General features: G+C 37.6%; 1 protein-coding gene across 1 annotated transcript; it reads left to right on the plus strand.

Annotated features, from left to right (window-relative positions):
• The first annotated feature begins 37873 nt into the window (after nucleotides 1-37873).
• On the plus strand, nucleotides 37874-102864 carry col13a1 (collagen, type XIII, alpha 1). Its single transcript, XM_072391605.1, has 37 exons — nucleotides 37874-37895; nucleotides 43009-43044; nucleotides 43890-43916; nucleotides 49832-49882; nucleotides 50979-51014; nucleotides 51464-51490; nucleotides 51767-51793; nucleotides 53561-53587; nucleotides 53689-53715; nucleotides 53839-53865; nucleotides 55310-55381; nucleotides 59069-59161; nucleotides 66798-66839; nucleotides 66941-66958; nucleotides 67473-67499; nucleotides 67786-67830; nucleotides 68965-68991; nucleotides 79693-79779; nucleotides 79895-79921; nucleotides 80038-80073; nucleotides 80180-80236; nucleotides 80349-80372; nucleotides 80452-80505; nucleotides 80712-80756; nucleotides 81092-81226; nucleotides 82770-82841; nucleotides 83009-83050; nucleotides 83171-83221; nucleotides 83381-83407; nucleotides 83538-83624; nucleotides 86005-86040; nucleotides 89337-89390; nucleotides 89478-89531; nucleotides 91468-91503; nucleotides 95631-95717; nucleotides 100342-100380; nucleotides 100503-102864. The coding sequence occupies exons 2-37, from the start codon at nucleotides 43024-43026 to the stop codon at nucleotides 100503-100505; spliced, it is 1647 nt and encodes a 548-aa protein (XP_072247706.1). The 5' UTR covers nucleotides 37874-37895; nucleotides 43009-43023; the 3' UTR covers nucleotides 100506-102864.
• Nucleotides 102865-116771: the final 13907 nt, after the last annotated feature.

Raw genomic sequence — 116771 nt, forward strand, 5'->3', positions numbered from 1 at the left:
AGGGGTCATGGAGCCGGTTATTTAAGGAGCCCCCCAAGTTCACCTTGACATCTGTGCTGACAGGAAGAGTGCATGGCAGATCCCCTTTCTTTGCTCATGATAAGCTTACAGTGCAGCTGCCAATGTGTGGCCAGATTCGGAGAAATGTGGCAGCCTGTAACAGGGAGAGGGAAAATCAGAATACTAGATCTTCTGTAAAGACAAAAGATAAGGATTTATAGGAATGTCTGTGCAAATTTTAAGTTAGTATATGGTTACCTGAATATATGCCAACATAGCAGACTTGAGATTAAAAAAATATGAGGCTGAAGAGGGGAGAGTGGGGTGTATTTCAGGACCAGAAAAACCAAAAAAACTCTCTCTCTCTCACTCACACACAGACACACTCAAATAAATAGGTACACACATAAGCAGCAATAATAATAATAAGCAGCCAACGAATTGAGTAATAGAATCAAGAATGTGAATGTAAATCAACATTTGTTTGTATTGGTTGGATACCACATAATACACATATACCTCTGGTTTATTTTCAGTAAGATTATTCTGAAATTCAAAGCAAAACAACTGTCAGCCTACACATTTCAGTAGTAACATTAATGCAATTTCATCTGACTGTTATTTAGCATGGTTATTCACTTTATATGGACTATATTTTTTAAAAACTGGAAATAAGTTTTAAATTCCAGTGTGAAAGTTCAAAATCTTGGTATGACAAGCAGACCCACTCCAAACATTTGTTTGCCAAATTCCCTTGTTTCCTTCAACTTATAAAAAATTGTTGTATACACTCACTAGGCCAAAAACTCAGACGTGTCCATATTTATGTAATGGAGTCCACCTCACAAAGACATGGACTGGCATGGATCTGGCCCCAAGATTTGTTTAGAATTGTTACTAACTTTGGGCTGACTTATTCCAGCACACCTCAAACACTGTTTGTATTTTCATGGGGCCTCGTCAAATACACTGTCTCTAGATACTTACAACTATATCACCAGAAGTCTTTCAATTCCAGAGACTAAGGGCCCGTCCACACGAGTACGCAGCCTTACCCAATATGCTGTCGTTTTGAAAAAAGTCTCCGTAAACACGGCGTCATTTCCAGTAATATCTGCGTCCACACGGATTCGCTGGAAACGACCCAAAACGCTGTACTACATATGCCAGGCCTGTATGTGGCGCTGTGATGCACTAAAACTGGAAGAGAAGCCATGGAGCATGTGTTTAAAGGCATAGACGTATAAAGAACCTTTGTAATGTCAACGTATAAAGGTAGTACAAGCCTGTAGTCCACCATTGTTGTTGCTATGACCATAGACATTATAAAGTTTGGAAAAAACCAAGTGCAATGGACTTGTTAAAGTTTAATTCTTTATATGTCTATGGTTATGACGCGTCTAGCGACAGTGGCTGAGGTTGATGGTTAGAGAGGCGGGGCTTATACGTCTGTTGTTTCTGAAAAAATCCGTATTCGCCACCCACACGACTCCGGGCTAGCCGGCATTTTAGGATTTTTCCACTCCGTTTTCAAAAAATGCTTGAAAAAGCGGGATCCGTCTGGACGTGAGGCCAAAACGATAAAGTATTTATGCGGATTTGACAGAAACGTTCTCTAGTGGTAGGGCCCTCAGTCAACTGCATTGCTATTGTGTCATTGTTCACTTAGTCTGTGAGAGGCTGTATTATCAATGCTTGTGGATGTGTATAGTTGGATCGATGACCTATATTTTAAAGATATAACATCAGATAGAAAAAGATGTAAGATGCATGTTCACACTGCTGCTGTTTGGCAAGTCATATAGAAGTATGTACAATTTTTTTCAGGCTAAGACACTGTTTATCTATATAGCCTGAGTTTTATGTTTTTTTTTGGTATGCAAGTGTCAGAGAGGCGACTGCTTCTTTAATTTCATGGTTCAGCTTCTGACTGAATACTGATATTAAACCAATCATAAATCTTAAGTAATGACTTGACAGAACAAGCTACAGAACGAACAACTCAACAAAAAGTCCTCCTGAAACATGCATTAGTACAACATGTATTTGTAGAGAAAACACATTTGCATATTGTCAACCCCTAAACCCACTATTAACCAGTTGAATTCAATTCCTTAACCTCAGCCCTTATCTTTGACCTTAATGCTAATACTTACCCTAAAACTAAACCCGGATCCTCCAAAAGCAACCATGTGTGCCTTAATCCAGTCTACATGGTAACAAGAACCCTTACTGAACTGGAATCAAAAATGTCCTACAGAGACGTAAAAAAAACCCACACACATAACACAAACTCTCATATTGGCATAACTCTGTTAAGCATGAATTGCTTCGGTTGAGGCATCCTGTGGGTATCAAATAGATTTAGAAAAACCCACAGGGAGTAAACTCTTATGTTAACAGATCTGGGCCACTTGCCAACAACAGCACTCTTCACAGGAATTTTTAGGAATGGGATTGACAATCAGAGTTCTTTTTTTTTCCCCTCAGCTGGTTCTAGGATAGCACATGGAATGGTAGTTAAAATTGCAGAAGCTCATTTGTGAAAGGTCATGTATCACCTGAAAAGTTGGGTTGTAATTCGGGCCATTTTAATGGGCCGAAGAAAACACGCACACACACAGACCCTCTCTGCACATAGTATTGAGCAACTGTCTGTTATCTTACCATCTTTTAGAAATACTCATGTCTGAAAAAAAGACAAGAAAGAAAAATTGCAGAGTTTTAGGCTGCAATTTTGTAAAGGTATTTTAAATGCTTCCATCCAGGGAAGTTAGACAAAAATACAGATGTTTTTTTACTCTAGAAACTTGGTTATATCAACTGAATTAGGCTGATTTCTTTGTAAATTATAATTAGTATATATTAACAGGTTTTTATCATAGATCGTTGATTTTGAGATATATTCATTAAATAAAGCAAGTCTTTTGATGGTTCTTTGATCTGTATGTTTGCTGTTACAAACATGCAATTAGGGCTACAACTAACGACTACTTTGATAGTCGACTACTCATCGATTATTGAAACAATTAATCAACTAATCGGTTAATTACTATTTAAAACAATCTAAAACTGAAAAGGGATTCATTCCAGTCATATTTGATACGTGAGGTCGGCTTTACAAAACTTGCTGGTAATCTTTTTTTCCCTGGATGTCGAGGGTGAAATGCTCCCAGACCCTGGACACTTTTGGACAAGAGGACGATAAATCAACCGCAGCCATTTCACCACGTTTATACAGGCCATCTCCCGCTATTATTTACCGTAAAGCGCATGCATCTCTAAGCAGAGATAGGTATGAAGTGAGATGACTCACTGCGTACGAAAAATGATGTTCAGCTCGACAGCGTGAAAAAGACGTGTGATGACGTTACGACAATTATCGACAATTAAATACATCGGCGACTAATTATGTTATCGATTTTTGTTGACATTCGACTAATCGTTGCATCCTTACATGCAATATGAAAGAGTCAGTTTGTTACTCAATGTTTGGTCACTCTTTAGCTAATAAGGACTTTCAAAACCTAAAAACAAAAAAATACACAACCAATACATGCTCACACTCACACCTAGCGACAATTTAGAGTCACCAATAAGCACCTTTTGGATGGTGGGAGGAAGCCAGAGTACACAGGGAGAACATGCAAACTCACCACAGAAAGGCCCCAGCTGGGATTCAAACTTGAAATGGAAAACTTTGAAAAAAAAACTTGCTGTGGGGTGACGGTGCTAACCACCACACCACTGTGCAGCCACAGTGAAACATGCTATTTTTTTAGTTTTTATTGTCATCGCTTATTAGCCTTGAATACACAGCCATATGATACAAAAATGGTAATATTATTAAAATTCTGTCTTGTAAATTTTAAGCCATTATCTAAATTAAGACTAAATGCTAGCTTTACATAAGAACAAGTCATCTGCTTTAGTTCACTGTGTAGTAATTTTCACACATACACTGCAGTCTTGAGATGTACTGGAAGATTTCTGCAACTTTTGTACTGGACTTTGTGCTGCGACTTTCCAGCTCCCTAATAAATACCTCGAAGACCAAGAAGTAAATCAATTTATCAGTCAGCACAGTTACATGCACAGTTGAGACAAGATATGGTTACAGCTCAACTGTGCAATCTGACTGGGCCATTGTCATTGTCCCAATTTACATGCACAGGAGCAGAACCATGTTATGATTGAAGTATGTCCAATGCTGCAACGCATTATACGCCAGCCAAACTGAGTGAGAAAATATTTAAGAGATTCTGCTGCTTCCAACTTTTTCTGTGGAAGATAATCTACATTTAAATATAGCTGATTTCACTGCAAAGAAGTGTTTAGATTACTTGAAAGCTGATTTTATCAGATGACGCCTCGATTCTAAATCAGCATTTTTTTAGAACAGAACAGGAAATCTAAAAATGCTTTAAGCACATAGTACTATACACTTAAACTTTACTGTTTTTCAAAGATTTAAAACAATGTAACTTAGGAGCATGTACCAAACACTGAGACTCATTTAAATGTTATTCAGAATATACATGTCAAGTGTAAGTGTAAGAGTGTCAGTTCAGCTTTGTTTGGACTAAAATATTTTTTCATAGTTTTATGAAAAACATATTTAATATAGCAGTCGACTTCTAAAATATTTGCTGCAAGTGAGTATGTGTGCAGGGAGCAGATCCCAAAAACAAAATCTCCTTCTTTGAAGTGCAACTGCAGAGAAAATCTGGACTGAGTTGTCCGTCTACTCTCCAGAAAGTTGTTAATTTGTAAAAACAGCTTCTGATTGGCCTGAAGCCTTAAATGATGCAATGCCTGCCAATATATATTTTTTTCCAGACCAGGGGTCAAGACTTAAGTTATTTCCTCTCTCTGTCTAGATTTAATGACAACAGTCAGCTGAGGTGGAACAAGTTTATTTCCTGTGGTGACATTGATAGATGTTTCCACTCCACATCTGACAAGGGGCCAGCTTTGCACAAGATAGTTCTTCTTCTCACACATATATCAGCATATGACAAAGTTTAACCCAAATCTTTTGTATTTGCTTCAAAACTAACGCATGGCATTTGTATTCTATCTGTGGTTTGCTTTTCTAACAGTTTTAGGACTGTATTTTGCTCTGGTTTGCAGATCTTTTTGTTATATTGGATTTCTATAGAGATGCTATTCTGCTCTTGAGTTTGTTTGTTGTCAAATAGGGTGTTCTCTGTGGTTCAAGCGTTACCATGGGAGAATATGTATTATCTAAGTCACAAAAACAGTGACTGGTAAGATTCTGTGCAAAAATCTGTGGAACAATTTATATTTCATTGACTGTACATGAATGAGGGCTAGTCTGTGTTGACAGTAAAACCCTTTTGCAAGTGACCAAACATTTGATTGAGTCTCACTAAATGCGAGAGGGATCGTCATTTAGAATAAACATGCATGAAACATACTATTAAATCATTTATTTAAAATATAATTTATATAGATATGCATAGTAATGACATTCATTGCTTGGAAATGATTAAACCAGGCTCCTTTGGCAGGCTTTTGACAAAACAAGATGTCTTTGCTTCAGTGCGTCATTTTAAACCAATGTCAAATAAATATGACTTTGAAACAGCTTATTCAACTAAATAGTATTTTGTTGCAACTTCCTTCTCTATTTGATTATTTTTGTCTTGTTTGTGACAAAGTAGTTTTTTTTATTCAGTTTACAGCATAGAATTAACTTCACGCCTCCTTCAGATGTTGCTGGTTCTGCAAAAACTTCTGTAAAAAAAAGACTAGTCTGTCCTCGCCTGTAATTTCTCTGACAAATCCTCTTTCTCCTTAATTCTCTTTTTTTTCAAGGTTGATTATAGAAATTGAGACATCTATCAAAATAGTTGGCTGTGGACAATTTCCAGGTCACTTGGAAGAGGGAGAAGAAAGCTGAAAAAACATATTAGATGAGCCTATTGATATACACCCTGCCCCATCTTTTCTTGCTTTGGTAACGATAGATGATCGGATAAAATCACTTCTGCAGCGCACCACCTCGCCACAGGGGTCCCCCAAGGTTCAGTACTGGGACCTCTTCTCTTTGCCATATACACCACCTCACTGGGACAGATCATCCGATCACATGGCTTCTCATACCAATGTTATGCTGATGATAGCCAGCTCTATCTGTCATTCTCACCTGACGACCACACGGTCTCAGCATGAATCTCAGACTGTCTCTCTGACATATCAACATGGATGAAAGCCCATCAACTCCAACTTAACCTCCCAAAAACTGAACTGCTGGTCTTCCCAGCCAAACCAACCATACACCACAGCATCTGCATCCAAACTGAATCCCTATCTCTTGCTCCATCAAAGATAGCTAGAAACTTGGGTGTCATGATTGATGACCAACTAACCTTTAAAGATCACGTTACCTCTGTTGCTTGTTCATGCCGCTTTGCATTGCTAAACATAAGAAAGATCAGACCATACCTAACCCAACATAAGAAAGATCAGACCATACCTAACCCAACATGCCCCCCAGCTCCTGGTGCAGGCCATGGTCATCTCCCGCCTTAACTACTGCAACGCTCTCCTAACTGGTCTCCCAGCCTGTGCTGTGAAACCTCTGCAGATGGTCCAGAACGCGGCGGTGCGTCTGGTCTTCTATCAGCCTAAAAGAACACGTCACCCCTCTGTTCATTGAACTCCTCTGGCTGCCCTTAGCCGCCCGCATCAGATTCAAGTCACTGATGTTAGCTACAAAGAGCTTAATGGAACGGCTCCCATCTACTTGAATGCTCTTGCAAAGGCTTAAGTCACAACTGGGTCCCTCCGTTGGTCCCAGGATTGTCGTCTAGCAGCTCCTACACCACGCCTAAGACAATCCAAACTCTGTTCATGTGTCGTCCCACGATGGTGGAATGACCTACCGAGCGCTACCAGAACAGGGGCGTCCCTGTCTATCTTCAAGAAGCTCCTGAAAACCCAGCTCTTCAGAGAGCATCTCCTATCCCAGCACTTACCTTGTACTTCCCTACCCCCTCTATCTCTGCACTTGCACTTTCTGTATTTTCCTATATAACTGCACCCTATCGCTACTCTGTCATCTCTGACAGAGTCGACCTAGTGGGTTTCTTCTATGTAGTTTATTGTTAGCTTTTTTTTATGTAGCATGTTATATCTTCATTTGTAAGTCACTTTGAATAAAAGCCTCTGCTAAATGCATAAAATCAGATAACTCAATCACTGAACAATTGCTTTTACAGTCATTTCACTGCCACAACATTCACAACCTTACTCAATTGTTACCATTGCCAAATAAAGAGCTTACTTCACTCAAGGTTAGCAAGTGGTTTAGGTAAATTGTCGGATGCAAATCTGCCAAAAACAGAGATAATTCCTAGTGATACTGCTTGACATTTAACACTTGCACTTTAATTATAAAGATCTGAGTAATAGGTCAAAGCAGCAAAATAGTTTATGAGGAGTCGATCAACAATAATATCCCTGGGACCAAATATCTACACCACATGCACATCTTTCATTTAGAGTGCCAAGTGGTTTAGGTAATCATGTTTGAACACATCATAGAACTTCTATATTTGATATTTCTTGTGAAATCAAAGCAATGAACAGTGAATGTGAATGCAACCTCTTCTTTCATGCTGCTTTCTAAGCCAATGAAGATTTTTCCAGATGTGCCCACTGTTAAAGGCTTTAACTTTTGGGTGAGTTACTTTCTGTGTTGGACATACGGCTCTGATTTGTCCAATCTGGCGTGAGGGTGAGCTTATTCCATTTCCTCTCATGCCCAATGGAAATTTCAGAAAGTTTACGGTGCGTATGCACTACTAATGCTGTCATTTGACCCAAGGTACATCTACGCTGATACTTTTTCTGCTGCTGAAATTGTCTTAGTTTGAAAACTCTCCTCTTGACTGGAAAACACTGGATCTTTTTTAAGTAATAACAAAGATGAAAATGTTTGCTTCTTGACATGGTCCTGCGCAGTCATGAAAAGAGAGAGAGCACAATGGGTAAAAATGGTACTCTAATGCAAGATTGCTATTCCCATCACAATGGATGGCTCCAAGCTGCCATTCAACATTTCACACACCAGTTAAGGCCTATTTACCCTCTCTCACACACACACCCCCCCACACACACATTCACATACCAGATTAATACATGATCAGGCACATGAGAAAATGCTTTATGCTGTTGCCAACTAAAAATTTTTAATTGAATTGACCTGAATAATACTTTAATAGTCACAAAATTAGAAATTATTTTGCTGAATAAATAATTATTCAGAGTTATTAATCATTTGTCATTTTAAAAAAAGCAATTTTGTATGACCACCTCTACTATTTTATGTTGCAGTTGAGCTGAAGAAGCCTCTGACTGAACAAACTTTCTTGTTTGGTTACCATGTTAAAGGAGAACAATTATACCCCTTTTCCACCATTTCACACAGGTCCCAGGCACCTTAATGACATGTCTGGGAAATCATTTGGTCAAATTTCTCACGGATCAAGCACAGCAGCCCTCTCTGTACACTGTCTGTAGAGCTCAGACGGTCGTTTTTTCGTGCCCCTGCTGCGGTTGCTGTTGTTGCTGCTCACTCCGCCCCCCTCTTCTGCCCGACTTCCACCCAACGTGCAGACCTCGGTTCGGCATCAGGCTGCTATGACAACAGTTGAGCACGAGCAATGGTCATGGCTGCCCACACACCGTTGCAACCGTATATGTTTGAGCCATCGTTTGTACCTGCATTAACTAGCGGTTAGCATTAGCTTGTGGTAATCGGACAAAAGAAACACAAAGCACATTTACATCATCTGTCCTTTCCCCACGGATGGTCGGTATCGATCCCTCTTTTAGGTAAATTTTTCCTGCATTGTACTGACCCAAATTGTGGAAGCAGTCCTTTTCAAAATGGTTTGCACACACAGATAGGTTTTTGCCGACTGTGGCCAGAACTTCACCCTCAAAAATAAACTTTATGCACTCCCGTTGTAGGTCCTCTGAGACTGGGGTCTTATGCTGGTCACTGCACCCGACAACAGAGCAACTTGCATGCTTAGCTCTCAAATTCACCATACAGCCAACCGTTTTTCTTTGCTGCGATGAATGACATATGGGCACCTTACCTGAGCTTTGCTCTTTTATAACCTGTAGGGCGTGGTGGGTGGAGTTCAGATTCTGCTTCCCTTTCTACATAGGAAGGGGATGGGGGTTGTACGCACCTCGGATTCAAATATATTAGTGTAGAAGAGCTGCAAAAGTGATTTTTGCATAATATGTCCCCTTTAAGTAGAAGTTGCATTGTCCATTATGTTAAGTGGCTTTTGCTGCATTCTTTTTTGCACCAAGGGTAGGGATGGGAATGAAGAACCAGTTCTCAAAGAGGGCTGGCTCCCAGTAGTTCAATTCCGTGGAATCGTTAATCCGCTTGCCTAACGATTCGTCTTTTGGTTCAGAATGTCTCCAACATGGCGTTGAGGCAGAAGCGCTCCAAAGTTTGGTTATATTTCATCAAAAAGGACAATACTAGGGCCAGTTGCACCACGTGCAGAACTTTGATCACATCAAAGGGGGAAAATACCTCCAACATGCTTAAACATTTGACCACACAGCATGCAATTACTTTGCACGAATATAAAGTCTTTGACATGCTGCTAAGCGATGGCGGCAACTTACGCAGGGGAGCCTGTGTGTGTGTGTGTGGGGGGAGGGGTGTCACTCTTGCCTGCATCAAAAACTTTCAGGTCCTTTTGATTGTAATAATGTTAGCAACATACTTTAGGAATAATTTCCATCTGATATTACCATTTAGCTGACGAGGACTGCGAGAGTGAGGCAGGCTCAGAGGCAGGCTCCCGCATACCTGTAGTTATCCCTTTCATTGAGGCATGGAAAAGTAAAATGACAGAGGCAAAAATAGATAAAATGTTGGTGCATACTTGAAATCAAAGTGTTACCGCAACCAAAGCCATATGTACTATATTTGTGCTATATATAACTGCATGAGAATGGATAAGAGAATCGGTAAGGAACCGAATCGATAAGCGAGATCAATAATGGAACCGGAATTACTAAATTCCTAACAAGTCCCATCCCTAACCAGGGGTTCCGGTGCCGTCCCAAGAGTCGTGTTTATCAGTTTGTTTAACTGTACGGTGCATCAAGAAGTAGAGTTCTGTCTCAATAATTGATTGACATGACATTTATTAACCTTTTCTCTAGATTTTGCTTCTCTGAAAAGTGGTCGAGTTTAGATAAGAACTTGGCCTGCAGTGGCTTGGTGTTGATCTACAAAAATTCTTTATTTTTCAAAAGCAAAACAAATCCAAACTGTACTCTTTGCTGAGGCTGAGTAGTTTGAGCTTCCTATACTTGGAACAAACTCTTTGATCCCCCTTCTTAAAAATGTGTACCACCACTCTGTTAGCCAATGTCCAGAGCCTTCAGCATCTCAGGGCGAATCACGTTCATCTTTTTAATTACCATAGAAACCTCTTCCAAGGTGATGGGAGAGTCTTCCTTCAAGTCTTCAAACTTCCCTCTCAATGGATAACATGTTGGCAAGATTTAGGAGATCCTGAAAGTGCTCCCTCCACTGCCCAACATTATCCTTAGTTCAAGCCAGCGATTCTCCATCTTGGCCAAGCACAACCTGGGATGGACCCTAGTTTGACTTGCTGAGTTGCCGAATGGTTTGCCAGAACATCTTCGAGGATGGAAGCTGTACCTTCGATGGAGGTCCTGAACATAGTCCATTCAGATTCCATGACCCCAACCTTCCCCCGATGCATTAAAAATAATGCTTTTTCCAGAGGTGTGAGTTGAAGATCTCACAGACAAGAGCCAGACATTCCCAGTTCTGCCTTATTTCCTGTTTGGGCATAACAAGTTTCTCCATCAGTCTTCCCCTCCAGTGGATCCATCTCACCACCTGGTGGTGATCAGTTGACAGCTCTGCCCTTCTCGTCACTGAAGATATATGATCACAGGTCTGATGAAACGACTTCAAAGTTTATCATCGAGTTTTGGCCTAAGGTGGCCTGTTTCCAGGTACTCTTATGAACCAACTTATCCTCAGCCTACTCAGCTTTCCCGGGAACGAGGAGGTGAGGAGGGGAGGAGGGGAAAGGAGGCTCTGAACAATTGTTGAACCTTGGATTTAAGAGGAGCAGAGTGGTTTTGTCCAGGTTGTGGATCTGTGGACTAGATCTTTCCTCTAGCAAAGTTATTGAAGGGTTGATGGGAGTTTGACCATTTGACCATGTGTCTTGTGTAATTGGAGAAGGCATAGGACCATGTCCCCGAGGGATTCTGTGGATGCTGTCGCTGGAGTTTGGGGTACCATAATCCCTTTCTGTGGCTATTCGGTCCCTGCATGACCAAAGTAAGAGCTGTGTCTGAGTGGTTCACAGCGGAGTGTGAGGTGGACAAGATGAGAGTCAGTTCCTCCAAATCCGAGGCCATGGTTCTCAAACGGAAAAATTGGAGTGCTCCCGCAAGGGTCACGAAAAAGTCCCTGCCTCAGGCAGAGGAATTTAAGTATCTTAGGATATTGTTCACAAGTGTTGTCAAGTTGATGCAAGAAATTGGGTAATTGGATTGGTGCTTCATCAGCAATAACAAGGGTGGAAAAGTTACACTTTCGATTTGCCTCCCTTTGGAGGTCTTTGGGGCATGTCCAACTGGGAGGAGGTCCTGGGGCAGACCCAGAACTCGTTGTAGGGATTATAGATTCCTTGTGGCTTTAGGAACGGAGTAGCTGGAGAGTGTCGCTGAGGTGAGGGATGCCTGGATTTCCCTACTAGACCCTGTTGCCTCCACAACCTGACCTCGGATAAGAAAAGATAAGGGAGGGAAGGATGAATGCATTACTTGCATGTTTACATTCATCACTATCCCTTGGCGGTTGCTACAGATAATTTTGTGTTTTTCTTTGTAACTTTTAGAATTTATCATTCCGATATAGCATCTTTTTTTTTAAAAAGTGCCTACCAAACATGTCTCTGATGTGATGAATATTCTGAACATACCTGAATTACTTTCTCTCTAAGTCCCGCTCTACTTTTCTCTGCTTCCAGCAAAGATAGGGAAACATAGAATCCTTGTATCATACCATGGGCCTGCTCCAAATTTAGTGGTAGCTAATTTGACTTAGTGAGTGTGGAGGCTGACTACTCAACCAAAGTTTGCTCAGTTAATGGCAAAATTAACTGGAGTAACATGACAGCTGACAACAACGTGATTGTTAGTAAGGGAGAGGTAAATTGATTTGATGTTTACCTAAATTAATTCAGTTCAGTTTGTTTTTAAAGTGCCATTCATAATAAAATACATATTGAAAGGACTTTGAAGGATAATGCAGTTCGATTCAATTATTATTACCCGTTTCAATCCAACACATTGTAATCTGACTACATCTATTTCATTTTAATCTACATCCATCAAGTTCAGTGTAACTACATTTATATTATGTCAAGTCATACAAAGTGTCCCAGCTAAGGAAACCAACAGAAAATCTTCATTTTGATCCTTTGTTGTAAGCATGCAAGAAGTCCAGTTGCCATCTGATCGGATTAATGGCTAAATTACAATAAGACTGAGTTATTCAGTTCATGGAGACACCTTAATCTGACAAAAAAAACGGATCGGATCAGGTTACTCACGATCAAATTAAGACCCTGAGATAACTCGATCCAAAATGTACACTGAACGTTCATGTAGACGACAGTGGATCGGATCAAGCGTTCTGCGCATGCTCGAGATTTTTTCCCGCGATCGTCACCCGGAAGTGGAAGGAGACGATATTACTGTTGTTGGCGCTGCCGCCTGAAAGAAATAAAGATCGCGATGAAGAATGTGCCGTTGTGCATCGTGTTTGTGCCATAACCAGCTCATCACAAACTAAATGTAGAGAGACGTAGCTTCATCTTGCTCTTCATTCGCCATGTTTTTCGAATGCCTTAGTTTTGTTGTTGTTGGTGGTGAAGACGTCAACCGGCTCTATTAGCGATAGTTGAAATGGGTACAGCGCCACCTATCGTACCGGGGTATGACATGCTTTGTGCCAGTGATTCGATTCATTCACCACCATATATCAAAGGATAATTACCCTTGCTCAAATAAGGAGCATAATCCAACTATAGCTATAATCGAGTTAATCTCATCATGTAAACCCACTGAGTGTGTTTTCACTGTTATTGAAGAGAAGCTTAATTTGACCAATTCATAACTAGGGCATTTCACAATCCTTATGGGGACTACATTAATGCCTCATAATTTTTTTTCAGTTCATTTTGAGTTGGCCATTGTCAGGGCATTGTGGTAGATAAGGACAAAAAAACTTAGATCTGGAGTTGCTTACTCTGGGGAGGGGGATCCCTTGTAGGCTCTTTGGAGTCTGCAAGAGGCCATTTTGATCTTTGACCCTCAACCACCCACTAACTATTTCTGCACTTATGGCTCACACTGTACTGTTTCTCTTTAAGTCACCTTGGTCTGCTTTAGTTTTCTAGATTCACAAAGCAGTTTGTTCATGTTCCTTCTGTTTTTTTCTTTGTTTGTGTGAAGTTAGCGCCTTCCAGCACTGACAAAACACCTTAAAAACTGACTAAAACTATGATGTTTTTCTTCATTACACTTATCTCAGCTGTATAACCTGGACATTTCTCTTGGATCAGAGAGAGGAAGGAAAAGCACAGAAACTTTTCACTCTGTGAGTTAATGATGCTGTGAAAACAAACAGTGAAGATTAATGACAAGAGCGCTCTTCCTCAAGGAGGTTAAAAAAAACACCCTCTTTTTCTCATCTTTTTCTTTTTCTTGTTTTTTACATCCAATCTACTCTATGGGAACAAACATATCTTCTGCTTTAAAAGGAATCTTTGTAGTGTGAAATTGGACATGGAACCAAAGTGCCTAAAATTCCTCTCAGTAGCCAAAGAATGTGCTGTACGCCTACATACTTATTACTTTTTTGCTTTTTGTTGTCTTGTAAAGACGTTAGTGTGTAAGGTCTCTGAGGTAACTTGAAGAATGTGGCAGGAGCTCTATGACTTTACCAGAAATGCTCAGCAGCAGTGTATCCTAGTATGACTGAACCATTTCTTTGTGAAGAGGTGAGAAGTGAATTGACTCTATTGCAGTGCTTAGGTTGCATCAATATATGACATTCTTGTCAGTGAATAGTTTTGATTCAAGCACAACAAGAGTTCAGCCAGACTTTTGCACAGCAAAAAGTCCTGTCAGTCCATTATTCAAAAGCCCTGAAAAAGCCACCTTCAGTGTGGTCTTCCATGCACCACTTCATCCATCTATTTCTCTGTTGTCTCAGTCACAAGTGCTAAACAAGTCATATGAAAATCTAAAAAGGCTGGCTCTTCTAATACAAGAGTCTGGGAAGTTGTTTCACAAGAGACTGAGGCAACAAGTCAGGTTAAGCTTTTCTCCAGAGCTGACAATGATCATTTCCCAAAATATATTTATCAACCACATTTACCAGGAAGCTCTTCATCTAAGCATAGTTTTGTGTTTGCTTAACGTTGCCTTAGACATACTTTGGAGCTGTGGATTGATTTGGTTTTACAACTGTGTGATTGATGTTATGAATGATATAGAGTGTTATGGTCTTTTTCCATTGCAAGGCATGGTACGCTATGATATACCTTTTTTGGGAGAGTTTCCATTGTAGTTAGTATGGCTGACTCATATTAACTGATATTTTATTTTGGTACTACCTCAGCTAAGGTACCAAGTGAGCTATTTGGTGATGTGGAAATACTGCAGTGTATTGATTGGTTTGAGAAAATCATCACCTCTAAGTGTAAACAACTCTACAACAGCGCACACACTGTCTGGCAGTGCATCATAGATCACAGATAAAACATTTGTGCGCATACATCACACACTGTGTGCATGACTAATGAATACATGAGCATGTTTATAAACAGCTAGTATGGAGGTACAAATAAATCTTTGTTTCTGCATTGACTGGAGCTGAGCTCCATCGGACGTCACGCAATCACTCCCAAAATATATTCAAACCCCACGGAACTAAAAACCAACTACAAACTCTTTCAGTCCAAAAAGTATGCTGTACTCTTCTGTACTCCTGACTTGTAAGTTACTTTGAATAAAAGCATCTGCTAAATCTAGAGCCAAGTTGTGTGTCTCATCTGTGTTGCTACAGCTTCACAAACAACTGATCTCACTTACTGTGATGGATACTATCTGTAATGGAAAACAAAGCAATAAAGAGCTGTACCAAGTCACATTTATACGATACAGTACTGTACCATTCCAGGTAATGGAAAAACACCATTAGATCATCTTTTATAATTTTGAGGCATGTTCAGAAACTACAAGCACCAGTTAAAATGTGAAATACAATAATAAAATCAAATAATTCTCAAATGTATATGTTAATCTATATGTTAAAGCATTTTCATTCAACTCTGTTTTAGATTTATCTAAGTTTACTAGCTTAGAGAACCGTCATGTTTAATCTATACTTTGATTCAGTCCCCTGTCCTGAGCATACATGGGATGGTGGGCGGCAGTGGAGTGGAAAACCCCCTTTAAGCAGGAGAACCAGGCTCAGGGAGGTCAGCCACCTGCCTTGATGAGTTGGGTCGGGAGAGGACAGGGAGGCTGCTGCCTATCTTAGGCAGGGCACAACCTGAACATGTTGCCAATCCATCACAGGGCAAACACAAAGACAAACAACCATACATAGTCATCCTCATGGTCAATTTAGAATCACCACTTAACCTAACATGCAGGGTTTTGGACTGTGGGAGGAAGTCAGAGTACCCAGAGAGCACCCACAGGGAGAACATGTAAACTCCACACAGAAAGGCCCCAACAGAGATTTGAATGAGATACCCTCTTGCTGTGAGGTTACATTACTTACCACCAAACCACCATGCAGATTGCCATAAAAACAGCGGGAAGGAATGTTATGATGACTAGGAATGACTATGTTTTGTTTTTTTGTGAGACAGAATAGACAGTATGCATCATGGCCGACATAATGCCGTAATGATGTGTGCTTTTTATACTGGCACTAAAATTAGTGTCTTGAATATTTTTTTTTTAATTACATGATAGCTACAGTACATTTATTTTATAGTTTTTTTTTCCCAGCGTAAAGGCCTGAAAGTTTCAATAAGTCTTTAAAGCTTTCCTCTTTTATATTTGGGATTGTTTTGATTAAATTATCTCAATTGACATTCAAAAGATTTTCCTTTCTGTTTATGTTGTGTGTTCACATTGGAAAAAATTTAACTATGACAATAGTTATTGTGCACGCACAAAATGGGTTTGATGATGTTACATTGCTTTTCATTGATGTTGTTGGTCTCAAATGCAATTCTTTATGAGAAATTGAGTTACTGCATGGTAAAAAGTTATTTTGGACATGATACCTTGTACAATAAGCATTTTCTATTTGTCAAAAATCATGCATTCTGTGCATAAGATGTCTCTGATGTGGACTAATTGAAGGCTAAGTGATGTTATGTCTCTAGGGATCTATACTTAGCAAACCTCTTGTCTGTATTGGTTAGAGGTCAAAGCCCAACCCCCAGGTTTTCTCAGAGTGTTTGTTTGTAAAGGTAGATGATGACACCATACTTGCATGTGCAATGACTTCCCCAGCTGTGAAATGAGAGAGTTCTTTGTGGTAGTAGAAAGGGAGAAGGGGAAGAGGAGGAGTTGAAAAATAGGTGAGATGCCCTTCTAAAGTGGTGTGACGGGGTGAAGATCCAGGGGGTGGACAGTTGGTTTGCTCATCTAACTGTTAAGCAACCATTTCATGTCTCTAACAAAAACACGATTATTTACAATGCAGGTGTATTGTCAGGCTAATGTGGTTGTTGATTAGTGGCGTGTTTACTTTACAGCACGAGAGCACATCATGTTGTTTTCCAGCAGCAGTTTTCTGTGGGAACAGTTACAAAGCTCTATTATTTTTCCTTTTGTTGGTGCGGGCAGTTAGTAGGGGTACTGTGACAGATGGTAGAACACTCACACACAAACACAAACTTCTCTCTCTCTCTCTCTCTCTCTCTCTCTCTCTCTCTCTCTCTGTAGCTAGATATCAACACCATCTATCTATCTATATATATACATATAGCTAATCAAGACCCAGGTCATTGTATACTCCATTGTACACGGATTAAGTCTCCCCTTATGTGTGCATGTGAAAGAAAGGCCACACAGAGCTGTGTGTTTCCTTGTGTGCTGTTCCTGTTGTTTACCTTGTGTCAGCATCAGCTCAGTGGGGAAGCAATGACTGCGACTAATCCAGAGAGGCTGAGTGCGAGAACACTTCTGATGCACCCTCTCTGTTTGTACATTAAAGGACATTAAAGGACTAACTACAGTAGTGCAGTGACTTTGGTGTGCAAGTTTTAAAATTTCTTTATTTTTGTATAAAAAGCTGACATTACTGTATGTGTTTATTTTCATGTGCAAATTCATGCTTTCTCTGCCAGTTATTGCTTTATTTTGCCCTGGGTCGTACATAACTAATCATGCATCATCAGATAAACATTCAATTTCATTAAATACACAATGATACAGTCTCAGTGTGTATTGTTATGTTATTATCTATCTATATCTGGTCTTCATAAAGCTCATAGACTTTGTCTCAATGATTCGTGTAGTGACATGCAGGCTCAGTAATATTTCAGTGTTAAGATATGTTGTTATTGTTAACTTAGAAACGAGAGAATGAAATTATGCTGACAAACTACTTTTTTCCCCCTAAATTCAGATCTAAACATTACTCATATGACTAATGTTATGTGTTTTATGTGCTACTCTTGTTAAGATATTGAGATCTTTTCCTGGGGAGAGAGACTGGAATTGACACATAATGTCACCTTTGTGGGCTGAGACGCCGTCGCGTCACAGTGAGAGGGTCCCAGGTTCAACCGGCTGGGGCCTTTCTGTGTGGAGTTTGCATGTTCTCCCCGTGTATGCGTGGGTGTGGTTATTTGCGACTGCTCTTCCTCCTGAGCTACTGCTGCTCACTGTATTGTCGCTTAGTTTTCAATTAAGCATTTGCATCATTTTGATTTTATTTAAGTCATGATATTTTAATTGTTTTTATGTTTAGAATAAGAATATGTCCAAACAATTCAGTGCAGTCTTTGAAAACATGCGTACAGTAATGCATGAACGTGTGTGAATAAACTTTTATCATGAACAATCAGTCATTGTTTGTTGAATGTCATTCATCCTCCATCAAAGCAAACACTATAATGCCTGAAAAAAACAAGCGCCAGAATACACTGTGGATGCCACCTTTATGAATAGGAATTATATTCCCAACATTCTGGCCAAGCTATATCAGTCTATGGATATCAGTGTTTATATATAATTCCACCAGTTTTGTTCAGACATTCACTGAATGTATTGTCTTGGAATTTCTTACATAAATGCAGTTTCTACAGAATGAATCCCAGTGACTTGATGATGATCCTGTGACTTCATGTTGTACCTTCATGAGTCATAAAGTTTGTTTTCAGTGACCCTCGACCATTGCTTCAATTTCTATGATATTAGTACGTGTCCATTGTTCTCTCAGGATGAATCCCAGTGACATGCTGTGACTTCTGCTACAACTCCACCAGAAGGTTATTATTTGAGAAAAAACAATAATTTCACATCTTATAAAGTTTTGTACTGGCATCCAATTCCTTCGCTCAAACTTTCCCACCATACTGATACTGTGTCCAGCATTAACAGCACTTGCACAACAGTATTGTGTGTCATATAACACTACACTAAGAACATTTTTGCTTTTCAGCCTTAATTTTGGGTGCAGTTTTGTCCTTCTCTGAATGATTGAGTGGTAGGAGGCAAGTAAGTGCAGAAGGGCTCACTAGTGGTAAGATGTTGGAATGTGAGAATGTCTTGTCAGTCCTACCTCTCAAAGCTGGAGGTAAACTGCCCTTTTAGCAGCCTGGCCTGTTTTTCTCATTTGGGGTGGCTATGAATGAAACCAGATCCAACTGTGTGATTGAGCTTTTCATTTTGTTTGTCTTTGCAGTGATGTTGAATACCTTGTCAGCTATTACTGTTTATTTTGATAGGTGGTTTTGGAAGTAGAAGGAGAATGTTCACTGACCACTGACCTTAAGGGTTTACCACAGGAATTACACTGTGTGGGCCTGGTTTTAATTTACCATCTGCCTGCTGGGATATAGTAAATAAGCTCTATCGTGGTAAATAATAACACAGTTATGTGCAGTAATGGCATACATTATAAGCTTAATTACTGTTCATACACGAATTTAGGATTCTAATACTTACATTACAGATTTGAATGTTTAGTAATGAATTCTGTGATCTTTTAAATCTGACATTCGGTTCAACTTGAGCCGTTTGAGCTTGGGATTAACCCATTTGAAGACCTCAAAATTAAAGGTGCTGGATTGTTCCACCTCTCTCAGGAGTTTTCTGGGATCCTTTTTTGCAGAGTAACAACTACATTAAATAGAAGTTGAAAAAAGCATATACTGCACATCAACTTGCTTAAAGACTATATTTCAAAGTAAAATTTTATTTTAAGTTTTGAAATTGTTGATCTGTAGAATAATTAACAACAACAAATATAGGATTGTTATGTAACTACCTACCAGTTACCAATTATTATGAAAAGTCAAATATTACTCTGTGAATATATAGTTGAGTAGAAGTATAATGTAACATTAAGCTACATTAATAGACAGTGCTGTCTGTAATGATGAATTTGACTCATCTGTATTAAATCCACTGAATTTGTTCATTAGAGTATTGAAAATATTGCCTATCCCATAGACATTGTTATCATGTAAGTTGTGCAATGACATTACACCCAGGGAATATTTGAGTTTGACTTTTCATCTTAGGATAATTTGTTGTGTACTATTTTGAAGCAATTGTTTATACAAGTGTTTATGCACCATCATGTGTGCATGTGTGATTAATGTCATGCTGACATCTCCCATTCTGAGCCTGGACTCATGACATTTAAGTGTCCCTACTAACGGAACTTTTAAATAGTGATGGGACTGTTTCTCAGGTACACTGAAAATGTGGCATGAGTTTATGCCTTGTTAGTGTCAGAATGTCTTGTCTAACTAAAGACAAACTGTAATATTTGCAGGTACTGTGTGTTAGATTTACACTCAATACCTTGAACATCCTTCCTGACACCTAGAATGAAAGCTGACTTCATAAAGTAATTCTTCCTGCATTGTTTACATCTACATATGCTACACTGCTTCTTTTCTGTTTCTTAATATGTTACTATTAAATGTTGATCAGTGGAATAATGAGACATTATTGTCAGTGGTAGAATTCCAATGTGGAAATTATGTGTAGAACCCACTTGTAAAAAACTTCTTCATGATACCATTAAAAGTCCAAAATGTTGCAAAGTGCAGGTGTTATTTACAAGGTGCACTGAAGCTGAACATGGTGTTCTATGTAAAGAGAATATTAGATATCGTATAATAGTGTGTGCTCTACATTATTCTGAAGTAAGCAGATACTGTATACTGTACAGTATTATGAAAATGTCGTGCACAGAGTGACTATATACTAACACATATAATGGTGAAAAACAAGTTTGAGAACAGCTTAGAACTGCCTGGTACAGGTTTGAACTGGTTTGGTTCAGCTTGAGAACACATGTGACACCATTACCTTGAGATGGAATTAATTTAAGACATTGACTGAAAGCCAAACCAATAGGGGGAGAAATATCAGTTGTGATCTAATTGTTGCTGGTCAGGAAAAGGCAGGTCTTAAGCAGAAATTGAGTAAATAAAATATGTACTATGCAATTATAAAAATGAGTCTTTTTCCCTAAAGGACTTTTTTTTTTCTTCCTTTTTCCTGAATAATCTCGAGTTCATTGGAGTTTTGACTTTCTCCGGTGTCTTTTTTTTTACTCCAACTCAAGTTTTTTTTTTTTATAGATGTTTGTATAGAAGTCCAGTGTTGAAGCTGGCCCTGACCTGGATATTTTAAACACACTACCTATCACTTTACTAAACACAATTTTTTTCCCTTTTATTTGCTTGACAAAATCCAAATGCTTTTTCAGAACCTTTCTGAAACATGACATCAATTAAATTCTCTTTGTCAAATGAATGTCAACTATATTCTGCTGGCTTTTCTCCAGATATACTGGCAACTAAATCAGCCTTTAGAAGCCTAGAGCTCAGTGTTGGGTGTTCAAAGAAACACGTTAGCTTGCCTGGGTGTTGGAAGGTGAAATCCAAGCATTGCTGTGGTCCCACCACAAGAGGGGTTAATCTTAAGTATTTGGATGAATATTGATAGACAAATAGGGAAAATGTTAGACTTAATTAGTGCTAAATCTTATATTTTCTATTCATATATAAAATAATCTTTTTATGACGGCAAGAAACAAATCTTTGCTATTTGTTGTGATTTTCTTTTGAATTATATTTCACATTCCCGATCCCAGACTGTTTTCGCTTTAATCCTCTTTAATTAGAGGTCATGAGCTGTTTATATTAGGAGTCCTGCTTTTGTTATAAGACAAACAGGCAAAAGCTATTAGACTGAAAGCCCCCCTCCCCCTTTTAAGACGAAGAGCAGTGTGGAGTGTGAAGCTGAACAAATGCCAAACTCTTAAAGCACATATGGTAAAAGAATTGACTTTACTTCCATTTATTTCAGCTTCTGTTTTAATAGCTTGCATATTGTAGTGTCTCGGCTACCATTTCTACTGCCTGGCAACTCAATTTAAGAATGAATCACATCCTTAAATCCTCACAGCACCTCTTTCTTAAACTTGGCTGGAGATATAAAGTTGAATGGGTGACTAAAGTTCCAGCACCACTTGTCCTGACACCTGTGATATTTTATATTCATAATGTGACAAGGCTGGACTGCATTTGCCTCAGTCACCACAGTAAAAAGACAGAACAGAGTACACATAGGGGAACCATAAGTCTTTCCCTAGGTGTGCTTTGATTGTTTTAAGACCACAGGAAGTCAGAAAAGCAACTAATTACCATGAAAAATCCATGCTATCAATACATTCCTGAAATGTATGATTTCCTCGAAGTTCTTACTTACTCTTTTTGTCCTTTTGTATGAGTTCTGATATTTCACTAAAAACATTTTTTGCAGCAGCATTCAATCTTCACTTATAAGATAGCAGCTTATATACTATATATACCAGTTCAATAGATAATTTTCAGATTCAAATTGATCCAAACTGTTAAATGTATTTATACAAACACCACCACCTTTGGCAACAGTCTGAGCTTTGGGGGAAATAGTCCTCCAAAGGATTAAAAAGAAGAAGATCTTCTTCTTTTTATGTTGATTTTTAATTTGGCATTATATACTTACAAATGTAAATATATTTGATTGATTTTAATGTTAGTTGTTACTTACTGTTACTGATTCAGTCTATTTAAACCTTATATCCATTGCTTTAAATAGCTTCTACAAATTATATAAGTACTGTTCAGGTGTTATTGCTGAGTTAACAATATGTGGATATACATCTTTAATCAGATTGTAACTTTTGTGTCTTTTTAATCTCAGGGGTTCAAGCACCTCTGGTTTGTAATCATTAATCCTAAATCAGCTCTTTTTATGGTAGGTGATAGAATATTTAATGTATTTTAAGATCTATCTATCAGTGTTTAGTTCTGTCTTTAACAGTATATAAAATTTTACTCTCTGTAACTTATCAAAATCTTAACCTTATAGTGAAAATTCATAAATTAGATACTTGAAATAATACCGCTATTCAGACCACATGTTGACACAAGAACATAGATGTGTTGCTCATCAAAGAATAGAGGAAGGGCAACTGTTCAACCTGCATAATGCACTGTACTGTTGTCTTAACTCATACGTAAACCCTTTCATGGTGAATTTGTTGATTTAACCTTTGCTGAGATGCCATTTGTCTTGGCTAAGTAATGTGCTCCAGGGTCAGGCAGAGGTGGGATTTCCCTGTCGCTCACAGTCTGCTGCTAATGTGAAGTTTGGAGGAAGAGAGTGGCGCCTGCATGCTGCTCATATTAAAACTGCCACGTGTTTAACCTATTATTAGAATCTGCACTCAATACATGATTGACAATGTTAACTTAAATTTGACCTCATATATAAGACAAATTCGAGAGCAGGACAGAGATAAAGTCTTGAAAAATATGGAGAGACATTGGACAAAAACTTTGTAATGAGTCGATGCGATACTGTCCAATATCTGTGGATGAGGAGTGAGTGTGAGCGTGTGTGGTTGTTTGTCTCATGTGGCTCTGTGATGAACTGGCAACCTGTCCAGGGTGTACCCCACCTTTTGCCCGATTACTGCTGGGATCGGCTCCAGCCCACCCAATGGATGTGTGAATTTCATACATCCAGTAAAATTTAACTTAATATAATGACTGAAAGCAGGGTGAAAGTACCCAAGTTAATAAATTGCTATCGTGTCCATAGTTTCATGGAGTTTTGTTCATGGATTTTCCTGCTTTGCTTTTGTTTTATTAAAGTCTTCAGTTCCTTCAACTGTGTGCCTGAATGCCCTGCATTTGGGTCCACCATTGGACCCATATCAATAATACATTTAGCAGACATTCTGTTTTATATCTATTTCATGTCTATTTTTTTGCTGACTTTTACTTTGCAATAACTTTGCATGTTTCAGTACTGAAATTTGATTAAAAAGGAAATCTTTTTATTGGCACAGCTTCAGCCCATTAAGTCTCTCAAAGCCCCAAATTTTTCACTTCAAATCCCACCTCGAGACATCCACTCACTTCCCCCGTACCTTCAGGGGAGCAACTACAAAACCCACAGGATATATCCTGATGATTTTAAGACTTGCGACTATTATTTTTCTGTCTCTATGCACTCCTCTATCTCTGCCTGACGTCCCACAGCACTGCCTCTTTCTTCAGTTGGTGTCGGCAAGTAAAGGAGGTGCAAGCTGGATGGTTTTCATGACAGAGGTCTGCAGAATTTTGAAGGTGATTCAACAGAAAAAGACCTCTCTTAGGTTATAGTGCGGGAGGTGATTGCATCCTTGGCAAAATTATTGAGAAAATCGGTGTCTCTTTTTTATATTCATATTCCATTTTTTGTTTTTTTTCACTGTTTGGATTTTCCCAAGTGTCTCCCACAGTCACCCTTTGCACGTCTGCATATCCTTCTTCTTTTTGCTTATTTGTTCACATGAATTAGCTATCAGAAGCACTTTTTTCTTTTTCTTTTTGGCTCGAAGGTAGGGTTTGCTGGAAATCAACAAATCTCTGTCAGTTTTCAAACCACTGACTGCTCTTCCTAGAAAGTCAAACTAATTTCTTCTCTCTCCACAGATCTTTTGTGTTCTGCTAATTCCTGCCTGTGGCCTAACAACAACTGACTGTGTATAAAAGCAAAACTTAAAAAAAATGGGTTAAAACAATCTTAGCTTCAAGTCAGTGAAAAAGGAGTTGGGGCAGCAAGCTCATTAAGAGCTTTGGCCCATTGGAAAAAACTCCAACTATGCATTTGTAGTGTTTAGGTGAATTAGCATGAACTGTAACCTTGTGTCTTGAGGCATTGATGTTTAGTCCAATTTTGTAATGACAGATCCTGGGCTTTATTAGCTTCTGAAGTTTTTGCTAAAGTATGGGTTGTACGGGAACATGGAAGTCATGTTGCGAAATATAATGTAGAGGACAATAGAGGACATGTGTTGTGTATATGATTTGTCTTCACCAGTCAATAAACACATCCATAGATCCTGCTGTCATTCATGAGACATAGACCTTAGACTTTAGTTCTGTGTCTGCTTTTGTTTAATACCTCCTTTATCTTTTTTCTTTAATCTACCATAGAGTGAATGACATTGTAATGTGATTCTAATAGGGCGATCATTAAGGCTGAATTATACTTGTTTTATTCTACAAAAAGTTATAGAAGCAAGTTGCCTTGTTGTGTTGTGTTTATAACTAACTTTAGAGTATGACTGTAGCTGTGTTTAAGAGTTTGTGGTCAGCTGTGGCTTAAGAGGTAAAGCAGTCATTTACCAATACTGGTTTGATCTCCGGCCATTCTGCCAGTTGAAGTGTCCTTTGGAAAGTCACTAAATCCTACAGACGTCTTGAGTCAGTGTGTGTTTATGTGAAACATACATAAACTACATGAAATAGCTGTAGGATTCTGCGTGTGAATGAGTGAATACAGCTTTAACTACTCATTACTTTGAGCGTTTGGTAAACCTAAATAAAATATTGCCGTGGGAAGTAGAATGAAACAGTTGTTTAATTGAACTGTTCACCTATGTAGGAACTATTAAGCAAGGGTTTCTATATTGCTGGGCTAAGGCTGTGTTGATACACTGTCGAATATATTTTTGTGATGTATTTTCTCTCTTATTTTTAGAACTAAAATGCTCCTTGGTAGTGCTCTGTGGCTGTGTGTCTACGTTACAGACTGTTAGACAAGCATGCATTTGGACAATGTCAGATTTATTGCAGTACACACCATCTTGATTTAGCAACAGGTTCGGCAGATGTAGTTTTTGTCTACTGTTGTTAAGTTTTTCATATGGCTGTCACTTATTTTTTTGATGAAAAGCCATGTGATAAGATAGATCTGATCATTAGAAAGTATGCATGTGCAAGTCGCTTCCACACTGGCATCACTTTTCAGTCTGAGACTATGTCTATATGTTTCTGCTTGTTCTGCTGGTCCAAGTAATAGTAATAATATTTTATATGCAGTTGTGAACTTTGTGCAGGAATTAAATTGAGGAAAGAAAATCAAAAGGCTAAATAAAGGTATAATTTATGCACTTCGTTTTCAGCCCCTATCTTTGGCATAGATTACATTTAGAAGGTTGTTCTCTGTGCAGACTGAAATGGAGTGTAGTCAAAGTTTTATTAAGCATTCTCTTTTTTCCTCCTGAGAGCTATTTCATGCTAAAACCATTGAGTCAGATTAATATATGTTTTTCTGGCAAGGATACAATATCATCTATGTGGTAATCTGCTGTAAGAGTAATTATTTAATCAAAGGCAGAGCTTTGTTTAATTTTGTTTGTGTGGTCTCAGGCCTATTATTGATCTGATTCATAAGGTATAAGTGTCCCTTGGAGTTTACAAGTTGCTTTTTAGATATATACTAAGCGTTGTTTCTCATGAATGTGCTACATTTTTCTTTACAGTTGAAATTTTCTAATATATGACATCAGGTTACCCTTGAGCCAGATAATTAACAGGCAGCTTTAAAGGTATGACTTCATGTTTCACAAGGCAGTAGATTTGTATGAGGGCCTTGGGACAGGCAGAGTTATCTTGTATATAGTTAATATGCCGAGAATGAAAAAATAGCCACACTTGACCTAACTCTTTCTCAGAGCTATCTGCCACAGGGATTTTCTATTTTTTCCTGCACCTTTCTTTTCACAAGACAGGCTTAGATGTATTTGTTTGTGTATTTATTGGCAGGCTCTGAACCTCATATAGATGCAATTATGGTTTAATATAGCAGTTCTCCTAAGCTTGTGTTGACAGCAAAAATACAAGGAGAAGTTTGCACAGTTTTATTTTTGCTGTCTGGTGTCTTCATACAGAGCTGTATACTCCAAATTTTCTTTGAGAAACTAAGGGCCTGTATATTTTTTGGATGGGAGGGATGGGGGTGGTTTTATGCAACAAATGGTGAAAAAGAATAAAATATTAACAACGATTTTTCCAGATTGAAATAAGAGGTGGAGGCGTTTTCCCTGGCTCTGACAGAGAGAAGTGCAAAAGTTCACTGAGTTTTATCCTTTGATAGATACACTCCCCTCAGTAAATCCCCTCCACTGTTTGCACAACTGCAGCTGAAAATCCTAGGAGTGTGAAAGTGAATTTACATTGTGAAGTATTCTTTACCCCTAAAAAATCTACAAATCTGAATGGTTTTGGCTTCAGGTCTGAGTGATTAATGCTTAGCTGTGAAGGTGATTGGACATGCTCTCCTGACAATGCAAACAGGCTTTTCACTTTCCTGTCACCAAATCTTTGAATGAATGCTTTTGACGTCAGAGTGGATTGAGTTTTGTAACCCGTAGACAGAGATCTCAAACTCACCTCACAGCACCTGCATAATTCATCATGCTACTTAATGAGGTAGGATGAAGCGCCCCCAGTTTGCCCCGCAAAATACTATGTAGCACCAAATGTACTCTGAGATATATAGCTCACCTATAGAGTGATGTTTATGAAGTGTGAGTAAGGCAAAGTATTCAGAGATTTGCAGAAAAACACCTTAAAACGTGAAATAACTGAGAACGATGTAGCTCTGAATGAAAATCAATGAAAAAACTGAACGGCTTTTCAATGGCTTTCTGTTTAGGATTTCTTAGGCTGGTTTGAAATAAACTAAAATAAATCAATTTTGAGGCTCACAATTGTAACTACACCCTGTCACTTGTCTTTTCACTTGTGCTCGTGTTCATGCAACATTTGTTAATAAATAGTACACTAATTGGTCTTGTACCAGGATTGTTACAGATTCTATGTGCACTTACTTACCAGAGTATTTAATGAATGATTTATGTTTATTTTACTCAGACTTTATAATAATAATGTCTTGGGGGTTATGGATTTAAATGTGTTTAGGTGGAGATTTATTTGTAATCTATTGTTTGTTGGATTTGTTGAAATTGATACATCGTAGTCCCTAAGGCAACCTCAAGGGCCATAATATTTCTCAAACAGCCTCCCTAAACAGTCTATTAACTGCCAAGGCATACAAAAGACACTTCTTTGACAAGAACAGGGGAAGGGGTATGATGCATTTAGTTGGCATCCGCAGCTTAACAAGTCTACTTTGGGCCCAGATGCAAGATGGTTAAAGCAGGCCCTGTCCATCACAGCGTGCAATGTTAAGTTCACTAACATTCTCCAGCCAGTCTCCAGCCAGTCTTCATCTTGCGTCTTCTCCTTCCAAATGCAACTCAACATTTTATACACCATTTAAAACATATGAACATGCAGTAGCTCTGTGACTTGTATCTGATTCTCTCAATAAACATCTGAGCAGCAAAAAGGAACTTGAATTGTGGGGAAAGCAATTTCAAAATAACCTTCCTAATAGAAGAACTGCAAAAAACGTAGCTGTTATCCATCATAAAAAAATCATGTGCCTTTACCAAATGTACTGAAACCACAGGCACTCAAGTATAATAGTGTCTAGGAGGTAGAGGGGCAGAGATTGGTAACTTATTTTTTATACAAGCTAAGACAGTCCTACAACCTGATGTAGTGTTTCCTTGTCGACCATGAGATTCTCACTGGGCTTTCTTGGTTATCTTTCATGACTAAATTTGGCTTTAATATATTTTTGGCTTGACTGGCTTTCTGATGTCCTATATTTAATTCATTTTCCAGTATAGACATATTTCCTCAAACATTTCCTCAAATCTCTTGGTGGTGCTCACCAAACAGAAATCTAACAGCCAACACATTTGCACTGGCCAATGCTGTGTGTGTATGAGGGCAACCGGAGAAGTAGGGAATCTGAGAGACAGCCAGGGATGATGGGGAGACTGTGCTGAGTTTTTGTATCCGCATATATATAGAGAACTGACATTCCACACGTTATTTCTGGATCCATATGCTGGGTCAGAGATAGTCTCAAGAGGGCAGCCCACCTGCCTCCCACACCAGTTTCCTCTTTGATACATATAAGGCCTAGTGAACTGTTAGTAAAGAGGACATTACTAGGATTGATTTAAAAAGTTTAGAATTAACCAGAGATTAAAGCTCCTTTTTCTGCAGTGTTGTAGTATACTGTAACACTAATCCAGTTACAGTTGATAATATGGTGTTTTTAATGTATATTATTTGCGATTAAAATGTTCCAGATTTTTAACTAAAAGTCATGAACATGAGAATGAGTTTTGCACAAATTAATGACTCAAATAGGAACACCTGTAATTTTTCATGATGGCATGAGATATTAGATTACCATTTCCGGTCCCAGCTAACCCGTGCTCTTACGTAAGCATAAACAACAGGTGTTAGCAAGAGACATCCTAGTAGACAAGAGGGCTTTGAGTACATGATATCAATGCAGTCAAACAAATTCCCTTTTCGTGAGTGTGCGAGTGTTTATGAGTGTAAAGTTTGTTTGATGTTGTGCCCATTGCTTGTTACACGTATGCTGTGCTTTAGAGGCCCCTCACCAAGCACCACTTCATTTGCTATATTTGAACCTGCTTCCCCCATGCCTTCCAAAGTGCCTTTGGATCAAGGTGATCTACAGCATGTCCCCTAGGTGAGTGTGTCCAGCCAACAGGATATGATGGCAGGGCCAGAATGCAACAGGAATCTTGCTTCCATGTTTGGTTTTCACATGCTTGCTTACCTTTTTGTGGATCACAACTGCTGCAACTGAGATTTATTTTCTTTATTTTGCTCTGTTCTCATTTCATGATAAAACTGTCAAAAATAAAACTAATAATTTGCAACAGATATATTAGCACATTTTTGTTTTAAATTTCTCTCATTAAGATTATAGTGCAGTCAGTAATAGCAAGTGCATTTAGGTGGTTTGCAGCTCACTGTTCTGTAACATGATAAACAGTATGCAATGTAATTTCAAGCAGAACTTCCTGTCTGAAATTTAACTAAAATATTCCAATTTCATGTTTTTCTATTTATAATGTAGAAGTGCAATTTATTGTCTAACAATAGGACTATGGCCAAGACTGTTTAATCACGTTGTACAATAGGCAGTTTATATTAGGCAAGTTGCAATGTATTGGTTGGTAGTGGTTTGTCCATCACAAAACTGTTTGTTTTAAAAACAGTCCATAAGCTTCTGGAAACTGAGAAGATGTTGGACCTTTGGTAGAGGACTGCTGTCCCATTGTTTGTCTGATAAAGAATATGGGGTCTTCTTTATCCTGCTGTGCATTTCATGATGTGTCATTTTTTTCAGTTGCTAAAATGTCTGGCCTGCTGATTTTTGACTGTGTCCCTTGCACACACGGCTGATGTTGAAGAATATTATTCTAAGATTACTCAACAATTTTTAGACTCAGTTGCTGAACTCCTGCCCACCTTTATGTCTATGAGACTGCCCTCTGAGGTGCTCTTTTAATATCTAATCAAGTCAGGCTTTTCATTTTCAGTGTCACCTAAATTTCCAGCCTGTTGTTACCCCTATCCAATCGTTTTTCAGAGATGTTGCTGCCATCAAATTCTTGATGAGCTAACAATTTTTGATGAAATAGTAAAATATCTTACTTTAAATTTTTGATGTTTTCTATTCTTTTTTGTGAATTAAATATTAATTTAAGAAATATATATAATAATAATAATAATAATATAATATAATTTCTTTATTTTTAATACTGTTTTTATTTTCATCCCAACTGTTTTGGAATTGGAGTTCAAAAAGATATTGTCAAAAAAACATGATAAGGTTTTAGCAACAAGGTATTAAGCTTATTTAACTTTCTGGCTGGTCTCGACTGCAATGACAATATCTTGTTCCAGACCCGAGTTATAGGTAAACCTACAGCTCATTCTCACTCTGATGGCATTTCTTACTGCTGTTTTGTCAGGAACTTGTTGCATGGAGCTTAAGAGGTTTTAGTGTCTGACTTCAACCAGAAAACTGTGTTGCTGAAACCTAATCAAGTTGTTGTTGATGCCTGGATTTTAACAAAACGCAAAACAGTAATGAGAGTGAAATTTAAACAAAATAAAATCAAGAAGAAACTGTATAGTAGTCTCTAATTCAAGCTTGTTTGAGGTCAGTTTTCAGGTCATGTGATAGTCTCTCATCTCTCCTTTGGCCACTTTATTTGGATTTTGTCGCTTTTTGTAGATAAGCACTGTAAACTGAAGTTTCTTGTGTTTGCAATATTGACTATGATAGCTGGGTTAATACACAAAAACAAAAAAAAACAACAAGACAAGAATCACTTTAAAAATATTAAAGTGTCCATCACATTCTGTCTATGTGTTTCTGTTTCTGTATTTATCAGACGCTTTTATCCAAAGCGACTTACAAATGAAGATATAACAGCTTTATAACAAGCTAACACTAAGCTAACAATAAGCTAACAATAAGCTACATAGAAGGAACCCAGGAGTCCGACTCTGTCAGAGGGGACAGAGTAGAGATAGGATACTATATTGTGTGAATATTTGAAGTAATTTTGTTCAAATTGGCATTCTATTGATTATTGATTATTTTATGGATCTGTGGTTGCCTTTTCACTGTCCAAATGCTTAAAATCATTATACTGTATAATCAGCTTGAAAATGCTGATGCATTAGTATCATACTGATATTAATGAACAGTTTCTGAGACATCAGAAAAAGTTCATAATATACATTAGATTCTGATGATAGAGTACTGCGTTCCTGATCAGAATTTTTCTTCCTTTTACATTTTTCACTGCACCACTGTGTGATAGAATCAGCACATTCAGTCAGCAAAAATGATTCTAATCACTATAAGAGCCACACCTTAAAAAATAGCAGGAAAAGGAAGAATAATACTAAGTTCCTGAGGGGGGAAATTTGTCAGCCTGACCATACAGAGGGGTTATTTCTGGATGTTTTCACACATCAATCCTTAGGGATGGAAAATGTATCAGTAAGTAACTTCAATGTATCTTATTTAGACATTCAAACTGAGCCTTTCTTAAGCGTTTATCTTTTTGTCTGTTTAAGGAAACTGTATGACATGGTTGACTATCTTAAACTTGACGCTTAAACTGGATATCTTTTACTTTATTTATTTTCTCTTTACAAAGCAGATACATACAGTTGTGAAAATGAAAGTACACTCTCTTTTAGTTCGAAGGGTTTATCTATCAGGACATAACATAAATCATTTGGTTACCAGGTTTTGAAATGAGGTAAAATACAACTTAAAATCAGACGACATGGTTTTGTGGTGGTTAGCACCGTTGCACGTGGGTTCGTGATGTGAATCCTGGCTGGGGCCTTTCTGTGTGGAGTCTGCATGTTCTCCCCGTGTATGCGTGGGTTCTCTACAGGTACTCCGGCTTCCTTCCACTGTCCAAAAACGTGTGTGGCTGTGTGGCTGGTTCATGACAGTACAATTTGACTGAAGAACTATGGCTTGTTTAGAAAAGTTGCCAGGAGAAAGCTTCTTGGTTGATTGAAGGGCTAAGTTTGCAATCTTATCCTTAGGATGCACTTTTATGTGCATTTCATATATACATATAATGGAGTAAAGCACATTGTGCAACACGCTGATTTTGTGAATCACCCAGAAAAATTGCTTAGAAATTGTTAAACTTTAGAATTAAAAGAGGGTGGGGGGTTTTTTCTGTTTATTTTTTCTCAACTGTTCCATCCTTCTACTGAAAAGACTCTTTTCCATGCTCTAAATGCTTTTGATATTATACAAGTACAAAGTGAACAAACTGAGCTGACAGCAGGTTTCCAGGCAGCATTGGACCAGTTTGGGGAGCAAACAGAATAAATCATATCCATAAGATAAAGCAAGGGATTTGATTTGACATTTCACAAAGGAGATTTGTCATTAGCGATTTTCCTCACCTTAATGTGCTGACGTGACGACATCTTTAGTGACCCCTGTCTGGTTTCAGCAGTAATTGATTTTGTTGGATGACTCCCTCATTGTGCTTGCAAAAAGGTCAGGTCAGGTAAAGCATACTGGCTTTTCTAAAAGGTCTGTTTTACTGGGCTGAGTGTGAGTCATGGGCTGGGCCTGACTCTCTTTCCCTCCCATATGTTTTTGATGAGTGTCAGAACCTGGTACATTTAGATTCAGGATAGAGATTTTCCCACTGGACATTAATAGTTAATCACCCAATAGAATTTTAATGATATTTGAGTATTTTACTGAGGAAGATTTCAGAATTGCAGCATCACAGAGCAACAAAACGCCAATATGTTTACAACGTTTACTGAATGTGGTGAAGATTCTTCACTGATCTTTTGCCACTTTGGCAACGGATGATGATAGCTCATCTAACATCTCCCTCACTTTGTCTTTCCTTCCATCCATTCCAGGAGTGTTTGGTTGGCAGAGTATGTCAAGTGCTGGAGTGTAAAGTGTCAGGGCTTTTGTGGTAGTTCAGGGAGACCTCACGTGGACCTTTTTAGACGCACAATGGTTGAAACTGCTGAAAATGATACTGCAGTTGATGCTTTGATGAGAATAATATTTCTCTGAAAACCTCATCAGGTTGGCTTAATTAGGAGGATAATTTCGAGTGTCCTCTTGTTTGAGGGAATAGATTAGACAATGTAATGCATAGAGGCTACACAGAATATTTCAGGAACGTGCTTAGGTCATAAATTCTGACTGTTTATAAACCAGATTGAGGCACACCGTTTTAGGCTACTATGAGCAGGAGCAGGACAGGTTAGGTATTAAGACAATCCGAATGTAATGCATTCTAATTTTTTTTTTCTGTGTCTTTGTCTTGCAGGAGCTCCAGTAAGTAGACCTGATGACCTTTCTGACCTGCATGTGGTAAAGTGAAATCAAATAAATGACTTTTTGCATTTTGGTGTGAAGCAGATGATATGAAAAGTCCCTATGGAAGTGAGTTCAGTATATTTTTCTTGACAAAATATAATTTTGTCTAATTAAGGGGTATATGTGCATTGCACTATTATATTGCTTTATATTACTTTCCTTCATATTGTTTACACAATAGACAATATATTAACAGTGATGAAGTGGTTAAGGCAAGGCAAGTTTATTTGTGTTGCACAATTCAATGAGAAGGTTAAAACAACAAAAATAAAAAGCATGATTTAAAATTTAAACAAAAAGAAAGAAATAAGAACAATAGATTAACAATAAATAAATATAAGATTGAATAAAAATGTAATAAAGTGATATATATGAAAGATAAAATCAGTAGTTAAAACATGATTCCGTTTTGAAACTCAAGCTTATTCAAATGCAGCTGAAAATAGATGTGTCTTCAACCTGGACTTAAATACTGAGTGTTTCAGCTGATCTGAGGCTTTCTGGGAGTTTGTTCCAGACATGTGGAGCATAGAAGCTGAATGCAGCTTCTCCATGTCTGGTTCTGACTCTGGGAACTGATAAAAACCCGGATCCAGATGACCTGAGGGGTCTGGAAGGTTCATACTTGCTCAGGAGGCCACTGATGTATTTTGGTCCATTCAGAGCTTTATAGACCAGCATCAGAACTTTAAAGTCTATCCTCTGATGGACCGGCAGCCAGTGTAAAGACCTCACAGCTGGACTGATGTGCTCCACTTTTTTGGTCTCAGTGAGGACTCGAGCAGCTGAGTTCTGGATGAGCTGCAGTTGTCTAACTGACTTTTTAGGCAGACCCGTAAAGATGCTGTTACAATAATCAAGCCGACTAAAGATGAATGCATGGACTAGTTTTTCCAGGTCCTGCTGAGACATCAGATCTTTTAGCCTTGATATATTCTTAAGGTGATAGTAGGCTGACTTTGTTATTGCCTTAATGTGTTTGTCCAAATTTAGGTCTGAGTCCATCACTACTGGTTGGTAGTTTTTAGGTGTATAGATTGAAGCTCTGTAGTGAACTGCAATCGTTTCTCTTTGGCTCCAAAGACAATTACCTCAGCTTTGTTTTTGTTTAGCTGGAGAAAGTTGTGGCACATCTAGTCATTTATCTCCTCAAAGCATTTACCAAGGGCCTGTACAGGGTTTCGGTCTCCTGGTGACATTGTAATATATATCTGCGTGTCATCTGCATAGCTATGGTAGTCTATTTTATTGTTTTTTTTATAATCGGTGCCAGTACACAAAGTACTTCTTGTTCTCTAAGTATGTTTTGAACCAGTTTAGTACAGTTCCGGAAAGAACTGCCCAGTTCTCCAGTCGCTTTTGTGTTAAAAAGTAATTAAGCTGTTGAAAAACCCTAACCCTAAACACAATATATTATTATATATATTTTTCATATACAATGATGGGTTTGTGTAGAATTTTGCTCTTCTCTCTAGAATCAGTATTTTACATATATTTACAAGATTATCATGTTCCCGGCACTGGTTCCCATCCCAGCTTGTTGGTTGCATGTAAATTACAATATCAACTACTTCTCTTTGGAATTAAATTAGTAACCTGACATAACTGTAAACTAAATGTATTAGTCTCTTTAACCATCCCTTGAAACTGACTTGTTGTTATCCTTTAGAAATGATAAAAGTCATAGCTGGTAATGCATATCATAACAAGGTCATGGCCATGTGAGTTCTTGCATGAGCCTTGTGTTTGTGCGTTTTAAAAATGTATTAATATAGTTGAAGACTGTGAAAATGACATTCCCTCTAAACAAAATTATATTAGGGATCTCTCACATGAGCTGTCACTCAAAAGCCCAAAGCATCAAATGTGAAACTAATATTTAGCTAAACTTAACAATGTATGATAGTCTTATCTACTAACAATCACTTTCCAATATTTTTTCTTTGTGTTCAAGTTCAATTCAAGTGACACACTGCTTCTGGGTAAAATGACACCAGTAGAAATGGTGAATGGAGTAAATTAAACGCCTTTCTTATACACCCCAAATCATTTTTAATTGAGCAGAGACATACTTGAGAGATTACACTTCCCACATATGATTGCTAAATGTACCCCTCTCCACCCCTCTACCTTCCTGTTCATTCAGCAGCACTTTTCTAAATGGGAGCCACATGTTGGAGGGTTAATATATAATTCAAGTTAAGGGTTCCTTCCGACACATAATGACCTTTGCCCCTTGCAGACAGTCCCCAGAAAGCTAGTGGCTGATGGGCCAACTCCTAGATGCAGCATGTTCACACTCAGCACCTGGCAGTGCACTTTCATGCACTCCCTGGTGACTGCCTCATGCCTTGATTTAAAACAAAAACTATAGATATGACTATGAGTATTAGCCACATTGATCTTAGTCTCACAACAAAATGTGTAAAAGCTACGTTTGTCTACTGCACAAAACATAATACTATTACAAATAAAGCTGTTCAACTTTGAAAAGTTTTATTGGATGTATTTGCTGAGTGGAACTGAGTGGAATAGAGTGACAGGGAGGTACACATAGGCTCCTTGTAAACACATATCATGAGCCTTTTCTAATCTGACCAGATCATTTTGTTGCCTAAATCTTACCAAAAACTATCTAAAAAAGTGAAAATGACTCTGAGTGACGGGGTGGGCTCTGTAAGGGAGTTGTGATAGTCATGTGACCAATTAACAAACAATTGCCAACAATACAGCCATATCATAATTTTATAATCTTTATTGTAAAACTTGTAGCTTTGGATTTGTGGACCAATATAAGTATTGCACATTATGTTATGAGATTAGCTTGGATTTAGAACTAGTCAGCTCAAGCTAACTTTCAGCCATCATCTCTGGAGCCTATCCGTTGTTAGATTTTTGGAGGACTCTGTGTCTTTCCATCTACATTGAAAATATGATCAACTGTGGAGGCTGAGAGAGACTCAGACAAATACCTCAATTAAGTTCTAAAATGTCTCATGATAGTTTAAACTCTCTTAGTGTTTGCATTGGCTACTTGATTGGGTGAATAAAATGTAGATTGTGACTCATAAGAGTTTGCTACATAAAAATTGTTTTAGAATTTACGACGTGTCTTGATTTTTCACTCACAACAATATATTTTCACACTTGAACTGCATCCTTGAAGACATTTTTCAAAGTTGGCAGCATTTGCAAATGTAAATGCTATGTGTACCAGCACAACAAAAGACATCATTAATGTCTTTAATTTAATCGTTTTCGATTTGCAATAAACAAAACACTGCAATTTCTTCAACTTTTTTCATCATGTCATATTGCACGCGTGTCTCTCCAGAATTGTCAGAAGTGAGAGGACTCTTAGGATCTCCTTTTTCAAAGTGCATGTACAAATTGAAAATAGTTAAGAAAGTATCATATCAGATTTTAAAACATAGACACCTTACATACCTGGAAAATGAAGATGAAAAAATTTAAAAACTACAGCAAAATAAAGCTACTATACAATCAGGAAATCAGAAAAGAATACTCCACTGCTTTCTATGCCAAATTTACAATGAAACATGATTAAAAACTTTTTTTAAAACTTATGTTGCACAGTAATTTTGCTATACAGTTTTTTCATAGTATCTTCACAGTAATTAACAGTACAACTTGCACACAAGGTGATATTAGTACTTGAGCCAATTAGGAATGTGCTTTAGATATAAAGACACAAACACATTCCACATGATGGAATTCAAGAGCAAGATTATTATATATATATATATATATATATATATATATATATATATATAAAAGCTGCTTATTCAAGTTCCACTCACTCTGTGAAAGCAAAATACACTTGACTTTTTATAATGTGCTCCTTTTATTTTGTAGTACTTGCACACGACTCTGAGTCATTGTGTTCTAGCTGCTTGTGATTTGGTTTTGATTGAGGCCACCATGTCCATATATTGTCATTTAAGCATTAGTTGGTTTTTCAAGATGGGTGAGGTCAGTTTGGAGTTTTGAATGAAGTTTTTTTTTTGGAGAATCAAAAGGAGTTTAAGCTTTTAATATTCCAATACCAACATTTGCAACATTAGTAGTTAGAAGTGTTCAGAAAAACTAAAACTAAGTGGAATGTGACTGTGTTACTGTAGGATATTTTTTGTGTAATGTCACATTGAGCTGATAGGCCAAAATAAAACCTTTTAATGCAAGGTAGTAACTACCTCTGTCCTATCTCTCCCACTAATTTTTATTTTGGCCTGGTTCAGAGCAGGTGTCTTTAATTGTGTGGACTTTATCTGTACAATGTATTCTTTCCTTTTTGTACCAATTTTCTTGCACCCCTTTTTCAGGGTCCTCCTGGACGAGCAGGCTTTCCGGTAACTGTTTTTATGACTTATGTCTTTGTGTCAATGTATAGAAAATTTGCATGTGTAAATAAGGATCACTGCCGTATTGATGTCTCTGTCTGTTTTCTGCCAAATAATACTGCCTTTGTTTGAATCATATGATATTCATAGGTTTCTCTGGGATTCTAATTAACAATAATAATGTTGCTTTTAAATTGATGCACTGATTAAAGTGAGGTTGTGCAATTTGTTAAAAGGAAACACAATCCTAAACAATACACACAACCAAACAGAAATACATAACAAAGATTAAGCTCATAAACCAAACTTTGTCATAAAAAAAATCACATTTGGATAATTAGTTGATAGTTGATAATTCAATATTTTGATGATCAGTTTTTAAACAATTTTTTGCTCTTCTATGTGGCAACCTCTACCCTCAATGCACTCAAAGACAACAGCGCAAATCACTTAATCTCTGCCCAAAAACTAATTTATCACGTGACTTTTGTCAGGGTGGGACATATTGCTATTCACATCCATTTTTTCAAAGTATTTCAAAATGCATGTATAAAACACTGGTGAAAACAAGGCTAATGTATTGAAAGCAATTGACTTATCAGATCAGAAAGAAGGGAATGTTAATGCAACATTCTCTTATAATTGGCACTTTTGGCATACGTTACATAGCCTTGCTTTAGAATATAGGATATTGTTGCCACAGATTGGAAATTAGACTTCAAAAACATTTGGTAGTTTCTAATGCTGCATATTTACTGATGCAAATTTGTTCAGTATTTTAAAGGACATTGCTTATCAGATGTGTTTAGATACATTAAACGTGGAACATGGACTAATTCTATAATTATTTCTATGAACATGATTAGGTTTAGAAATTGTCAGAGATGTCAGTATGTCAGTGGAACAGGGTCCTTACTTACAAAATTTAACATTATCCATTTAGAACAACATGACCTGTAGGCAGCATAACATGACTCAGTTTTTCCACATTAGCCACAGTTTACCATACCTTCCAATAAAAATCTTGAATTGTGAGATGGCTATGTTTTATTGGGCTCATCTCTGCGATGGCAATTTCAGAAAATTGAAAATACACCTTTGTAACCTGATGTGAATGTTGTGAAAAGATCTGTGTGAACACAAACAGTGAGTTTTCTCTGTTGTAGTTTTTAAACCGAATCAAAGAGTGAGTTAAGATGAAAGTGAATCATGGCTGAAAATGATAGCCACTGTAAAAATAACAGGAAAATGACTAAGAAATTATACCTTAATGATATTGACTAAACTCTAACTTAAAAGTATCCTTAGTGTAAAAACAGAAGTGTACTTGAATTGTATGTCTGACTTTTATTTGGTGCAAGTATTCTGAGTTATACAAATGAGTTATACCAGTACCCAATGTAGGAAGATTTCTATCTGTCACATGACACAAATGCATCCCAGTAGAACACGATAGGGGTAAAACGTTGCCATGTCTCAGTTTTGAAGCCTTTATTTTCAAACATATATTATGTTTTTGTATTGTTTGCTGTGGATCAATGTACTGACTATAAATACCTCTGGTTGGAGTGCATGTCTGATCACCTAACAAATCTGCTTCCATTATATATCCACCCCTCTTTTTTGCATTCTTCTTTCTACTGGCTCAGTAGCCTCAATGTATCAAACTCAGATGTTTTTTATTGTCAAGATAGTTGGCCATCTAATATCTAACCTTACAATTTAAACCAACAAACCACCCATGGTTCTCAGGTGGAACAGATCCATGAAACCGTCTTGCCCAGAGAACAGCCCAGTATTTTTCTACTTTTCTTCAGTAACAGTCTTCATCAAAGCAAAGACGAGATTCCTTCTGAAGTTCATGATGAATTACACCTGACAAGCAAAAAAACCACGAGTGGTCTTTATTTAATGAGGGAGTCGAGATGTGGGTTTTAGAAAGATAATCTATAAGAACTGAAAATCAAGTAGCAGTATTTTTGTAGGTGGTTATTTCAAAATGGGATGCTTTAGATCTCTGTAACCAAAGAAGATATACTGTTCTTTTATGATGAATGGATATATGTATATAACTATACAGTTTCTCCCTGAAGCGCTCAGGTCCAAAGACAACAACTTCAGTTTTGTCTGAATGTGGGAGCAGAAAATTCTGAGTCATCCAGGTCTTTATGTCTTTAAGACAGGCTTGTAGTCTGACCAAGCTATTGGTTTAATCTGGTTTCATAGATGAGTACAGCTGAGTATCATCAGCATAACAATGGAAATTTATGCCATGCTGTCTGATAATGTTACCTAATGGAAGCATATATTGAGTCAAATGAATTGGTCCAAGCACAGAGCCCTGAGGAACTCCGTGACTTACACTGGTGTGTGAGGAAGATTCTTCATTTATAAGAACAAACTGGAATCTATCAGATAAATATGACTTAAACCAGCCTAATGCAGTTCCTTTAATCCCAATAACATGTTCAAGTCTCTGTAACAGAATGCTGTGATCGATCGTATCAAATGCAGCACTGAGATCCAACAGGACAAGCACAGAAACAAGTCCGCTATCAGAAGCTAAGAGGAGATCATTGGTAACTTTCACCAGTGCTGTTTCTGTGCTATGATGCACTCTGAATCCTGACTGAAACTCTTCAAACAGATTATTTCTATGTAAATGATCACAAAGTTGAGCTGCAACGATTTTTTTCAAGAACTTTTTCAAGACAGAAACCTCAAAACTCTGTGCTACATATCCTGTCAACAAAGACAGATTAATCAAGTGTTGATTAAGGGGAAAACCTCCTTGAACAGTCTGGTTGGGACTGGGTCTAAAATACAAGTTGATGGTTTTGAAGAGACTATTGCTGTTGTTAGCTCAGAGAGTTTGAGCCATGTTAAGCCATCTAAATACAAATCAGGTTCTAAAGATACTTCTAAAGCTGCTGTACTTGATGATAGATTAGTGGTAATGGTCGGAAAGATTCCATGAATCTTCTCTCTAATAGAAACAATTTTATTGGTTAAGAAGCTCATGAAATCATCACTGCTGAGAGTTAAAAGAATGGCTCAACATGGATGAACAGAGCTCGGACGCTCGTCAGCCTGGCTACAGTGCTGAAAAGAAACCTGGAATTATTCTTATTCTTTTTTATCAATAATGAATAATAAGCAGTTCTAGCTTTGCAAAGGGCTTTCTTATATGTTGTTATAAGAAATGTACATTTATTATGTACAAGTTAATTTTCATTGGGGAATCTGTGGTTCGGTCTAAAAAGGTTACTACAGTTCATATATTTTTCTTACAGAACCAGACTTTACAGAAACACGTCTCACTCTGATTTTACAGTAAAGAAAACTTACAGCAACAACTCATTGTCATTGTCCAACACAGCCAGCAGGATACCCTTATGCTGTTTGTAGTTTCAGGCTTGTCTTTAGGAGTTAGTGGTAATTACTGGAAAAAAATGGCACAAGAGAAAGGTGGACATGTGCATGTGTGTGTTTGTTTGGGACTTACAACAGAAGGAAAAGAGCTTCTAAAGTCTGTCTTTTTTTCATCTAAACTAGATAGTGTAAAACATGATCTGAATGAGGTAAAACAAAACACTCTCATGCCCATAAAAGCATACTATGGTAAAGGTTGTATTTTGTGGTAACAGCAAATAATCATGTTAAGCCCTTTAAAAAGCCCCCAGCTCTGAATTAAATTTATATTTGTTGGTGCCAGGTTCTCCGCAAGGTTTTAGTTTAAATCAGGATTTTTGGGCAAGGGTATCAAAGAGCCCAGCTGTAGCATTATAGTATTTAAAGGCTTAAAAAGCATACACCACAAACTAATGACAGAGATACCAGCACATTAAATGTACCAGGACTAAAAACAGCTGAATCTTTGTTCAGAATCAGTCCACATAGAGAAAGGGAGCAGTACAGTACAGTACAGTACAGTACAAAGGCAAGACTTACATCTTCATTAACAGTGATTGTGATGATGACTGACTTATTTAATTTGTTGACACCTCCTCCGGGCATCACTAATTCTTCTGCAGTTCACATCAGGAAATTTACATGAATTGTTCCAACATGTGTTTACACAAATATGATTTATATCTGATATCAGGGGAAAGTATTTAATTATCCAATAGATTAATTTGAAGTTCCTATAACACAGTCATATCAGAGGCAAGAGGTGAATGATAATCATATTGCAAAGATAAAAGCAGTTTTCAAGACGTTGATGTTCATCAGTACAAAGATAATCGATGAATGTACAAACATCCATGGACATGATGAATCTGCCAACCCTGTAAAATAAAGATAAACTGTTGAATTTTATTATTTAGCTAAATAAAATAATCACACACGTTTCAGATTTCTGATATCTTCAGATTTGTTATTGACAAATTTGTTATCGCAGCAAAAGCCGTAATGTCAACATGTTACATGAGACGATATCTGAAATCGAATAAGTCCAGTGTACCCTGTTGAGTTTGTTGTCTACAGAAGTTTACAGAAAAGCATTGCTTATTATTAGTAAAAGAGGAAAAGTTTTTATTTTTCATTGCGTTAGTTTGTACAAAAAATATTAAAAAGAGCAGATGCGCTCATCTAAGTTGTTTAGATGTGAAGCATAAAAGTTTACGGTTATGTGATGTAGTGTGAATGGAGATGGAAAGCAGACAAGTATTAATAAAGCTGGAGCAGGGCCGCTAACCACTTGAAAAAAATGACAAAATAAATATTTTTAACTATATTCCACATATTTCAAAACTATCACGACTCCTGGGTAGAGCATGAGCAACACCTTTTTTTCTTTCACTGTCTTGATATGCTTCTTTCTTAGCATGTTCATCTGACCAACACAACTGGTTCTGTTACTTAAAGGGATACTGTGACATTACAACTATCACTAATAAATCAGTGTCACTGATGTATATTGTATCAACTGCTGTTATAATAATGCATCATTGAAATTTGTTTATACTCAAGCCCATTTTAGAAGAGGTTAGACTGGTGTTGTGCCCTCGGAGTAAAATAAAGCCTATAAGTCTTAATATCACAGTATCCCTTTAAGAGTTCTATTCAGTCTAACAGTGTTATTGATCCATTATCATTCTGAATCTGCATTGGTCAATAGGGTGACAAAGGAAGTATGGGAATACCTGGAAGAATGGTGAGTGACTGCTTTATGTGTCAAGCACACTAATGGTTACATATAGGGGCTTTTACAAAACAAGTAGAAGATACACCAGAGCCAACACAATGTCATGGTAAAATACAATAAAATCAAAAATAGTTTTTAACAAAGTTCAGCTTTACTTACTGTTCTGCCAACACATTTGGCTATGTCATATTTCATCGGTACATAGATGGTTACAGTACAGTCAACAGACTAAGGCTTTTTTTTCACTGGACCTTTAGATTACTGAACATTATTTACATAGTGATGCCATGAAATAACCGTATAATGTTTTGTGAATTTGTTTTAACCAAATATAGCAATATCAGATACAAGTAATCAAACTGATTTAACTTGACTTGAAATTGGAAAGAATAAAATGTAAAGTAAATTGGTTTAAATCTAAAAATACTAACTGGATTATTTACATTAACATTTACATTCAGCATTAGAAGTCCCGTTTACCTTTAGAGTATACTTGTAACCTGGCTATACAAAATGTCATCATACCAAATGGGATGTAAATCAAAATCTCAATAAATTTAAGAATTTGTTACATGAATAAGTTATTGATTCCAACACTAAAACACTGTTAGACAATCTGACAAACACTTTGTTTGCAGCATAATGAGGCCTTAAGATGCCATTTTTCTCCACTTAACTTACACATCCTTTCTATATAATAGCTCTGCGTAACTTTTTCACCATCACCCACATCACTAGTCATGCTGCATGCCCTGAACCCTCTCATGTCTCTAACACTGGTTCCTCTTTTTCTTGTGTCTCTCTCCTCCCTTCACACCTATTTGCATGTGACTGTCTGCTGTGACTGATCCCAGGGCTTGAAAGGACAAGAAGGGGAGAAGGTAAGTTTAGGAGCATGTACCATTTGCAGGGTGTAATAGCAAATAAGTTGGCAATCTGCAAGTTCACCTGAAATTTCTGGACTTTGTTTGGTGACCTTTGTTATATTGGTCAGCTAAAAAAATCAATGAACATTTGGCCTGTTCGCAGGTTGTGATTTGAAACATTGTTTAAAAAAAAGTGGGCAGTGGTGGTGTTTAGAAGTGAAGATCTGTACACTCTACTACGTGTGCAGGCAGCATGGGATTTACATCTTGGACTTAAATCTGTATTTTAAAACGAGCATTGGGATCACACTCTGCAAATGGTTTCCCACCCTGGTTGGATTACCTGAACCCTTTACTCTGTGAAACACAATAGCAACTATTTGTCACAAAAGTGTCTTAAAGTTCAAGTTTAAGACTCCCCAAAGAGAGTTGAGAGACATTCATAGAGGCCACAGCAGAGTACATAAAGAGTTTCTTGAAGAGAACTTGAAATGAACAGAGCTACATACTATGATGATAGTACTGTTACTGGTGTGTTGTGTAACAACTCAATCTTGGCTCTTTGTCAGGTTGACATGATCATTAATATGAGCTGCAAACTGGATGAAGAAATTACTAATATTTGGTGGACATAACATACAAGACAACTTTTACTGTAGGCTCTGGTATCTCCCACTTGGCTTTATAAATTCTAAAAGTGCATCAACAGAGATGGTAAACATGCAATAAATCTGCCAATGTCTGCAGTTAAGGAACGTAAAAGTCAAAATGATCCCTTTTATTCCCATTAGGGTAATGTAAAAGTCAGGGATATCTGCTCAGGTTTGCTCAGGATTAACTTGACTTAAGTTCATTAATGAAAACCAGCTTCCCTGCAGGAGTTACATTAAGCTGCTGTTAAACACATCGCCACAAAGGAAAAACAGAAGTCTAAGCTTTTGAGCTTTGAACACCATTTAGGAGTTGACTCATTTATTTTGTTATGAACACAAACCGTTGCAGATGTATCATGCATATTAGTGTTTTCAGACTAATCCAATGAACAGAGTGGCAGTAATATAACAGTTTGTGTGTCCATGACAGTGTTTGATGCATGGTGGCAAAAAGCATTAACAGTTTACATTTACATTTATTTAGCTTTTTTTTTTTATCCAAAGCAACTCACAAGTAAGAAACACATTAGGTGAGGGGTTGATGTGGGTTGGAGTTTGAACTTGCAACCTTACTATTAAAAGGTGACCCACCTGCTTCTGAGCTACAGCTGCCCCCAGACAGCTAAATGTACCTCCTAATATTGTCAGAGAACTTAAAATACTAAGTCTTCCCCCAAAAGATGTAATTGAGGCACTTTGACATTCAGCAGCTACAGGTTTGTAGTCCATCCTCCAGAACACTGACACTCACCTGTATATATCATATATATTTGAGTAATAATTATTATTAAACAAACAAATTTCTACTCATTTTTAGAACATTTCTAAACGCAATAAAATCTAAATCTGTGGTTTGCTTATTTGTATCTGCAAATGATTTACTAATTTATTGCTTTACAATGTCTTGACACACTTAATTGTATTTCCATTAAAAGGCACTACCACTGATCTTTGATATACTATGTTCTTATTAAAATTATAATGCCGATGCATCTTTTTTAATGTTGGTGCAACTTTTTAATACAAGCTGAATAAATCTTTCCTGTTGACAATTTGGCACATTTATGCACATAATCACCAAAGTTGAAACATATCCAGTATCATCTCCCAGGGGACAACACTGTAAACTATTACAGCAGGACTGGTTGATTACTTGTATGCATTGTATCTTTCTTTATCTTCAGTTGTGTGTGCTATAGGTATCTTTTTGTTTTTGTTTGCATTGAATCATATATATATATATAAGCAAACAAAAACATATTCAATACCTGGGAAACCAGCTGATAAGTATGTATATTGTTTGTGACTTTGTTTGAATAAACATGTCATATACATGTAATGTGATCACTTCATTAAAGTGAGTGTTGATTATCTGATAAACTATATGGAAACATCACATAACCAATGTGAAGACCGACATAAAGCTTTCACTTTGCCCAAACTTTCGATCCCACTATGCATTGGCACACACTGGACCTTGGTGCAAACATGCAAATTAGAGGGATAAAGCTAAGTGATAAAGGCAAGGCCTAAGTAGGATTTGGCCTTAGTCTTGGATGGGTCAGGGCTCACCCCTTTATGCCAAGCTAATCAAATAAGCACAAGTTAGTGGTTAGTTAGTAAATGTTATAAAAAGTCTACAATGCATAATATTATGAAAGACTAAGGGAGTCTGGAGAAATCTTAGCAAGAAATGCCTAGATTGAAAGCCACTGCTGGATGTGCATTACCGTTGATCCTTCAGTCGGAACTGCATGAAAGACTGTCCTGCTAACATGATTATTTTAGACACCATTGCTTGGGAGTACTCTGCGAAGCCATTATCATTCAGCACAGTCTTGTTGTGTGCCTACAACACTTCAGACAAATAAAGATTTTGTTTAATCACCATGTTGTTATGATTCTTCCAAAGCTGGCGAAGCCATCCACATATGCAAAAGCAATACTCACATTGGACCAAACTATCCCCTGGACCAAAGCCTGAAGCAGATTTATTCCTTTTCTAAACATCAGAAGATTTGTGATAAACTGGTCTAAATATGAAATATGAATACTATGAATTATTATTATGAAAACTTCTTGACTTTCATACCGCAGTGACAAAAGTGATTTTTCACATATTTCATATGGCCAATCAGTTAAAACAAGTATTTTCGACCAGATGTAATGTTCCCTCTTTTTTATCATAATAGGTCATGAATAAAATCTGCGGTTACTCTCTTACAGGAGCCACAAAGACAGAGGGAAAGAAATCTCATTTTCTCTGAGTTGGTCCAGGTTTCAACTGAAATTTTGCCTTGTTTTCCTGACCTCTCACCACCCTCAAAACCAAGTAATCCAATCTCTTCATGGATGTATCTGCAAATCTTTACTTGTCTGGTCCTCTGAAATTGAAGAAAACCAGGAAAGTAACTGAAAATTACAGTAATGTTCTTTTTCCATAATTATCTTTGCCTTCTGGACATTAAGTGATACATGTGCCATCAAATCAAGGATGAGAACTTAAGTACTTAGCTGCTAAGGTAGACATATCTTTAGAAATATTTTAAATTAGCTTTGTCTTATGTGTGACTGGTACCATTATCTTTGCTCTCATTGAAGCCAGTGTGGCTTCAGAGGTTCGTGTGCTTAGGGAGGAATGGTCAGCAAAGACGCATGGACCACTGCTGTCACGATGCAAATCGACTACACTGTTTATTCTACAGTATAGCTGACTATTGGGGGCACAGTGTTAAGTACAATCTTAAAATACTGCTTAGATACTGCTTGACTGGTATAAAAGTGAACAATACTAGTACTTGACATCTGGGAATTTTTAGAAAGATTTCACTGGTGACCTCTTTATTCAGACAAAACACAGATTATAAAGCACACAACTTTATCTACATTGTAGTTTCATATCTTAAAATTGAAAATATGAAATCCAAGTGCTGTTCTTCAACTGAATCAACAGAAACTGTTGTCAAATGTGTTCTTGAAAGCAATTTGGTTTGATTTTAGCCTGATCACATATTTAAAGATGGAAGGTTGTTATGGAGAGGGGCATTATAACTAAATCCCCCTTACTGTCATCAAAAACAATGTGTCTGTCTGTAGCTGAATTAATAAACTGATGTCTACCATACTCAACTATACCATTTGGTTAAGTGCTTATAAACAGTTATGTATTTCTGTTTTTAATGAATTCAGAGAAGCTGAACAACATTGTTGAAATGTTAGGCTCAATTTAAGTCACTTCTGCAGTAAGTTTATTGTCTGCTGTGTCCTCAGACAAAACAGCTGAGGTCTCATAAAAGTCTGCAGGTGATTTTCTATGGCATGGCCTTATAAACGTGTAATGTTCCATTTCAAGGGCAGTTTTTACTCCAGTTTCCAGAGCATTTAAGATTGTTTTAGGAAAATTCTGAATACTACAATTTCCAGTTCATACCCAATATACTTCACTGTTTGAACGCATCTTAAGTTTGTTAAAGGTACACCAAAAGTGATGTTACAATAGCTCGTGCGCCAGGTGCTTCAGTGGCAGTTTGGTCAGTCCCGATTCTTGTGACATGGCATGCATTATGCTAGAGGTGCATTTGATGTTTAATTAACAGGAAGAGGTGCAAGGAAGAGTGTGTGAGCAGTCTTTACAGACTGATCCATCAAAACTCAAGAAAGTGCAACTATTGTAAATGTAACTAATAAAAAGCCACTTAAAAGTGAAACAGAAAAGTTTAAACTGTGTTTATACATCTTTATATTCATTTTGTACGTCATGCAAAACTCTTCAAAGTACAGTAAAAATACTTTGAATAGAATATTACTTTCGTCCCCCAGTGTGGGAAATTCAAAATTAGTCAAGTAGCTCACATTTTTCTCTTTTAAAAAAAAAAAAAAAAAAACATTTTACAAGGATTGACAAGATAGGTGATGTATGATGATAAGTGCGATGCAGCAGTTCTATTTTTCCGGGGCAATGACTACTGTTTATGGAGAAGACTTCTGTCACCTAGGTTGTGTGGTGTGATGGTGAAAGAGGACCCGAATGCAGATATTCCAAAGAAAACTCTTGATTTATTCCAAACAAAGCTGTAACGAAAGGCGCAGCTGAGCCGGAATACAAAAATCGAAACTAAACCTGACAAAGCAAAACCTGACTATGACTGTGAATACCTGACATGAACAAGACAACAAGGACACACCTGAAACAGCACGGGTTACTTGGCTTGGGTGATGGTGAGGATCAGGCAAACACATGAACTGGACACTAAATACAGAGGGTGATTAGTGACTGAGTGCAGTTGAGGGGAGAACACAGGTGACGTGAGTGAAGCTGATGGCAGGGCAGAAGAAACTGAGGCAAAGAAAACACACACAACATGACAGACATGACAACTGCAGTGAGTCCAAACCTGAAACACCAGAAAAAACGACTTTTGTAGTGTGTTGACATCACAATTTGCTTGTGTAATGACAGAGTCACCTTTTAGCTTAGACTAACCTACCTTTGTTTGATTGATATTCTCTGGCATGTACAAAAGAGGAACAAGTAGATTGATGAGATAGTCTGCAGCAGATTTTCATTCGTGCAAGAATAATTATTTCCTGTACTTGACTGTCTGCAAATATACAAAGAAGAGAAAAAGCTGATATTTGTAGGTGGTTAGTATAGTGAGGACATGAGTCACTATTTAGACTTTCATGCAGAAAGCTGTGAGATGTGTCTTTGAACGTTTTTGTTGTTTAAAATGTATTCTTCAACACATTTTTATTGTTTTTGTTGTGTTTTTTAGTTTAGGAAAAGTTAGTTCTGTAATGAGTTAAAACACCTAAGGTTTTTCTTAAAGTTAGTATACAAGAATATTGATGTAGTTAGTATGCTTTACAATTTTACATGCAGTGATGGCATCCATTGTATGCAAAATTCAACAGGGTGTGACATCAAATTCCCATTCTCTAATAGATTGAATTCCCCGCTGGCTAGCATGTTAGCAGGTAGCTGACTAGCTGCAAGTGTTCACCTCCTAACCCCTAAAGTTGTAGGCTTCTTCAAAGAGCTACTACTACCAGCTAAATGTGATGCCAGCTTTTTTTTTCTTTTACATTTTTGTGCATTAAAGCATTTTTTCCATTAGACTGATTTATTCCTGCTACAGCTATTTACTCTCAGAGAAATGCATTGCTGTGCAGATTTTTTCTGATAATGTCCTTAAAAGTGACTGAAAAAGGTCCAAGAATTCTCTTGTTTTATCATTTTATTTATTTTTTTCTTCCTGTCTTTCTGTCTGTTCACAGGGAGCGCCAGGCGAGCCAGGTCTGTCGATAATTGGACCAAGAGGGCCTCCTGTAAGTGTCTTCATTTCCCTACACCTAATAAACCCATTATTGTTATGACTTTGTGACAATTGTTTTTATTTTTTTAGGACCTCTGCTTGTATCACAGATGCCAATAGACTTGTCAGTTATTTTGCCAAAACCAAGTAACTGTCTTAATTTAAGAGATGGTTATTGTACCATGAATAATAGAATAGTAATAAAAAAATTGCACTCTGTGTGGAAACAACATCATTGTTTGAGAGCACTGGAAGCAAGCTTTGGCTTTAAATTGAATCGATAGTCATGTATGTTATATAAGGAAGCAAGGTGAGGTTTGCTTCTGGTCTTTGATTTGGTTTGATTCTTAGAAGGCCAAATTAGTCACTTTTCTTCTTCTTTTTAATTTTCTGTTGAACAATGTGGCCTCTTACGTTTTATAACTTACTCTTAGAAAAAGGTAAGGACTTAAAAAAAGATCACTGTAAGTCCAGTCAACCAAGTGGAGCATTGTGATCTATGTGCCCACTCTTTCTTGATGGTAGTAGGCAGTTGTAATGAATAACAGACTGCAGAGAAGGAGCCACAGTAGGAGCCAAGACCTAATCTTAGAGAACCAGTCAGTCAAAAACACTTAGAAGGTAGTTTGCCACTGCAGGTGAGACAGCCATTGAAAACTTCTGTCATGAACTTTAGATTGAACAAAGACCTTAATTTAAGAATGAGATGACAAGCCAAGGGCCTTGAGTTCTCCAACATATTGTCAATTACATCAATTTGGTTGGTTGGGTGTGTATTTATCTTCTACTGTGGGAAAGTTCAAGGCTTAACTATGGGCTGCAACAAATTATTTAGAAAAATGCACATAAAAGGTCTCTGTTTCCTTAGTCATCCCTCTTTGTTCGATTAGAGCTTTTTATCCCTTTTCCTAAGTCTTGAAATGTTTTCCTCCTGTGCACAGACTGTGTAATGTAATTTCAGGAGTGTGTAGTATCGCTCATTATGTCAAAATCATTTTCACAAGTTACAGTGAAGAAGAGGAATTTATTTATTTTTTAGTGACCTCCATCCAACACATTTTTATGCCAGACTGTCTGATGTATACATCTGTTTTTCTTTCTCTCTTTAGGGACAACCTGGCACAAGAGGATTTCCAGGATTTCCTGTAAGTCATAACCTTGCTCTCTTTCGGACTGGTACAGTGAAGGATGCACTGATATTTGTGCACCAGCTAGAGATTTTATATTTCACCTAAATAAGCAGAAGACACCAACACGTGTATATTTATATATATATATATATATATATATATATATAAAGTAGTTGTCTATAATACTTGTATATTACTTATAATAGTTGTCACCAAGAAATCAATACATAATGAATAATGATAAATATGTAAGAAAAGTTGCTGCTATGATAATAAATGTTATTTAAGTTATTCTTACTATGACTAAACACCTTTTTACTCTGACTTTATTATCTGTCAATTTTTGCAAACTCATTTTCCAGCTGATGTTGTAATGGTGCAAGTTTTTCTAAGATGAACCTTTTTATGATGCAACTGCTGTTCCCCACATGTATTCATACAGCTCCTTCTCTTTTTTTTCAAAGGGTCCTATTGGTTTGGATGGCAAGCCTGTGAGTTTCCCAAATTTTCTGTCAAAAAGAGAAATAGCTGAGTAATTGAGTGCTCTTTTGGTGCCCAGATTCTAGTGCCCTGTGATGATAATAAGGATAATTCAACTAAAGAATTATTATGGTCATTAGTGTACTAAAAGTTCTATTGGCGCTATTAGTTTTATTAAAGGGTAGGGATAAACAAGCAGTGGAAAATTCCAAGAATCTCTTTCTGGGGCACTTAAGTGAAGATCTCTGTTTTGATTTACTACTTTCACTGTTGTAATGTTCACACAGGGGCAGAATGGACCAAAGGGAGACATGGTAAGCATTTCTTGAATATGTCATAAAAAAATACTGACACTACAATAGAAACCTGTTTCACTAATGTAATTTTTGCAGCTGTCTGTGTTGTACTTATTAAGTACTTGTGAAAACAGAGCTTTATACAGCACAGTAATGGACTAACAGTGGGTAGTATTCAGTGGGAAAAAGGTCTAGATGCAGGGTAGCTGTCAGCCCCACTCTGGTTTTCAGTCAGTTTTAGAGGGTAAAACTTTGACTAAAAAGTCAAATGGGAACCAGGGGATTTTAGACTGTGCTCAAGAACATTAAACACCTTTCAAAATAGGCATTCTGTATTTTGAAAGTGTTCAACTCTTTATACCCACGCAATGAATATTATGTTGTATAACTATATAATGACCCTAAAACCATTGTTTTACTATCAGTAATGATTCTTAGGCAGTTTAATCTACATTATTATCGGTATTGCTGAGCTAAATGTTGACATGTTGTTTGCATTGGGGTTTTTTGTTCGTTTTAGTGCAGAAAGTGACTGTAATTTATAGATTGAAGATCAAGATGTGGATGTTGGCGTTTTTGTCATTAATATAAAACAGCGGCATTAATCTTTTTGTTTCAATTACCATGATTTGTCTGTATCTGTAAGAATACCATACCAAATGCAGTTATTATAAAAAGGAAAAATTAATAATTTCCTGTTCTACCATTTGGTAGAGAAAATTTTTCAGTGAATAATATTAACAACAATCTGTAAAAGTAAACCTACCTTAATCATCTCTACTACTCAGTTTAGGTGTATAATGCTAAAATTCGCAACATGTTATGCCATTACTTTTCAATTTTTTAAAATTTTTTCTCGAAAGAGCAAAAATGAAAAAACACGGAATCAAGTTTTAGAAAAATATCCCACTCTGAATGTTGGAGTTTTCCTGCCACTGTTCTCTAATTTGGATCAACCTCGCTAATATGTAGCTTCACTACAACTTTGCAGGATGAAAAAGCTCTTTTCCTTTTTTCATTTGATGTTATCTTAGATGTTAAGTAAGGTTTATTATGCAAGTGTACATGATACAAGCAGGTATTGAGATAGCACAGCCAAGACTGGACTTTGAAAATGTATGTAAACATGTCAGTCAGAAGCTTTGTCAAACCGGATAAACACATCCAAATGATGTGGTTGGGGTTGGAATGGCTGCAACATGTCTTCACTAAATTAGACTCAATGGGCCTAGGCTCTGTTTTTTATAAAGTCTTTATTGATACACTGCCTCCAATTTCAGTGAATTCCATACCAGTAAAATTAGCTAAAGTAAGGATGAAAACTGTATTGTATGTGTGTATGTGATTGTTGACAAACATCTTAATTTCCCTTTGGACTAAATAAAGTGTAAATAGCAGGCTTTGAAAAGTTGTTTGGTGAATGAAAATGTATATGTATTTGTTGCACCCACAAAGTGGCTTTAGAGCTTTTGAGTGTGTGGGGTCACCAGAATGGAGTGCACTGGATGTGTCCTACTGGGTCCGTTTCAAGAGTTCATTCATCAACTAGTCACTGAGCATTGACAGCTACTTACATTGGCACACCTAGGGTCTTATGGGAAGTCAAAAAGAGTTAAACATACTTCTGTCACAGTGTATTTACCAGTTAGTTTGATACATTGATATGCTTGGCCATTTCACTCATGTCAATAAGAAGAATCAAATTTTTAAGTTTCTTTTTATGTCAGGCTGGAAATGAATGAATAAATGACAATTATGACAAATTGTGTTTCTGGTGTGTTCCAGGGTCAGCGTGGTCTGAAAGGAGTCCCAGTAAGTGTCTTAAGTCTTATGACAATCCTGAGATAATAACCAGCCAATCTTACTAACTGTCCAGCAACTTCTTCCCTTCACCTGTGTTGTTTTGCTTTTAGGGGGAACCAGGACCCAAAGGGGAGAAGGTGAGGCATGATTTGCAGTAGTTTGAATTTGTTCAGAGGTTAACACACTCAACCAGAAGTGGTGGTAGAAGTACTTTACTTACTGAAATTGTGTTTTCTGTTGCTTTTCTCTGCTTTCTATAGGGCGTATGTGGAGACTACACACACCGGGTATGACAATATCATTTTTGTACAAATTCTTTCTGTTACTGTTTCAGAAGACATCATCTTCACCAATGTTTATGCTATGTTTAAGTATCATCAGACAACCTGAACTTGAGTGTTGTTCTTTATCTTAGTGTTTAATATGACTTCTCAAACCTTTCTTTTTCAAATGCCAGAAAAAAAAGAAATGTAATGTTGGGAGGGTAAACACCAGTGCAAAATTGGAAAGACAAATGGTGGGTAGCACAGTGATGGGTAGCACATGTGGAGCTCTTCGGTTCTTTGGCCTGCCGTCTCTGGGGTTTGGCTAGTTGAGGGAAAACAGGGCAATTATTGGTGGGCTGCTGGAGCATGCAAACAGATGTGATAAGAGCCTGTGTGTAGGGCTGCCAAGAATAAGAATCTCTTGTGTAATTGCATTACATTACCTTTGACTTATCAAACTTTTCTTGTATAATTGTTTTTATATAAAACGTTCCTAACATTCTTTAAAAGCTCCTGAAAACAGAAGTGAGAAGTATGTCTTGTAAATAATGTTGTGACAAACATCTTTATACAGAAAATGCTTCAGGCTAGATGAATACAGAGAATGTAGCTGTTTTTTTTCTTCTTCATGCAATAGAACAGTTGAGTTTGTTTTTCATGCACTTCTCAGAGCCCCCTCCAGCAATCAGTTTGGGAGGTCCATTCCCCTTGTCTGCACACACTCCAGGCCTCAAACCTAGTGTGAGACCCAAGGGGTTTAAAGGGGGTTACTTTTAGTGGAGGTAAAATGTTCTGTTCTGTTTTTAAAGAGGTTGCCTTTCAGAACATTAGCTGTAATATCAGCAATATAGTGTTATCATGTATTGCACCAGCACAGAGCATCGCTTAGCTTTATATTTATTTATAAAAGTAGTTTTTTTTATGGACATGCATTTTTTATCAAATCACTGTGGTAAGTATTTCTCTTCATAATGTGATATTCCAACTCATACACTTCCAAGTTGTAGAATAGTTTTTTACATTTCCACTCATTTCTGCATAACGTTAAAGTGGACATAATAATGATAATAATAATAATAATAATACATTTTATTTGTAGGCACCTTTCTGGACACTCAAGGTCACCGTACATAGGTTAAAAACAATGCAACACAAACAATGATAACAAAATCAGGTTAAAATTACACAGTGCAAATGAAATCATAAGATTCCTGGACATCATAAGATTACTATTCCCAGAGCCAGGTTTGCTAGTCTTTATGCTATGGTATATGAATGAAACTAATTACATTCCTTCTATGTCGATCTGAACTCACTTTGCAATCGAGAAGAAAAGAAACCATTTCACCTACTCGTTTAAGATGAAATGTCAAGGTTGGACTGTCAAGTCATTTTTTGTGGGATTGCTAATTGCCGAATGCTATTGGTACCACCACTGACTGAAATGACCTTCCCATATGTATAGGGTCTCTTTGTGCAGGATCTTCCTTTGAAAACCCTGGCTGCCTTGCGTTCCAGTCAGGCTCTGATGTTGAAGGTCTGTGGGTGCCTCCAAACACCCTGACAGAAAACCCTCAGTGGGGGTGTCACCAAGTCGTGCCGCAAAGAGAGCCACTGCCTTTTATCAAAGGCAATCCTCAACCCTCTGCTCTCCACCCCTCAAAATTGATTTTCAAGGAAAATTGTAGTTTTCCATACAACTTTATTTTTCCATACAAAACACATTTCCAGAAAAGTTTGGATATTGTCTGACAGTGAAATGCAATATAAACTTAAATGTGATTTAATTATTTTGAACCTTTATTTAACAGACACAAAACCATAGATATGACTTTTCAGTGTGTTTACTGATCAACTTTTTTTAATATAGACAATTAAAAATGAATTAATTAATTTGATGCTATCTGTATACTCCAAAGTTGGGATAGAGGCATCTTATAAGAGTGTTATAACACTCTTCCTCTTAAATGGCACTTTTTAATCATATAAGAACTGAGGATACTATTTTTGTAGATTGCAGTTGTAATTGTCCATTATTGCTGAATGCACAATTTCAGCTTCTTAAGTCCTTGGTTGATTCTGATTCTCCTCCTTATAATGTGCCATTTTCAGTGGGAGACACATCTGGACAGCTGGCAGGGAGGTCAAGCACATGCAGTTTGTGAAGCCACACTATGTGCAGAGTTGTGCAGAAGGAGATCTGGCTTTGTCCTGCAAAAAGACTTTGCCTTGATGGTTGCATATGTGTCTAAAATTTCAATATATGACTCAGCACCAATGGTACCTTTAAACATATGCAAGTCATCCGTGCTATGGACACTGATGCACCTCCAAGCCACCACAGACACTTGTTTTCTACACCTTTCAGCAGCTTGAATGGTCTTTCCTATCTTTGGAACATAAACATATATTTTCTAAATACAGTAACGATAGTCAGACACTGAAAGTCTTATCTTTGGATTTGTGCCTGTTAAAAAGAGGTTAACATATTACAGATTCAAGTTTTTATTGCATTTTAGAATATTTCACAGCTTTTCTAGAAATGAGGTTTGTATATGACTCTCAACACGCCCGACCTTAATACAAATATGAAGAGAAGTAGAAAATAATTTTTTTTTAAAATATAAATACATTTTTTACCTTTGGTATTGGCCATCAATTACTTGGTGGATAACTGGAAATAGTGACAGACGACGCTCCACACTTGCCTACTTTTTCTAAATGTATACCCTTAATCATATTCACCTACAACATGTTGTATATATTTCCATAGAAAGGGCACTACTGCTGTTTTTGATTTTGAAATAATATCATTTGAAAGTAGTGTGGACGATCTTTCAAAAATGAGACTTCCAAAAATCTGTTAAGTGGAAAAATATAAGTGGGAGCAACAAGGAGCAGTAGATTCTTCTTTTGGATTTGATGTACTGAGGGTAGACTTCTTTGCTTTTAACTTTGCATCATAACAATGTGGAAATATGTACACTGTGTAAAAAGAAGGCAAGTTGCACACAGCTAGATTTACTTGGCGTCAGTGGGGAAAAATTGCTTTCATAAACTTGTACCTAATGCTGGTCATCTCAACAGAAACGGCGTATTGTACAGCCTTGTGTTGGACAGTTGGCCCCAGTAAGTCTGGATGTGAATTATCACTATACTACTGTACTCTCTTTGTGGCAAGACTGGCTCCCACCTCTGCTCTGCTGCAACCTAGGGGTCTGGGCCACTTAGTGGGGATGTGGACACACAGACATGCTGAATAGCAGACATTTAGTAATTAACCTGAAACAGAGAGCATTTCAGAAATTTGAACACTTTTACATTCTTGTGAAACAAAGGACATCAAATTACATAAACCATCCCCTTTGCCACTTCAGGCCCATAGTTTGTTGTGCAGGTGCCTATTCATATAATTCCTTTCCAGCCTTGTTTTGTTTTTCTCTCCTTTTATTTCCCCATTTCCTTGCTTTTCACTGTCATGTTCTATTTATCTTTTTCCCACATATCTCTCCCTCTGTCTTCCCCATTTCCCTGGTTCTACCCTTTTCCTTTTCTCTGGCCTCCTGGTGATCTTTGCCCTGTGACCTTTTTGCACTGCTGGCCACCTGTGCTTTGTGACTTCCCCTGGCAGATGTTGCCCATCACCGTGCGCAACATGCCCTCAATAAGCCCTCTAATCTTAAAACGCCTCAAGGTACAATTCTCTCTGCCCCCTACTTGCTTCCTTCTCTAAACCTGCCATGTCGATACCAACCACCATTCTGTGCCACCAAAACCTCCTCAATTCTCCCCTTCTGTCATGCTGTAATTAACCACTTTTGGCTGCTACTGCTTTGGAATGCTTAGTCATACGTTATACTCAAAGCTGAAGTTTTTCTTCTGTCAATGATACATAATTTGGAATCTGAAGCTTTTAAAACCCAAATTTTAGATAATGACATTTGAGTTATGATTAATTGTAGATCTGAATTGGGGTAGCTAGTGACAAGAAGAGACAACACATACAAATACTTGAAAAAGAGATTTAACAATTAGTATTCATTTCATTTCATATCTATGCATTCCAGTGATAAATTACCAAAATTAATAAAGTAAACCAAAAATGTATTTGAGCTGTCTTCCTGCAGTAAGATAAAACCACAAAAACAGCAAACATTTCATTGTAAATTCTCCTGCAGTAGCCTAGATATACATGAAAGATAAAAGAAAAAAATATATAAATGTGTTCGATCAGACCAAGAAAAAGCGTCTGAAAAAAAAAACCTAACCCTAACCCAGCTGGCCAAGCTGATATCTGCTCTGTTGTATTTGTTCAGTCTGCTTTTGCTCAGAACAGCATGTATTATTAGACAATTGCAGCCTTTCATACATCGATGTGTATATCACCCTAAAATGTCCAAAAACATAGGAATTATTTTTGCAATAATAAACCATTATTTAAATGTTTTCTTCTATTCTTCTATTGTAACACAGGGTGATGGAAGTAAGATCTGTGCTTTACTGTTGGAGCTTCTTGAAATCAAACCATGTAGAAAAAAATATTGTTCTGTAGCCTAATTAGAAACTGTCAAACCATTCAACTTGGCACCCCCAATTATGAATTATATTCCTATATATCAGTCTCTTCTTATTAAAATGTTGACTTGTGTCAGAAAGAAAGCAAAATATTTGTAGCAGAAATACTTTCATCATAAAATAAAGAAGTATCATTTGTCCCTAATTGTGTAACATTATTTGGGAAATCATAACCTCTGTTACATTTAGCAGGGGTCTGTAATGTGGTTACACCATGGAAGCAATCATTAGAGGTCAGTAAAGCTAAGTTCTGTACTGAGATCACATTATAGCTAACTAGCGCTGGGTCCAGTTTCGGTCTGGTATTTATTGACCATTATCTTGCTAAGACCTTGTTAAAAGAGTCTTTGATCATCTGAGCAAGACCAATTAACAGAGGATCATGAGGCACATAAGCCTCAGAAAAGCTACAAAGTGAACATGGAGACATGAATATTTTTTACAGATGTGTTTTCCTAAGATCTATAATGACTCTTCATGCTTTAAGCATTTGAACCACTTGCTTTGTTCACTAGCTAACCTTCATTTCTGCATTACTACTACCCCCACCCCCGCTGCTTTATCTTTAGTGTAGTGTGAAGTTGTGTTTGCATGGTAAGTGTTACAATGCTCATGCCAGAATGACAGGTTGTAACTCAAGGTTTCTCAGCAGGGTGAACCTGGAGCGCAGGGACCCCCAGGACCCCCAGGGCCCCCTGGACCTCAAGGTATCCCAGGCCATGATGGAGCCAGTGGCCTACCGGTGAGTCCCAGTCTGGAGTTGCTGGACATTCTCAAAAGTAGCACAAGCTGATTTAAATGTCTTATCAACTGCACAATACAATCAAGGACTTTTGTCTTCTTTCTTTCTTTTCACCTTTAGGTTTGTTACTACATCAGTCATTTTAAAGCTCAATCAATGCTGAAAGAACAATTCCTGTGGTCATGTAAATTATATCAATAGGCATAAAAGTCTTTGTTGTCAGTGTAGTAACACTATGTTACCATCCTACTGCTTGGCTTCCTGCTTCTGAAGAGTGCAGTTGTGTCTCTGCTTCCTCCTGTTGCGTATTGCTTTATTTGCTTTTAATCATTTTACTTCTTTCCACAAGTCTTGGATATAATTTTATTATTTTTATTTTAAGTGAACCAAGACTTTTTAAAATAATTTTTATTCTTTTTTACAACTTATCTGACGAGCCAGCGACTCCGTGTGTGTGGCCTACACACAGCTGAATCCTGATTTACAATGTCTGGGCACCAAGCACTCAGCTAAAGCTAAATAGCCTGAAAAGGCCAACTGTTAGGCTAACTAGGAGAAAGATGTCGTACTGGAGATGAAAAGTCATCGCTTGGAAATAAATGTGGAGGTAAATGGATTGTGTGAAAATGCAACATCCTTGCCATTGATTCAAAACAGCGGAGATGAGCAAGCTAACACACAGCTAAGGAGCACAGATAACACAACCAAGAAAGTAGACTCTGTGCATTATACTAAATCAGCTAATAATAATCCTCCCTGGAACTGTCTCGGTGCAAAACCAAAAAGTATATCATGTCTCCTGGAATGTGATGTGAAACCGACTGGCCTTCACTTCCTATGAGGCAGAGGAGCTCTTCTACCCCTGTACATGGGAGGAAACAGGACTGGACATCTGTGAATGGGAAGGTTAACAACACACCTCCAAAACAACCGAGTGTGAAACTGCAGAACAGATTTGATCCACTATCGAAGGACTCTGGATCTCTATTGGATGACCATCCATCCCAAAGCAGCAAGGCAAGGACTGAAAACCTAAAGGCTGGGCCTCAAACTCTGATTGTGGGTGACTCTGCCGTAAATGATGCACAAAGGATGTGCGGGAAGAACACTAAAGTCCTCTGCTTTCCTGGGGATATGGTTAACGATCTGAAGGAGAGAATTCTTGAAATTGCAGATGAATATCCAACTGTGACAAACATCGTTCTACATACAGGGTCAAACGATGTGTCCAAGCAACAATCCGAGGTTCTGAAACGGGACTTTATTGGATTATTAAACACAGTATTAAACACAGTGAGGAATGCAGCTGTATTCATCAGTGAACCTGTACCACCAGTCCGAGGAGGAGAGGAAAGATTCAGCAGGTTGTTGGCACTGAATAAATGGCTTTTATTGGCATGTGCTGACCACTCAGTGCATTTTATTAATAATTTTAACATTTTATGGGAACGCAGGCATCTTTTTAAGGCAAATGGATTTAAATTTAACAAGTCAGGGGTGAAACTGTTCACCTCCAACATATTTTATTTCCTACGTCATCCATCTGTGCTCGGGGCCAAGGCTGAGATAAACGTGGAGTTATCTCATAGAGAGGAACAAACAAATCCCAACAGAAACCTTGAGGAACTCCATCTGCCCCCACCCAAGAGGAACTTTGGAAAGGAGAGACATCAGAGGCAAGAAGAGGGGTCTTTATTTGCCCCAAACCCTCTCAACAGCACTAATGACCAGGACCAGGGACCAGGACCAGGACCTTCCCCTGTCCCCCACACCCCTGACAGGTCATTGCGCTCCTCACCCTCCCTTTCTCCCTCCTCCTCCCCTCACCTGAAATTCTCTGAGCAGATGATGGAGCGGGTCAACGTTGGGCTCAGAGCTACCCCCCCCCCCCACCCCCCCCCCCACCCCCAGCCCAATCCCTTTTTGTCCCCCATAAACCCCCCACCAAAGCGGCCAAAGGTTCCCCACCGAGCCCCGCCCCTACTAGAGCAGCCGAAGCGACGGAGCCCAGCCCCACCTCCTCCTGTCCCTCCACGCTGCCATCATGTTCTGTCTCAGCAGTCTGAAGTGTGATGTGTGGAGGGCTGTGAGGATTTTGACAGTCTTGACTTTTCCCAGGACAAGCTGGGACCCTGTTCATTAGAAGATTTTAAAATTTCTGTACTTTTAGGTGACAGAAAGAGAAATGTGGCCCAGTCAAAACACAGAGAGTTGCACTCTAAAAGATCTTTAAATAAAGTAAACATACCTTGTGTGCCACAGACTGCTCCCAAACACGAGGGGGGCAAATAATACCTCTAAAACACTTAAGTTGGCTTTATTAAATGTTAGGTCTTTAACTGGGAAAACATTCTTAATTAATGATTTTATCACTGAGCACACCCTGGATTTGATGTTTTTAACTGAAACTTGGTTGGAACAAAATAACAGTGCTGCTGTTCTCATTGAGTCGACCCCTCCTGGTTACAGTTTTATCAGCGAGGCCAGAGTGAGCAGGAGAGGAGGGGGGGTCGCAGTCTTATTCAATGAATCATTTCAATGTAAGCAGTTATCTCCTGGTAGTTTTCAGTCCTTTGAATATATGGCTATACAGCTGAAGGCCCCACCCAGAGTCCTGTTTCTGAATGTTTACAGGCCCCCTAAATACTGTGCAGACGTTTTTGATGATCTCAGTGAACTGCTGTCTATGATCTGTGTTGATTTTGACTGTATAATTATTGTTGGTGATTTTAACATCCATATGGACAACCCTCAAGACAGAGGGACTAAAGACCTGAGTAACACTCTGGACAACTTTGGGCTGAGTCAGCATATAACAGAGCCCACGCACAATAGGGGGCACACTCTAGACTTACTGATCTCTAAGGGTCTAAGCATTTCAAAGATTACTGTGTCTGATGTGGGCCTGTCTGACCATTCCTGTGTTTTCTTTGAGAGTATGATTCCAGTGCACACAAATGTCTCAACAGCAGTGATCTCAAAACGGTGTATAACTGAAAACAGTAGTGAGATCTTTAACCAGGTCTTCTCTTTAACACCTGCCCTGTCCGGGGGTTCAGTCAGTGAGCTCGTCAGTAGCTTCAATGCTAAAATCTTAAATGTTATGGATACTGTTGCTCCCATTAAGGTGAAGGTTATCTCTGGAAGGAAGAAGTCTCCATGGCGAAATTCCACACTGGTGAAAAAATGGGAAAAGAGAATGTCGGAAAGCTGAGCGCAGATGGAGAAAAACAAATCTCCAGGTTCATTATGACATCTATAAAGAGAAACTTCACTCTTATAACTTGCAACTGAGGAATGCAAGGAAGTCCTACTTCTCTAGAGATACTGATTCTAGAGAGAAGAGCAAAATTCTACACAAACCCATCATTGTATATGAAAAATATATTTAATAATATATTGTGTTTGACCTTATGTACTTTAAAATCACTATGGGAGAGTTTATCTCCCAGTGACTATATCTAGAATATATATTATATGTAATTGTAAATACTGACACGGCTGTACAAATGTCAAAGTCATACCAGCCACAGTAGCAGGTATGTGGATGAATCCTTCTCATTCAAATACTGCTGAGGCACAGAAGTCAGGAGGGATTTATTTTAACCAGTCTTGGGTTTAACTTTTTGCTTGCATTCAATTGAAGATGTGATTCACTTGTCCTGTGCAGAGTTGAATGGGGCTGAAGCCAATCAGAGTCTAGAAGGTGTGGTGTATTTTGGACAGGTTACTGGTGAATCACAATTGACAGCAAACCTTTGGCAGTTATATTCACACCTACAAGCTATTTTGAGTCAGTAATGTAGGAGGAAACCCACACACAAATTAGAAGAACATTTAAATTCCTCGCACAAAACCAGAACCAGACTATCTAATGACTGTTCCTTTAAAAACAGCTGTAATTAAACCTCTGCTGAAAAAAGACAAGACTTGACAAGACACAAATGAATAACTACAGGCGCAAAACTCCCATTTTTAAGTAAGATCATTGAAAAAGCGGTTTGTCAAGCTTAATTACTTCTTAAGACGTAATAACTGCTATGATACCTTCCAGTCAGGTTTTAGACAGCACCACAGCACTGAGACTGCTCTGACCAAAGTGTTTAATGACATATGTCTGAAGACAGATGGTGGAAAAATGTCATTCTTAGTTTTACTGGATCTACTTTTGATATAGTTGACCACAATATATTACTGAAACGACTGAAGAACTGGGCGGGTCTTTCTGGAACTGTACTAAACTGGTTGAAAACATACTTAGAGAACAGGAAGTACTTTGTATCAATAAATAACTTTACATCTGAGCAGACAAGAAGACAAGTTCCCCAAGGTTCCATTCAGGGACCTCTTCTGTTTAACATCTACATGCTCCCACTGGCACCGATTATAAAAAAACAACAAAATAAACTACCATAGCTATGCAGATGACACGCAGATATATATTACAATGTCACCAGGAGACCGAGGCCCTGTACAGGCCCTTGTTAAATGCTTTGAGGAGATAAATGACTAGATGTGCCACAACTTTCTCCAGCTAAACAAAAACAAAGCTGAGGTAATTGTCTTTGGAGCCAAAGAGAAACGATTGCAGTTCACTACAGAGCTTCAATCTATACACCTAAAAACTACCAACCAGGCCAGAAATCTGGGTGTAGTGATGGACTCAGACCTAAATTTGGACAAACACATTAAGGCAATAACAAAGTCAGCCTACTATCACCTTAAGAATATATCAAGGTTAGAAGATCTGATGTCTCAGCAGGACCTGGAAAAACTAGTCCATGCATTCATCTTTAGTAGGCTTGATTATTGTAACAGCATCTTTACGGGTCTGCCTAAAAAGTCAGTTAGACAACTGCAGCTCATCCAGAACTCAGCTGCTCGAGTCCTCACTAAGACCAAAAAAGTGGAGCACATCAGTCCAGCTCTGAAGTCTTTACACCGGCTGCCTATCCATCAGAGGATAGACTTTAAAGTTCTGATGCTGGTCTATAAAGCTCTGAATGGTCAAGGACCAAAATACATCAGTGGCCTCCTGACCCACTATGAACCTTCCAGACCCCTCAGGTCATCTGGATCCGTTTTTTTATCAGTTACCAGAGTCAGAACCAGACATGGAGAAGCTGCATTCAGCTTCTATACTCTTCTATACCAGAAAGCCTCAGATGAGCTGAAACACTGTATTTAAGTCCAGGTTGAAGACATCTATTTTCACCTGCATTTGAATAAAGCTCCAAATAAGCTTGAGTTTCAAAAATTAATCATTTTAATTACTGATTTTATCAGGATTTACATTTTATTAGTTTATTTTATCCATCCATCCATTTTCTATACCCGCTTAATCCGTCGGTCGGGTTGCGGGGGGCCTGGAGCCTATCCCAGCAGTCATCGGGCGAGAGGCGGGGTCAGGACTGGACAGGTCTCCAGTCCATCACAGGGCCACATAGAGACAAATGAAACAAACAACCATGCACGCTCACACGGACAATTTTAGAGACACCAATTAACCTAACATGCATGTTTTTGGACTGAGGGAGGAACTGGAGAGAACCCACGCATACACAGGGAGAACATGCAGACTCCACACAGAAAGGCCCCAGGTGGGGATTGAACCTGGAACCCTCTTGCTGTGAGACAACAGTGCTAACCACCACACCACCGTGCTGCCTTAGTTGATTTTTTTTGTTTCAATTTTAAAATGAAATCATGCTTTTTATTCAATGTCTCCGTAAAGCACTTTGAATCACCTTGTTGTTGAATTGTGCTATACAAATAAACTTGCCTTCTCTTGCCTTGCCTAAAAGCTAAAGGCTGATCCAACAGCCAAGTGTTTCTTTGGCTTGAGACCGACAAACTGGGATTTCTGTAACAATTTAATTCTTGCCTCGCTCCTCTCATTTCCCACACATTTGTCATCCCACCCCAACTGTGAGCTTCTGGCCAGTGGTTGGCCAGCTCAAAGAAAACATAAATCTTACATAAATGTGCAGAGACGTACTAAGCTCACAGATAACTTTTACAGAGTGACAGGTGAAGTTAAGTACAATGATCATCTCAGTAATGCAGTCTTTTGCTTAAAAAGTAAATCCTGGCTTGGAAAAATGCTAGTTTTACACATATTTAAGCTTCAAGTCATGCTGGCTCAAACAAAACCTAGATTAACAATGTATGTGCTTTATATATACATATATATGTATATAAATAAATGTGTTATATGTATCAAAGTATGAATGCTTTCAAAATGTAAATAATGTTTGTTTTTTATCTGTTTTTTATCAATTTATAAAATGCAAAGTGAGCTTTTTATAGGATTATAGTCAACCAGTTATTCCAAACAGATGCTAATGACCCATTTCATATGTAAGTTGAAATACAGTCATTAATACATGCTATGAAGGTGAGGTTGTGGGAGACATCCACAACATGTTAATGTCAGGTCGTACACCATGGCACACCCTTCTCTGGACAGACAAGTCTGGCCAGAAGTGGTCTACATAGGAGAGTTGCAGTTTTTTTAATTTTTGCCTGTAGCAGAAGGGCTGGAGAGTGGTACAATAATGAGTGCCTGCAGGCAACAGTGAAGCTTGGTGGAGGTTCCTTGCAAGTTTGGGGCTGCATTTCTGCAAAAGGAGTTGAAGATTTGGTTAGGATTAATGATGTCCTCAATGCTGAGTAATACAGACAGATACTTATCCATCATGCAATAACATCAGGGAGGCATATGATTGGCTCCAAATTTATTCTGCAGCAGGACAAGGACTCCAGCCATACAGCCAATGTTGTTAAGAACTATCTTCAGTGTAAAAAAGAGCAAGAAATCCCGGAAATGATTCCTAAAACCTGTGCACAGTACTGTATATGGGTGGATTTTGAAAGAATTGTGTCATATGGAGTAATAATGAACTGTTCGTGTAGTTTAAATAGTGTGCATGTCAACATCAAATTGTGAATACACAACATTGCCCTGATCCAGTTGCAGGGCACAATTTTGGACAAAGTACAAAGCCTGAATCTTTATTAGACAGTCAAAGTTCAAACACACAGTAGCAGTGAAACTTAATATGAACAAACCGGCCAAGATGCACCCAAAAAAGCTGAGTCAAAACACAGGGCACAAATCCAAAACACAAGAAGCTGAGGTAATCTAACATGGAATAATAAAACAGACTAACTGCAAGTACGTCACAAAAAGACAATGTGGCAACTGAATAGAGGCCCATATTCACTAAAGACAATGACTGAACTCAAGTAACACAAAATACTGATGGGAAACATAGAAGCTGAACATTTTCAAAATAAAACAGGAAACTACTTAAACAGGAAAAACAAACAAAACTAGATTTTCTTAAAAAGTAAATTAACTGTATTTATATAGCACGTTTCTTATCAATTTGACCAGTCAAATAACTTTTACACTACAACTTTTACAGCGACATTACCTACTGACACAAGTTTACAAGTGACACGGGATGCATCAGAATAGATGAGAAATAATTGCCATAATGCAGTATTTATATAAACAAATCCATCATTTTACTTATGTTTTCATTTGCATATTTTACATGTTCAAATGTTATTGCTTTAAATTTCAATAGATTTACCAGTGCCTATGTAAATTTTTACTCCTTTCATCCAGGGTAAAGCCGGGGAACCAGGCAAGCCAGGAAAAGACCCAAGGGTAAGTGCAGGTTCAGTTCTTTTATGATTTTTCTCCTTTCAAAGTCTTCTCATTTATGTTCCTTTGGCATTAACCTTGTTATTTCTACATTGCTTCTGCAGCTTTTACCAGGACTGAAGGTAAAGAAATGTTTTTTCTCCTCCAAACAGCAAATTTCTAATCCTTAAAAAAACTTGATCAACATCAGGACCACCTTCCAGGAGTTCCTACAGTTAAGCCACATGAAACATGGATCAAGTCATAATTTCCAACCGGTCTCTGTGCAGCTGCAGTTCAGACTAACCCCACTAATGCTACTGAAATACGACAGATGTTTGTGTTTCACTTGGATCAGATCTCCACAAGTTGTCCTAATTGTCATGGAATATTAGAAGGGAGGAATGTAGATTTTGAGGTCAGTGGAAAGAGTTCCATAAACACCTCTCACTGCAGAAATAAACTGAATCTCATAGCAGGAGGTAGCTTTTGTTGTAATGAGCTGTAGCACCAGGAGTAATAGCTGAACTGGACTGCATGGCAATAAGTCTTTTTAACCTTCAGATAAAGTTGAAAATACCTGCTTTTCTGTTCTAGAGTCACTATGAATTACGCAATTTGTTCATGGATATACTCTATATACACTTATTTCCCCAGGGTGAGCCAGGTGTTCCAGGGCAAAAGGTAGATTCCCATTCATTCATTCATTAATTCATTCAGTCAGTAACAATTTTAAAGATGTTTCATGGCTTTTTAAGTATGCAGTGTGACTCCCAGCATTTGCTCCCTGGTGGTGTCCTTCCAAGACAGTAAATTTGTGTTATTTTAAAGGAAAGATTGTTCTCTTATATTTTCAATATAAGAGCTCTGTAATCTTTTAAATTGTAGTTTAGAAAGACAGTGAACACAGCAAAGTCAGATACTACACCACCATTGCAGAAGCTGAAATTAACAAATAATTTGTCCACAGGGAGACCAAGGTGATGTTGGCCCACCAGGTCCGGAAGGCCCAAAGGTATGGCACCTTCTGCCATTTTAAGGTTTAGCAAACATGTTTCATGTTCAAAAGTACAAAAGAAAACTTTATAATAGAAATAAAATAAATTAAAGATTTTCTCATATTTTTATTTTATTTACCTTAATGTAGAATTCAAATTTCCAAAAACTAGAACAGTTTGTGGATTAATGTTTTTCTTAATTGGCTCCCAAGTAAATCTTTATGAAGTGACCCTACTACAAATTGGGACTATTAAAACAAAGCCTTTAAATTGGTATTTGATTTGTGGTGTAGTAGATTGCCATGACAGCTTTCCAGCCTGAAATCATCTTTGTAGAGAAAATGTGGCAAATAATTTATAAAAGAGGCATTAGTTAGATCGATGTACCTGCACAGAAGTATACCTATGGCCATAGTAAAAGGCAGCAGTCCGCAAGCAAACCCAAACCATAAAATATTTTGACGCTCAAAAATCCTTTTTAAACTTGTGAGTAATTATAATTTTGTCCCCACAATTTGCGGTTTGTATGTATTGAAATATATATATACTTTGTCCATCCGTCTACACATTAATCCAGGAAGACAAAAGATTGACTTTCTAACTTTATAAAACATTTCTGTGATCTAAGTATCCTGAAACAGCTGCTATCACAAATTGAAAAAAAATGAAGAAAAAAATCATAAGAACACTTCAGAATGTTTGTAAGAAGTCAGTGAAATCAGTCTTCTCTGAACCCAAATTTGCAAACTCTAATTTCAATTGAATAGTAAAGATGACGTTTATCCAGCAGGTTTTTTAAAGGTGTGACTGCTGGACAGGCCTTGCTGCTGGGAGCTTCTGTGTAGATTATTGCCTTGTAATCCTCAACTGTTCTTCCATCTCATGTTGTTTTCCCATGAAATCAGCCAAGACTCCTGTCTCTGTTTTCTGCCGTGAGCTTTATGAGTACATCAGGCCAGTTGAAGGTCACTAAGCAGATAGAGAAGCAGTCTCTGCAGACACTGTTATCCAGCTGTTGAACATTACACTTGGAAAACAAAATCTACTTTAAGCATTATTGCTTGAATTAGATTTTGTGCTCCATCTAGTGGAGGGCTTCAGTTGTTGTCAGTTGTTACAATTGTACCATTTGTCTCTGCTTCGCCCCACAGGGAGTTAAAGGAGATCAAGGAATAAAGGTAATAAAGGAGTTTTCTATCATTTTTCTGAAGTTTTACAAAGGGTAGTTTAATGATTTTGCATCCAGTTAATGATTTTTTTAGATTTTCTTGATTTTCTTGACTGAAACACATTGTCCAGACGGTTCGACCTACAATCTTGCCTTTGTTTGTAGTTGTAGCTCCTGTTTATTAACTTTAAACTGCTTGATGTTCACTTTCTCCACAGTCAGATGCTCTTTACTGACTTGATTTATGTGTGGTATTTGATAGCCAGATCTGCATAAATGTTCAACATTTTGTGGACACATGATTTTGGTCCTCCATGAGTTCTCCATATATGCCTAGAATAAACTTTGGGTAGTTGTGTTAAACAGCATGGGTTCACACAGTGCTTAACGTGAACCCTGTATGGGAGCTTTTCTGTTTGCTTGATTCACACGGCAACCAGCCGCTGCTTCTGACACTCAATGTTGTGTCTGAATATTTAGATCTCCTACTGTCAGGTCCCCATGATGAAGAAGCACCTCCCCTCTCCCCTGAGATTCTGTTCTTATTTTGATTTATCTCTGGTTGAAAGGGTGTGTCTGATGTTACTGCCCTGCTGCTCTGAGCTGATGTTTCCATTCACTTTGCAGGGAAATGAAGGAAAAATGGGTTTCCCAGGAGAGAGGGGAAAGAAGGTAGAGTGAAAGCTAAGCGTGGAGTTTCATGTGTGTCGAGTTGAGGTTTTCTTATGCATGCCAAGGTCATAGATGTTTCTGCTGCTTTTGATGAATTTTTAGATAAAAAACAGTGAGGAAGTTTGCCGTAAGGGGCTAGTGTCTTTGAACATAAATAACCTGTAATCTCTCATGAAGACCACTGTGAGGCTATGGACTAGCTCTATAGTGGTTTGGTGAGGTAACTGATATTATTTTTCAGAGGCTTTACCATGGAATAATGAATACTAAGCACCTGCATGTCAGATCTCTTTTTGCTTTGAACTAAAGACTCCCTCAATTGTCTTTATTTGGCCATATGTATTTACCCATGATCCTTCTAATTCACCCATATACCCATGTATCTATCCATCGCTAAATTAATTAATTTCTAAATTGATTTATTGTTAACAGTTTCTACCATTTCTATAATCTTTCTCTGGCAGACTTTAGTACTTCAGAAGTCTCTGTTAGTCTGGGCTTAGAGCTCCCCGTTGGCATCAACAGCATGACTGTAGCAGTTGCAGCCATGTGTATGCGTGTGTTTTCGTCATTATCTTGCTCAGACAGATGAGAGAGAGAGGGAGAGAACATCGAAGAAGAAAACTTCCATTCATTGAGATCCTCAGGAAACAATAATATGAAAAGAGTTGTGTTCTTTTATAATAAGGGGAAAGTGATTTTGCAGACTGATCCTTCAATGTTGAAGAATGGTAGCCTAAGGAGTTGAGGCTTCAATCAACTCTGTTCTATATAGAATCTGAGTTAGTCTTGTGTCAGAGAAAAATACTGCAGGGTGGCCAGGTAGGGGTTTTGTGGTTTACACAATGACTATTAATCTCTGCATGGTGCTGACCACAAATAATGACTTCTTGACTCAAGCTTTTCAGTTCCACAGCTCCTACATGTTCAGACATAAAGGAAACTACTACAGCAGAACTTCATTCCATATGTCAGTGAAATGAGTTGCAGTTGCATTGCTTTGGACTAATCTAAAACCTGTCCTTGAAAGCTGTTTTCAAACTTTGCTCATGGGAACTGAGAGCAGGAACAGACATTTCTCTCTCACTGTAATTAGAAGCAGCATACTGTCCAACTAGGGAAGAGATTATGAGCAAATGGGACCACAGCAATTCCATCCATCATCTGCCACTTATCCGGGGGTCGGGTCGCGGGGGCAGCAGCTTGAGCAGAGAAACCCAGACGTCCCTGTCCCCGGCCACTTCCTCCAGCTCTTCCGGGGGGACCCCGAGGCGTTCCCAGGCCAGCCGAGAGACATATTCTCTCCAACATGTCCTGGGTCTTCCCCGGGGTCTCCTCCCAGTGGGACGGGCCCAGAACACCTCCCCAGGGAGGCGTCCAGGGGGCATCCTAACCAGATGCCACCTCATCTGACTCCTCTCAATGTGGAGGAGCAGCGGTTCTACTCCGAGCCCCTCCCGGATCACTGAGCTTCTCACCCTATCTCTAAGGGAGGCCCAGACACCCTGCGGAGGAAACCCATTACTAACATTCATTTAATTTCAATTCATTTCTCAAATCCTCCTCTTTATTCCCATATTTTCACAGTGGCCATTAATCTCTAGACATCCAATGCAACAGTACTTTGACCAGAAATTCAGTTCAGAAAAAGCAAGGGCTTGTAGGCGGGTCACAAACTGGCAATAGTCAAAAGACAAGTGACAGATCGTGTGCAAGTTTACAGGCAAATGTTAAGGATTAGATGGGAAACCAGCTACGCAAGTCAGAGGTAAGAAAAAGCTAGAAGGTAGGAGAAAGATACCTTGTCGGAGGAAGCTTCTTCTCTGTAAAAAATTATTTTTTTAAATTGCAGCACAGTTTAGGTTTACAAAAATGCCACTGAGCAAACCACAAGACTGGAGCAATGTCCTTTGGACTGACAAGGCCAAAGTAAAGATGTTTGGCCCTATTGCATAGTATCATTGGTGAAAACCAAATGCAACATATCAGCATGAACACCTCATACCAACTATCAAGCACAATGGCAGAGAGACGACCACAGTGGCCACAGAACAAGGGCAGTTTGAGGTCATTGAGTCATATAAAATCTTCTCTGTAAGAGTAATTTATGAAGTCATCTATCCAAGGGCTACAACTTGGCTAAGACGGGGTCATGCAACAGGACAATGAGCCACTGCACTGTTGAAAACCACCCGATAGTGAGCCAGGTCCCTTTAGCCAGGTCCCTTGAGCCAGATCCTGAGCAGCCGGGACCCCAGGGTGGCTTGGTGACTGTCAGGAAGAGTAGTCATAGTCCTAAAGTCAAGCCCGGTTCACAGGTTCACCATCAACCTGTCCACGTTTCAAACAGATTTTCCCCACTCAGCGACACACCCACTGAGGACAAAACCCTGGTAATTGGCAGCTCTATAGTCAGAAACGTGGCATTAGAGACACCAGTGACCATAGTCAAATGCATTCCAGGGGCCAGAGCGGGCGACATAGAATCCTATTTAAAACTGCTGGCTAAGGATAAACGTAAATACGGTAAAATAGTTATTCACGTCGGCGGTAATGACACCCGGTTACGCCAATCGGAGGTCACTAAAATTAATGTTGCATCGGTGTGTAATTTTGCCAAAACAATGTCGAACTCCGTAGTTTTCTCTGGACCCCTGCCAAATCTGACCAGTGATGACATGTTTAGCCGCATGTCCTCATTCAATTGCTGGTTGTCTAGATGGTGTCCAGCAAACAACGTGGGCTACACAGATAATTGGCAATCTTTCTGGAGAAAACCTGGTCTGATGAGGAGAGACGGCATCCATCCCACTTTGGTAGGAGCTCTTCTCGTTTCTAGAAATATGGACGAATTTATTAGTCATCCAAAAACATGACATCCCAGGGTTGAGACCAGGATGCAGAGTTGTAGTCTTACACACTTCTCTGCGGCTTCCCACCTGATGCTGCCCCCCCCCTCAGTCAAAAAACACAAAAGGAGCAAATCCTCTTGTGCAAAAAAAAAAATTTAAAACAAAAACTTTAACTGACCAAAAACATCAAACTATTAGATGTGGTTTGCTGAATATTAGATCTCTCCCTTTGAAGTCTCTGTTAGTGAATGATTTGATTTGTTATCATCATATTGATATATTTTGTCTTACAGAAACCTGGCTGCAGCAGGAGGATCATGTTAGCATTAATGAATCAACTCCCTCTGACTATTTAAATGTTCACGTTCCTCGAACCACAGGCAGAGGAGGAGGAGTGGCAGCTATCTTCAGATCAGGGTTACTAATCAGTCCTAGACCCAAGATTAGTTTTAGCTCTTTTGAATCTCTGATTCTCAGTTTTTCCCACCCAAAGTGGAAATCACAAAAACCTCTTGTGTTTGTTGTTGTGTATCGTCCACCTGGCCCTTATTCTGAGTTTCTGTCTGAATTCTCAGAGTTTTTATCCCAGTTAGTGCTGAGTACAGATAAAGTCATTGTAGTGGGTGACTTTAATATTCATGTAGATGTTGAAAATGACAGCCTAAATATTAACTTTAATTCTATATTAGACTCTATTGGATTTTCTCAAAGTGTTCACAGACCTACTCACTGCCTTAATCATACCCTTGACCTTGTGCTGACTTATGGCATTGAGAGTGAACAGTTAACAGTGTTCCCTCCCTTTTCTTCACTGCCATGTGCAGATATGACAGAGGACGGCTACCTAAATTTTACTCCAGTAGAACTTGACTCTCTTGTTGACAGCACTATAGCTTCAATGCGTACAACACTGGACAATGTTGCCCCTCTGAAAAGGAAGGTAATCAGTCAGAAGAGGTTGGCTGCTTGGTATAATTCACAGCTGCTTTAAAGCAGACTGCAAGAAAGCTGGAGAGACAGTGGCGTTCCTCTAATTTAGAAGAGTCTCAATTAGTCTGGAAAGATAGTTTAATAATGTATAAGAAAGCACTTCGTAAAGCTAGAACTGCTTATTATTCATTATTGATAGAAGAGAATAAGAATAATCCCAGGTTTCTCTTCAGCGCTGTTGCCAGGCTGACAAAGAGTCTGAGCTCTGTTGAGCCATGTATTCCTTTAACTCTCAGCAGTGATGATTTCATGAGATTCTTCATCAATAAAATTGTTTCTATCAGAGAGAAGATTAATGGAATCCTTCCCACTATTATCACTGATGTATCATCAAGTAGAGCAGCTTTAGAAGTATCTTTCGAACCTGAATTGTATTTAGACAGCTTCTGCCCAGTTGATCTTTCTGAGCTAACAACAGCAATAGTCTCTTCTAAACCATCAACTTGTATTTTAGACCCAATCCCAACCAGACTGTTCAAGGAGGTTTTCCCCTTAATTGACACTTCCATATTGGATTTGATCAATCGGTCTTTGTTGACAGGATATGTACCTCAGCCTGTTAAGGTTGCTGTAATTAAACCTTTACTTAAAAAACCTACTCTTGATTCAGAAGTGTTGGCTAATTATCGACCTATATCCAATCTCCCTTTTTGTCTAAAATTCTTGAAAAAATAGTTGCAGCTCAACTTAGTGATCATTTACATAGAAATAATCTGTTTGAAGAGTTTCAGTCAGGATTCAGAGTGCATCATAGCACAGAAACAGCACTGGTGAAAGTTACCAATGATCTCCTCTTAGCCTCTGATAGCAGACTTGTTTCTGTGCTTGTCCTGTTGGATCTCAGTGCTGCATTTGATACGATCGATCACAGCATTCTGTTACAGAGACTTGAACATGTTATTGGGATTAAAGGAACTGCATTAGGCTGGTTTAAGTCATATTTATCTGATAGATTCCAGTTTGTTCTTGTAAATGAAGAATCTTCCTCACACACCAAAGTAAGTCATGGAGTTCCTCAGGGTTCTGTGCTTGGACCAATTCTTTTTACTTTATACATGCTTCCATTAGGTAACATTATTAGACAGCATGGCATAAATTTCCATTGTTATGCTGATGATACTCAGCTGTACTTATCTATGAAACCAGATGAAACCAATAGGTTGGTCAGACTACAAGCCTGTCTTAAAGACATAAAGACCTGGATGACTCAGAACTGTCTGCTTTTAAATTCAAACAAAACTGAAGTTGTTCTCTTTGGACCCGAGCGCTTCAGGGAGAAATTGTCTAGTTATATAGTTACTCTAGATGGTATTTCCTTGGCTTCTAGTTCTACAGTGAGGAACCTTGGAGTTATTTTTGACCAGAATTTATAATTTGACGCACATATAAAACTGGTTTCTAGGACTGCCTTCTTTCACCTTCATAATATTGCTAAAATCGGGAACATCCTGCTGCACCATGCTGCAGCCAGAGTTCTGATGAGAACTAACAGGAGAGATCATGTTTCTACAGTTTTAGCTTCTCTTCATTGGCTCCCTGTTAAATTCAGAATAGAATTTAAGATTCTTCTCCTCACATATAAAGCTCTTAATGACCGAGGTCCATCATATCTTAAAGATCTCATTGTAAGATATTTTCCTAACAGAGCACTTCGCTCCCAAACTGCAGGTTTACTTGTTGTTCCCAGAGTTTTTAAAAGTAGAATGGGAGGTAGAGCCTTCAGTTATCAGGCCCCTCTCTTGTGGAATAAGCTGCCAGTAAATGTCCGGGAAGCAGACACCCTTTCCACTTTTAAGATTAGGCTTAAAACTTTCCTTTTTGATAAAGCTTAAAGTTAGGGATGGTTCAGGTGATCCTGAAACATCCCATAGTTAAGCTGCTATAGGCTTAGACTGCTGGGGGACCTCATCTGTCACACCTTTCCTCACTTTCTCAAATTATATTTAATTTCTCAAATTATATTATTTAATTTCTCAAATGAGATTATGTACATGTAACATTATTTTGGCTAGGATATTGTTTTTGAATTAGCTCTACATGAATGAATTGGATTCTTTTGAAATTGATTAATTGGATTTCATTGGATTATGATTACAATTAATTAAATTCCAGTTGGCTTTAATTGGACTATATTATTTAAGTACATTGAGATGACAATTGTTGTAATTTGGCACGATATAAATAAAACTGAATTAAATCTCAAGTACAGCAGCAAATCTTAACAGAATGACTGAAAAAGAGAAAAAACAAAAGGTGTAGCAGTGGCTCACAAGAAGTCCAGATCTGAATCTGATTGAAATACTGTGGTGGGACATCAAAAGAGCCATTCCTAAACAAAGCCTGAAAACTATTTCTTCTATTGAGATTTTATATTTCCTGGTAACTTTTTCAAATAGATATGGCACCAAATTACAACAAATGTCATCTCAAGGCACTTAAGAAATACAATATATATATATATATATATATATATATATATATATATATATATATATATATATATATATATATTTATATATATACATATTCTTTTATCTTGTTTGTTCTCTGTTTTATTATCTATAGCAGCATAACTATGTGATGGTTCAGGGTCACCTGAGTTACCCTTAACTATAAGCTTTGTAAAGTAGTAGGTACTCTTTCCTCCATAAAAAAAATACAGAAAAATTACACAGATTTGTCTGTGATAATCTGCTGTCGTGCTGTTGTTGTGTTCTTATAGAGAATTATTGACCTCAGAAAAGTTTATTAATAGACTAGACTATCAGTAACAGTGCAATATTTTGTATAGTGAAAGCTAGAGTAGCAGTATTATATGTCCTATTGCTGTACCAGTTGCAGTGTGTTTTAATTGTATTTTTATAAATATTCATGCACTGCATCCCAGGCTGGCCAAGCCAATTATTTGTCCAAGCTCTGCATGATATTGTAACCCTACACAATTATATAAGATATAACATGCATGAATATCTCTTTATGACATATTCTTGCAGGTAGCATGGGGCTGAATTAGCTTTACTACATATACAAGTAGCTGTTGAGGTAGCAGTGGAAGGGACAGACAGGCACTCAAAGCTTTGGAGTTTTTCCAACACCTTGAGCACAGAATACAATATAGCATGCAGAATCGTGTAACAAATCTGAATGTAAGTTATGTTTAATTTTGAATCAATTTTGGAATCAGATGTCCTGCTTATGCAAATAGATGGATAAACATTAAACAAGTATGTGAAGTCATTTATGGCAAATTTCTCTTAATTTGCTGGATCAGTACAACGTCAATTTGTCAGTCCAGACATAACAATCTAATCTTTTCTTAATAGCCTAATAGATAATCTTAATATTTAGTTTTGATTTATTATACATTTTGTGTCATCATCATGGAAATCAAAATTTTATTTAAATGCTGCAGTCAAGAGGAAACGTTTATAGCTTTCTGTGGTAGGAACACATTATTTTAACACATTATGTGAATCCACAATGGAATGCACCATCCAGAAGTGATGTGTTAGAGTTAGAATGCTGCATTTTTGTGTTTAGGTATAGACAGGGTGGGTGTACAGTAGGTTAGTACTCTGTGATTGATAAGTTGGGGTATCACATCATCCTGCAGTTTATGGTAAATCTGCTTATGGATTTATGCAGGTTTACTTTGTATTTGTGTTTGTGTTTATTCAGTGTTACACAGTGACAGCAGACTGATTATCCATTATAAGTAATGGTCTAGTGCATTTTGTTTCTATAGTGTTGCCACAGACAGATGCAGGATTGTAGGAACTTTCTCTGCTCGGCAGCTATATCTGTGCTTCATTGGTCACAGCTGTGACTCGATTTTCAAACCTGCTACTTATTAATCTTTTTAGGGGAACAAGAATACTTGAATAACACAGGAATATTTTCATGTCTATCTTCAACAAATGGCTTCAAATGGCTTATCATTTCAAACTGCTGTAACTGGTGCTTGACAGAAAGCAACTAAGACATCATTTTAGCTTTGATTTTTTTATGTTTATATTTAGAGATTATTACACAATTTACCTCCAAAACTATCCCTCAAGAGACACCCAGTTTGTTTGACACAAAATGGCGTCCATGAAGAGAAAATGACTGTTTGCATTTCCCCACCCATTTTTTTCTTTTTTCATTTTAGTTTTGAAACAACTAGTAAACACTTAGACAAGAATACATCTGCCAGCAATTTTTTTTGTCTGTTATGTCTGTCTGCTGCTGTTTCACATCTCTTTGTGGTTGTTATTATCTAGTCATCATTTTCATTGTTCATATTCTGTCTTTGTAGTACTTTTGAAAATTATACTTCTTTGATTTTTTTTTTTACCTCTTTAAAATAATTAATGTCTGCATATCTTTGTGGTATTTTTCCTTATCAACTGATACAAGCCAGCTCGTGGAATGCAGTGAACAGACTGACATGTAGCTTTTGAACAAGAAGCTGCTATTTTATTTTCAGTGGGGAAAAAAAGTTCATTAGGTCTATGAATGTCGGGGGCTTTGGTGCAAAAGTGAACTTAGCATTCTACAAGTCTCACCAGACTGACCTTTATCAAACCAACCAACAAAGACAATTAGGACAATGACATGCACCACCTAAAAACCTTTGCATTGCCATTGCAAACCCTGTAGAGGGGTTTGACACAGTGCCTGTATAATCTGCATGTGTCTGCATGTATTTTCAAATGTTTTTAATGTGTTAAGTTTATCCACTTTCTGCTTTTTATCTTTTTTTTTTGTTTTTATCTTTTCCTCTGTCTTTTACCTTCATGCAAATTGGCTATTGTAGGGAGAACCAGGTTTCCCAGGTGCCCCTGGGTTAAAGGTAAAGTAATTTTCCAACATTGTGAGTCAGCTATTGCATAGACCTGCATAACTGATGAGCAATAACTGTCTTTCTTCCACTGCAAAGGGCCAGGCTGGAATCCCTGGTACACCTGGCATCCCTGGCAAAAGGGGTTATAGGGTAGGCCTGGAATGGAATGAACATTCTAACGGTCTGGTTAAGCCTGTGTCAGACATTTTATTAATTAAGTAACTGGATGTGGTGAAGATATATAGTCATCAGACTGGTGTTTTGGAGCAAAGTTGCAGTGTGTTATGTTTACCTTTTTGTTCAGTTTTTCTTCACTTCTTGTTGGTTGAAATACTTTTGTTTAACAATGGATGTGAGAATTAGCCTTGATAATTGGTACTAACTGTTATTGTTGCAGATTTTACTACATTGTTAGGGGTTAAGTCATTTTTAACTATAGTGTTTTTTCTATTACTTCTGCATGAAATAAAAATAATGTTTGACAAAATTATTTTGAAACAAATCTACTCTACTTTTTGTCCTATAGTCATTGAGATAAGATTCCATCACTTGTCTTTGGTGATGACCCTTCTTTAAAGTGCAGCACTTTAAAGTGCAGCAAAACGGCAAGGATTCTAGTTACAAATAACTGAATGGACACTGAAAGCAGACAGCCTCAACCATGTGTGAACATATGACCAAATCAACTCTCAACATACTTTGGGAAAAAGTTAGAGGACATTGAGGAAGAGACAGCAGTTGACAAGGGAAAACTATCTTTGAACAAAGACATGAATCATCAACTATATCCATATCATTATTGTAAGAAAATACTTTACCAATATTTCATATACCGGTATGTATATAAATGTGAGTTCATGACAGCTTAGCGATTCTATGTCAGGTGAGCAAACCTAAATCATTGGTTAGGACCATGTGATGCAAACAAAAGTCCAGGAAATATAATTAGTAAGAGAAAAAAACAGGATTATTTTTCACTCTATGACTTCTTTAATGACACTTACTTTAAGAGTGTATGCTGTGTGTCTGTCTAAATTCTGTCTGTCGCTTGATGTTTGCAGATAAAGCCTCAGTTTATCTTTCATATGAGTCATCACTTCAAATGTATTCATGCTTGCTGATTTTATTACATACAACTAGATGTATGTAAAATGTTGTTCCATTTTGTGCATTATTCACAAAATATTCTAATAAATACTGGATGTATATTTAATACATAGAGTTTTATTGTTCCTCTTGACTTTTAGTGTGCTTATATTATTATTTTTGCCATAAAACTGGAACATTTTAGACAAGACAAGAAAACCTTTTTCGTTATTGTTCATCTGGTTAATAGTATGCCATTGGTTAAGCATTTCTGTGTGTATGCTAGGGAGAGAAGGGAGAGCCAAGCACTGCAGCTCAGGGAGTCAAAGGAGAACCAGGTTCACCAGGACTGCCTGGACTAATGGGACCCAAGGTAAGAGGAAATAGTTAAGTGTAATAGTAGATAACTTGTAATACAGCAAAGTGTCAGACATGATTAAGAAAAACTTTTACGAGATGAAGTTACTATGTAACTATCCTATTTTAAGGGTGGCAAAGGTGACCAGGGAGACAAGGTAAGACAAAAGCATTAGAAAAAAGACTGAAAAAAGAGTATTTAATGAGCCTGCTTTTCAAATACACATGTTAAGAAGTTTCAAGACAGTCTTTTCCATCTTTATTCAACATCTAGGGGGAAGTAGGTCCTGAAGGCCCACCTGGACCAAGAGTAAGTCTTCACTGACAGATTAACTAAATGTCTTCACAGGGACAAAATATTCTCATTTCTATGATTGTGCCCACAAAGTTAACAAAAGGTCTTCCTCACTTCTTAGGGTCCTCCAGGCCCAACTGGGGAGCCAGGAAGGGCTGAAATCCAGAACAATGAAAATGTATGTCACTCTAATGAAAATGTATGTCACTCTTAAATATTATACTTATCTTGTATGAAGAGAAATTAAAATAATGAATAACACTAAATTAACAATAACTGTTCCTTCACAGGATATCCGCAACATACCCCAGATGGTAAGTAGTTTCAAGGATTTATTCCAAGTATAGACTGTACTTTTATTTATTCAATTTAATGACATGACCATCTGCCTAGGGTCCCCCTGGATTACCTGGACCTCCAGGGCTCCCTGGAGTTCCTGGTGCCAAGGTAGGAGCAATTTTAGAATGAAAGAGTACACATTATGTTCTTTATGTTATTACATAGTGGGATTAAAAGAAGACCTACACCTCAAACAATAAAATTCTAAATTGTTGGTTAAATTGTTGTAGGGGAATTTTACTATATAGTGTTTGCGATTATCAGGCAGTGTCCTCCCGTGCTTAGTTGGTAATCTAACCTTGGTGAATCCTCAGGGAGAAGTTGGTCTACCAGGTCCCCCAGGACTGGATGGAGAGAAGGTAAAACTTCAATATAAGTAGTCAATAATATTAGTAGTGGGTTAAGCAGGCGCTCCATATACGGAGGCTGTAGTCCTCATTGTAGTCGGCCCCGGTTTGAGTCCTGAACCGGACGGCCTCTACTGCGTTGTCGTTCCCCCTCTCTCTGCCCTGTTTTTCTCCACTATTCTATCTATAAAAGTCATAAAAGCCCCCCCCCAAAAAAAGTATGTTACGATTAATTATTAAAGTTTTTCGATGTCAGATTTAATGTAAAAATTTGTTTATTTTAACTCTGTATCTAGAATTATTCAGAATCAGTTCAATTAGGCTATATTGACCTCGTGTGTTTCCAGGGACCCAGAGGAAAGCCCGGAGAGCTTGGTCCTGCAGGTCCCGCTGGTCCTGAAGGTCCCAAAGGAGAAAGAGGTGTCATGGGCTTAGCAGGACCTATGGGAGACAAAGGAGATGTGGGCCCATCTGGATCACCTGTGAGTGACTATGTTAACAACACAACACATATCACATGACTGCCTGGGGTTTCCCAACATCTGTCATTATCTTGAGGGAAGGCTTTGGTTTTTCCAGCTGCCCTCATATTACTTAATTAGAGACATACTAACTGAATGAGACCCCAGGAAAGACACTGAGTACTGCTTTTTTTATTTACATTTAGAAAGACCTTAAATGTACGATACCTTAAATACTGTATAATTACTGATTAAAACTTTGCTTTTTTGAGGTATGTTGGGCAACATTGTGTCCAACTCCATAATTTCATGTACAATCAAGAAAATTGATGTTGAATATCAATTTATATTTTATAAGCATTAAAAATGTTTATGCTGTTCTTATGATTATCATGTATTTTAGATTAACTATAAGCCTATTAACTATATATGCAGTGTATGATTTTAGTGTACAAATTCATTGACCTTGAATTCAGTTGATAAGCTTTGAATCTTTGGACATCTTTAAGAGCCTATCTCAAATGAGTTTATTATGTGCTTGACTTGTTCCATTTATACTAGTATCATTTGAAGCATGTATGAAGATGCTCCTATTACTTTCTGCTTTGAGTGAATGTAAAAGTTTATCTGTGGAAAGATGGTTAATGATGGAAGATCAAAATATTTATTGGAGGTAGGGTATTAAAAAATGAGGAAAAAAACTAAATTGTTTGTAAAAGCCATAATTTACAAAAATAAATTCACAGGAGGTTTATCACCATTATTCATAGTAAGTGTTATATTATTATACTTTCTATGAATTGATAAACTGACTTTACTATAACATATAACACTAGACAAGTAAAGAATTATTATTACAAAACATTTTTGTGTTAACAGTAGTAGTCCTATATCTATTTATATATATATATATATATATATATCCATCCATTATCTATACCCACTTAATCCAATTTAGGGTCGCAGAGGGGCTGGAACCCATCCCAGCTGTCATTGGGTGAGAGGCAGGGTACACCGTGGACAGGTCGCCAGTCCATCACAGGGCCACACAACCATGCACGCTTATGTATATATTGATGATAATATAGGAATATATTTAATTTACATTTAGAAAGACCTTAAATGTACAATACCTTAAATACTGTATAATTATATATATATATATAAATAAATATATATATATATTTATAAAAATTAGGGTAAAAATTAGTTTACCTAAATTAGGGTTCAAATAATTTTTTGTGATCGCTGGGATAGGATCCAGCCCCCCGACTGACGGATTAAGCAGGTATAGAAAATGGATGGATTATTTTTTGTTAGAATTCAATGAATCTTCTAAACCATGCTGAAACAGCAATAAAAAATTTGTTTTTCATTTTCAAATTAAAAATAACCATTTAGATATCTCTGTCTCTGCTGCAGATTGGTGTAAAGTTTTGTTTTTAAATACTAATACGAGTATTTGTTTTTTTATGCTTTGATTCACTGACAACACATCATTAGCCCCTGAATTGAAAGGCTGTGCGATTATCATGATGTCTATTTCTACTTCCTTGTTCTGTAGGGTTTAGATGGCCCTACGGGTGAAAAAGGGGCTACAGGATCCCCTGGTCCTATTGGATTACCTGGCGCAATGGTATGATGCCTCTCAGGCTGCATCTGTCTGGATGCATGCTGTCTGTGTAATTCATTTTGTGTTCATCTCAAGTGCTGTGTAAAAAAATGATTTAATTCATTAGATTGTTTTGACAATTAGATACATTATGAACTTGGTGTCTGTGTCTTTACCACCTATTGTCACAGGGTCTTAAAGGTGAACCTGGAGATGGAGGAAAGTCGGAAATGGTAAATATCAGTCACAAACTCAGAAGTCTGATTAGTGCATGCTAAATCAGACCATGGAATATGCTTCATGAGCAACACATTTTTTTAGCTGAAAAGTATTTTTGTATGTGGTCTCTTTAGATCTATGGTCCTCCAGGGCCCCCAGGACCTCCAGGTCCAGTTGGTCCCGCGGTAAGCCAATTATGTGATTTATCACCTAAAAGCCATGTACAATAGCGTTTTCTATTACATTAAAAAATAGTTTAAACATACTTCTTGCAACTGTAACTTGTAATTCTGCTGGTTGTTAGTCAAATACAGTAGTGGTCATAATCCAACTGTTTTTTCCAGGGATCTCAGGGATTTTCAGGGCCTAAGGTGAGACACATTTCTATGAGATACAGCAGAATACTAGCCTGTCAATTTTTTATCTTGCCTCCAGTTATGTGCTGTGCCTTTCTATGCATGAAAGTAGAAGGAGGTGATTCTGCTTTACGCTGTCTTTCAGGGAGAGCCAGGTATAGGCATGAAAGGAGAAAAGGGAGCGACAGGTCATAAGGGTGACAAGGGAGACAGAGGCCATCTTGGACTCCCTGTAAGTACTGCTCCTGTCAGTTCTTTCTTACTGCAGTACAGACTCATTTGCATTGTACTGTATCACTGTTTCAAACTGTTATTATGTTATGGACTTTTGATTTTTTTTTTTATGCTAAGATTCTTTTATATTGGGATGAATGGCATCTGTCCCTGTGGAGTTCTGGTGTTGGTTCTTGGTTTACTTTAACATTAAACAATTCTTCATCAGCACCACATTCATTTTAATATCACGTCAGTATTGTGCTTTCCTTGAATTTTTCAGATGTTCTTTATCTGAGACACAATGATACAACATTCATATTCATTTGAGAAAGATGGCATGGTGTGCAATTTTTAATCTGTTTATCTTTTTCTGAAGTTAACGGTTTTCTAATTATTTGTATTTAGTGAAAATAAGTCCATGCTCAGTAGATTAATTTAGTAATTATTAAATTATTAAACTTTGCAAGTTAAAAGTCTATAAAGCTATTGTTAATAATCGTGTTTTACAGTGAAAAACTTTGTTTGACCACACCCTCCTTACTGATAAGCAAGCAACACAATATGAATGTCTAAGATGTTTTGAGCAGATTTGAGAAGGAAAATGCACTAATTAGAAGTGACTCCTGGAGCTCCTTCTAAACTACTGCAGACTCCAAGATTATCAGTTCAGAATATTGCGTGTGAGTACAAGGTATTGGGAGGTGTATTGATTTAGCCAAAGGTCTGGAGAGATCCCAATCAACCCCAAGACACTGACACTAGATTGCACAACTTGAATGAAATAACACTATTTCAATAATAAAATTACTACAGAAAAAATTAATAGGACCATCTCAGGAGTCTTTAATACAATTTCAAACTTGGATGTGGGTTCTAACAGGAACAAATACACATTGCAGTTGGTTGTAGAACGAATACAATACAAGCTTTTGGAATGAACTCCAGGATGTTCTCACCTCAGCTCAAAAGAGCATATGTGGACTGTGCTTAAAATCATGTTTATGCCAGAAAACTGAAATGATTAACTGAACAAAAGCCAATTTGGTCAAGAATGATAAAAAAGTATCAACTTAAACGATTTAATATTCAGCTTTCTGAAAGTTACAGCAGAACCTGATGCTACCAAGAGAATCAAACTGCTATAGTGCCTTCAAGCAACCATTAAAATTACTACAGTCATTTTTTATAATGAAATCTGTGCACAAAATCTTGCAGTTTTTTCTGTTGTAGGTGTATTTTGTCCAAATATTCTAAACCAGAAATATTACAGTCCAAAGAAATGACTGAAACCCAATATTGCACTATACACACTATACACAATACTGAAATTCATATCCATGATGAATATTTATGAACATCCAACCTGAAAACGAAATCTGCCTTTTTTGTATATGGAACTGCGGCTCATGTCCTACGCTGTATTTGTTTTATTTATTTCTTTGTTCTACAACTACAAAATCCCTTTTTAAGTATGGGCAATAGCACCAGTTAATACAGGACATGTACAAGTTATCATTTAGAAAATACCGCTACTCATCAGTGATCTCAGACAATGGTTATTCTTACATTTCTGACTGCGGTATTCTGATATCAATAACAATATATTTTATACACCTAAAGCTTTTAATTGAATAATTATTAGTAGGTCCATGACTTTTAAATGTATCAAAGGTTAATATATCTTATTTTCCTGTGTCACAGAACCATTTCATAGTTGAGTTGTTTTTGTTTGTTTGATTTTAACACAGCAGCGAGCCCTTCTGTTGGACTTTGTTGTTTATTTTTTAATAGTTTCACACATTGTCCTGTTGTTCCAAGTACTTGCTATGACACATAATAATGTGCTGCAAAAACATTCTCAAATGCCTAGTTTCCAAATGTTTGCAAAATATCAACTGGAAATCACTGTCCTGGGAGTCAAGACTCACATGCAAATTTGTTGAGAGTCAAATATAGAACAACTTCAGATTCATGCTTAAAGAAAAAAAAAAATATATATATATATAAAGACAGGGAGCAGCCAACCCAACAGCAGTGTTAAGCTGGATAACAAGAGCTTAAGGTAATTAATGGAATCAAAGTACTGAATTCTACTTTGTGTTACATCCACCTTTATTGGTGTAAAAAAAGTCAGTGAACAGAGCATCACTCCGTGAAACTTGATGTTATCCACCAGTTAATGTCACTCACCTTACCTCCACCTTCACCACTTTCATCACCCTTCATTTGTCATGACCTGAGTGTGTTGTTGAAGTCACAAAGTCACAGTTTCTGTCACTCCCCACCCATCCCCAACCCCTTCCTCCCCCACCTCCCCATTCCAATCCCCTACACCACCTTACTCTCACCATCTTCCCCATCATCTCTGCTCTCTAACTATGTACAACGCTATACAGGGGGCTCATGGGTTAGACGGCAGACCTGGTCCAGTGGTGAGTGGCACAAGTCCTGTTCCGGTCTCCTAACCCTTCCTCTCTTTCTCCCATTCCTCTTCCTCCCCCAACAACTCCTTGAACCTGCTATTGCTTGCTTGATGTTTGCCATGTCTGCTTGTCCTAGCTTGCTTTTTTGCTTTCCATCCTTGTCCTGTTTTGTTTCTGTCCTGAAGAAGCTCTACAAGAACAGGACTGTTCAGGGTTGGGTTCTGAGGATACACTGTCTAAATTAAAAAATCTACCTTAAAGGGGAAGTTTGTTTTTGTTTTTTAACCTGGACCTTATTTCTGGCATAAAATGCATTCATCTACTCACCGATAACACTTTGGTGAAAGTCGGCGTCCTTCGGAAGATATTTATATTACTCGAGATCTGCATATATCCATATAAAGGGAGAGAATGGAGGCATTGACAATACAGCCTCTAAATAAGGCATTATCTGTCTTTATTTCACCAATACTTTAAGACGAATGAATGAATGAACATGTACTATTGCACTGTTAGTTCAGAGCTGCCGTGTAGTTGTTATTGTGGGCTATCGGGGCATAGACATATATACATATACGCCACATTGACTGTGGAAGGCGGTGCCTAAAGCACCACCATCTTGGTACAGGGCTAGCAGAGGCAGCGGTGCATGAACTGAAGGAAAGAGATACTCCTCAATCTTAAAGTAGAATTATTGGCTGCATTTTGGCCCGAGTTTCAAACGTATTGATTTGTTAAAAACGTCACACATGTAGCTATGATACAGGGTGCTTGGATATTTTTAAATGCTGGTTTTATTCCAGTGGACTTGCCTCAGCATTTCCCTGAAGCTGAAGCTCATTCTAATGTTGTGAGTATTTACATGTATTATTTTTCCAACACATGAGAGCATCAAGGCCCTGGTCATATTAAAACATGTATCGCATTTGCTCTCTGCCACTCATTTTAGAAACACTGAAATACACGAGTACACATTAAAACCTACTGTAGTGTGTTATGTCCCTGTCACTTTGCCAGCTTCGCTCATATCCAGGGTGCAAACAGTGCGACTGACGGATGAAATTAAGAATATGGGCCAGCTACATCATGAGTGATGAGTTATAAACAGCACTATATATTTCCATCCCTCTTTTCACTAGGACCCAAATTATGCTTTACCTGTTTCTCCCACTGTTCTAAAGGCCAGACTTAGTGAAGCTCTGGCTAGAGTGGAGAGTCTGGAGCGCGAGGAAATCATGAAACACCATTCCTCCATAGATGTAATGTACTGTTGGAGCGAGTGGTACTGTATCAAGGTGGCCGCGCTGTAGGCACGCCCCTCTAGTGAGCAGTCAATACGGTGTCTATGTATATATGTCTATGTATCGGGGGGGCTTATAGAGGGCTTTCTACACACGTGTCTACTTGGATGATGTCATCGACGCACCCCGCTGCAGCACAGCTTAATTACTGCACTCTGTGACAGTCGGCTAACTTCACATGGAGTTTGCTACTGCTAGTTTTGTGCAACATGGCAGGATATTTATCAGATCTTGACGACGTGAACGACAACTTTGAGTATAATGGATGTTGTTACCGGAAGAGCTGTGCTGCAGCGGCGCGTGGCGATGACATCATCCCACTAAATGTGTGTAGAAAGCCCCAATAAGCCCCCTGATAGCCCCAATAGTACATGTTCATTCATTCATTCATTCATATTAAAGTATTGGTGAAATAAAGACAGATAATGCCTTATTTAGAGGCTGTATTGTCAATGCCTCCATTCTCTCCCTTTATATGGATATACGCGGATCTTGAGTAATATAAATATCTTCCGAAGGACGCCGACTTTCACCAAACTGTTCTCAGTGAGTAGATAAATGTATTTCATGCCAGAAATAAGGTCCAGGTTTAAAAAAAAAATAACTTCCCCTTTCACGCCAAACACAGCAACTGTACATATATTTCAACTCCATTCCACCAGGGTTTTTATTGGCTTCTTTAAGGGCCAACAACAACTCTACTCTGCTTTGCTCATTATTTATTATTATTTATTTAATTATTATTCTTGTGTGAATGCCAAGTGAAACCATTAGTATCTGAACAGGACATTATTTTTCTTGAAAGTAATTCTAAATTGTTTTAAAATTTACAATATATAAATCAGCCAGGACCTAAACAACTTATGGTGATGTAAAACTGACTTATAATATTCCTGGTTCTATCCCTTTAATTTTCCAAGTTTTTATGTCAAACACATGCACTTGTTTTTTTAATAGATTGATGATAAGATAACAATTCCCGATGTACATCTGACATCATTCCTTGTCATATACCCATTCTGGTACTTTTTTTCCATATCCTCAATCCCTGGTTCTACTATGTATTCTAGTTGTTTTACAATACAATTATTTTATTAGCTTTACTGCTAACGTCCTGCTGGTTAATGTAAAATGGATGTGTAAAAAAAAAGAAAGAAAGAAAACATTGGATTTTTTCCATACATAACAGGAGCATAAATATGGTGAATTTTGCATGTCTTTTAAGTTGTTCTGATTGAACTGGACAAGACTTGCCCATAATTCCACACTTTCTAAATATTTGTTTTGCAATAGTTTTTTTTTTTGACAACTGACTCTTCTTTGAGACTCAAAAATTGGATTAAAAAGATTAAAAAAATTGTGATTCTGTGAAAACAAAATTGGCACAAACAAATCATGCACATTCAACCTTGTCTAGATTTGCTGTTGTGTAAATATGTAGTGTGCTCTGACCTCTTGCAACTTTAATTAAACTCTGACAAAGGTACTGCGGCCATGTGGCCAAGTCATTTTGAAGTTCTTTTTTTTTACATATTGGATACTACTAGAGTGTAAATACTCAGTCCTCAATCCTGCCTCAGCAGTTTCCTGCCTCCTGGTCATTTCTAGCAGCAGGCTGCAAAGCTCCCATTGCACAGAATTATCCAAAAGGAGCATGCATAAATGTCCGTGCTGCATGTTGACCTGTCATGCAGTACATCTGGATGGCTGATGCTTCAGATGCAAGGTCTTCCTCTCCAATCCTGACTTCACTTCAGACATAGAGTCACAACTGTTGACATTTTAATTATCTTCCTTCCTTTTTTTAACTGTTCAGGCAGTAGTTCAACAAGCTTGTTCAAAAAGTATTTTTCTGCAGTCTAAAACATTATGTTTTGTAAAAACAGTGCATGTCCACCAGAAAGCTTGTTGACTTACTGATTCTAGGCATTGAATGATAAAATATTATCTTTTATTATGTTTTTAATTGTTGTCAGTTTTTTATTTCTCTTGTCTGTTTTAAAGGGTCTAATAGGACCAGCCGGTATGCCAGGGCCAGCTGGACCAAAGGGAGAGCGAGTGAGTCACTCAGTTTAAAAGACATTTTTTGAAAAGTACATATGCTTTTGTATTCATTTACACTATGATTTTCTTTGGTCACAACAGGGTGAAAAAGGCGATACAGGATTACCAGGACCAATTGGGCCACAAGGCATCCCTGTAAGTCTGAAATTCCATTTTACACATTATTCAGCATTTTTTTTTATAATTGAAAGCAGCATGTTTATAACTAGAGGAATCTTCTAACTGAGTCTTCTAACTGAAATTTAAAGCAATGATGAAAGTGCCAAAAAAACACATCCATTTAATTCCCTTTAAATGAATATTTGTTTATTCTTATGTAATCTGAAATTTAGATACACACAAAAATATGATAATCTGATTTTGACAACAATCAATAAAGACATTTAAGGTTATGTTTGGTGTTAAAGCACCAGTTCAGTTGGACAAAGGTATGAATATGTCTGCCTAATGTCACTATGAATAGTATATAGAGTAGAATATGAATTTTATTTTGTAGAGCCATAATTTGTTTATGATCACTATATTTTAATTTTATTCCAATCATCGAAATGCACCTTTCAAAGATATAGAAATCTTTTGATTCCATGGTCCCGTCAATCAGGTGGCATGTGTTTCTCCGTGCAGCTGCCTGACTGTCTTATAGTTTTATGCTTACTAAGCAAAAGAAGACACTAAGAGGGTAGCCATTTCCTGGCTTAATGATATAATTAAGAACTGGCACTTAAGTGAGATAGTGGAGGTCAAGTTGAGGCCTGGGAAACCTAAGGTACATTCAGAGTTTTTGCTTGTGGGATTCCTTAAAAAGGAAAATCAAACATATTTGGCTGCAAATTATCTTCAAGCATTTATAGTGGACTGGGAGTGGTGTTTTCTTCCTATGACTGGGGAGAGTCAATGAAAGAAAACATGGTCTGCATTCTAACATTAGAATTTAGCATTGAGAGTTTGCAAAATAATAGTTCACAATTTCACTAAAAAGAAAAAAAACAATAAAAACAATTAGGAAAGAAGTGGATCCACCACACTTTGGGCTTATTTTGTTGCCAGTAGAAACATTTCACTGGTAAATGAAGGAAAAGATTCAGTTAAATATCAGCAACTTATGAAAAGCAACATCACACTGGATATTAGGTCATACCATGTCTTTTGCTCACGACTATTCAGAGAAAAATAAATTGTATGTCACTAACCTAACACACAAGAAGATTTATCATGCAGAAGCATCTGGACTGGATGACACATCTGTCTATTGTCAACTGTAACGACCAGTCAGATCAACAAGATGAAGCTGCTAAGTCAATATGACCTGCCTTTGTTCACTGTTGTTCAAACTGAAACCTACTCAGCTGCTAGTACATTGTGGTCAAAATGGATTATCTCAAGAATCTACATTCCTTGGAACCTCGATTTAAAATTCTTCTCCAATTTTTTAATCAAACCTTACTCTTCACATTGACAGATAACTACAATTCAATTCTTAAGTTAATATATAATTAAGTTTTATTTCTATAGTGCTAAAACACAACAAATGGCATCTCAATGCATTTCAAAGATACAGGCCAATTCAAGCCACTTATAATCAAATTCATTGTATTACAAATATAACCTAATGCAATCAAATTAATTTAATCCAAATTAGTCCAATTCATACAATGCAAATTAAACTGAAAAGTTCCCTAGCACAGAAAAAACAGCAGATTGCATCAAAACATGCATCAACATGCATGAATATTTCTACATGCTCCTTTTGGAAAATTCTGAGCGATGGCAGCGTTACGGCTGGTACACAGCAACTTTCAGCTCTTTGTTAACTCTGGGCAACAAATCAGTCTGGACTGTACTGCATGTGATCAATATGCTACAAAAGTTAACCCCCGGGTACATCTCTCTTACCAGACAAAAGTGTATTTCTCTCTCTGTTGAGTAAAAGAGTGCTATAGTATGTATGGACATTGCATGTGATGTCAAACAAGTACATTTGGTAACATGTAACATGTAACAATTAATTATTGTTCAACAGGTGACACAATTTCACTACACATGCATGAAATCTATTTCTTTCTTTTTGCAGGGTTTAGTAGGACCACAAGGACTCAAGGGAAATCGGGTAAGAAACAACCAGAAATGTTTAGCTTGTTATGAAAAAAAAGCAGAAATAGGGGCATCGCTCTGTCTAATGAACATTTTTATTTAGATTTAACTTATTTTTATTTAGTTTTATTAGTTTTATTTTAATATGTGGAAAGCATGCAGATCAGTTATCCTTTGTGTCTTTTTACTCATGAATTTTGGCAGCTAAACTAAACACTGTTTGTGAGGGCTATTACAAAAGGTTAGTATTTGCATCTGCAGCATTAATAATCTGCCATTATTGTTGTATCTGCCTTGTGGGTTGATAATAGATCACCAGAGCTGAGTTGTTACAACAAAGGAACTCTCAAGGCAGAGATGTGAATTAAAGAGCTGCATATCAATACAATGAATGTACTCTTTGATTAGATGCATGACTCTGAATAAATTATGTCAAGATATCTTTTGTTTTTCTAAGGCAAATTATTTATTTTGCAGTGGCTTTTTTGAATGTGATAGTTACTGATGTGCTTTAAAATCAACTTTACAGGATTTGTTTTATTAATCAAACATAAAATATATATATATATATTAAGGTTTATATGACTGTAGAAAAAGCTGTGTTTGTCTCAAATACTTCTGTCTAATTGTTTTCCACATGACATAAAAAAGTGGATAACTCAGCTTAGGCTTGAAGTAAAGAGAAAGATATCAGGCATATGTTTATATGTCAAAAAATACTTCTAGTCTTATTCTTAGCTCTGCTAACTATGACCTGGATTTGGATGACTCACCTCTGGATTTTACACACAAAAAGTACAACTTTTACTGTACTCTTAGAATTAAAGTAGAGGTATATATATATATACATAAACACTGAGCTCAAAACATAAAAACAGCCCTGCTAAATGAATTTGGTTTGAATCTGATTTCCAGGTTGCTGTGAATCAGACAGTCTGTTTGTATTGTTCACACACCCTTACTCGATGAGAAAGTTTTTGTTTCCATCCCATTAACCTGTGCCTTTTAATATTTCCATTCCCATCTTTTAAGTAATCCTTTTTCATAAGCTCTCTCAGCACATTCAACTGGCCTTGACTCAAATGTAAACTCAAAGAAACAAAATGGACACCTCTAATAGACATACCTGAATCTGACAGTCCAGTTGAAAGTGTTGAAGTCAAAGCTGTAAGATAGTGTTGGTGTTTTTACTCTGTCCTGTCTTCCTTTGTTTCCGCAGGTCTTCCTATTCCCTTTTCCCTCCCTCCACCTTGTTCTGTGGCCTGTGGCTCTTTTTATTGCAGGGATTGCCCTCTCTCCCTCTCACAAACCTTGGCCTCCTCATCCTTCTCCTGCATTCTAATGTAGTCCTGGGTTAATCCTCTTGCTCTTACACCACCGTTTTACTGCTCCTTCACCTATTTAACAATACCCTTTCCTTGCAAGTTCCTCCAGTCCCTTATTCCTATCATATATGTCAAATTGGCTAGCAGTATTATAGTGTACTGAACTTGTTATATGCAATGTTTCATTTCTTCACCGGGAACCTTTGGCCTTGGTGAGCAGGTGCTGTGAAAATTCTGTGGTTCGACAACTTTCTCTGTAAATTGCATACATCCATAATTAAGCTTTTCAAGAGCTACTCAACCACATTCCGTATGAAATATTGTCTTTCCTCTTTCATATATTTGTCTTCTTTGTCAAAGCTGCTAGCCATATTACCCACAATGCAACTTTAGTCACACTTTGTGATTTATTATACTAGCATTACATAATGTAGCCTGGAATCTATAATGTGCAGCAGACATGAACAGGGGGCTGCAGAAATCTGGTAACCTTACTTCTTTAGAACTCAACAACTTCAGATTGTTTTTGTCTTATTCGAACCTTCAGCCTCAACCAGTGCTGACTATGGTGACATAAGGGTTATGTAGCTACACTATACTGCCAAAAGTATTCGCTCATCTACCTGTACACACATTTGAACTTAAGTGACATCCCATTCTTAATCCATAGGTTTAATATGATGTCGGTCCACCCTTTGCAGCTATAACAGCTTCAACTCTTCTCCGCAAGCTTTCCACAAGGTTTAGGAGTGTGTTTCTGGGAATTTTTGACCATTCTTCCATTTGTGAGGTCAGACACTGATGTTTGACAGAAGGCCTGACTCTGTCTCTGCTCTAATTCATCCCAAAGGTGTTCTATCGGGTTGAGGTCAGGACTCTGTGCAGGCCAGTCAAGTTCTTCCACACCAAACTGGCTCATCCATGTCTTTATGGACCTTGCTTTGTGGACTGGTGTGCAGTCATGTTGGAACAGGAAGGGGCCATCCCCAAACTGTTTCCACAAAGTTGGGGGCATGAAATTGTCCAAAATCTCTTGAAGCATTCAGAGTTTATTTCACTGGAACTAAGCTCCTGAAGAACAGCCCCACACCATAATCCCCCCTCCACCAAACTTTATTCTTGGCACAATGCAGTCAGACAAGTACCGTTCCCCTGGCAAACCCAGACTCCTCCATCAGATTGCCAGATGGAGAAGAGTGATTGGTCACTCCAGAGAACGCGTCTCCACTGCTCTCGAGTCCAGTGGCGGCGTGCTTTACACCACTGTATTCGACGTGTTGCAATGCACTCTGTGATGTATGGCTTGGATGCAGTTACCATGGAAACCCATTCCATGAAGCTCTCTGGTCACTGTTCTTGAGCTAATCTGAAGGCCACATGAAGTTTGGAGGTCTGTAGGATTGACTCTGCAGAAAGTTGGTGACCTCTGCTCACTATACTCCTCAGCATCCCATGACCCCGCTCTGTCATTTTACGTGGCCGACCATTTCGTGGCTGAGTTGCTGTTGTTCCCAATTGCTTCCACTTTGTTATAATACCACTCACGGCTGACTGTGGAATATTTAGCAGCGAGGAAATTTCACGACTGGACTTGTTGCACAGGTGGCTTCCTATCACGGTACCATGCTGGAATTCACTGAGCTCCTGAGAGCGACCCATTCTTTCACAGATTGTAGAAGCAGTCTGCACGCCTAGGTGCTTGAATTTATACACTTGTGGCCATGGAAGTGACTGGAACACCTGAATTTAATTATTTGGTTGGGTGAGTGAATACTTTTGGCAATATAGTGTATCTCAATATATAGTGTAATATAGTGTATCTATATAGTGCAATATAGTGGTATTTTATTTTGATCTCACTCTTATGATTCTTCCAAATCTGTAAATGTGCTTTTAAGTGTTGAATCTAGGATTTTTACCCATGGTCACAAAGTAACTTATTTTTCTTTGCCTTGGAAATATTGGGCAATATTGGCACAAGGCTACTTTATATCCAAATTAGTTGCTCAAGTATTTACACACAAGAGGATGCTTGTGGAGGGTTAGGAAGAGATCGGTTGGAGAATCATGCAGCCTATTATTCTTAGTGTTCATTGTTGCTTTTAAAGATTATATCTAAATTTACTAGAATCCCTTACATTTTCCTCAGTGAACCAGTCCATTAAGTTGTGGTGTCAGGAGTTGGAGCAGAGTAGTTCAGATACAGACTTCTACTGAAGAGATCTGAGATTTTTTCTTGACTGTGACCAATGTTCATTTTAGGACACTGAGCCTTATGTTTGCCGTATGCATTTGGTCAGGCTTAGGAACTAACAAAGTCATTTAAACATTACCTTGTTGCTTTCTCTGGCATGGGAACAGAATTTTCACTGTACATGCAGCTCATTTTGAAATGTTGTGGTTTAATCAGTATTAACTTCCTGGGATAAATGAAAGTTTGAGAGTATTTAACAAACATATTCTCTCAGTTTTTTACATTTCACTCACAAGTCTCTCAAAGGCTACTGTTTAGGAGTTTACGGGTATTTATTGATAAGAAACCTGCTCACCAACTGCTGTGGCTTTTATCTCTCCTCCTTAACTCTCTCTACTTACCTTCCCTTTCCACTAAATTCATGTTAAAGAATATTATTGCCTTTTGACAAAAGTAAAAATAGACAGCAAACATATTAAACTGAATTAGAATAACTTTTTTTCTTATTATGTATAATTTACATGAAAAAAATACTTTCTATTTAAAAAGAAAAAAACATGCTCTATATGTGGTTTACTGAGGAGGATTAAAGTTTGTCTTTTTTTAATACGCTGTTGTTTGCAGGGAGAGAGGGGCAAGAAAGGCAACAGGGGGGCCAAAGGGGATAAGGGAGACCAAGGAGCACCTGGATTAGATGCCCCCTGTCCGTTGGTATGTCAGTGGTTCGATGTAGAAAACCAGGAGGCAAAGGGAAGGAGCACTATCTAAGAATACAACATAATCTCATTGGACTTTGATTTCTCTGAAGATTTGTACTTAGTAGTCAGCTTCCCTTTGGCTTTGGTATTTCATATTCCTAATAAAACTCAGGAAGAGTTTTGGTCGTGCTGCCAGTCAGGTACCTTTATTTATATATACACACATGTATGTATATATGCATATTCATGTATATGTGTGTGAAAAAATTACTTCATACATTTTATGTTTTTGTCCATCAAAAAAGCTTGATGAGATCAAAAGAATGGCCATAACATTATATTGTTACACATTTATGAAGTGGAAAATGTTTATAGACCACAGACCACAACTCTGCCTGAGTTACTTCTCTTTTCAGTGAAGAGACAGACAGGAACCAGGCAGCCACTGCTGATGAGTATTAATAGTTATCAAGGTATTTTGTCTCATTTTTAAGTCTCCCTTCACAGAAGCGCAATTATAGCCACTCATACCTGCTTTATGATCCATTAAGCTTTATTTTGTTCATTGCTGACCACTGTCTATCATGTCTAGTAAACTTCCCTGGCTCTATTTATTTTTATTGTGCACTGGACAATTTCAACATGAGTAAAACAATTCAAAACCAGGAAGAAAATTACATTTTTGTTTGACTATATCCAAACCCCAACCCCAACTTATCAATTTTCAGCCATTTATCTGAGTGAGGATTATGGTCATAGCATGCTAAACATGGTGGCTTTCCCCTCAGCCACATCCATCATGACTATGCTGTTCCAGGATGTGTGGTGTCTGATTATATGGTATTCCACCTAAACTGGTTCAGTTTCACCCAAATGAAAAATTTGCTGTAACATAAATCTGATCCAAGATAAATGCTTAGCAATAAAATGAACTTCGGTTGCTATTAGAGTTAAAGATTGAATAGTTAGAAAATATTTGTCATCTCAGTGAGCTCAGTTCCTGTCAGTCCGGGGTTGCCTGCATGATAAGCAAACCTGCAACGAGTCATCCAGAGGACAAAGATGGAGGTCCTGCTTTCAGCGAGCAGAGGAGGATGCTCCACTGCACATGATCTGCAAAAATGGATTTAAAATGGCTGATTTTATAAACAGGGTTTCCGAGGCTTTAAAGGGGAGAAAGGTGAACCGGGCTTGCCAGGCCTGGATGGGCTGGATGCCCCTTGCCCTGTGGTATGGTGCTCTTTCTTTCCCTTCACTTTTTCTAGCATGTTTGTACTATCCCTAACTGCACCTCTAACTGTGGTTATTAAGATGTTTCACTTAAGGCAAAAACATGGAAATGAGCATAGAAGTTACAAGTATTTATTTAGTTATTTGCTCACTGTCTCCAACAGACCCTCTGAAAATCTAACATTATGTATGATGACAAATACATAATTAATACAATGGGCCTATCACTACTAAAATCTTTTGGGAAATTGACAAATTCAGCTACAAATCTAACATTGTTGCTAATATCACTACTAACTACTGATTAATCCAACATTTATTACTTTGACTTCATTATATTTCCACAACCAAAAGTAGTGAAAAAGCAGAGTTCGACTAATTTATTTCCTGCAAGCCAAAAATCTGGTATTTTTATGGTAAGCATTATTGCTTTTCACTCTGAAGTCTGCTGCTTGAATAATCTAATAAGATCCAGTCACTATAACTGGCTGCTTGCACCGCACTGGATTGTAATCTTGTCAGGCTGAACTGTCACCTCTTAGATAACTACAACAAACACAATATCTGTTTACCAGTTGTCCATAGGTTGTATTATTTCCCAAAGCCAAAACTGCAGTCTATAATCTGCTTGTTTGCATGGTATACATCCTGTCTCTGACAGCTAATTCTCCTAATTCTCCTGTTGTCCTTCTCATTCGTAGTAAAAATGTAGTATGTGAGCTGTAGTTTGGTTTTGAAAGAATAATGGATTGAATGTGGTTGTACTCTGATCAGCTATAACATTAAAACCACTAACAGGTAAAGTGTGTAACTCTGCCCATCTCGTTACAATGCCTCTTGCTCAAAAATCTAATGACATCCATGGGAAGCAAGTTCAGTCCACAAAGACACCACTAAACACCCTGCAGCATTGAAAAGGATGCATTGCTTATGTCCTGATACCAGACTGAGAAAGGCACTATATAAATAAACTTTACTAACTTAATTTACTTACTAGGCAGATATAGCTATATATAGTTATATTGATCAAGGTTAATATATTTTTATTGGGAGGTATTGGTGATTTAAAGTCTCTTTAATATCTAAATTTGCTATTCAAAGGTGAGAGTGTAGCTTTTTGTAAATGTAACAGTAAGACCGCAGAAAGAGGGTCAAAATCAATGAGACCATATTGGAAAATATTGTTAGTCTATCTTTCATTGAATTTTCATCCATCCATCCATCCATTTTCTATACCGTCAATCCGTCGGTCAGGTAGCGGGTGGGCTGGAGCCTATCCCAGCAGTCAGTGGGCGAAAGGCGGGGTACACCCTGGACAGGTCGCCAGTCCATCACAGGGCCACATGGAGACAAACAACCATGCACGCTCACACTCACTCCTAGGGACAATTTAGAGTCACCAACTAACCTAACATGCATGTTTTTGGACGGTGGGAGGAAGCCGGAGTACCTGGAGAGAACCCACACATACAGGGGGAGAACATGCGTTTTTTGCACCAGTTTCTTAAAATTTCTTTTTTTTTTTTTCATTTGGTAAAGACAATTTCTTTACCTTAAATTTTTTCTTTACCTAAATTGTAAATCTTCAGCAAGATCAATAATGTTGTCCTACATGTCATAAAGCAGCACTGTGGTGCCACGATTCCACCTTTCTTGTCAGTTAACTGTCCTATCTGCACTGTAAAAGCATTAGTAAGTATCGGATCTAATAACTGTCTTGGTGGTAGTCCTATATACTTATTGTGTTTAGAATCTAAATTATGAATTCTTTGTTTGAAATACAGTAGAGTTACATGGTTTTGGATCCCTCTGGTTCTGTAAAGAAGTCTAAAGTTAAAGTTTTCTTTCCAGGAAATGACCTAAATGGATCAGTTGGCTTTGTGGATTTTTGTTGGTTATAGCAAACTGTTGTAAATGACACAGTACCCATTGCTGTTGCTTTGATGATCATGCTAGTTAGTGGCTCAGACTATAGTTGTGGGATTTTTTTCTACTGCTAGGGGGAAAACAACACTGCAATTTCATAACCGTCTTAAAATAACCTAGTTTGATGTGATTTTACAAAGTATAGGCTAATTCTTATGGTTTGTGTCAGGTACCAGGGGACTCAGGACACAGACGCAGGGTCATTTTGGATTCCAAGAGGGTTTTATTATTAAATACAGCACACAGAGCACAGCAAGGCAGGGCGATCTCCAGGCAGAGCAAAGAAAAGGGCTGTGAAAACCTAAGCGCTCTCCTCAGTAACTATGGCCAAGGATGAGCGCAACTATGAAAGTTACAAAACAAATCTCTCCAAACTGGGAGGAAAACAGAAAAGCTATGAACAATTAAACAAAGAAAGATACGCTCTCCTAACGAGGCGGATTGAAACAAAAGACGCACTCTTTACAAAACAGAGGCTCTATGAAACTTTACCAATAAACTTAAAACTCTCCTTTAACGGAGGCAACTATGAAAAGTTACAACAAAAATCACTCCTTAATAACGGAGGGAAAAAAAACAAAGCTATGAAACTAACCGTGTTAATAAATAAACTAAGGCTAGGGATAAGAATAAATTACAAAACAAGATAGCACTGCAGGAGGATTGCTCACTGCAGGCTCGTGGAACTATGGCTCGAGGAAACTATGGCTCAAGACAAAAGGCTGGTAATAATGCTCAAATGGAGACACATACTGGCACAAGACAAGGGAAACGCAGACTATTTGAACACATGAGGGACCAAGGGGAACAGGTGGAAACACTTGGGAATCAGGGAAGACAATCAGACGCTTGACATGGGAGGAAGGGCAAGATATTTAGTGCTTTTTCAAAATAAAACAGGAAATGACGAGACAAGACATGAAACAGAACATAAACCGTGAGAGTTTGTTAGAACACGTTTAATCTTTATATCCCTATTTTTTTATTTTATGTTATTCAATTAAGTACGCATACCTCTGCATTTGTGAAACTGTTTCTGTACCATTTCACAATCAAGTGAAATATTTTTAATTTGCATTCACATTAAATAGAAGCATCTTCCATATATGTGTCAGTAATGCTGTCTAATATTTCTTGTCCTTTTAAGAAAAAAGATTACATTCAGTCAGCTCCATTACCCACTAGGTCCATTTCTGAGGAATAAATGTATGTACTGATTAAAGAAAAAGAAAAAAAGGGAGCGCAAACACATAACTGACAAATATTTTTGGATCTTTGAAGTATGATTTAGAACTAACTTTTAGTTCTCGAACCACATATGACCAATGTCAACTTTGTCACTCTATAAACAGAATATTTGTCTCAACACTTTTTCTCTGTTATTGTACAAAGCTGTTACATGCATTTCTGATTAACTTTTGCATGATACATTATGATGTGCCATAAATGATTTTTTTTCACTTTGTTTCTGTTTTTCACAGGGTGATGATGGCTTACCTGTACCAGGATGTTGGAATAAAGTAAGTTTTACATTGTGTTATGCTGTTGCTTTTCACTTTAGTTGCTCACATACATGCTAACTTCAGCACATATATTGTTTGAACTAACATTTGATATTTTGCATTTTGCTTTTTCCTTGCAGTGACGATAACTTTGGACTGGCTTGTGTGATTGTACATAGGATATTTATTTTTTTACTTCTTCTTTTCTGTTTTACATTCAAAACATTTTTTTAGAAAACCTTAAAAGATATGGCAAATTTTTTTGTACAGTTTGTTTATTTTAATGCATATGATAATGATTATGTAATGGATTTTTTACATATATTCATTATTTTAAGATGACTGGATAATTAAAGATAATAAAGGGGCTGCATATGCATGATATTTGTGCATAGTGTGAAATGGATAATGCTTATTAACTTATTGCATTATTTAGTTTTGTTCTGTTGTCATAGACCATGCTGCACTGATTTGTGGGGCTGGAAATATTATATGTTTGCATTTGGAATGTCCTCATTGAACTCTCCTCTTAATGATGAAGCTTTTTAAAAAAATAATATGTTTGCATTAGTTGACATTAAGCTTTGAATTTTTGACCATGTGTTCATATTGACTGAAGAGCACACATACTTCATAGACCAGATTTCAGGTTGTCATCAAAGATTTTCCATTTCAAAGCAGTGCTGATTCATCCAAGCACTGTGTTCCAGAACAATTTATACTGAATAATATTGAGAGATGGCATAAGGTTTGGAATTATAGATTTTGTAGAAAATGACAATGAAATAATCATGCACAATGCTTTGAACTACATCCTTATGTTCCTACCAGAATAATAGTTATAGAAAATAAATCCTTGTATATTTTTTTTCATCAGATTATTCAATTACATAACAGGCTACATACAGTTTTACATCCCTAAGTTGAAATGAATAGTTGTATTTATATATAAGAGAAGCTGAAAGTTTCCTGTTTGTTAGCTTATCGGAGATATACTGTATCAGTATTTTTGTTCATGTTGATTAGTATGCACTATAGATAGTGTAATCGTTTCTTTCACTGCCAGCAAGACCTCCAGCTTTTTAAGGCATACTAAGACAAACAGTTGGCCACATTGTTGTAATAGAGGCCAATGAGGGATGAAGCAGAGGATGTTGTACTAGAAACTCTGGGAAGTTAGTTAAGGAATGTTTTTGTGGGGGTACAATGAGGATACATTGCAACACCTAAGTTCATTTCATTACAAGCAACAAACTAAATCATAAACTTGACGGTTTTTATATTATTGGTATAATCAACGTATATGTATATGCATATATTAGATGTAAGATGCTAGTTTTGCATTCTAATCTGAATCTAGTCTTAAATCATGAATTTTCATCAAGTCAGTTCCAAAAAATAAGAATTTGCTGAAGATATTCACTGTCCCAAAAGTTAATTTGTGATGATTCCTTTGCTGCAATAAGCAGCCCCAACCCACCTACTATTCACTTGTTGGTACACAAAAAATAACAAAACATTTGCCAAAAATCTGATCTTCATTGTTATCATCAGAACCAACTTAAATGTTGACCATGCTATATGATATGTTGATTAATCTTTAGGAGATAGCCTTGAATCTAGTCTCTGAAGTACAAAGTGTCATTGGTAATGTTTAGTAAAGTATCTCAAACAGTCACTGTTCTATGTTAAAACTTGTGTCATGGAGGAGGGTATCAACCAGTATGCCTTAATGATTTCTAGTGTTAAAGTTACAGCATGAAAGATCCTGAAAACTAAATGTTCAGTTAATCAGCAGGAATGCCACACCTTAGGATACATTTGTCAAATTCTAGTGTCAGCCTATTCCTACTTTATGGCTGCCAGGTTCTGTTTATTAACTGTAGTGTTCATAGTCTCCCTTCTGATCTGAGGCAGAGTATACAACCCATGTTGTTGGATGGTAATATTGCTGCCCATCCTTTCATGCTGTTGCAATTGTCACATTGTGTCATCTATTTTTGAAAAAAGCTGTAATCTACTAAGACAATGAAGGTTTTGTCTTGGTTGAATCAGGAACTTTATATTCACAAGTTTTTTGATGAAGAGCCTGTTCGCATTAAAGAAAAGAAGGAACTGACCAGAGTGAAGCTTGATCCATTATGCTGCTGCTTTTTGATAAAGCTTTGTTTTGTTTGCCTCAAATTATCGTTGGCATCAGAGTTTATTGTTGTATCCTACCAAACAACTAAATATTCACCGTGTTGTGTTGCTGCACAGTATCTCACATTAACCCAGGCCTTAGTCAACAGCTGGCCTACAATTTGCTTATTTTGTCATACTGATTTACATAATTCTTCATACTACTACTACATACTACATAAGATATGTTAAAGCATTTCACTGTGTTCAACATGATAATTATGATTAAATGTACATTTCTCAGTATTTTGTTTTTGTTTTAAAAATGTTTGAAACTCAAGCTACAGAGTGCTGCAAGACGAATGAAATGCCATGTTATGACATATTGTTTGAGCTAGTGTCTTATGATTTGATGTGCAAGAAATAGCTTTTTAAAAAAAAAATTATTTGATGAATTTAAGAAAGACACCATTTAGGTCTATTGTCAAATCTTCAGCTTTGCTGTAGTCTGAATCAGTTTAAATCTTCAGTAGTGGAAACTATGAAGTACAACTGTAAGCTTGTACTTGAATAATATTTTGAGGAAGCTTTAATTTCAGTAAATACCAAGCAACACTTTTAACTGAGTTTATGACCTTGAAACTGTAAACACTTGATTTGCATAGAGCAGTGCCCAATAAAGTTATGTTCTCAAACCAGTGACACATTTGTGTTAATCAAAGGTGGTGGTAGCCTAAACAGGAATTATGCTATGTATACTTCCCTATCTTTATCTGTGTTTATTTCTCAACAGTTACTGATTTGGCCAATTTGAGACTGTAATGACTTCTTTTATTTACCATTTTAAATTATGATTAGCTATATAGTGCCAAAAAATATGAAAAATAATCTCAATGCACTTTAAAGAGAAAGCAAACAAGTCCATTTGCATGAGGCGATCTATAACATAATTCTTCTGGCATGCTCTTATTAACCTGAGTGCAGTTCACTGATGATGAAATGGCTCCAAATTGACTTTTTCAAACATAAAACTGAAATATTTTATCACCGGTTACATGATTTGCCTAATCATGTCTATGCACAGGTTTGGTTACTGATTTCAGGTTGTTGATAGTCTCTGAGGAATGCTAACTCAGTTTGATTTAAACTCACAGCATTAACTGAAGATGTGGGATATGATGTTTTTGCTTAAAATGCGGCACCCAATGACCAAAATCCTTAACAAAGCCCTTAATGTACACAATTATAAATAGGCTGTCATGATGTCCAGAGCAATCAGCAATCAGTCCTGTTTTTTAACTAAAGCTCTTACCTTTGATAGAGCTTTGCAACAGAGAAAAAACTTGACACGGTGTTTAGTGCCCTTCCTAGTAAAATTGGTTATGAATTTACTTAATGAACAATATGTTGGCAGTATTAGTCATAGTTTATGCTTTAACGTCATTTCGACGACGAAGCTACGGCGGAGGGGTCCACGTCGACGTCGTACGTGCACCTCCAAAACATTCTAATTACACGTTGCGTAGATGCAGGCCATAAGGGCTGTGATTGGTCCACTCAGAACGTAATTTCCGGCAGTATCCTTTTCCGGTCTTAATGGCTGTATACGGCGAAAAAGCTCGTTGACATTCGAAATGATCTAAAGTTATCTAAAGTGCAGAAGTTCATCCAGGTTGTAAATTCACACCAGTGAATTCACAACCAGCGTGGTAAATTCACTCGTTCCCAGCCTCGGCCGGTCGTACAGACCACCCCCGCGAACGTCTTCTCTGTCGCCTGGCTTCAACATTTGCAATTTAAGCATTTGTTCTTCAATATTGATAAGCTCCAACTGCAAATAAAGCTGCTCCACCTCGGTTGCCATTGTTTACTGTTGCTAACTGTGACTGGAAGAAAAGCAAGGATTCGGCTATAACCTGAAACCACACAAACATACAGCCACACCCCCCTACTGGCATGGAGAACTGCAGAGCAATGTGTTCCCTCGACGCAGAACTTCGAATGCTCAATGAAGATGTCACGTCGACATCATCGACGTTCTGGAAGAGTATAAATCTAGCTTTACCCTTCTGCCTTATTTGCATCAACAGCATTTCTTTTTTTCTTTATAATTATCAATATACAATACAATAGATGTCAATTTTGCCAACAGGAGAACTTGTTTGCACATAAGGTTAATAATCATCATCTACATCTCTGTGGAGGTTTAGGTTTTGTGAGGCCTGGTTTTATTGGCCTGGCATTGTTGTAGACCTCTCTTATTTGTTTTTACAGAAAGACTTAAAGAAGGCACAGACACTTTATCATGAACATATTTTGATGATAAAAAAAACATTACATTATTCCTCCCAAGGGATATCATATCATGAATTATTAGTATTATTAGTAATGAATTATTAGAATTAGTATGAATTATTACGGAAAAATACAATTCAATTAAGAAAAGTTAACAAAATCTAAACTCAGGGTCCTGCAGCCATGTCTCAGAGACATACACAATACTGCATATTACTGCATTTCAATATCCCTGCTCTGTCTTCATCATCACATGAAAGCTCAGTCAACTTCTTCCAGATAAACAACTTGACAGCATAATAACAGACATTTAAGTGCCAAAATTACAGGCAAAAGCCTTTCCAGCTGCAGTGTTTTTGCAGTAGAAAAATAAAGAAAGACACAATATGCCACAGTTGGGGATGGGTTCCAAAAATTATTAAGAATCTAAGACTCTTATCAATGGCCACAAAACCCCATGAAGATTTGACATATTTTTAATATGTATACCTTCATGTGTATGAAGGTATCAACTTCATACACATGAATCATTTTCAAATGATTTCAGATTTAATGATTATTAAGTCACCTGTCTATGAAATAAATTATATAATTAGTCCTTAAGAATAAAAAGCAAGTTTTAGAAAATTGGCACATTACAGCCATTAACTTTGGAAATTGCGCTGGACATTAAAGCATTTAATCTGTTACAAATTTGAATTCCCTTTGCTGATGCTTCTGAAGTGATAAAACTGTATTAATATATATATGTTTAAAGGGTCAACATCCTTTCCAACTGGCTAAGAAGTAGCTCTACCAAAGACATCTCTTGAAGTCACAGAAAGAAAACTTGACGATATCTGGAGACATCTTTGAGATTAAACCCAATCCTGGAGTTGGCTTTCAACATTCTTCTGGGAAGCTGGACACAGGGCCAGTAGTGTTGAAGTCTGTGGTAGCAATGAGCAGATTAACTTCAAAAAGACTGGATAGCAGAGACCTTTCATCATCCTGCAATTAGTCACTGAAGATTCTCTGAACAGAACATCTGTCAAAGTCACATGGAGATGATATACCTACTGATGTGCTTTTTTGTGTGCATACACTTTGAACTATTTAGCTCAGAGAAATTGAGGCATGGACACTTGCTATTTGTGCTTTATGTGACATCATTACTGTAACTGTGACAAAGAATTCAGAGCAGCTCTCAAAGCAAATAGATGCCATGTGTTTCCATGTAAAACCAAAAAAAAGCAAACATGATTCCTTCTTGATATAATCTGACTCACTGTCTTTTCAAAAATATACCTTTAACTACAGCTATGACATTTTGTTTCAATGTTTGGGCTGTATAGGGAATACTTTGAAACCAGTATCAAGTATCACATGTGGTGATGTCATAGTTTTCTGTTTCTTTTTTTCATATTGAGGTGTTAAAAGACACCACTTTTCAAATGTTGTATTTGTAAGTATTGTATGATATAAAACAAGGGATTTATGTATAAATATACTCTGTCTTTGTAAATAGAATGCATTGATGATACGTGTTTTAAGAATAGAATAAGCAACACAATTTCATGAGAGGTAATTCATATGCTGAATTTATTAAAATGAATGACAGTTGTTTAGTACATTTTCAATCTGTAAAATATTTTGGCCGAAACTTTAGTTTTCACTTTTGCCTCCCAATATATGAGTTCAATTCTAAATACAGAAAAAAATGCAGAGAAAAGAATTTTGAAGTGACTACTAGTTCCCATTAAGAGATTTAATTTCAAGTGAAACAAAAATGCATCACAGGTAAAAAAGATAATGTACTTGATATTAACTGAATAGACAAATAAACTGAAATTCCCCTTTGTCAGTGTTTTACAAGCTAAAAAATGTCCTGTTTCATAAAAAAAATGCTCAAAAGCATTCCTTATGTCATATTGACAGCTGCCATGTAACCAGACCTGGCTCAAAAGAGTTCGATTTTTATTTATTGTTGGTATTTTTATTTTCCTGTGCTTGAGTTCAGTAGTTTAAAACTGAAAGAAAATAATTTTATTTTTCATTGTTATTGAGGTGTAATTATTGATTTTTAAATATGAGACAAATGTGTGATAGAAAATTACTGTACCTGAAAAATACAATCTTCTAATTAATTACTTCTTCTTGTCATTTTCAAAATCATGGGAAAATCAACCTACACTAATAAATCTATCATGGCCAAGAAAGCTCAAAGTACAGCAGCTTAAAATACATAAATAAATACATACATGACAACATACATACACCTCTTACCTTCTTGGTTTTGCTTTTTAATTAATTTTTTCATTCATCTTTTCAAGTCATTTTGTTGTATTGTCCATTAAATTGTTTTGCTTATTTAATGGTTTTGTCTTTGAGGCTGACCAACTTAACAGCATTTTGTCTTTCAATGTTAACTGTGCCTTTTCTGTTTAACTATGTTTCGTTTATTTGGTTGCATTTGTTTATTTATGCTTTCTTATGCAACATATATTTTGTATAATCCTGTTTGCATGTTGTCCATTTCACTTGGTGTCTCTAGCTGCATTGCCTTGAGCTTTCAGCCATCATTTAAAAATTAATTGTAAATGCAATTTACAACTAGAAACATCTGGTTGTTTGTGATTGGTATATTTTAAAGCTGGCCGTAAGATATAGCATTAATGGATAAAACATAGACAAATGTTTGTTACCTGCTTTAGTTAAACTCACTATCCCACAGGTTCCTTTAAATTCAGTACTGGTACATTTGGAATAATAGAGAGAGAATGAAGGAATAGGTTAGGATTGTTTTTTAGGTGCTGTTACAAAAATTGAGCCTTCATCATAAACAGTGTATACCTTATTGTTTCTTTACAGTATGTGCTTTAACCTTCACATTTCTTTCTTGCACAAATATGAAACCTTTTTAACCGTATTTGCCTCATCGCAACGTATCTGTAACAGTGTACTCTTTATGTAAAGAAAGGAACTGGAATCACTAATTGTATTGTATGAATTTTGGATTCAGGAACAGAATACATGCCTAATATGAATCCAAAAGGCATGGTTTTATTAGCCATATACAATATTATCCATTATATCAGCATCGTACCCAAATGAAGGCATTATTTGACACACTCCACATGATGAGTACACAACAACGCTGTTGGTTTAGTATCAAACTGAAAATGTTAACTATACAAAGTAGGGATGGTATAACAAATTTGATTTTGAAAATCTATGCATGGTCAGAGGTCGAGCAGCTAGCATTTAGTTGATGAAGGCATTACTTTAGAAACTGCAACACTTCATAGCTTGTTATTGGGCTTTTACTAGGGGCTCTTTGAAGCCCTTATGTAACTTATTTTAAACCTTGATATAATCAGTTAACTGGTTTATTTAGTTAGTTTATCATTTTTTATTCATGTCTGTGACCGACTTCAGTAGAGGATCAATGGTATTGTAAGAGTTTGCTAAACTGACAGACAAGATAACATGAAATTATCTGGTAATATTATCGATTGGTGGAAATAACATGAACCTATATAATTTGATATATTACAGCAAGGAGAGTCCTGTCTCCTGAGCATGGACATCTAAAAGTCAATCAGCAAATACATTTTTTATGATCAGTGTATCAAAGCCATTCACAACAGCACATTGTCGTGTTGAGGCAGTGTCTAATTAATACTTAATGTTAGAAATAATTTTTACAGAAACATAATTAGCTTAATTTTGGTCAAATTAGAGTATTTGATTAATGATTTTGGTTTTGGTTTGAAAATTCTGTATTTGTCAGATTACAGTGAAAATGAATATATGGGCATTATGCAGAATTTATTTGCATGATATTATTTAGCCTGTGTTATTTACAGCATTACTGAGAATAATTTACCCCTATATTGATAACAGACTATTATAGCACTGTACATTTTGTTCTGCAAAGTCAAAAGAAATCTGCAAGCGGAGTTACTTTTATGCAGATATCTGTACTATTATGACACTTAACTGAGTTGTATATTGTTTTGCTAAATTCAATGTGCAACAAATGAAGTATTAACTGAAATCCATTTGTTAAGTCTCTGTTAGTTTAGTGCTATGTCAGACCTGAATGTTTCTAAAGTATTTGGGCTCTTTTTGTTTCCAAAAAATATATATTTTTACTTTTTTCTAATCTAAACAATGGCAGCTGATGTCTCTGATTTACAGACAGATTCACTGTTCTGGACAACAAACTGTTTAACCAATTTAACTCATAATAAAGAAACCCATTGTGAGTGTAAATCATTTTTTGTGTTTTTCTTATTTTAACACTTTAAACCTCAACTCAGAGACAGCTGTGGTTTATTTAAAGGTCACATTACACAATAAGTCTCTGCAATGTCAGTCTTTCTGCATATTGGAAAGCAGCTGGTATATTTAAAATAACTTGAAATAATATGCGCCAATTCAGAATTTCAAGAAAAATTACTAACTTGCAACACAGTGGCCTTGTTCAATAATTATTATCTGATTTGTTTCAGTGCAACTGCTTCTGTGTGGATCATTTATTTGACTTAATAGTCTGATCAGTTCACACAGCAGCAGGAATGGATGGTATTTGATTATAGCAGTGCCTAACCACCTTTGATCCTTGATTTCTGCACATTTCAGTATATTCTCTATCATATCTTGCATGTTTCAAATGTCTCAAATTCCACACTTTAGTTTGAGTCCCCATTCTGTACTCACTACTCTAAAAAATGAATTTTAAAAAAGTTTCTGTTTTTCCTTTATTTTGCTTTACTGAACAAATTCTAGCTAGTTACAAGTTGTTTATAGTGTATTCAATCAGATAAAGCTTAACAGGCAATAAAATGTCTTCTCTCTCTCATTTCACAAAGTGGGGCTCAAACCTCAAGGCACGAAGCAAGGTTTTTCTAAGATAGATCAACATGACCCCAAGCTGACAGCCAGGTTCATATCTAGAACCTTCACACTTTGAAGCAACCCTTATAACCACCGCACCAATATGTTGCCCAAATGCAAAAGTGGAAAGTGTTAACCCCTTCATTTTAATTTTTTTATGCACATCCTAAACAGTTGTAGCATACTCACTATTTAGTTAAAGAAACCTTGATAACAGGGCCAACATCCGTGGACAGAAGGAAAATTAACATTAATCTTAAAACTTTGATTCGATCAAATACAGTTCATTGTTGCAGATTAAACTACCCAACAGTATAAATAGCAGCAAAAGTACTTATTTATTAAGGCTTGTTTTACATTTTCTCTCATGATATTGTATCATAAAATGTTGACTTCAAAGCTGTTTGTTTTTGCACAACTTATACACACTTATTTTTTCATCTAATATCATTTTGTAGCGGTGGGCAGCCAATCACAGTGCCGGGGGGGGGGCTTGCTCAAGGGCACCTCGGCCATGGCAAGGAGGTGGACTGACACCCCCTCCAGCTGTCAGTTTCACCAATCTTTTGAGTGGCGAGAGTGGGAATCAAACTGCCAACCAACACTTGCCAAGACCCACTCTAACCACTGAGACACTCAATTCATGCTGGGTCATCATTCAAAGCATTTACAGGCACATAGTTTCCTCCAAGTCATTCAAAACTTCTTTAAAATAATTTACTTAGATCAGCTTTGCCATTCAGCTCATTTTCCATCCGACACCAGGCAGAGGGAACAGACAGACTGAATGACATCTTCTACAAATGGGGTGTCTGGGTCAATAGGAGGAAATCCTGGAAACAGACAGTAATATTGCATGCTTTGTTGAAGGATGTAGATCTGAAGGTAAGCTGGAGCAGAGCACTTATATATATATATATATACTTATACATGTTTAAGTATATAGGAGGACAAGGTATAGCATTCCCATGCTAGTATGCAGACAGAAAGAACTTCAAAATGGGTGTTATACCTCCAGTGTTTGTTTTCTTTATGTGTATAACGTTATTATGATCCACTGCAAACATGCTTATATTGATCAATGTATTGCATAAACAATTTTTTTATTTTTCATCACTAAATATAATCTGTAAATTTATTAAATGTGTTTGCAGTCTTGCTTCCCTCTAAAATTTACAAGTGATAAATGTGTCTCTGTCACTCCAAAAAAATGCTTTGGTAAAATACATAGTCAATGTAGTAATCAATGTACATTGTTGCTCAATATTTACTTGCAGGGAAAACAGTCATTTCTGCACTGGATCCCGCCAGATCCCGTTTAAACCGATTGACTGAGATGTTTGGAACTTTCCAGGGCTACGGGAACTATGTGACTGTGTGTCGTTAGTTCAAAGAGTGTGGTGACTCTTTCAAAAACGCACAAACAGGAGAAGTGTGTATAATTATGAAAGTATCATTTTCAACACTGCATCTCTTGACACCACCGTACCATCTGAAGTAGAGAAGAAAACGATAAACCTTACTTTTGTTTGGCACTGGACGGGAATAGAGAACCGTAGTGATTCATTCAATATGAACTAATCTTTCAGATGACTCGGGAGTAACGAGTCGTCTCAGTGAGTGATTCGTTCATTTTCACGCAGCACCCTCTCTCGCCACATGGCAGGCGGCAGCTTCATAAGCTCAGTCAGCAGGACAGGAAACAGTTTTGATTCGTTCACGACTCAAGTCCTCTGGTCCTTGTTTATTTGTCACGTGACAGTCAGCTCAGGCTGAAGAGCAGTAGGCACAACAGTTCGTTCACAAACCGGATCGTTCGTTTGTCATGTGACTGCAGCTCTGCTACGGGGCTGTGGACTGAGAAACGAAGGAGGAAATGAATGATGTGTGATGTTCATTCATTTGTCATGAAATCATAATTAATTAGTGGTCTTGGGTTCTTGTAGATAGTGTTCTTGTGTATATAATGCGTGAAGTGTGGCACTATAAGCGTGGCAGCAGGTGGCGCTATAAGCATGTGTAAGTCTGGGCATATGTATGCATTCTGGGTGGAGCTCAAGTGCAGCCTATGAAGTTTGGTGAAGATCGGACTCATCTTCTGGAAGAATGTTCCAGATTTTAGGAGCATAAAACTGAAACGCGGCCTCAGCTTGTTTAATCCTGACTCTGGGCACCAGCAGGAGACCCCTCCCTGAGGTTCTCAGAGTCCAAGATGGTTCATATGGCTCTAACATGTCAGAGATGTAGAGAATAATCGTCATTTGTATTCCTCATCATGGGTGGATCCAATCGATGTGGTGTATACGGATGTAGCAATGAGCGCCGATATAAATCAAAGTAAATTTAAATGAATATGTCCGTAGAATTATTGTTAAATGTTCTCATTATAAGTGACTTCCTCTGTCCTGGATGGATGTGTTCAAACAAACGATTAACATTTCACTAGTTTTATTTTGATTTTGTTTACATTTATTATTGCTATTATCGTTATATTGATAATTGAAGCAGTTTACCAGTAATTTCAGTCAGATTACAGTGAATACATGTACCGTAACGGAAATAAACCAAGGGCTTTTGTGTTATCCTCTTTTGCAACTGTACTGTTAATCCGAATTTGCATATGTCAGGGTTTCCCCCAGTGCAAAAAACGCTGGATACTTTCTTTTTCCGAAGTCGGGGGAGGCCGTTCATTCACCCCCAGGCTTCTACTTCTCCAAACTTCAGGTAAATTATTTGAATGTATATTTTGTGGTGTTGACAAAGTTTTCAAAACACTATAAATGTTATGTTATATGATGTGTTTTTTTAGATTGACAAAAAAGCCTATTACAGATGTCACAAAATTGTTGATGAGATTCTGGACAGTGTTGTGGAAAAAACAGTTCTAGAGGCCATCAGACTCTCTACTGCCATTGGCCTTGAGGTGGATGAGTCCACAGATATGTCCATGACCAGGCAACTGGATATACACATTAGGTACTACTACGATACAACTAATTTGGCAATGAATATAAAGCTGACCTTATGCTGGGTAAATGAAAATAATATGGAGAAGACCAACTTTTTTGTCAGTTTCTTGATGTAGTGCCACTAAATGATGGGAGGGCAGATACCATTGCAGATGCCATTCGTGAGGTGATCACAGTCAAGACCATACCAACAGATCGGATTTTTGATTTGGGGACAGATGGTGCTGCTGTGACAACAGGTAAGAACTTAAAAAATATGTTTAATTTGAGGTATAGTTACTATTTATCTCTAACTAAGTACTGATTATTGTAATATCTATCTTTAAGGACGCCAGAATTGTGTTGCCAAAAAGCTGACAGACTCCTGGCCAAAGCTAGTGTCTGTGCACTGTGCAGCACACTGCCTTGCTCTTGCATGTCAAGATGCTGCAGACAACGTGACATTCATGAAAACGTTTCGAGGGCACCTTCAAGACCTGCACATTTATTTTAGAAACAGTGCCAATTGCACAGCTGTGCTGAAAGCAGCTTCCAGTGTTCTAGGAGTGGACAGCCTGAAAATAACTGTAAGCAATATAAGAAACTGTTTGCAAAAATTAGCTATACAAATTGCCTTTCCCTGCCTTCCCTTTTCTACATTTTAAGATGATTGTCCACACCACTGTCTTTGAATGTATGTGTCCTCTCTATGTGTAATTTGGACGTTAGGAGGTGAAAGACACAAGATGGCTGTCCGAAGACACAGCCATTTCAACTCTTCAGAGAAATCTGGCAGCTGTGCTGGCAGCTCTTTCTGAAGAAGCAGAGGAAGGACCCTGTAGCAAGGGGCCTGTATACATACTGTGCCACATACAGGATTGTGGCTGTCATCCACCTCAAGCAGATGTCCTTCCCCACCTGACACGAAAGCTTTTCCAAAATAAAGATGTCAATTTTTTGTCTATCAAGAAACATGTAAGTTGATTTTAAATGAGTACACATACACTTGTTTATGGAAAACTATGAAAAGGAAAAACAATATAGCTTTAATATGCTCATCTCATATTTCAGGTGCCTGTTACAACTGAGGCCATTCGACAATTCAAAGGAGGCAGGAGACAAGCAGCCACCAGGGTCATATCTCAGTGGGTTAGAAGATAGAGTGAAAAGCCTCAACATACAGGCAGAGGAGGAGAGGAGACGCCACAGGGGGGATTATTTTGACCTCACCTCTTTTTGGACCCGTTTTTGCACTCAGGTATTGAATATTCAGTTAAACTTAGAAAATAGTATAATAACCTGTAATTTTAATAATTTAAAAAATCATATTTTCAAAAGGTAATATAGCCATATTTGAACCATCTTACTGAGCACCTTGAGAGGAGATTCCCACAGATGAACATCCTAGGTGCATTTAACATACTCAGCCCACAAGCAGTGGAGAGGGGAGATGATGACTTTCAAGGTAACTTAAACTGCTTGCCCAAAAATTTCCCAAAAAATTTCAATGGATGGTGGAGCAGCACTGCAAGAATGGACCAGCTTCAAGGTTCATGTTGGCCAGGGCATCTTTAAGGTAAGCAGCAGAAGCAAAATGTTCAATTCAATTCAATTTTATTTATATAGCGCCAGATTACAACAATTGTCATCTCAAGGCACTTAAGTAATATAGTCCAATTCAAGCCAATTGGAATTCAATTCATTGTAATCATAATACATTTCATTCATATAGAGCCAATTCAAAAAATTAATATCCTAGCTAAGGAAACCAACAGATTGCACCGAAACTTGTCTTCAGTCCAATCTCCCGTCCTGAGCCTGAGGGACTGTGGAAAGGAACGACTCCCTTTAACAGGAAGAAACCTCTGGCAGAACCAGGAAGAAACCTCTGGCAGAACCAGAACCAGGAAGAAACCTCTGGCAGAACCAGACTCAGGAAGGGTGGCCATCCGCCTCGACCAGCTGGGGTTTGAGAAGACAGAAAAGAGGGAAAAGAGGGGGGAAAAACACCATAACGCCATTCAAAGGATACCTGTTGGAACAGGGAAACACAAGTTAATAACCACAATAATGTCACATGTACATAAAATCATTTGAGAAATTAAACAGGGGGAAAAAGAGAGCAAAGTGAGGAAAGGTGTGACAGATGAGGTCCCCCAGCAGTCTAAGCCTATAGCAGCTTAACTATGGGATGTTTCAGGATTACCTGAGCCATCCCTAACTATAAGCTTTATCGAAAAGGAAAGTTTTAAGCCTGATCTGTCTGCTTCCCGGACATTTACTGGCAGCTTATTCCACAAGAGAGGGGCCTGATAACTGAAGGCTCTGCCTCCCATTCTACTTTTAGAATCTCTGGGAACAACAAGTAAACCTGCAGTTTGGGAGCGAAGTGCTCTGTTAGGAAAATATCTAACAATGAGATCTTTAAGATATGATGGAGCTCGGTCATTAAGAGCTTTATATGTGAGGAGAAGAATCTTAAATTCTATTCTGAATTTAACAGGGAGCCAATGAAGAGAAGCTAAAACTGGAGAAAAATGTGAAGGAAAACGTTTTTGCCTGGTGAGAATTAATGTTTTTAACAAATGGGTTGAAATATTTCCATGTGCACAGGCAGATGTACTCTCAGTAACAAAAGCACTGGTGAATAAAATATTTCCAAATTTCGGAATTCCTGAAAAGATCTACAATGATAATTGGACACACTTTGTAAACCATGTCATCTTCCTGATGACAAAGAACTTAAGAATAGAACTTAGAAACCACTGTGCATATAATCCACAATGGTTTGCAGGTTTGGTGGAGAGACACAATGGAATAATTAAGTCAAGGTTGAAAATAGAAGATGTGGAAAAAAGTTACTGTTACTGTTTAGCACTAAGAGTCCTAAACATGAATATTTCTCCAACTAGCACAGGATTAACTCCATTTGAGATAATGTATGGCAGACTATTTGTACTCCCGCAGTTGGAACTATTCACCAGACATGATGAAGAAAGAGAAGAAACCTTAGCAGGATACATGGTTAAAATGTTAACAAGTAGAGATATCTCTTCTGTCTAGTCTGTTCCAGGTGACCCTGTGGAGGAATCTCTAAAACCCGGACTGGATCTTCATCAAAGTGATAAAGAAAGAGAACTGGTCCAGCCCAAAGTTCGAAGTTCCATATCAGGTACTGCTTACAGAAACCACAGCAGCTAAACTAATATATCCTGGATTCACTTATCACACTGTAAACTAGTAAGGCCACGACCTGCAGAAGTAGGGAAAGATTAGTTACCCACCACCGTTCTCTGAGGCATGAGTCTGACTACAAAGGGGAATTCTCTCAGCAGGAGGGGGTTCGTCTCAACCTCAGTGAAGAGAACAACGGCTCTGTCACTGAGGACTCAGGTAACTACTCTGCATCTTGGTTTTGGAACCAGACTTCCATGAGTGTGGACCTCTGGTCTGGTCTGCGTGGGGATATGAAACTGAGGCCTGTCCTTCCACCTAACTGGCAGGGCAGCTGCGCAGTGGCCCAGCTTCTGATGCCTTTCCATTTGTTCCTTGTGGGGACTTTAAGGCCTTGGATGAGAAGCTCTCTCCGGAGAAGCTGCGACGTCTCAAGCGTTCAACTGTGTCTGGAAGTTCATTTGACAGCAGCGTGTACCTGGATAGCATTGGGTTTCTGAGGAGATCCAGATGAGTTTAAAGCTGGAAATCAAGAAGCTTCAGGTTGTGATTCTTTTCTTTTCTCGTGGGCAACAATAAATAAGAATGTTGATTGGATAAATTCTAGAAGGCAATGCTGAACAATCAGGTCCAACTTCCCTTATGGCATGGCAAAATAGGATGACTTTGGATATGATACTGACAGAGAAATGAGGGGTGTGTAAAATGTTTGGAACTTTTTGTTGCTCCTTTATTCCTAACAATACATCCCCAGAAGGCAGCGTCACTAAGGCCCTAGAGGGACTAACATCACTCTCTGAAGAGCTGACAGAGAACTCCAGGATCAACAATCCCTTCACTGACCTGATGGAGAAGTGGTGAGTCGGTGAAGTGAACTAGTTACTTCAGTACTGCTATCTCTGTCAGTTGTCATAGCCATAGTAGCCTGTGGTTGTTGTTGTATCCCATGCTTAAGAGGACTGTCCCAATAACTGATTGAGACCACACTTA

The sequence above is a fragment of the Leuresthes tenuis genome, unplaced genomic scaffold, assembly GCF_036924035.1.
Source record: "Leuresthes tenuis unplaced genomic scaffold, fLeuTen1.0.hap1 SCAF_8, whole genome shotgun sequence".
Classification (NCBI taxonomy): domain Eukaryota; kingdom Metazoa; phylum Chordata; class Actinopteri; order Atheriniformes; family Atherinopsidae; genus Leuresthes; species Leuresthes tenuis.

Coding starts and splice junctions, on each gene's coding strand:
- col13a1 (XM_072391605.1), top strand. CDS start 43,024: ATGGGAATACCTGGAAGAATG. Junction 67,500..67,785: donor CAGGTGTTCCAGGGCAAAAG/GTAGATTCCCAT, acceptor ATTTGTCCACAG/GGAGACCAAGGTGATGTTGG. Junction 83,222..83,380: donor CAGGTCCAGTTGGTCCCGCG/GTAAGCCAATTA, acceptor TGTTTTTTCCAG/GGATCTCAGGGATTTTCAGG.